This window comes from Rhopalosiphum padi, chromosome 3 (assembly GCF_020882245.1).
Source record: "Rhopalosiphum padi isolate XX-2018 chromosome 3, ASM2088224v1, whole genome shotgun sequence".
Classification (NCBI taxonomy): domain Eukaryota; kingdom Metazoa; phylum Arthropoda; class Insecta; order Hemiptera; family Aphididae; genus Rhopalosiphum; species Rhopalosiphum padi.
The window spans coordinates 15,715,077-15,859,255 of record NC_083599.1 but is presented as its reverse complement, the minus strand read 5'-3'; the positions used below and the strand labels follow the sequence as shown (position 1 = coordinate 15,859,255).

The window sequence follows — 144,179 nt, the reverse complement described above, 5'->3', positions numbered from 1 at the left end:
ATACAATATTATACGTCATGATGTATGACGTTATATTGTACTGTTTACTGTTATTATGAAATTCAATTAATAATCACTTTATAAACAATATTATAACACACACTGAAATTAAACAGTTAGTTGAATAATTTTAGAGAGATTTTGAAATTGATAAATTATTTCTGAAGAATTATATCAACTTACAGTGAAAAAAAACTAATTAGAATTTATATTAATGGAATCGGGTTGGTCTTTTGTGTACCTACTGAGTAGTGATGTGTTGTATTATTATGTATTGTTACGGTTGCAGAGGACCTTAATAAATTATCGTTATAGGTACCAACTGGGACGAATATTAATTAATATTGTAATATAAAAAAAATAATAACTATAATAATAGCTATTAAACATAATTATATGATATTATTATTTTTACTGTATAGGATGGAAAACGTTTTGACTTTTGATGGCTACATGTACTATAATTGTAATACTGTGCATATTATTGAAGAATATATACATACACAGTGATGGATTTAAGGGGGGCAGAAAAGTTTACCCCTCTGGCCTATTAGCTTGACGCCTATATAGATTAATAAACTAGACTATTTTTTAATTGTTGTGATGTAAACCTTACGACTCATTAAATTGTATGAGCAAATTTATAAGTTTATTATTATTTAGGCATTAGAATCATTGTCGTTTTGATACGTAATTTATAACTACTCTATACCTACTATGGACACGAAGTCTTTATACTTTGTATTTATAAGTCAACTGCGGAATGTGTATAACGTCATCTTATCTCATCACTAATTTACTAGACCTAAGTGACCCGTGTAACTAATATATATTAAGTGTTTTTTAGAAATATATATTTAGGTAATATATTGAAAAAAATCTCCTCCTCTTTTCTCAAACATCTACCCCATTGCACATGTCATCAACCCTCGACATTTTTTTTATGCAACATTATATTTTATGTAGTGATTTTAATTGATCGATAAAATTATATGCATCTAAAATGGATTTTCCAGATATATCAATACCTACTATCTTTAGAAAACAGAAAATATTTATTTCATTATAATAATTACTAATTTTTTTTTTAAATTGTGGTAATTGCTCTGTTTTAGAATATATTGTGTGCAGTATTTTCGTCATTGAGTAGGTCATTAAACCACTGTAATGGATGTGTTAAATTTTAATTCAATAATAAACAATTATGTATGATAAAAAATAACTGAACGACACAGCCTGAAACTTTTTTTAAATTTAATTGTGTATGAAAACTAATAATATAATATGTCGTAGAAAAAAGTTTAAGATATTGTGAATAATATTTTTTGAATTATAAAATAATAGTTAATATCGTATTTCGTAAAAATATAAACTTGAAGTTTCCATAAAATGTAAATTATACATATTATATATTTTTTAAGTTTCTTCCAGAAAAACTTGTGATGAATTTGTTTAAAATTTAGGCTAATCAGCTAAGGCCTTTTGGTTCCCACGAATTTTAACTAATATTGACGAGTACGATCATTATTTTCTCGTACTCGTTCCGTAACAACTAAATTATTGTTATCAATTTTATCGCTAATCGATTATTTTATCTATTACTCATTTCGATTTGTAAGTTCAATTAATACAAAATAGGATTTTCAAACTGGTGGTGACCGTGAAGAGTGGTAAAATTTTGTTCATAAGAATAAACAAAAAAATATATTTGTCCCGACTTCAGTGAAATAGAAAAAGGCAGTAAATTATACATGTCAGCATGATTATCTTGTGGATTAGAGTTAACCCACAGTACTTACAAGTTTACAATGTCATATATTTTGGTGCACTGATACTCTATAAGGATTAATATTAAATAAATATTTAATATAAAATAATAATAATTATATATTATTCTAATAATCTGTATGATGTGTAAGAGCAGACGATCGTCAAACATTTATACCACCAACGCACTAGGATTCGACAGGCTCTCGCAGGTGAATTTTATATATTCAATTTTTTTTCACAATAGCATATTATAAGCACCTTTATATTATAATATAACCATTAATAATAATCATTGTGATACACTAAACTTATTATTGTATAGTATTTCATTGATTCGCGATTACGCAGCTATTTTTCCCCCGTTAAATTTCAAACCGACACGGTTCTTATTATACATTTTATAATATTATATTACAAATAACATAGGTACGTCGTATGTATAATAATACAATATGTAAAACTGTGTTTCCAATTTTGTTATACTTGTAATTTTATGAATTACATTTTATCTCATCTGCGCACAGCACGATGAAATCACAAACAATGACAACAACACATATCATACCTACCTATAGGTAATACGGTAAAATATATATTATTTTGATAAAAGTATGTATATTTAAGACGTCTCGTTGTGCAAGTTTCAATTGACAAGTTGATTCTTCTTTAATGTTTTTAAATGCCAATGATTTATAAAAATTATTTCACAGATAAACATTAAGTACCAAAATCTTTCGAATTATTATAATTTATAGTTACTATGCCATTTTTATACTATATGCTTTTATAGTAGTACACGAAAAATACACGTATAAGTAGTACACAACTAAAATGTTGTTTTCGTCTGAACTCACAATCTAAAATAGTTGACCAAAAGAGCTAGTTTGAGAAGAAAGATTTAAATTGAATTACTTATTTGTACCATATATATACACATATATGTAATATTAGATATTTTATAACTATATGTAAGTTTTCAAGCTTATGCGGGAATCGGGTAGTTCTATCATTTATACTAAGTAGTATAAATGTAATGAGTAAAAACCCGTATAAAACAATTATTAATTAATATAAAATAAAATACATTCAGTTTTTGATTTGATAGATATGTAAGATAGTAGGTAGTAATATATATATAGGATTAATCCACTCTGCTTGGTAATTAATCGCCGCAACAATTACACTTTATTTAATAACTTTTTTAGATACTTTACTATTTCAATATAAGTCAATCAACTTAAATGCACTTTCCATTTGTTCATTAATTACGACGGTGTTTAACAAGAATAAATAGAAAAAATATAATACAGAAACGATCAACATATTATTTTACATTATCGTAGACGCGTTTGATTCAGCAAAACATGATAATTTAAAAATATATAATATGTTTTAGTTTTGAGAAAATATTTAACTTTTTAATTAGGAGCAGCATAGTGAAAAATAATATTTTAGAAACATAAATTTAGGAAAGATTTTACAGGGATGTAAACCCATAAACTATTTCATAAAAACAAATATATATATATATTTATAAGAAATATAAAATCTATACAATTAGCACAATAAGTATATTTTAATATGTGAGGAACGGAACAAAAATTAACATTTCTTGTGTTGCGTGAATAATATAATAAAGGCATCCATTCTCAGTAGCTCTCAGTTTGAAAAATATACTTTAAAGAAAGATTTTCTTGTTAAACACACTGATTTTTTATTTTCTTGTTTCATACACTCTCCTACCGATTGCTGTGTGATAATAGTTTGTATTTATAAACCACGCATCGCCGAGCCACCGGACTAAATATAGGATAAATATAGCGAGACCAAATCCTGCCGAACAGTTTTATTTTCATTTATTATACCGTACTAGTAAGTCGTAATATTGCGTAAAAGCAGTAGTAGTCCTTATTTTTTTTCTTCAAAAAACTCGTAGATTCTTCACACATTTTTTTATACATTGTTCAAAATCGGATTGATAGTGTGCGCAAAGTAAAAAAAAGTATTAACAAAAAGTCGAACATTTATTAGTGTACATAATATAATATTATGATTACTCATGTTTTAAGTAATTCGTATGTGTATCTATAATACGCATTTGTATTTTCACACACATGGGGACTGGTGGCGTGTAACCATATCGTAATGTGATATTTTGTTAATGATAAATACGTAGTTAATAATGTCATGACTCATATTTTGTATATTATGGAATTATTCAATAATTGAATTTTTGGATTTTTAAATAGATGAACTTAAAGGTTGCGTACGAGTTGATTCTCGGGTACCTGTTTACCTACACTGATACCGTTGAGTTGATTCCCGGATAATTATATATTTTTTTCAATATTTAGTCAAATATTCAGCCTTCTAGCGTAATCCAAGAGACACCACGAGGAGGTTGGCTGACAAGTTTCTCAAAAATGTCGTTCTTTTTTAGTTTTTTTATATTTTGAAAATTATTTATTGTATTATATTATAATTTATTATTTATTAAGAAAATTAGTAGGTAGGTGGGTAAAAATGTAAAATACATTGTTTTTAAAAACTGGTATCTAGTAATGAGATAATTAGTATACCGTGACATCACTTCTCTCAAAAAACTTTGTTTTTCTCGGTTTTTCATAGATTTCCTAATCCCATTGCTCCTGCATTTAATATATGTTTTCGATTGCACTTCTAACAGCTCAATCTATTGATATACAACAATAAGGAATCAACTCGTACAGACCTATTTATGACTCGGGAATCAACTAATACATAAAGTAGGTCTTAGAAATCAACTCACTTATTGCGCACTTTAAGACCACATTTTTGAATACTTTCGATTTTTGATATCACTTATGAGTGGTCCAATGGTGGTAAAAACTTCCAATTTTCAAATCGGAATTCTCCCTTTTTTTAAATTTATAAGCATATATATTTAAAAAAAATTATTGTATGTTCCTTTTTAAATTGAAAGTCAAATGAGTGTTTTCCGCTAGTTATTAAATGCTGAACATAGAGGATAATGGTCTATGTCTAGAACCGTCGACAATATTTCCATTGTTAATATTTGCGAAACAGTTTAGATAAGAGCGCTCTGACTATGTCTTCGAATTTTGATTTAGAAACATCAAAATTAAAACATTAAAAACAAACAAACAAAATACGCCAAACAATTTACAGTCGAAAGTGTGGGGTTATCTTTGAAAAAAACAGAAGTTAGTATCGCCCCGCGGTGGAATAAAACAAACTCGCGAGTATTCGAAAACACGGTCTTTAAGCGTATTAAAAAATTCGGGAAAACTAAATATTTATTATAACTCCATTATTATGAAAGAAAAACCTAGGGGGCGGGCGTCCTCGGTGAATCGCTCTGTATTATATTATATATTCGAGTATTATTTTATATACAAATACCGGCGCATACCTACACCGCGGATCGATGAATGCAGACGTATACGGTATGGGTATGTCAGCTAATAAGAATACACGCGTACATGTATATGTATACGATAAATTCGTTATATATATATATATATATATTAACATGTATATAGGTACTACACTTACACACGTGCAAGTATACTTATATGTGTATCGCTAATTTCGACACAATAACAATGGACAAAGAGCGTCGTCGAGAGGAGGCGGAATGGGTGGTGTCGGAGTGAAAGGTATATAATATTGGTAATGGACGTGCGGGGTGGAGCGGCGGCGGCTGCGGCGGAGGCTGCGGCTGCTGCGGAGAGAGAGAGAGAGAGAGAGAGAGTGAGATGAAAAAAAAAGTGTGGACTAATGTTGGACAAAACGCCTTGCCCGCGGGGAAACCACACAAGATGATGTTCAGCAGGAGTCTGTGTTAACACCTGTTTTTAACAGTAGGAAACCATGTAGATCTAGATTTCTTTTCTGTGCGCGGCCGTCGCTGTACATAATGTGTTTATCCGTCGTTTATCGTCACCTCTTTTTTTTTTCCCTTCTTCTTCTTCCTTTTCTTGTAATTTTATTTCTCCTCCTCATCTCCTCCGGACGCGCTGCAACACCGCGCGCGCATTACACGGTCGTCTCCCGGACACAATGCGACACGGTCGTTCCGATCGCCCGTCCGGCGGCGGGCGCGTTCGGTCCAAAGGCGGTCCCGCGACGGCCGTCGCATTATCGTCGCGGTAAAGGCGCGCGGCGGCGGTGATCGCGGTGCGCCACCGCGAAGGGACGGTCGTCGACGGTGGCCCGGGCGGCGGCGGCGGCGGCGAGGGTGGCGTGGGCGTTTTCGGCCGCGCGACGAAATAGGGGTGGTCGCGGCGGCGGCCGTGTGGCGAAAAGGAAATCGTATTACACACCGCGTTATTATATTGTTATCATCGTCGTCGTCGTCGTCGTCGTCATCATCACCGTCGGCACCGGTCGGTTCTTGACAAATATGTTTTCGATTCGACGACGACGACATAATATAATATTATACAGAATAAACCACAATTATTTGTATACCGTACCTATACACCTACCTACTCACCTACCGTTTTCCCATTCGAGACGACCGCTTATCCGGTGCAGCTGCGTAGTAGGTATAGGTATGTGTGAGGTACAACCACCCGTGTCGCGGGTTGGCCGCCGTGTTCTTCTGCTGTGTTTTCTGTGTCGGCTACACGCCGCCGCCACACGTGGTGTGAGTCACGTGACCACCACATCAAAAGTTCCGAAACTCTCACATTGTGATAACCGTGCGATACGCATACGTATACGCAATTAATTTGATTAATATATAGTAAATCGTACAGGTGCAGCATCACGACCGCCGCAATACTGCGATCGATTACATACAATATTATCTACACAGCCGAATGTACCCACATACGTACCTGTATGTATGTTTCCATGTACGCGCACGGTGGCATTATTTCCACAAAACTATAGAATCCGCATCTCGTGTGAGGACTAATACTATTCGACCAACACGTCGCTTACACCCACATTTTTTCCAACCTTCTTAGCTGAAAATTGTCGAGCAGATAAATGTATGTTTAAATCTTATCCTTTATTATCCTTGGTACGGAAAAAGTTAAATAATTCAAAAACCATATTCGTTCGAAATTCAATTGAGATGAAAAAAAAATGAAAAAAAAATGAGTATGATTAAAAATGTATGAGAAAAAAATGACGACTCTCATTCAAAAAAAAAAACAAAAATTAGTATCGCCACAGAGCACTCTTTCAATGGTAATACTTATAAATACCTGAAAATATGGTTTTTTTAGAAGATTTGAAAATTAATTCTTAAAGGAAAATGTGAGTTGACATGGAATCAGTTTATATATTATTTTAAAATATTTTTTTTCATTATCTGTTATTATCTTTGAGTAAATGTGAATTTATGATTTATCATTTTACAAGCGAAGCGATTGGTTATGGCATTCGTTCATCTCGCATCTAAAACTGCGAAGCGATTCATTGACTGACTGACATATTTCTTAACATAATTCATTTTTAGGGGCGTCATTTGGCAAAGGAAGGGAGTTTTCGTCTGCCTTTTTTTTTAATACTTATGATTGGCTCATATCGTGTAAAATAGTCTCGTCAGTATTTTTAAATTGTTATTAAATATAATAAAAACGATTTTATATAGTAATGTGTCAGAAGATTCCTAATAAATTGTTTCTATAACACCTACGTAATCTCAAATCCCAATTGTAAAATATGAACAACATAATATCACACCAACGTTTGGCTACATTTTGATATTGTATTTTATTTTCGTTACCGTGCAGTTTTAATACGCCTGAAATATTTAAAACTGCTACCACACTAGCGCGAAATCGAGCTATCGATCATTACACGCGATCTTATAGTTATTCTTACTTATTATTTATTAATGCGGAAAATACGATTGAATTAATACTATTTACTTTAAATAAAACAGTACAAACTTTTTCAAAAATAATAGTTAAAAGAATTCCACATCATACTGTGAGTGATTCAGTGATTGTTTTTATTTTGTTTAAATTTTTTTAGTTTAGTATACTTGATGCGTTTGTTTTTAATACTTATAAAAAAAAGAAAAAAGTTAACAGTTATTTTTTAGAAAATAGAAAGCAAATAAAATACAATACTTGTTTTTATACTCGTACGCATACTAAAATTATAATTTATGTTGACCTATGGTTGAGATGAAAATAAAAGCTGAAATGACGCCTCTAAATATTGCATTTATTTTAAGTATACAATAAGTAAAGGTACGTAGGTACTAGAGCACACAAGTAAATAAAAAAAAATGACACAGTTTTAAGATAACTACGCTAGTCCGGATAATAATTTCAAAGTACAATAATTACCACTTACCAGCCTTTGAAGTTAAAAATCAATAGAAAAATATACTAATAATAATAATATAAGTATAAATTATTATTTTTTTTTACTCTCGTTTAACGTATATGGTTAGACAGTAGACCGATTTATCTGTACCTACTCAAAGTATATTATTTATTTTCATCTTGTTTAATAATATTAATCTATCGTTATTATGGGTATGTATATAACTTTTGTAGTTAAGATATATTATCTATACAATAGACGGTGATTTCTTTTACTGGTATACATCATAGATACTCATCAAATTTAAATTTAATATGTTCTCCTATTATTATATTCTTTGAGTTAACGTTAAAAATACCTATTCAGACAATATGAACCATAACTGGTGCGGTTTAAATTTGAGCATTCTATGCCTAAAACCAATCAGCGAATTCCGAATAGTTATATAGGTATGCCGCGTATACGTGTACACGTTTTCACGCAGAACTTTATCGTTTATATTCGTAATGCTAAGACCTTGATTTAGATATTACAAGGTTTTGAAATAGGTTTTGTAATTTTAACTACTGTCGTTATATATATGTTATACGCTTTACGCCATTTTGTAGTCGTCCGAATGCTCATATAACACCATGTAAGGTTGACCGTCGGTTTTGTTTTTCATTTAAATAAATCGAAAAATAACAATAAAAATACACCCACGCATAATATAATATTATTATTTATTATAACACACCTACCGTTGCTATTGTGCGCGAACGATGGTATATAATATGCTTAATATGACGGTAAAAACGGGATGTGAATATTCTTTGTCGCGCCATTGCTCCGCGTGTGTATAGTATATAATGTGTATCATTGATATTTTATAATACAGTGGACACCCTTTTATTTCGACTGGTTATTTTTTTCGTCCCGGGTGTCGGAAAACTCGAAAACTCACGCCCCAAACCATTGCCGCCGCGCGTTCCAAAAACACAATTTATGGCCCCGGCGGCGGTGGCGGCGGCACGACCAAAAGCCACTGGGAATCGGTCCAGAAATTTTTTCACACCATCCATAATTACGAGGCAATGGGTATTTTGGGTGGTCCTAAAAAGAAAGAAGAAAAAAATCCACCTGTAGTATATATATCGATTTTAGAGTTGATTGGAGTCAAACCGTCAGACCGTAATCGTGACCCCGGCGCACACACATCGCATGGTAATTGTTGGTTGAGGTTCCTTTTTTCCTTTCTTTCTGGTATACACGCTCACACTATATAATAATATTATAAACCCGTGTGTATTATATATAGATATATATTAGTTTTTTACCCAATTTTATTTATGTATTTATTAACACCACCGCAACAACGTGTGGCGTTCACCGGAATCAAGCTCGGCCTCTTTATAATACATATAACGTATAGTGTGCTATAATACACGAGTATGTATTATATTATTATACTCTTTTTTTCCATTCTTACCTATATGATATATTCCCTCTCCCGTAATATACTCGTCACATTATCATCCCTCTTTTATGTATATTATATAATATATAACATTATATAACATTATATTATATGTTATACGCACGTATATAAGATGTATATATATATATAGGTATATATTGTACATAATATGCCCACGTTTAAGAATAAGAAAGAAGTGCCGTTCACGGACCCTTTCAAGTTTACTGCGCGCGGGACCGTTTACGACCTCGTATTAGGCCGCGCGCCGACGGGGTACATTTTTCCCATTTAAAAAAATGTAAAATAGAAAAATCAACCGTGCAACTATATTGTGTGTACCTTTATATATATATCATAATGATAATATGCGTGCGCGGAGAGAAACGTTTATAATAATATAATATATAGTAGGTATACCTACGTCGGCGTCGACGGAGCTGGAACACAAGAGACGCGGACAACACAAAAAAAAAAAAGAAACGAAAAAAAGGCGTTAATATACGCGCCGGCGTTCTTTTTACACCTTTCTCGGTGTGCAGACATACATTACACGAGTGTCCGTGTCCGTCTCTGTGTGTGTGTGTTTTATAATTCTATTAACGTGTATGTTTTTTGTGCAGGCGTGAAAAGGAAGCCTCCTTGCCGCCGCCGCCGTCGCTCGCGGTATACTTCTTGCGGCAGCCGTGTATAATATTATATAGGTACATCGGCTCGTGCGTTCACCTCTCCATTCACAAGAGACGATCGACAACCGCGGTGACGACGACGACGACGACCACCACCACCACCACTACCACGGTCGTCGTGGTAGAACCATTAAGAGACCATCAATGCGACCCGCTGAAACGACCGAATGGACCGCCGTCACGATGTTATACAAGACGTCATTCATCCGTTTTCGCCGACAAATAGGTAATAATAATAATAATAATAATAATATGATCTTCACACACGGACGACGATAGGAAATGGCGCTAAAACGCGCCGGTATTTTGGGGAAAACGCATTATGTACGATATTATTATACATGTAAGTATACATGCGTGTGTGGGTTTTTGTTGTTGCCGCCTAACAATGGCACTTTGTACGTCGTCGTGTTATTCGTCAAACATAAAAAAAAGAAACATCTTCATTCAAGAAAAAAAGAATGCACCCATATATAATAATATATCATATTATATCCCTGTACAGTGTATATTATACAGATATAGGGCGCTGTGCATTGTAAACGGCCATTATAATAACGTATACAACTCGCCTATTTTTATTATACATACGTATTATGTGTGCGTGTGTAACGCCGTTCGTCGTTCCGATCGGTTTTTTTTTTCCTATCACTTATGTACCAGAACTGTTCGTTGTGAATTTATAGTAATATATAATATACTAGCTATTACAACCACACAATATGACGCGCGTCATATTTTGATATCGATTTTGCTGCAGTAATATCGCACAAATGTTTACAGGTTGACGCGGTGGTCGGGGTAGTAGTAACAGTACACGAATTATATAAGGGTGATTTTGCCAAAAGGTACAATACTTCTTTTTTGGGGCACCGTTTTTTTTTTTTTTTTATTTGCAATTCACATTATTATTGTTTATCGATGAAAGACTTTTTTGTACACGAATATCGTAAGAACATAATATAGGTACTATTATTATATAGATCGGTACGGAATCGATACTCTCCGCGGCGGTCCCGCGTACTGGTGAAACGTTTCCCACCAAAATCTTCTCATCTTTCCGTAATCGGCTATTTAATATTATATTATTATATTGGCATTAAAACCATCATAATTCGGCACCGTATTGATACGCAGCGATTGAAAACCGGTATTATATCGAACTTCTTCTGCCGGTTCATAGTTGTTATAATATGTTGTAAATGCATTTTGTATATTACTGCAGTATTATTCTTGTGCGTGACAAATTATATACGCACAATAATGTGTGTATTATTTTAAAACCGATTAAGACGTATCATTATATTATGACTGATGGCTATGATTTGTGGCGAAATCTCATTAAAACAAAATAACCATTATGGAACTATGCATATGATTAAAAAACCATAAATAATAGAGAGAGGTACTACACAGGAATAGAAATAAAAATTATAAAATATTTTTTTGATAATATTCTAAAAAGGATGTTGAGAAGATGGTGGTTTTCTTTCATTTTTAGGAAATACGCCCCGACAAAATTTTAATAGACTTATTACTATAATTCATTATTATATCTAAAAAATTGTTATTATTAAAATCCATACGACTTAATCAAAAAAATTATTTTAATTTATGTTCCGCGACTTTTAAATTTTAATCATGCAAAAATAGTTATCTATTAAGGTCAGACATAATAATTTATTAAATTTTATAACTATTAAATAGGAAAACAATATTTAGTTTAAAAATTTAAATTTTTTTTAACAAAATCAGATCTGTTACAATTTAGATAACAGTAAAATAACTAATAAATAGATTTACTAATAAATATATATTTTTTTTTAAAGACATGATACGATTACCAATGGTTGTCAAACTAAATTGAATATTTCTTATTAATACTCTTATGTTATTATATAGTTAATTACTAATTAGTTATTAGTTATATATTTAATTTGAATATGATATTAATAAAGTTTGATTTCAGATAATTGAAAAAGTATCCACTTGTTCGAATTCCAGTTACCATTGTAGTCCAATTCTTATCGAAGACATGTTAACATTAAAAAATATTAAAACAATTGATTTTTAAAAAACTCTTTTTTTTTGTATTTGAAAATAAACCACACCTATCATATTATTATAATCAAAAACTTTAAATATTAAGAACAATGCACTATTATTATGATCGATGTGAATATATTTTTTTAAGTGATTATAAAAAACTCAAAGAGATAATTCTGATGAAAAATAAAATAATAATTTCATTTAGGTAAAGGAGTTTGTTTCGATGATAACATATTATAGCCACGTCGATATGGCAATAATTAGACATTAATACATGGCTTGTGGTTTACATACATCTTTATATTTTAATGTTATAAAATAATACAAGACTATAGTACACAATATATTATGTATAATGTATGTACTAATACAACTATTCGAGGTTTACCGATAATTGAATTAGGTGCAATTCAATTATAAATACATAGTCCAATCGATTATATAATCTTTATAATTGAAATCCGTTAATAATACCACAGACTATATATTATGTCGTATCAGAGTATATTAATTCTATTTATGATTTATACTCAATGGCAACACTATATACTTGGACTAGTCGGACTAGGTATTTGATTATGCTTTTGTTTGTTTAGGTTTCACCTGTAATTATGCAAGACAATTATAAACATCACTATATTTGTGTAAAAATCAAATGTATTGTTATATGCTTGAGTAAAATAAATCATTACTATAACTTATAAGAAATCAAAATATGGTTATCGTCAGTTAAATTAAAAATATAATGAAATAGTTAATAAAAATATAAAATTATTGTTAAGCTGTACATCATATTATAGGCTTATGTTATTACTCGTTAATCATTATTCATTAGTTTTGTGTTGCTCTCTTTATGTCGTTTTAATATAACACGAGGTGCAGATGGTGAGATACTATAAGATATTAAGTCAATAAAACTATTAAACTCGAGGAAGTTACTCTTCTATATTTATAATGTTTATCGATTATATGAAGTAGTAATTTAATAGTATTTCTGAAGAATGAACACTATAGTTTTCTTAGTACTTTACAACATTAATTGTTGTTATATTGATCTCAACATGCAGTTAATCATCTGCCCGTAATTTATGACTCTGTGGTACAGTAATTTTAAAGGTTACAATATTTTCAACTATATATTATTCGTTTATTATACAAGTCTCAGTACCTATGCTAAGTAATCACTACATCGAGTATCATGTGTTATACCGATTTGTATTTAATTGATTAATAAGTTGTAGTTAAAAATTAACATGCGCAAAAAGCGAGAAATACTCCAAATCGTTTATAGGTTATAATGCATTAGTACGTACTTGAGTACATATAGCACCAGAAAATTATAATTAATAACCTCTTGATTTTTATACATTATTTATTATGTACGACGAAATATCCCATACCTACTAAGATATAACTCAAACTAAATGATCTACGAACATATAAATTGCCTAATAATATTTATTAGTATTTTGGATTGGTACGATAATAATAAAAATATATAAGTGGAATATTTTACGAGCCTTATTTTATTTTATATAATAATAGTTTTGATATTTAACCATACTTGTTCAAATAATATATGACTATATGAGATGATTTCAGCCAGAAACAATATACGATTATAACTCAAATAATCGAATGGCTCGTAAATATGATCTTATTTCGTTCAATCATAAAATATATCGATGTCAAGTTGTAAGCAATTATAAAAATTTAATACATTTATTTCACTAAATCAAAAAATACGTAAAAAGTTACTTAAAATTGTTGAGACTTTCGAGACCTTCTCAAATGTAGTTGATTTTAAAATACTCAATTTGAATAAATAATGTTTTTATTACTACAAAATAATATCATCCAAGTTACATGTCTAAGCTCCAAAAGTTCCAAGTTGTTCTCAATAATTAAAAATGATGTGTTCAATTGTTTAACTTTGTTTAATTTTATAATATATTAATATCAAAACTATTGTTATGATCTATTCAATACAAGACTCTTACGTTTATTTTTACTTTTTTAATAATATAATAATTTAGTATTAAATAATGCTTCCAATAAAACACATTCATATAAGTGGTTTGCTTCTCACGGGAATTATTATGTAATTATAACAATTCTGAAATTATTTTAATGTGAAATAATAAATAGGGAACTAGTTGTAAGTGTACAGTAATATTATTATTGATTACTATACAGCCTTGATATCTCTAAATAGTGTATATATGTCACTAATTTATGAATAATCCATTCAAACTCACATTATAACAATTATTATATTATTTTTCTTTTACTTGACTTTGTTCATTCCCCTTGAACTCCAAACTACGCAGAGTAAGTTACTATACTTATATTGTACTGACTTTTAAATATGACATTGATAATAATATTTATTAATTTATAACTGCGCAGTCCAAAGCCCAAACAAAACGAGAGAAAAACGAATGTAAACATTATAATTCATGAGTGAACAATATGACTTGATAACTAAAAATGTAGGCAAGTGGGTACCATTGTGCTGTACATACGGTATTGAGTGATGAGTGTGTTAAATTTAAATTTAATGATATAATAATATTATTGAAGACGAAAAATGATTCTGAGCGGAAACGGTCTTTCAGCTTATATCATTAAATATATTTCATGATATATTTTTTTTTGTATACATTTATAGCTATTACATTAATTAATTTAACTTTTAGTATTACGGTAGATTGGTATAATATTTTCTTGCACGATGCAATTTTTAATTATTATAATAATATACATTTATATCATACATATCGATTTATAAAAATCAAATTTTATTTTATTTTGATGTAAATACTGTAGGACAGATACTTGAGAAACTCATAGAATAAAATATAGATGTCATATTAAAATAAACATGAAAGTTTTCATACATTTCTAACTATGAAAAAGTTTGCAATTTTTCGCGTTACACAAAAAGAACAAAATCCGTTTTATCAAAAATTGTAATTGCGTAAAAAAAAAAATTCCCAGTTTTTCTTAATTTAATTTTTTGTTTTTCCCGATTGTAAAATTAAGTCCAAGATAACGGAAATTTTATGAATTTCTCGTTAATTTATCTACTTACACATGTTTTGTGTATTTGCTAAGTAACGATAATATATTGTAATATTTTTAGAGCACCTACGAGAATCAATAATTTATTCGACAATGATGGTCGTGATATTATTATTCCCAGTTTTGGCGATGAACTATACAGTTTAGTTATGCGACAGCCGACAGTATAGGCTAGCCGTAGCAGTAGCACTTTAATAATACCGGTTTGGTGACTATGGTACTTGCCAGTTGCCATTGATAAAACATTGTAATATTGTCACAATTACGTAATTAACGTATAATACTGCAGATAGTGAAATTCATGAATTGATGTCACAACTCGATGCATTCTACCGCGGGTATAGTGGCCAGACACGACCATATTCATGTATTAGATACGTACAACTATAGTATTGGAGTATATTTTTTTGTTCAGAGAATAATATATTGAACATGCGATGTGCTCATCACAGATTGCGGGTTTGTATTATAATATGTTAACCATAATTTAAATTCGTTTAAAAAAAAAACAAACATTTTTTTTTAAAACTTCTTTTGAAGAAGATGTCAAAAACATATTTGTTGACTCGAATTTGTGTAATGATAATTTAACTGCAATAAAATAATCCTTAAATAGTCATAACACCCATAAACCGCAATGATTTGGAAGCTGCCAAGGTCAAAATAAAGATTTGTCCTCTCTTAAATCATATTATATAGAAAGCAAGTAATATTGGCATTGGGCAATCGCGATACTATATTCGAAGAGTACTTAAATTGAAATTGTCTAATCATTTACTTTTTAACAACAAATTACAAATGTACCTACATCATATTTTTATAAATTCGAGTAAAGTAAATTTCATACAATTTAAGAAATCTGGAGTTTATGTACATTGCATTTTTGGAAAATATTATAATAATCGTTTAAAAATTTAAATATTTATTATAATTAAATATTCATATTTATTTTTATACAATTACATTATTAGTAAAAATAATCTAATATGTAGTATAATAATAACTACTATAATTAGTGTTATATATTTTTTGATAAAATAAATATTATATACCTAACCTAACTTAGATAGTCACCAGATATACTTTATGAGATCCACGTATTAATAAAACTAAACTTCTTTTCACGGAGAAAAATTGATCACGTAACATATACCGTTAACTTATACAATTCACTTCTTTTATCGTCGCTTTTTCACTTTATTATATTATAATTATTATTATCCTCTGCATCGTTTGACGTTTCTCACTTAGATCTTAGCTTTAAATTTTGTAATAGTTACGTTAAATATACTAAATGTGTTACTTATTAAGATATTTACTTGTATTTTTTTTCAATGATTTGTTTAACAAATACGTCTTATATACAAATTGCATTGAATTACTGGAGTATAAAATTACGTAAAACAAATTTAATTTAATGTATATCATATTAAAACAATAGTTGTATTTTATTATAGTTATTGTTTTAATAATATTCTGTCCAATGAGGAGAAATTTAGAGTAAACAAAAAATACAGGTACCTATCATTAATAAACAATGTGGGATTAAAATAATCTTTTAGAAAATATAAAATATATATCATGTGTACAAGAATATTATAATTATTTATAGTAAATATTTTAAAACCAAAACTATAGTACCTAACAATAATCTATGTTATAGACATTGTTCGTATTGTGTAAAATTGGTTTATGCAATCTTAAATTACACATATAAAATAAATGTCATAGGAAGTAATTTATTATTATTGTATTATATTCATTTAAAAAATATTGTCCCATACACATTTCATGGTTCACTTCATACACAGTTAGTTTTAATTTTATTACTGAGCGGCGCTACCTATTTGTATATTAGATCAGTAGATATTAAATGCTTAATTCTAAATAAATAAAGGTCGATAAAATACCACGGTCGATCGTGTACTGTGAACGGTAGATCACAGTGGATATAAACAGTATAATATGTACAGCAGATATAGCAAGATTATTATTAAGACAGCTACGACAATGCTCATTCTCGGAGACGTTATCCGCGACCAAACGTTCCAAACAATCAGTGCAATTTAACTATTCCCAACTAGGTATTGAAATGTCTATAAGTGACGATAAGACTACTCGCAAATCATGAAAAATACAATACGTCATGCGCACTCGTCGACTTTTAATTATGTCAAGCGCAACCGTATAAATAAACAATAAATAATTATCGTGGGTAATATAAAATAAGAGAATAATTGAATTCGCGTATAATGTCATTGTCGGACTCGCTGCAATATTGTATAATACCATTGACGACCCCGACGGTAGAAAAAACAAAAAACAAAATATAATAATATGTCGTGGATAGGATATACGCTTCAGGTACCAATCTGCACCACCGACGTCTCTAGCCGCTGCAAAAATTATGAAATTTATTTACCAATTGTGTTCGAAACGCGAACGCGCAGTTTACCAACAACTATTCGTTTAATATAATATATAAATATATAATATTCTACATAATTAATAGGAAATCGACAACAATCATGAATGCCCCGTCCGCACACACACACACATGACGTGCGCGCGTTTATGTATATGAGGTAATATATATATATATATATATACTCGCTATAAAACATATACGGCGACTGTCGCCTGTATATATATACATATAATATATTATAATGCGTACACATGTTGGCAAATCGCACGAGGACTTACGGTTATAATATACAATCAAGTGTTAATACATTTGCTCATTGCTCGTGTGTGTGTGTGTGTGTGTGTTTTTGTTTTATTTTTTTATTTTCATGCACACATTATGCATATTATATATACCGACATACCGTATATGTATAGTATTATATTGCATAGCGTACATTATTTTCAATTTAATTGATCCGATGTACGGGCATCACGTCAATTATTTAGTCTCCGGTCCGGTTTCGAACAATCACGGGCTGCAGCGGCACCGGCAGCGGCGAGCACGACAGACGCGGATATACGGACGTCACAGAAAACGCATATTATTTATACATTCATATAATACATAATAAACATCAGACCGTCGTCGTACGCTCCACGGGTATATATGTATTGCGGGCGGGCACATATTATTATATTATTATATTATATTATATTGAACGCACCGGCTCCCGTTCTACGGTACTCGTGTATTATTTTTCTTTGTCGCCGCGCGCGTTTCCGAGTCGTCCGCCGCGTACAGCTTTGTTTTTTATTCGCTCGCGTGTCGGTCGTCCGTTTGGTCGTTTATTATTATTTTTCCAGACAAACGTTTCGTATCGCTATCGCGTATAATACTCGTACGTATAATATACGCAGTACCTAATACGTACGGCGACGACGAGACCGTAATATGTCGCGGCGGTCAATCGCGTACCGCCCACGCGAGCGCGAGCGGGTCCGCGAAAGAAGCGTTCGCGGCGAGCGCGTCGAAGAGCAGATCGCCGCGGTCGCTTTCAAAATATATTGAGAGATGTGCGACGGCATAAACAAAACACGCACCTCGTGCACAGTGTGCGGAGGTCCGCCTCGGTTTGCGGTAACCGGACGAGCGCTTTATATATTACGTGTATTATTATCAGTTTGACAATAATTTTCGTGTTCGGACGCAGAGTGTTAACACGCAATTTGAGAGCCGCCCCAGGCCCGGAGTCAGATAATATAATGTATGCTGCAGATACAGAATTATGTTAGTGTGTGTGTGTGTGTGTGTGTGTGTGTGTGTGTGTGTGTGTGTGTGTGTGTTACACGTCTTACTCGGGAGGCGCGAAGTAATGATCTGCCGCGTAATTGATATCGGAAATGTCCGAGAAAATTCCATTGCGAGAACGTCGAATCGTCCGGGCGCGTTTATTAAGTGGTGGTCTACGCGGCGGTACGCGTTAATAAAATAAATGATTATTGTTTTCAATCCGCGAAATCTAACAAACAGTGTCTTCCAAAAAAAAATAAAAATCATCGATCAAAAATTCAAATAATAATAATAATATTCAATAATAGTCTAGTTAACTAATTATTTTAACTCGTTAAAAGTTCATTTGAAAAAAAAAGTAACTTACCTTAGTTAAAAATAAGTTAGTTTTCTTTTTTACGTGTACAATTTATTACATGAAAGGTCACTTGAAACAATACGAATAAAATATTATGAACAAATAATAATTGTTGACGACACAACGAATTTATTGTTTAATAGTTAATATATTTAAATCATTCTAGGTTTTCTCGTTAATTTAGAAGCTACTAAAAAAGAAACTCGTTAAGTTAGAAGTTACTTATGAAAATAAAAGTAACTCGTTAAGTAACTTAACTGAAACTTTTTAACTCGTTAATGCCTTGCCTATAATAGTCATTTATGGTCCGATTACGATTTGTATTATTTTAATATGTGCTAAACATATTATTATAGTTGTTTGTTTTATATCGGCAATCCGATACGAAATATGTATCTGACATAAATAATAAATAAATAAATAAATTATAAAAAAATAAAAACTGATACCTTTACAGACATATCGGCAGACTTATGATGTGTCTGTAGAAATTTATATAATATGTACATAAGAGATCATTAGAATAAAATGTTTGTTTAACGGCATCCCGAAACTGTTACAGTACAGGTAGTTACATACATAATCTTCTCTAATATTACAATATTTTAAAATAATTTTTTTTAAATATTATACCTCTACTTATTTTTTTTGCTTTATGAACACTCAAATAACTAAACAACTTTACACTGCAAATAGTGCTAATATAGTTTAAGCTCTCAGAGTCACTACATTTAATTGAATAAGCTGATTTTCTTTGATCAAATGAACTTAAGCTAGTCAGGGTAATAAGTAGGTCTGTCAGCCTTGAATTGTATCTTGCACCGCCCATGAGAAAAGAGAAGATAAATAAAATATAATATGCCTTTTTATCTGCTGCGATCTGATCTAACAGCATTCTTATACGTGTCTTTGTCTGGCGAATGTATCAAGAACGAGATCAACGACTATATATCATATGCATATACATTAAACGACATACGTGTATATAATACGACGTCACTCTTTATATACGAATATTCAGAATAGCTAAATAAAACCATTCAATCTCTTGTCTGTCATTGTGAAGCACGCGTGCAATTTTGTAAACAACTTGCCAGGTACACCAATAAAATCGTTTCGATACATGTCGAATCGTCCAAATAACTCAATCGATCTTTCCGTGAAATGAAAATCCAGTTCATAAAAACTACCATAGACGTGTACTTGCTAGGTTTATAAGCACACAAAACGGATGCAGTTTTTGTCCGCTAATGTACCTACTATACTTGTAATGGATACGAATTATTGTTTACACACCTATAGAGAAATTAAACTTTAAAAATATATATTAAATGCATGGAACACGTATACAAAATAACACATAGTATGAGTAGGTATAATATTTTACGTAATTGTCTGCATTGTTTTTATAATAATTAAGCAATACATTAAAAAATTATTGATAATTTATTTATATTTTATAACTATTTAATGATGTAATATACTATTTTTATTTAATAGGTCTATTTTATTTTGACAGTTGAATTGTTAAATAACAATTTAATTCACATAAATATAAATATAATATATATATTTGATATAATCTGTCTGGACCATTGTATATTATTGTGTATTAATGTCCAACCAAATTTATACAATTCGATAACTTCATTCTAATAAAAAATAAAAAAATAAAAAATAATATTGTTTTAAAAAATAAATATTAATCACCAATGAACTTAACAGAAAAAAGTAAACTTCAAAACAATTTCTCAGATAACGTCTAAAAGCATATTGTAGATAATTAAAAAAATAATTTTCCAAAAATCTTTATCATTAAATGATTTAAATTATTATGACACCGACATTGACATGTCCAATAAACAAGCAATAAAAAAAAAACTAAATAAATATGCTTATGAAGTAATATATAGTAACATTACATTCTAATAAAATATATTTTTTTTTGTTTAATAAGTTCAAAAACAAAAACTACATATAAACTGCATTATTTATTATATGGTATTTGTTTTTTTCTGTGTTAAGTGCACTATCGTCGTAAAGTAATTTGACTGGCAGTCAACTAACCTGACAATAATTAATAAATTACCCGCTTAATTAATTTAAGTCCTATATTTATAATATATATATAAATATATATAATATATATATAATATATTTAGTAATATTTATAATAATACTAAAATATAATAAATATTATGTGAAACTATATCACATAAGATCAATAATTATAAAGTGATTTTAAGTATCTTGATGTACTGTAACTATTGTCACGTCATAATATCATCGTCCGACATCCCATCTTTGGCGATGCAACAACTCTCGGTGTTCGTCCATCACGATGTATCTCTAAAACGATTTGATTATAGGTAAACCCTTTCAAAATCACGAAGAATATCGGTGGAAATAGGCAAACATATACTAGAAGGGAGGATATTCAATATTTTATAAATACAGATAAATGCGAATTGAAAAAAAAATGGCATTCGTAGAACAAAATTGCATTTTAATATAGGTCCATAAAAAAAATAAAACCATTGCATTTTTTTCCACCTCATCACCTCATCCGGTGATGAATGCAGCAAATTTATTGTTTTATACCTTCGAAAGGGGAACAATAAATTCAATCATCCCCCACAAAATGCGTCTTGTACACAGAAAATGTCAATCGGACGCAGCGTGCGAGCAGCAGAACGAAATCGCCACGTGCCGGGTAGAACGGAACTTTACTTAGTAATATTATTATACTAAGCAGTCGCCACTGCGGTCTCCGTAAGTCAATGTTGAAATATAGAGTTGTCCGCCGAAAGCCGACTTCGGCGCAGACGACGCGAATGACACGAATCTCTAAAATCAAACCTATCAGCTACAGCCTGCAGTCCTGGCTGGAGAATATAATATTAATTTCAATACGTTTCGGCGGTGTCGAGATTTGCAGACGTCGTGGGGAGGCCGCGTGTTTGCGTATTGGTCGGAGCTATTTTATGATGTGGTCAAACGAGATACAAAGTATGTATTATACGAGAACAGTGGACGGTCGTAAACGGCGCCGGCGGGAGACACGTGAAAATGTTTGAATATATATGAAGGGATGATGATATATAAGTATATATATATATATACATTATACGCGTATACCTACAATGATTCTCCGGACGGCTATTATACGTTATATGTATATATTATGCGCAACGGGTCGCCATTATAAACGTTTTCGAAAAATAGAGCCACACCGTCACCAATATTTAAATGCCCAGCACTTTTTATTATCTATACAATCGCTGTAATGGCAACGAGCGCGCGTATTACCGTTTAACGAAACGTATCGGCGATTGTCCGTCTCTCGGACGAAACTATTTCATTCAAATATGTTTCGATTGTACGGAAAATCGTTCTTTGTGCGTGCCTACTGTTTAGATTATAATACGCGTATAATATATATAATATACATGTGTGTGTGTGTGTGTATCGTATACATATATAGTGTATGTACATGTGTTTGGGTTTGCGAGGTATGTCGGGCATGCGCATTTTACACACAAGTCTATACATCAATATCGTCTTAACACTACAGAGCTGAATTCACAAGCTTATCGTTATTATTTTGCAAGTAATCTAGATGATAGAATATTATACTGTATTTGTGTAATAATACATTAAATTATAAATATTACATCCGTTTAAAGAGCAAATGGCCAATGGAACACTATGGTATAAGGCTGAACAAACGAAAGAAACGTATAAAAAAGTATCTTATTTAATAGATAAAAAATAATAACGATAGCTATTATAATAATATTGCGTTAGATGGTCTAAAAATTAGCAATATAATATATAATAATATATACAATAATATTGTTAAATTAACTAAACATTTTTAATTTATTGTTTATAATAATATAATAAGTTTTAACACAATTTCTTAAAACTTTGATACTCCAAGATAATAATACAATATCATCTAATAATGTTACTACTGTATATAATGAATATATTTCCAGTCGTGATACATTTGTTTCAAAAATGATGTATTAACGTTCAGGTTTATAATGAATTTTAAAATTGTCGGTAAAGTGACTTAGCTACATAATTTATATGATTATTCGCCAAATATGCTATCACCCAAACTATCCTTAAATAATGAATTTATTCAAATTATGATTTTAAGAATTATTAAATTTACGAGTATGTAATGACTAAGAAGTATGAGCTATAATTTCCAAAAACGTAGAATTAATGTGATACCAATTAAAGAGTGTCCTGTGGAGTTATCAACTTCTTTTCACATTAGTATATAGGTGATATAATGATAAAAATAAATAAACAGCAGGATAAGTAATATTTACGTGTAATATGTCTTATGGATTGCATAATGCATATATTATGTTTTTCTTATAAACGAAAAACTAAAGGTTAAAGAGCATTAGCCTTTTTCAGTAAATTATCAAGCAGATTACTTTTTAAATATTTTTATACATCAAAATAGAAATTTGAATAAGTTAAGTAGTTTTCGTGCTATTAAATTGTATAATAGAAATCTAAAATTGTGGGTTTGGTAGACATGAGGTTTGACGAATAAAATAATTCTAATTAACAATGATGAGTTAAAAATTATGAGTTTAATGAATACTAGAAATAATATTTATTTTAATCTATTTCACATTTTTTTGTAAAACCGTTTTAACAAATTATTTTCCGTAGTAAATAATACCTATACATACATTAATACTCAAAAATCATTTGTTTGAATTTTGATAATAATAAAAAATAAAAATGATTGTTTCTCATTATGTATTGTTACTGAATACCGTTATATATATAAAACTATATATATATATATGTATATAATTAAATGGCATACAAAAACCAAACAATTTAAGATATAGTTCTTAGGTATACACTTAAAAATACTAAAAGTTAAAATTTAAGTAATTTTAAGTTTTTAAAGAAAAAAATTAGCGGGAATATGCTAGGTGAATTAACCTACATTAAATTTATTATTATACATGTATCATGTTTTTTCGGTATTACTTAAATACCTCGTTTTAACGTTAAAATATTTTGTAGTTCACATATAGCTATATATAGGCAATACCTGTTTTGAAATAAGGGATTATTTAGAAATATAGTCTTGTCCTTCAGAAATATACAAATACGTATATATAAATATATACTATACAGAATTTAGTATATACGTAACGTATATAATATTATGTATACTGTGTATTTTACAAAACGATTTATTATGTTTAGGTAACGGGGAAAACGGTCAAGTATCATAAACCCATTGATCATAATAAAAAGAATCACATGCAATGTCATCGTGTGTCGTAAAATATGATCATGGGTGTTATATTATTAGTTATAGAATGAGTCAATACGCATACCTAACAGGATTTAAGAACAACATTTTTCCGTGAAATAAACCGAAAATGCCTTTAGTGCATAATATATACAGTGTGATATTGTGTACATAATATTTAATATTTTGTGTATTTAATCAACGACAATATTATAATATACATATAATATCATATTATATTATTTTCGAAGGAGAACCCAAAGTAAACAAATTAAAAATGGCTAGAAATCATAGTGTAAATGGTTTTAAAATTAAAACTATTCGGTATTATGATACCTATAGTGATATGCTTTGCAGTAGACTTCTTTCGTATTGTGTAACACTAAATGATTTAATGAAGTTACGCATTTAATGTCATATTAGATTATACTCATATTACATCGTCTTATTATCCGTTTAACGATTTTTATTTTATTATTTTATTATTGGGCGTACGCAAACCTACTTTTATTAAATCAGAAATATCGCAGAAGTATCATCTCGCCAGCAATATTTTCTTCAAAAGTCACAACAGTATATTTTAAAACAATTGGTGAAATGTTAATATTCGTCTGTTGCGATTACCAAGAGTTATGATTTACAGGCGATTATCATAACCGTGATAGTCATAAAACACACGCGAATGATACAATAATAATAATAATAATAATATGACGTGTGATATTTTTCGAATTTTTCGAGTATATTTCAATTTCTTCGTTGTTTTTTTTATTCGTTGTTAATTCATGGTTGAATAGTTGTGAATCGCGCAACCCGTCATGGACGCTATCCGAAAACGGAGTTTGTCGCATTTAAATCATAATATTATTGTGAGTTCTATAAGATTGGTTTTATCACAGCCTTTAGGGCACTAGGGAACAACGTTTTGAATTCAAATTGATGCTCAGATACTAAAACTTAACGGTTATAAGTGCGTTTTTCATATAAATACGAATAAAAACACTTATTGTTAAAATCGAAAATCACAACATTTTATTGACAAAACATCGTTGCACCTATGAATGCACTCACTATACATTATTAAACAGAAGAAACGCGAAATAACTCAACACGTCTTGTCCGCCGTCGTGCCGTGGGTTTGAGTAAAAATCGTCAGTACTTACTGTGTTTCGTAGTGTGCGTGGAATGGATTTTGTTGACACATAACTCGGCCGAGAGAAGAAGGAAAAAAACCGAAAATCTGGTTGTGGTAGGCGCGGACGAGTGTGGTATAAGTGGTCAAGAAGGTTAGCCGTATAGTCTCGTAGACATGTGAAATAGCATGCCAAACAAAATGAAAGCCAAAGACCGCCTAAGTCAACTACTAGTCATTCTGTGTTTACTTAAAAGATCAGTCTGGATTCAACGACAACAATATGAAGAAAGAGAACACAGCCGTAGTCGGATAATGTTACCCGTGTTGGGCCTATACTGTTGACAAATACCTTTCCAATATACAATGACAATAAGCTCACCGAATTGTTTTTGTTTCACCCGCTGGTAAAATGCATATACGATAAAAATTATTATGCTGTCGATGAATACATTACTATAAAACGGTATCCATTATACAATTGTTTTCACGTATTAAAAAATATATTTTATCCATTTTCGAAATAATATATTATTTTCTAGAAGTTTTCTAAGTATTTGGAATTAGATCACGAAAATCAGCACTATTAATACATCGCTTGACAATAAAAAAAAGTTTTAGGTACTTATTATTTTTTAGTATAAAATGTTATATATCTTATTATAAACTGGATTTATTAGACCATAATACTGATTTTAGCTGAGTAAAGCCTTTTTGTAGGAATTAGTCTTAAATTCAATATTTCAAAGGTGAACTAAAAACCATTTAGTAAAACAAATACATACAAATTCAGATAGCTTATGTGGTTCATTGAAATTGCTTAAAACAACAATACATTTTTGTTGTAATAAAAACAAATATATTATGTAATATGTATACATAATTTATAAACAGTTAATCATTTTTAAGTAATAATAGAATAAAATATCAAGTTTTCCCAAAATACCAATAGTAACTAAATTACCGATTGTATTATATTTTGGTAAAATGAATTATGAATTAAAAATTAATGTTTTGTACGTCGTAAAAATACATAATAGTATTAATATTAATTCTACTCAGAATAAAAATGATGATAATATAAACTTTACTATGTGGCCAGTCGGTATACTAACACTGTGGTCGTTGTATATATAGCTACAAATAAATTATAATTTTTGTGGAATTTACGTAGTTTCGTGTGCAGATGTGTTCTAATAAAAAAACATTAAAAAAAAAATAATAATAATAATAATAATAAGATAATTATAGAATCGTTTTTAACGTAATGTCTTTTCATTATTGATTGTATAATACCCGACTGCTATATATTATAATATAATACACGACAATATCATTTCAATAAAACGTAACGCGTATCCATCAACTCTGTATATAATATGGCGTGATACGACTCTGCAGTGTTATACGTTTTTCTTTTGATCGGAGTTCTAATTTGCCCATACAGTGTAATAATTTTATTCTATACGGCCGTTATTGTATTAAATTGTATGTCTACGACTACACAGTATACTATGACGGCGGTCGCGGGCGGTGTACAGTACACGGCGGCAATAATATAGCTGTCCACATCAATATGACATTACTGGGCGCGTCGGACTTGGTGCGCGCGTTATTGGTCGTCGGCACACACCGGAACGGACGTTAAAATGTTATATGAATACCGCGGAGAGCTCTGCAAAGAAACGGATAGCACCTATATATTGTTATGTATACGTATTGTACCCCCCCCTCCCCCACCATACCTATTACCTATGGTATATAGGTACACCGCAAACGCACACGGTCTTATATACACCGTTTAGCTATATATATATATGCCACCATCATGATATATATATATGCCACCATCGTGATATATCCACACCGTGATATACCTATATACGCGCATATAATATAATATATATACTATTATATGTGTAGAATAGGTACACCGCGAAGGGCGCGAGGAAAAAAGAAAATAAGAAAACGAGAATAAAAAAAAAAAAAAAAACCACTGCGGCGTTGTTATTCGGAACGTATAATAATATACGCAATACTACCCCGTCAGCCGTAATCGAATTATGTCAACGTCCGTGGAAACACTAGTACGGTTTCCGCGTGTATAATCCCTGTTTTTAAACCGTACAGCCGTGACCGACGGACTCGGGCACCGTTCAGTCCGGCACCAGACGACGGCACATATCTATAACGCAATGCCATCGCATCGTCGTCAAACAACACAATAATATAATATAATATAAAAACCATATTATTGTTATCGCGACAGTAGTCCGTCTGCCGTACACGGAACACACCGGGTCAGCTCGTGCGGTCCGCGCGCATAACGCCGTCTTATACATGACAATATATTTTATATCATCGCCGCGGTCTCCGTGACTGTTTCCTCCGGATTTCGTTAAACCACACGCGCGCGCTCGCTCGTCGCAAGGGTTTTCGTCGAGTGACCGCGACGGAGGATATACTTATACGAGACGACGGACCTGAACGGAACCTATCACGCAGGATCTACGAAGACGCTCTAGCGCCATGGGACTCAGTACCGACCGACTTGACGTGAACAGCTTGCCGGAGGCCGGTGACCGTTTTGAGCTCGGCCAAGTTCTCGGATCGGGAATATTCAGTAACGTTTACGCGGCCATCGACTGCGAATCGGGTTAGACGATTCGATCGGTTTTTTAATTTTTATTGTTTTTAATGAATTTATCCTACAGCGGCAGCAGAGAATCGTTTGTATCATATTATTTTATTCCTGCAACGAGTCCTTATTATTATACGCTCACCCGATGAAAAAAAAACATTAAGTATCCTGCAATATTACTTTAAACTATCCTTCGTCTAGATTTCGTTCATTTTTTTTTTCATTTTTATTTTTTTATCATGACTTGTGATTTAATATGGCAATCGATCGATAAGTCGGTGTGACGCGGCTAACGGGTTAGCGTCCCTGTGCAGCACTTACCGTGTCGCTCTTCCACGCCAAGTGGTACAAGGGTTTGGTTTTGGGTAGTTAAGTATGAATTCCGTGACAACTTAAGGGTGAAACGGCGGCTCAGAGTGTTGAATTCAACGTAGCGGCCCATTTTGAGCCCCGCGAGCCAACAACTATTGTAATCCAACCCACACACACACACAATTCCTTCCAACGGTTCTATCCTCCACCGGTCACATGGGAAAATAAGCTGTATGAAATATAATTTATATTATAGTCGACAAATGTCGAAATATTCATCTTTCATGCAGTTTTGCTCGAAGCGTTATAAAAAAAAAGAAAATGTAATTAATATATAATTTAATATAATTTTTAACATTATTACGTTAACAGTATAGCGTATAATGCACTTTCTCTAAGCTATATTTTTATATTTAATAGACCTTAAAAGTCGAATTGTATTTATTTAATTTAATTTTTTTTATTTATTTAGAACAGTTCTAACGTTCAAATTTTCCAAAAAAAAAAAAGGTTAAGAATATAACAGAAATGAAAAATAAGACTGATATAAATGATTTAAAAGAAAAATACTAAATTAATCTTAAGAGAATCCCAGCGTAGTATTTGTTATCTCACTCTAACCCACGCGCAACATAGACAATTTTACGTTCACAAAAATGGTTATAAGTCTATAACCATATTAATTTCTCTAAATTGAGTGAAATGACCTCTTATAAAATTTAAAGTTAAGAAAATTTCCTAGGACATCTCATAAGCGTTTTATTATATTTTTATTTTAAAGCGAGTTATGAGTTTTTTTTTAAATGTATAAACAATTTACAATTTTAAAATAATCATAACTCGCTTTAAAATAAAAATAAAATAAAACGCTTATGAGAGGCCCTAGATAATGTTCTTAACTTTAAACTTTATAAGAGGTCATTTCGCTAAAATTTGAGAAAATTAGTATGGTTATAGTCATTTTTGTGAACGTAAAAATGTTTTATGTTGCGCGTGGGTTAGAGCGAGATAACAAATACTACGCTGGCATCCTCTTAACGATACAGAAGAAAAATCATAAATGTTCACATTTTAATTTTATTGTCAACGAGTTTTTGATTTTATACTGTCCAACAATGCAATTCTAAATCGAACAATTATTATTCGTAACTTATTTCACATAGCTTCTAATGTCCTTGAATTATTGTTTAAGTTATATATCATTATTGACTGATGACAAGGTGACTAATAAAAAGTTGTAGGTATTTTTTTTTTTTAAATTATTAAACAATGAACTCTCACACAACGATAAACAAATTGACAATTGCACTGTTGTGAAGTGCACAATATATTATATTATACTATGTGTACTTACATTTCTAATTTAATATTTTCTTCGTATCTCCGTGATTATTTGAATCTGTTATAATATTGAGTTGTGTTCTTTCTATAAAGTACAAGCAACAATAAATATTTTAAAATATTTAGTTGAAAAAGATTTTTTTGTAAATTATAAGTTATGTCACTTTTCGTCTATCACGATTGGTATGATATGAAATTTAATTTAATAATTGATAAGAAAATATTTTAATATATTAGGTATATTAGAATAAGCACGCAAAATGTATTGAAAAATATAACAAATACAGTTCCTTAACAGTAAACAGGCTCACAGAAACTTAATTAGTAATATTAGTGTTAAATAGTAAATAATATTTTATACTTTAATTACATAATTGATGACATAAAATCTCTATACATTATTTGTTTGTGTTTATATTGGCTCCATACATCATATACATCGTCATAATACATTAAACATATTATACCAAATAGATAATTTCTTCTAGTTTTTATAGTAATTAAGATGTATATACATAATGATTAAAACGTGTTATTTTATAACAAACAATGAAATAGAAGATAGAAGAAAGTCAAAAAGTTTGAAAAGTTAAGACCGTTTTTTTTTAGGTAATTAATATTATAGTACTTGGTAATATTGTACACTTTATTAATACTTAATACATTACTCTTATTAGTAAAAATTAAATTATTCTAATTTAAGATTAACACGTAAGTCGTGGTCAATATTAGGAATTTGAGTTTCATAATATCGTCATTTGAACTTCAAAAAATGCATTCCTACACGAGTTATTCAAATTATTACAACGGTGTCAATATTATTACGATCGTTATGAATCGTCAGTAAACGTGTGTATTGCATTTGTATTGCGGTTTACCGGATCCATCATACCTGAAATGAACAAATCGATTTTATCGAAAAGCGTTTTTCACGCGTAGAGTTTACTTCGTCGAAACTCTGTCCGCGCTATTTAATTTTTTATGGTCGCCACAAGCAATAATTCCGATTTGAATAGATGCTAAAAGATCTACTAACGCCTATAAAATATAAATGAAAACGCGTGTACATCGATTGGGTTTATTGTGCTTTATATTTATACAATACATTTTTTTTTTATATATACACTTAGTGCTTATTCATTCCGTCATATTCGAAAGCAATAATATAATAAATTTCTCGGCTTAGCAGAAATATATTGCTATTACTTGTGTTACAAACTCAATCGGTAAAATATAACGCGTGACGACTGTGTAAAATACGTATGACATCCAAAGCTGGGGGAGATTGGTGAGAATATAAACTGAGATGATTTTTTTTTATATAATATAAAGTTTGTATAATAACATTGAGAACGATTGCGAGATTACGAAACTGCTTTAGTTTCAGGCAATTTATAGTAGTTGTTCGGTAATAGTATTTAAACTTTTAAACGTTAACGAAAACCAGAAGTATACACTATATAGTCATAGGTACATAGTTAACACGTTAAAATTAAAAATGGTGACTAATTGAAAAAAAAATTAACAAGTCGTTCTATTAAATTGGTAAAGTAAAGATTTTTTTTTATTACGTATTTTTTTTTCCAGCATAAACTATTATATACATTGAAATTTCAGAACATGTGTTTTAATGATTTATGTTATGGGATAGGTTAAACTATAAACAGAGTGTAGTAATTAAATAATAAAATGTTTACTACTTAAAGTTATCTATAATGTCTATATGTTCCCTATTTTCTTGTTAAAAATAGAAATTTTTTTTTTTTTTTGAAGGTACACACCAATTTAATAGCTAAAATAAAAACAACTTTACTGTCTTTACTACTACTGTATATACTATATTAACGTGTTAATTTTGTATTTTTACAAAGTTCTATGAGTTGTTTTTGAGTGACATATTTCAACTTGATTATTATAGCTAATATTATTACAGCAGGTAGGTCTTAGTCAAATTGGGTTTGAAAATAAATCATTATGATATTATTATGTGTAGGTACTGTTAAACAAAATATGTATCTTAATTAATTATTTTATCTCTTACAATATTGTACGACGTGTTTTTAATGGAACAATAATTGCATAAATATTTAACCCTTATAATTCAGGAAAAAATGTCGCAATCAAAATTCAAAACCTCAACGAATGTTCGGCCAACGAAATAGATATTAATGAAGAATATCGAATATTGAAAGATCTGTCGTCGCACCCGAACATGCCAGACTTTTACGGTGCTTACACCAATAATAATGCTGCCGAATTGTGGTTTGTCATGGAGGTATGATATTCATAATTTGTTTTATTAATATTAATAACAATAATTATTATTAGTTTTGTTTGAAATAATTATTATTAGATAATAATATGCCCGTTTTATTATTTACAATTTTTTTTATTCATGTCCATATTGGGAACATTTATATTCGCATTCATATACATCACATATTATATAGTTTCGATTTTTTTTAAATTTAGAAATAATACCTACTAAACCTCTTATATACTATATTATTATGAATAATATCTTAAATATGTAGAATTAAATGCACTAAAATATTAAAAAATGCATAAAAAATTAGCAAAAAAAAATGTATTTTTTAAACATTTAATTAATATAATATATTTAAAAAAAATACGGAACCCTACTAAAAGATAGTTAGCTACTTTTCTTCATTTTTTTCGTCACTTTAATGTCATTTTGGTATAGGTACGTATTTTGTTTCCCGGATTATTGATCTAAGGGCATATTTGGGAAAACCGTTTATACCTACAAGTAAAACTATTCGAAACTATAAAAATATAATACTTTTTTCTTATATTATAATAGATATGCAGTAGTATATATTTCGAAAATGACTAAAAAACAAAAATAACATCGAAATATGCAACTAAAACTTTAAGATAGGCCGTCTTAAAATAGAAAAATGTCAAAATATACACAAAAAAAGTTGCATTTTATAAATCGTTTTGTCATGAACAAATGATGTGCTTACTTAGCATATCATACGATCAACCAGAATAAATATGCGAATGCATAAAAAGCTGCACTCTAATAATAATTTAATGAATAAAACATATTGTAATTTGTAGCTATTCTAAATAGATATACTTACCTTTAATTATCAGTAATTTAATTTAAAAATTGTGTTTAAATAGGTAGTTATTTCTCACAAATATAAAATGAAAAAGTTTTGAATATTTTATAATTTGCTCTTGTTCTATCGAGTTATTTTGATAACAACATATTTTCAGATACTTCTTAAAACGATTTTATAGTTCATTAATTCAAAAAGTTTAATTACCTAATAAGAGTTTCGTCACTTTATTGTTTACTTATAATTTATACGTTATATACGTTTTATATTCAAGCATACCTACATTGTATTCGTTTTGCAATCGGTATTATTAAAAGCCCGAGGTCTTCGGGTAAAATAATGCGCCAGTAGATGATAATATATATTATAACGCATATATAAGACTGTAGACTATAAATCTCGTTCCGCCGCTGATGTTATTTACAGATGTGTGAAGGAGGAACTGTCGTGGACTTGGTCAATGGTCTTTTGTTACAGAACAAAAAAATGAAAGAAGAACACATCGGATATGTACTCAGAGAACTGGTCAAGGTATGTGTTCAATAACAATACGCAAAACTAAATACAAAAATCATAAAACGTTTATTTTTCAAAAAAATCAATACAGCAATTAACTATTATTTAACTATTGTCAATCCGTCTCGTATTTAATAACAATAAAATGCCGATATGGTAAAAAAAAATGTTTCACTGTCTAAAAAAAAAAAAAAAACCACACCACAAAAATGTTTCGTCCATTGCTTTGATTTAAATAAATTCAAATGTTCCGCGTTGATAGTTTCATTATATTGTACGAAAATAACAAACATACATGCGTACGATATTTTATTCAAAAAAAATAAGCAATCCTAGTTATTTTTATCGTTTATAATTTTTCAGTCCTTGTGTTTCTTACACAAAAATCACGTGATTCATAGAGACATCCGCGGCTCAAACGTGCTGTTAACGAAGAACGGAGAAGTGAAGTTGGTAGATTTCGGTCAGTCCAGGTAACGTTGCTACAAAATAGTATACCCATGTACACACACTACAATATTGTTTCCAAACATCAAACATAACGCGATTATTTAACGCTAAATATTGTACGTCTACACTATTTTCACGACGATTTTGATTGGTCCGGATATCCGTGTAAGTTCTCTAAAATTAAAAGAACCGACGGAACAACGCAACGACGACGTCTTTTCCGGATCACTTCTACCACGCTATCGCTTATCATACTCAAACGGTATAAATAATATTTTCCACCGGCTATATAGCCATTAACGAGTACGTACGTATAACATTGGACACGACTCCGCGGTGTGAATGTGTATACATCGACATCGTTATTCGGTTACTATTACATTACATTTGTTTTAACGCGAATACGCGTGTGGGAGTTGTGTGTGTGTGTGTGTGTGTTGTACCTACACGACGGCTACAGTGCTACACAGTACACACACTAAATATTATACTGTTACTATAATAATATTATACGAGTAACTTGCTCGCGCTAGACACGCACTTAATATCGTTTCTACCGTTGTAAAGCGTCCGGCGTTTATTTATTATACACTCCGAAATATCGTATGTATACCAAGCTGGTATAGTGGTATACACGCGCGTCTTCGGTGTACCACTCACGTCAGATACGCGTACAGTATAACGATAATACAAATTATACGAACAGATGCAACGTGTAGTTTGAAAATATGTATTCACAAATTGTACGGATCTGCCACATAGGTCGGGTGAATTTATTAACTGTTGTACTTCAAGAAATTTTGATGAACTGATTTTATCACGTGTCGATTACAATATATTATGTAGATTATACAATAATTATTTGTTTGTATCTCTCATCACTTTGTAAAGCATTAAAAATTCTTTGATCATCAACTTATTTAAATGTGGCTCGTCTTAAAATTATTTTCTATATGCATAATAATAATTGTAAGACGTGATATTAAAGTATAAAAACAATAGGTTTAATCTGAAATAACATGACATTAAGTAAAATAATAAAGATTTTTGAAGTTTTAAAAACATTAAAAATATTTATTTTTGAATACATGATAATATTAATATTATTGCAATAATAATTCACAAAATTATGATCACAATAGTGTTAACTTTTTATACATCACTTGTTGTAAAGGGAGCTTAAGAGTCCGGAGTATAAGGCTAACACGGGAGTAGGATCTCCAGCATGGATGGCACCAGAAGTGATTTTGGTTGAAAACAAAGACAATTCCGGTGAAATGCAATATTACGATCATAAAATCGACGTTTGGGCAGTCGGTAAGTTCGTCACCAGATTATGAATAAATCGATTCGTAATACAATCACTAAATACAAATTTAGCAAATAGGTATTTCAATTATATTTCATTAATCGCATTCGTTTTTTTCTTTGGTCCATTGAAACATATTGGGATTTTATCAAATTGACAATGTTTATAATGACGTGACAGTTAACGCATTAATGATAACACATTTTTTTTTTGTTTCATAGGTATTACTGCGATTGAAATGGGTGACGGTAAACCACCGTACCTGGACATCCACCCGACGAGGGCGTTGTTCCAAATTGTTAGGAATCCGCCCCCAGGATTATCCAAACCATCAAACTGGACCCAATTGTTTAATGACTTCATTGCCGAGTAAGCAATTGTTACACTTAATGTGTGGAAAGAGTAAGCGAAAGTAGTTCATTGTGATTTGTGCATAATTTCACAGCTGTGCAGTGCATAATTCACTATACTAATCTTAAACACGAAAATTATCGATTATTTGTGTATATAAATGTATATTATTATCTTTATACATTTATAAAAATTAAATGTTGTTCGTTGGTAATTGTATAACTTGATAACGGATTGACCGATTGGTCTCAATTTCTTTTTCTTTTTAACGTCCGTAATAGCTTGTATACAATTTTAACGAAATTAAAACTTTTGATCAGTTGTCTGAAAAATTGAATAATTCGTGAAAAACTGAAAGTACTTTTTTTCGATACCATTTCTGTATGAAATCATGACTATTTATAAGCGTGTATAGCGTTTGCCGGGTCAGCTAGTATAGTAGAATTAATAGTTTATAATGTAAATTGTATATACGTATATGCATTGGTGATCAGCGGGTATAACCCCTCAAAATTAATTTTAACAATTCAATCTTATGTTGTCTTTGATATGTGTGATACGCATTGTGTGTTATTAAGACATAACTAATATATCGATCATAATATTATAATTAAAATGGACTTGATAAGTGCTAATGCAAAATAATATAATTCGTAGTTATTAATAGCAGACTACGCTATACATAACCTATTTATCAATAATAGTTATCCTATTATTTATATACAACATAATATTATGATACTATTAGTACTTAACTCACGTGATCATTGGTTTTGAAAATGAAACACTCTATGTTGTTTGTATTAATATTAGATTTTGATTTTTAAACATTTCATTGCAAAATGTTTATTTTATGCCTCAAGCTGCATATACGTCACTGACTATATCATTATCGTTGACAATCGATAATCTGTGCGGTTTTTGTCTATCGGCTTTTTAGGGTCAAAATCAAAATTAATTGTGCGGTTTTGGAATGCAACCATCATTATCAAGTATAGATATATCCAAATTTCTGAAAAATTATTTTATTTTCATAACTGTTTAAAATTGTAATTTTTGTGTGTATTTCAAATTTACGGATAAATGTCTTTAAAATTAATTGTATAATACATACCAATCACGTTTTTATTGGTTAATTGAAGTATCTATATTAACGAGCGAGAAGCAACTATATCTACTAAAAACTCAAAAACACCATCAGATCCGTTGAATAACATTTATCGTATTCGATGATTTAATATACCATTTTGTTTTGCTTCCAAAAATAACAACGCAACAGTGGCTATATTATGTCAACGATGCTCTAGCAAAGCGTGACACGTGTGTTCACCTCCCATAATATGACATTGTTTGTATCGTTCAAACTGTATGCCTATAACCTTAATTTGTTAATTCTTTAATATACTTACAATTTGTACACTATTATTAATTAATTAATTTGTTTTTTTCAATATATTAAAAATATTAAAAGCCAAACGTATTTTTGAATAATATACTATCTAAAACAACGGGTACTGTGCCGTAACTAACGATTAGACCCGTTCGTATCATACAGTTTTTTTTTTATAGGTCATTCGTGTACCTACTTATATGTACCCCGGTGTACTGTAAACAAAATACCCCTAACAACAAGTAGGCGCCTAATAATCTCGACATATTGACTAAAGTGATACAAAAGAAAAACTGGGGATGGGGATACCCCCGGTAATAAGTGCGGTTACGCTCTTTAACAAAGAAAGGATATTATGAAGGTATCAGAGATCAAGGGAACGCCGTTGTAATTAGCTTAAACGGGGCTCGAGTACTTTCGTTAAACGCGAACAAAAGAATATTTGTATATTATATTCGATGTTTTTAAACATTGAATGTGTATTCACAAGTACATACTCATTTTTCGCCGAGCGCACAGTAAAATGTTGTCAGTAAGTGTTATATATTTTATAAAAATTGTCGCTTTCATCGTGTCTTTTGTCATATAGGCACTATACATAATATTAAATACATATTTTTTTTATGAAAAATCAAATATTCGGATAGCGATTAATTCAATATGAAAATGGAATACTATATAAAATAAATCGTTGAATCCAATTGGAAATAGTTATCTCGCCTCCGTAGTCACAGAGTTTATACTTTGTAGTCTATTTATAATATACCTAGTCTCATTACATTATACATAATTAAAATATTAACTAACGGTACAGATTAGTTTTCAATAAAACAATGTGTTTCAAGCTTCAGTTTAATTTAATAAATTAAAACGTATCTCACTTGAAGTCAATACCAAATAACGGTTGATATCAAATAAGAACTTTTAATATAAGTACTATTATATTTTATCGCATTTCTCACAAAATAACCAGATATGTTGTGCTATAATACCGCAGCGTAAAATAATAGACAGACTATTTATGTCATTCTAACAATTTTTTTTTTTCAAATTATATCAGGTGTTTGGAAAAAAAATCCAGATCATCGTCCATGCATGGAAGAACTTTTAGAACATCCATTTATAACGCAAGTTCCAGATAACGTAAGCTTAAACTAAAAATATTATTAAATAGTAGTTATAATATTATTATAATATATAAGCTATATTATATTATTGAGTTAAGTTAATTATTTAAAAAAATAAAATACGTATATTAGTGATATGAGTTTTATAAGACGCAACTCTTACGAGTACAAACCATATTTTTATTGAATTTATTTTATGTAATCGATTTATTATAACATTTTAGGTACAACAAGAAGTCAGGTCAGTGATGTCGTCTATCGTTGACGACGTAACGTCTATTCGAAAACCAGAAGTCAGGATTATAAAAAATGGATATTTAAAAGCAAGTATAAATGTTTAATATTGGAAATCAGTTATACGAACATACGCATCAGTTAAATATTATATCTCAATATTTACGACATTATAATTTGTAGTTTTTCTATTTTTAATATAGAGGTGTAGAGTATTATAGCATAGTATCTTTTTGTGAATCTAAATAAAAAATATTTATTAATGCATAGATTGTGTGATAAAGATAAGGGCTGTGTGGTTACACCAAGTAGAATGATACTAAGTATATTGGCCACATTACTAACAATTCCCGGCTTGGTGTATGCTTTAATGACGTACAATAATAATTACGATAGTAATGAATCGCATCATACTTATCTTCATTATCACATAAATTAGTGATTGCTCATCCATTATTAATTGATTTAATGAATATGTATGTATTATTTCTTTACCATATATAATACTTAAAGAGGTATAATTATAACTATTATAATATTAATTCATTTTACGACACGGTGATCTTATGGTATTCAATACTTATATTTAATTTGTTTGATTTATTTTTAATAACTATTCATTCGAAAAAAAATTTAATATTTTCAGCTACTGTATCAATTAAAATATATGATAGTTAAAAAAATCAAAACGTATTGATTGATTTCGATTGTTAAAATGATGTGCCTAATACGAATTTATTTAAGTGTTATACAAATACATACACTTAATATTTGGTAATTATCAGGTAGATATTATATTCTACTATCATTACGGTCACTAACATTAATATGCAAACTGCACATGTGGTTCTTCCGTAAATTTTATAAAAAAAAAACCGTGTACGGCATTATCGTCGTTAATTCGTAAACATTAATATTCAAACAATTTCAATCAATATAAGAGGTGAAAAAAAATATGTTTTTAAACGATCAAACGTATATTACTTCGAAAACCCGACGAGTAGTATACGATCAACTGTCATTTAAATGACGTCCGTAGATGAGAACGTTTCGGATCGATTCGTCTCGAGAAAATACAAACTTCAATGTTTGCCTTATAACCTTAACGGACAATGTACAAATCACACTTATTGAACGTAGGAGTACGCGTTTTTTTTAATTTATTGCATTTCGGCGTATTTAAATACCAATTAGGATGTATACGTTTAAAAATGAAAAAAGTAAATGACTACTATAAAGAATTGAAAATATGTGTGGTTCTATCATCCGTCAAACGTAAGGGAAGCGAATCTAGCGATGAGAGCCAAACAAACCGCACGTCCCCCCCCCGCGAACCATGCCGCGTCCATTGTCTTGGAAAGTTATTATAATTGTTATTGAGCGTGTGCGGTACAAAATGTGAATTGTGTTCCAAACAGCGGCTACACATTCGACGACGTATGTAACACATCACAAATGATGGGAATGATTTATGTCGCAGGTGAATCAAAAGGAAGCTGCCAAACCCATGCACCTAGAAGATTTAGCTGCGTTGAAAGAGGTATCCGAAGATACGGTTCTCGACGAATTGCAAAATCGCCATTCAGACGGTCTGAGTTATACGTTTGTCGGTGACGTGCTATTGTACGTGAACCCGAATCGAGATGAACCTCTCTACGAGAAAAAGGTAACGTCATTGTCACGCACTATAGCTGAAAATTATTTTCTATTATTATATTATGATTTTAAACATTAATATCTACGTACTGTGCGCGTATTAGTCATAAATAGGTACCGATAAAATAGTAAAATAGGTCATAATGTTTTAATAAATTACAACAGGCAGTTATATTTTAAGTTATAAGTTATTAACGAATTTGATTTTGGAAAACTAGGTTTAATACTTAAAACGATGTTATAATAAGTAGGTAGGAATATTATAAAAATTAAAGAACCAATTAGGGGAAAAAACGAGCACCGATAAACCGTTTCAACGTAGATCAAATTGAAATATACAAAAAATTAAATATAAATTAAAACATATTTCTCGCATTATTAAATAATTAATAAAATTATAACTGTTAAAATATAACATAGCTAAATTCAACATCAATCGTTATAAATACTTTTGTTAATCCTCATAATTTCAATTTGAATAGTATTTATTTTATAAAACATATAAGTTCATCAAAATAATCTGTTGACAAATTAAAAATATAATACGGCGCAAGGTAATCTATAACTGTGCAGTAGCGATGCATAATAGGAGACAGTGAGATAACTCTACTCGCTTCAAATACTGGGAAATAATTTTGTTTCATTATTTTTACATTTTGTATTTACTTTATTTAAATAAAAATATATTATGTGTTAAATCGTTTTTGTTTATTTTTTTTTTTGGTCATAATACTTTAAAAATTAAAAATTACCTCACCAGGCGTAATGTACAAGGGAAAATAGAAAACGGGTGGCGGTTTTCGTTGCGCCATGAGACATGGCTCGTCATTCATAATTTTATTTCATTTTTAAGTAATTGTTTCATTAACTCAGTTGTCGACGTCGTATACTCGTGTGATCAACCCCCACAAACTCGTTATCGTGGCTGATTTTTAATTTACGGTTTGGGTTTTTATTATATTATTTAAAATATATAGATATCAATGATATATTGTAAATATGATGGCAGGTTTATTTATTTTTTCAACGTCTTCCCGATTTAAAAACTCACGCTTAGCCACTTCGATAACTTTGTATAAGTAACTTGCTGATTCGATTAGTATAATATTTTCTCTCAAACAAGTCTATTTTATTATTTATTACAAACGTTTTTAAACCAACACACAGTGGTGTAACTGAGGGCCCGCAGACCCCGCGTTGCGTGGGGCCCACGGTAATTTGGGCTCTTTGGTTAAAATAAATTGAATTTCCGTGAAAAAAAATTGAATAATTGCTTTTTTCAAATTAAATTAGTGTTAAAATCTTTGCGCAGTTTAGATATAAACATGTTAGATAACAAATTTTCCCAAAAAAATGATAAAAGATCGTAGAAATTTAAATAAAATAATTCAGTAAAATGTATAGTTATTTATACATTAAGTACTTATAATAATTGTGTAATATTAAATAAATACTGTTATTTTTTTATCATATCGTAACAAAATTTGAATTAAAATAAGTGATTTACCTATATCAGATTAATGATTTTAAAACTAATATACCTACCTAAACAATATTTTAGGGGCCCAAATTTTTTTGTTACGCCACTGCCAACACGCACAGCAATCTAACAATTATTTACTCGTGTTAGTTTTACCTATTGATATTATTGTCGCATTGTGTTTTAGCATCATTATCGTTATCAATTCAAATGTCGATCTGACAACGCGCCTCACATATTTAGCGTGGCCGATGCAGCTTATCAGGACATGCTTCACCATGAACAGCCACAACACATACTGATGGCGGGTGAAACGAAATCGGGAAAATCATTGAACTACGGGAAATTGATCGAACACCTGGTGTTCTTGGGAGAGGTTTGTATTTCGTTGTCGTCCGCTATAGAATAAAATATTGGTAGATAAACGCGCGCCTCGTCGGAGGTAGCAAACCGTTTCGATATTATAGAACGAAATGTGCTCATGGCCCAAGCGATGATATCGTGTTGTATGCACGTTAATAATACCTACCCCGAAATGGAATATTCCCGAATTTCATACGTCTTATATGACAATGCTAGGGCAATATTATGATAATATAATAATATATTATTCCGATAATGTTGATCAACAAGAACATGTTATGAAAGTTCTACTTCCTAATAAACGGATTATAAACTTACGAATAACGAAAAGTTTTTACACGACGATCATTATTCTATTTATTTTTTTAAGCAAAACCACGTGAAAGTGAATGACATCGGTTTGAAAATCAAATGCGCTATAGACGTGATCCAAGCATTCGGAAACGCGGCCAACAAATATCACATAAACTCCACTCGACACGTGAACCAGACACAAATCACATATTCGTCCACTGGCAAGATCAGCGGCGCTATATTTTTCATCTACCAGCTAGAGAAATGGAGAATAACAAACCCCAAGTGAGTGGTTACAATTTATTAGTAGTTGTTTACCTATATAGGTAATTATAATGTTACCGCGTTAGTGTTTTGGACGGTTACGGTCTACGAATATTTCCTAGCCACCACAAACACTATATTATAATATTATATTATTATTCCAATAAATATTTTTCGACAGGTTTCTCATCTGCATTGTAGTATATATATTTTTAAATAATCATGCTTTAGGACGAATAAAAGTCTAAGTCTAGAAAATAGATTAGATAAGATCACTTTTAAATTCACTACAAAACGAGAAATGTGATGTATATTGTATAATGAATGCCTACTTTTAAATTTTTAATACATAGATAACAAAAAAATAAGAAACCAATATCCACTTAAAAAATTATATACTTCTAACAAAATTGTCATGATTACACAGAATTATATTAATTATTACATATTAAATATATATTTTTTTAATCTGGAGAAATTTGAGTGCTTATCGAGTGTTAGGTACCTAATAATATTTTAATATTAAAAAAATTATTAAAGGACTTAATAAATGCGTGAAAATAATTCTGTGTAATTTAATTCATTTTTAAAGTTTTCAAAAGCTAAATACTATCTTTAACAGTGTAACTTAATGGACAGTATGTATGTTTTCATTTAAATACACTTTAAATGTTTCATATTGTGATCGTATACCTAGTATAATACTATAATTTATTGATAGCTTGAAAAATAAAAAAAATGTTGGTCATTGGGCCATTATTGGTATTAAAACCGTTTAGTTGAAATTTTATTTTACATTTTTATATAAATGACATTATAATGCATTTAATTTTTTTAGGCTTAATGGACAGAAAAATTTCCACATATTCTACGATTTTTTGGAAGCGGCCAAAGCCGATCATGTTATCAAGCAATATCACTTGGAGGAGAATCATCGGTATAGATACTTAGTGGGTGACGGTTCGGACGAACAATTTCGATTCCAGCCAATGTCAAACGTGAAAAACTTTAACAAGCTGTTGACTTGCATGAGGGACACGTTGGAGTTTTCGGATGAACAGTTGAACACGACGTGGCACATTTTGGCGGCCATACTGAACCTCGGCGAGCTGAGTGTTTCTGACGATGAAGATGGCGAGATAAAGATCGAAAGCGTCGAACTCATAACGAAGAGTAAGTAATATAAGTCTATACAAGTGTGCATTTGCCTGCCCCCACGCGCTTCTCATATAAGTTTATACCACCTAACCGAAACCAAATGAATATTTGAGAATATTAAGAAATTGAATAGAAAACTACAGACACATGCGCATTATTAGTTATTAGATATTTTATTTTATTCGCAAATCATCATTATTATAATATTATGATATAGAGACTTACCGAATCATTTCAATCCAACTGTACAATAATATTATATCGTAGCCGGTTCCGTCGAGTTTTATTAAATAATAGTAATAAAAATATTAATTATCTCGACGCCCACGTTCCTACTGCTTAAACACGACACCGTCGCGCACACTAAACGTGTTTATCACGAATACGTTATACACAATAATTATACAAACGCACGGTGATAGCGATCAAATCACAAACAATTTGTCCGCACGAATTATTATTTCTAAAACGCACGTAAATCGCTCCGGGCGAACGACGCCTACGCGTGTTGTCGAGAAGAAATTTGAGTTTAACTCCGAATATCGTAACGATATAATATTATACACGATAATATGTCTATACGTATGTAGGTAGACAGACACTCTATAGGCAGATAAGTACTTTACGGTTTAAACGCTTACCTACGAAGTCGTAGACGGAATAATATCAAAACATTTGTGGATATACCGACCATTTTCCCGGCGTTTTGCTTATTATAATAATGCATATTATATAATATATATACCTACCGATCGTTCAAAAATAAAAACCTTGTGATTTTATCAATATATGTTGTATGCTCGCACGGAATACATGTAAACTGAATCACGTAGTATAATTAATATACATATTACATAATATTATAAACTAATAATATTAAGTCCCGCGTTATACGGCGATAAACGACAAAATATAAGATCTGCAACATCTACGATATTAATTCAAATTATTGTTTTTTTATATAGCTTTTGAGATGATACACTCTTTTAAAGTGTTCCATGTTTGTTCTTAAAACGCACAGCTTATGTATTTTCACAGTGAACTTTGAAATCGTTTTTTTTTTGGGGGGGGGGTTTTCAGTCGCGGAATTGTTGAAAGTGGACTCGAAGAAACTGAGCTGGTCGTTTTTGAACTACTGTGTTGTGGTCAACGGCACTGCGGTTCGTCGCAAGCAGACGATCTCGGGTGTGTACGAGAGCATGCGAGTGTTCGCCCAGACATTGTACGCCAGACTGTTCGATTGGATAGTGAACACCATCAATCTTAAGCTTTCGTTTACCAGGGCAATATTGTGAGTTGAAACGACCGAGTAAAACGATCGGTTTCCAAATCGATCCCAAAAACAAAATAACCATAATCATACCCATCTGTAATCGTATTATACTATACACAAAACTACACCCGTGCATCTAATATTATGATATTATAATAATATTATTGTACTGTGCCGTGATAATATTATCATCGTAAAAATCCAACTTTTCGCAGCGGAGACACGCACGTGGTGTATTTGATGGACACTTTCGGTTTCGAATGTTTCCACCAGAACAATTTGGATCAGCTGTACGTCAACTGTCTAAACGAACAGCTCCAGTACCACTACAATCAACGGATGTTCGCGTGGGAAATGGTGAGTGAAGAACGTTGGATTGGGGAGGGGGGGGGGAATAAAACGACAGAAATGGTATCATATTAACATAATATTATATTATTATACGTGCGGAAATATAATATTATTAGATATTGTTTATCTCTGTGTTCATCGCGTTGAGTACAGTACACAATAGTATACGTAATAGACTTTCAAAAAACGAATTATTTCTGATTAATTTGGGTGTCGTTTACGTCGTATTACAATGTTATACTTAAATATTCTGTGACATGACAGCTACGTATATAGAACCTATTGGGCGGCAGATCGAGTAGCACATAAGAAATTTAAAGCATTCGCGACAATAATGCAGATTATGATGTATTGATGTATATAAAGTATTTTATTATCATTACGCGACGGTCCATAAAATATACAAAAGAATCTTCGCATTGTTTTATGTTCTTTTGTAAACGATCGTTCTTATGGTTCGATATGCCAGTTGCGTAAATCATGGCGTCTTTATATCTTATTTTTCTATGGTTTGTCGGCTCTGCGTCGACAAACAGACTAATCAAAGTGTCTGTGCAGCAAGACCTGGAGGAAGAGGGCATGGACCAGTACAGCATGCAGTACCGAAACAATAAACCGATAATAGATGCACTTATGAATAACCCAGATGGACTTTTTTACATGTTTGACGATGCTACTAAAAACAATGAAGAAAACTGTGAATATATCACAAGTAATAAACATACCATCAGGTCGTATAGTAATAACTATCACAATAATATAATGCTATAATATTTCATAAATTCCCGACAAATGAATAAACAGTATAACATTTAAACATTTTAAACTTTATTTTTTTAATAGTAAAAAACAATGCTTATTGTTTTTATTCGATTAAAATTAATAATTGTTGTGTTAACAATTTGTTTAACTCTTTAATATAATATCCCTGAACGGTAGTAATCAATCGTATTAATCGTACCATGTATTTACCTGATTATTTAAAGTTTGGATACTATGAACATTTTAAAGATACCAAATTATTTTTTAATATAATGCAATAAAAAAAAAAATAATCATAAAAAATAATAAATATAATTAGTTACTCGACAATTTACTTTACTATATTTTATGATGTAACAATAAACCCTAATAAACCGCAGGTGTGAAAAAATAAAAATATTCTCATTCGTATAATAGATGCGCTGGAGATGAACCCCAAAGAACCATACATCCACGTGGCCAGTTCAAAAAGCTTTAGTGTCGCACACTATAGTGGCACCGTCTCATATCAACTAAAAGACATTCTTGAAAAAAACCGTGACTTCTTGGCACCCGAAGTTGTCGAGACAATGCGCATGTCCAAAGACAACGTGATAAAGGACTTGTTTGCCAACCGGTTGACAAAATCTGGAAACCTAACTATTTGCAGAGATAAAACTTTATTGGTAAAAACTAAAAACACCAAAATCAGTCGATGGGGCGCTGCTTTGATGTCGGAAAAAACACCGATTCGAGTACGTAAACTGTAATAGTAATGATATATCGGCAATATTATAAATACATTTTTTTTATTTGGCAGTTATATACAGTTACTTATATTTATTTATTTTTGAAAAAACGATGTTGAAACATTTCTAAAGTAGTAAATTCGTTAAGTACTGGAATGAGCTTTATACAGAGCGAATCCAAAAATAATTCGAGTGATACATTTAAAAGTTAGACTAAATAACCGAAAACTCTATTAACAGAAAATAAAAACCTATTTCTATGATAGGCACTAAGGTCTAAGGTATAATATGTTTCTGTAATGCACGAAATTAAGTCCAATTTATAAAAAAAATCATAAAATACATAAAAACGGTCTGAAAGCGTGTACTTATATAGTACCTGTTACAGACATTAAAAAAAATACCATAAACGGTAATGGTATAATGCGTACGACCAGTTATACCTGCCGATGAATAATTAACGGCTGTACCGCGGTAACAACAAAAATAACAATAATTATTACTATCGATACCGTGTTGCCGATACTATTTAGTTATTATTGTTAAAAATTAGTAATAACTCATATTATTTGATCATTGTGCGTTCCCCGCAGAAGTACAACACGGAATCGCGCGGGGAGTATTCGCAAACGCGGCGCATGCGCACCGCATCAGCGGTGTATCGGTCGAGCAGCATGGAAATCCTGCGGTCGCTGGCCGATACGGCCGAGCACAAGAACGGAGTGCACTTCGTCCGGTGCGTGCGAGCGACGCTTACCGAAGAGCCACTCGGCTTCCAACCGGAAGTGGTCAGGCAGCAGCTCAAGGCCCTGTCCGTCGTCGAGACAGTGTCCGCCCGGCAGGACGGTTACTCGTGCCGGATATCGTTCCACGAGTTTATACAGAGGTAATGTATACACGATGTACCGCGGAAGTGCAGACGACGCTGGCGGGGTGCTTTGATTTAAAACCATCCGTACGGTTCCACCTCGCGTCGACGGAATTGTGATTCACACTACCGTTAAACCACTTACATAACAATATTATGATATTATTATTTCGTACTATTAGTCTGCAGTGTGATATAATATAAGAATGTGTCTATGAAATATTTTATGACGATCGGACGATAGTAATTTCTTGTTTTCTCTTACCGAACCACAATCGCTGATAACACAGTATCGTGATGCCCGCCCGGTTTGTGTACGGGTAGGAATGAAATATGTATTTTAATTCGATATTCCGCCGGAAAAGAAAAACATCTCATTTCGAAACTCTGCTGAACACGGGATGACACGCCCAAGCTTCCGTTGTCGTTATTGGCAGCCGGACGCCAAGACACTCGAGCTCCCCGTGCCAGTGCTTTGAACATCCGTGATATCATTTTAATAATAATTTCGTCGTGTTCTATACTAAATAAAGTACACTAAAAAACTACTCTGGGCCCTATTTCGCAATTTTTTTTCGCGTCTATTGTATATTCATTTACTAGAGGTTCGACTGTCTTTGATACGATTATATAGTAGTAAAAAATGTCTTTGAGTATTATTTAACATAAACATATTGTATTAACAATAATTTGTACACGAGGGAAAGAAAATAAAAACACTTAAAAAAAGTAATATAAATAACAAAGAAAACTAATTAAAATAAACTTGGAATAATTTAACCTTAAATTAATTTTGAACTTGCAGCGCTTGATCATTGTTCGCTGTGTACCATAAAAAAAAGGTGTACATACCAATACACCTTCTTTATCTCTATTTGTCCAACGGTGATATGACTACAGGTCGATGCTGCGATTATAGACTATTATCGTACGATAAAGGACTCATTATACTCATCCTGCAAAAATCCTCTCCTTTCCTTCGCATTTGTTATGTAAATATATACATATTTGTGATTCTCGAATCAAAACATAATACAATTAATTAATGAAACGTCGCCACACATTATAATATCATTATATTATATTAATTATGTTGTATATTAAATACGTACTCATATTCATACGTGCGTAGCCAGGGGGTCAGGGTTCAGACCCCCCCCCGAAATTGTTTCTTGAAATAAGATTGAATAGGTTTAAATGCCTATTATATTTAAAAATTGTATAATATAACATATTTATACTCTAAACCCCTCCACCCAGCCCAAAAATGTTTTTCTGGCTACGGCCTTAGTGTGTTATACATGTGTTATACAAACTATATACAGTCAGCCATAATAATGAAATGATTGTCACACAGGTATAAGTTTTTGGCATTCGATTTTTATGAAAACGTTGAAGTCACCAAGGAAAACTGCCGACTATTGCTGATTCGTTTGAAAATGGAAGGATGGCTAATTGGAAAGAGCAAAGTGTTTCTACGATACTACAACGAAGAATATTTGTCCAGGTACGTAAGACAGCTGAAATAGTATGTCGATCATCGACACCATTGTCGGTTACCAATAAGGGTTGGAATCTTTATGATTTTTTGGTTTATGTTCCGATTCAGCTTTTAGAATAACGAAAATTTTGATTTATGTTTTCTATGTGGTTCTTTGATAAAACAAAAATGATTCGATACCGGTTTTTCAAAATATTTCAGTTTCCGTTAATGTCGACTTTTATGAACTCAGTATAATTTATTCACGATTAAATAAAAAAAAAACAGATCAGTATGACCAAACCACGGAAAAATGATTTGAGTACTTTCAAATATCTATTTCAGCTTTAGTTTCTAAAATATCTCAATAAGGGCCCGAACTCTGATATTTTTAAAGAGCTACGGTTTTAAAATCGATTGTTTTCGATATGGTTCTAAGTCTAACCTTTGAAAATATCTTTGATCGGCTTGTTGGGATATAAGCTAGGTACATAGATATTATAATGAAGACAAATAACAATTATTGCTATAAATATTATACTCATATTTCGTATGTTGGAAAATGTGTATTTTGTATATATATATATACGGGGTGATTATTTTATCATAAACAACTCATTATTTCAAAAAGTATTCATGTTTTTGAAAACATTTTTTTACATTGTTTCAAGTTGTTAAAAAATCCACGTTTTTTAAAAAAATTATATTTTTAAATATTTTTTATCCTTCATTTTTTTAAAGTTCTTTACTTTTTTGAATGAAAACATAGAGTTTTAATTTTATATTCCAAAGCAGAATAATTTTTTGAGTATGATATATAAAAATCGAATTTAGGGCGAGTAGTTTATGAGTTATATGCATTTAAAGTTTCGACAAGCGGAGTAGTGGACACACATTTTACGGGGTAATCCCGTACCACTCCACTCTGCACATCTAAACTTTAAATACGTATAACTCATAAACTACTCGCCCTAAATTCGATTTTTATGTATCAAAATACTCAAAAATAATATTTTACAAAAATATGTAATATAAGTAAATTATGTAAAAATATTTAATATCAACCATAGCTTAAAATAATCAGATAGTCCTGTAACATGTTTCTATAAAGGAATCATTCGAATATGATCATTCGCGACAAATATGTAAATACATACGAATTCGCACCCTAATAATTAGTTTCCTATAGTTACCCATACATATTATATAATCAATGGTCGATGAATAGGTACGATATTTTTTTACACGGAAAACGTGAGATAGGTAGTAGAGATCCAAAGCAATGCATGTTTAAATTACAATATTTTACCGTGTGATTATACACAGTGTATGTTTATCGTAATTTTCGCTAGAAAATCCGCGTTCGACAAATTGTTTGCAATAATATTGTATAGGTTACTAATTTATGTTTTTATATTTTTATTTTTTTATGATTTAACTGTCTATAATAATTCTCGTACTAATCAATAAAATAACTGTAAGAAAAAAAAAACTTTCAGGCTTTACGAGACACAAGTGAAGAAAGTCATAAAAGTACAGTCGATGCTCCGAGCGTTCATTACGAAAAGGAAAATTGCACCACAATTGATAAAACAACAATCTGGTAATGACGATGCGTTAATACAGTCTTAATTTTTTTTTTTTTAACTAGTTTGTTGAAGTAACATACAATTGTATTACTTTTTTTTTGTATTGTTATATTATTAATATTAAACTATTATAATCCATAGTTATTAAAATTATTATAGTAGAATCGCGTCATGTAGTGTTGTTTAGTTGAAAAATTAATACAAAAATAAAATAAAAATATATTCTCAAATTAACTTATTTTTTTTTTTTTTTTATAATAGAGTAGATATTTTAACTGTTGAAAACTTCTTATATTATAATAAATGTATGTTTCTCACATCTAATTATCGTAATATAATATATTATATTATAACGTTATTACCCACATAATATTATTTAGGTAAATGGCCATACGATTAAATCATATTTTAAGTAATATAAACCATTACTGTTTAAGGTAAATTTTTTTTCAAGCTAATTTTATTTTATTTTTTAATGTCTTGAAATGTAAGTGATGCGAACTGAAAAAAAAATCAATTCTCACTAATTATTTCAATGTAGGTATTTTACCATATTATGTAAATTTAATACATATATAGTAAAATAATTGAATACTTTTATATCATCTAATTTTCGAAGAGGGTTGTGAACAATAGCTCATTAAAAAAAACACTGTAATATTGTTAAGCAACATTTAATTTGACAACTAATCTTATTACTCGAAATCCATTTTAAAATAAAAATATTTGCATAATTTGTTAAACACAGTAACTATTGAATTATAAACAGTTACTTGAAATTTTTTTTCTAGGCACATAATATAATAATGATTGTGATAACAAAAACGTTAAATCATTTCATTCGATAAAATTATAAAACACTTTTTGGAAAATTTAACTTATTTAAGACTATACTCAGACCTCGATTAGTCAAAAATATACAACTGTTGATGTACCTCGAATGCGGTGATCGAATTGGAATACCGCATACAAATAATTGTAGTATAGTAACTAAACACCTTTTGAAACACGTCATAGAAATAACACATTAATACGCCTATGCACAGGAATAGTGTCACAACTCAAAAATTAGGTATTTCTAGTTAGCATCAAAAATCAACTCTATGGAATGTATACTTTTATACAGAATAAAGACGCAAGTCAAATGATTTATAGTTTCATCAGACTGCAGTAGTGTCACTTTTGAACTTTTCCACTATTAATTAATTGGTATACTGTTTTGTAGAACAATGACAGCTTATGAGTTATGACCATGTTGTTATCGATATCACAAAGCGTTTATGAAGAAAAGTGACGTTTTTTGAATTGCTACGTGCCATTGCCAATGCTATGTTATGTATAATTTCATGAAAAGTGGCATAAGTCAAAATATTTTTTCATTTTGTATATTTTTAAATATAAAAATTATGAATAAAAGAGAAACAAAACCAAATTGTAATTATATGTATAACATTAAAACAATTTCTTAAAAATCCATAAATTATTTTCTTAAAATAAGACAAATAAATTAAAACAAAGTTTATTCAAATTTTCAATCGACTCTACTGAAAAATGCATGACTTTGAGTTGTGTCACTATTCTTGTTCATAGGCGAATTATATTAGTATTGAAAAGTGCAGTAAAATAAAGAACTGGTTACTATACTTTTATAAACACCGAATTTCATTTTAATAATTTTTTGGAGAAAAAATGAAAAAACGTAACAATACATACTCAATGTTAATGGTTTACAAATACATTTTATTTTATACATAATATTACAATAATTAAAATATTTATATATTATAGTTTTCCTAGTCAATTAGTATATTTTATATTTTTTTAGAACCATTTTAAGGTCTTTATTTTTTATCATTAGTAATACACTAATACCTATACAATTTAATAATTTAGAAACTACTAGTTTTCAACATTTTCAAAAAAATCAACTTCTTTACAGTAAAATAGATTGGTGCTCGCATTTTAAAAAGTAATGCTATTGCCGCCGCACGATAAATTGTATAGAAAATCTAACTTTTTGAAATTATTACGATGCTTGGCATACTAAAAATCGGAATTTGAAAAAAATCATTAGGTATTAGACAAAAAACTGTGGGTGAAGTTTGACATATGAATCAGCTATACATGGACGTAAAGAGATAGATAAAATATTTTCATAGGAATAACCTCCCCCTCGCCATTAAGTTTTATATATTATAAACTATAAACATTTAGCTCAGATTTAATATTGTTGAACTACATATTAAGTAAATCTGATCTGTGGTCACGCCGACGTACAATTAAATTTTCCTCTTCCCCGCATCATAAAAAAAAAAAATAATAATAAAAATTGCTCTTGACACACCCACGGAAATGTAGAGTATAAATTAATTTACACAAATCGCAATCGTTTTTGGTATTCACATAAACGAATTGTGAGTTGGAAAAAATATTAAAATTTATAATCGTAATGACAATAATAATCCGCACATAATAATTACACGGCGTACGTGTACATAGTATACACAATATGTACACACACACACATACACACACACACATATGTTTAATATAATATTATGTGTCGTACACCGAGGCCGCTACTTGTGCACGACCAGAGGGGTACACGTGATGACGACTGCGACAAGCGCTCGCGTTCGGAGGATTTGGTGCGGGACCCTCGTGTTCGGGAGATTCCTGACGCGGCGGCTGGCGGTCGGGGTAGTTCCCTGCTACTCTGGACGAGTGGGCAGAGATTATTTCGCTTGCCCGCGGGGCACAGGGGGTGGCTTTTTAATTGCGCTTATCCTTTGAAGTCGGCCCATCGGATCAAAGGTCTGGTCGGCACCGCCGAGGGGCCGCGAGCGCACAAAGAGACTCTACTCTCCCCGCGGCGGCCGCGCAGCAACGTCCCAAAGCCCCGCACACACACACACACACACACACACACACACACACACAATTGCACATATACGCGTGCGCGCGTTAGCAAACATTATACGTCGTACGATCGCGAGGACGGAGATTTAAACGTGCGCGATCGGGTGAATGGCGGAGCGCAAAAAAACTAACGAAACACGACAAAAAAAAAATCTCTTCTCCGCCGCTTTCGAGTGTACACTATAGCGTTTTTGATACACACACACACACACACACACACTGAGCAGCGAGTAAAACAATGAAAACACGCAAAAGTGGTTTTTCGTATTGAGCTCGTTTATTATGTTACGCGTATAGGTAGGTATATAGTATTATAGGCACATTATATTATATTGTATTATTTCAACCCGCTGCCTCTCTATCGGCGGTTTTTATTTTTAAATATTTTATTATATACTACAACTAGTGAAATTAACATTATATACGCTCTCGGAATTGGCTCAGATAGATATCGGCTAAATACACGATGTGTCGGTTTTCCAATCACGATTCGCGGTGATGTTATGTCTGTCGGTGAAAAAAAACCATTCGTCCCGACGGAAAAAAAAAATACTCGCGTTATGCGACGACGGGCGATATTCAATAATAATAATTATTTTTTTTTTATTTTTTTCAATAAAATGCTTTAACAGCAGTATTACTGTGGTTTTTAGTTCGCATTGACCTATAATAATTGTGCAGATATAATATTAACGATCTTACGGTTTTTGCGTTAGATATTTTATAGTGTGTGGAAAAATTGACAGTGTTCTCTTCTTTGAGGACTACATGCGCAATGACGGAGGGTTCTTGAGGATCGTATGGTCTTCGGTTTATTTTAAAACGGTTGAATTATACAGCATTGTAATATATAACTATTGAGTTTTCGGAGAAAAATCTCTGGGAAACAATTAAATTGTACATATTACCTAATAATAATAACATTAATCAAGTTGTAATTCGAATAAACAGTTTTTATTTTTTATTATCAAATTATATTAACGCACACATAAACATTGTCTTGAAATAACTGATTCGACGTGATTGTACGTACTTTGTATTTCATAATAATAAATATTAATTGTCGTGCTTCAGCAATACTATAAACACTATAATTGGTCGGTCGTAAGACGACTCGAGACTTTTTTATTTCTATAATCGAAATCTGAGAACCGACGACACGGTTTAGATCGATAGTCTGCAGTTAAGCCTACTAAAATATTACTGTACACTTACACGAAATCCGATTTCACAAGTTTTGGAGTACAAACGGCACCACCTTATCTGCTGTCTGTGGTCGACGTCAGCTCCCATATGGGTCAGTATAAACGCTTTTAATTGTGTAATAATTCGATACTATTGAATAGTTGTATGCATTTAAATCTTAGTCGCAGTTTTTTTGCTGGTTTTTTTTTTTTTTGTTTTGTTTTTTTAGCTTGCTTTCTCGATCTTCACAAGTTCAAACGTAGAGATACCTATATATATACTGTGCTCGGCTCGGGTATCGAGGCGATGGGTTCAACGATATAATATTTAATTTAGATCGGTTTCATCGTGTTTATTACTTTGTTGATACGTATTTGATTGAGTGTGTAGAACGTTTCATATATATGTAATGTTGATTAATCAAACTTGCATAATGTAAATTTGCTATATTCGATTATCGTTTTTTTCGCACAAATTGGTTCGATATTTCATGGTAATTTGTATTTAAAGTGTTTAAAAAGATATTTCATGAGGTAAAATTTGAATGGCTATACAGATTACAATTTTTTTTTTTTTTAAATAATTAACCTGGATATAATAATATACCAGGCCCTCGATCAATCAGTGGATGAGGGTTTCAAGTTTGCCCATCACCCTTTTTTTTTGAATTCAAGTCATCGAATAGTATTGATTTTATCAAATTACAATAAGTTTACTTCTACAAGACCCCTGAAGTGTAACGTATGATCAAAAAACTATAGTTAATAAACACTTTTCATATACTTGAATAATTAATATAAATATAATGCTTTATTTTATGATATTAATTTTTTTTTAAACCCATCTCCACGATGAAATCCTGCACACGGGCCTGCATTTAACAAGTATTAATTAATATTATGCATAGGTGAAAAATGTCTCAATTTCCGCTTAGAGTGTTTTTTATTTTCATTTTAAAATGTAATTAGTTTAAAAAGTTTACCAATTAACGTTGAACGTACTCGTTATTATGCAATAATATTATTTATTAGTTTTGTTTTAACATTTTTTTTTTTTACTCAACAATAATATTACTGGATAGACATTCAAATATTTACGTGTCCGGTTTCTCAGATTTTGATGTAATTTGTGTAAATTAGGTATCGGTTTAACATAAAATTAATATTGAGCTAATTTAAATGGGTTATTATTTATTTATTTTTTTTGTTATTTATTATTTGTAAATGTACTGTTATTCATTTAATAATATTATTATTATTATTATTATTATTGTTTTTTTATTGATCTTGATCGAGAAAGCGTAGTTTTCAAAAACTTCCTGTGTTATTGAATTATCAATGCGTTCCGTTTGCTGAAAATAGTGTAATGTATATTTTCGAAACTAAATTATAAATATAATGAAAATATAAAACCTTTTCATCGTGTAATATATTACATGTAAAACATAATTTATTCAAATTTATATAATATAGATGTTTTTAGATTTTTATAAAAATTCTGATTAATATTGAGCCCGTACATTCACAATATGCATTGTATTACGCTGTATAAATGTATTATGTTTTAAAAAGTAACGTTTGAATAAAACGATTATATTGATGTGATGTTATAAGAATTCAAAGTTCATAATTTTTTTTTTAAATATTAATATTTTATAAAACTATACATATTAATATTATATTTACACTTATAGAACACGTACGCACATGTGTATAACAATCATATTTATTTCGTAGTTATTATATTTTAATGAGGTAACTATATAAAGCATAGCTACCTACTCATTAGTCACCTATAATAGTAATAGGTACATCGTATTTTTTACATTATTTTAAAGTTTTACTTTCAATGTTTTAATACAATCTATGCTCACGTGTTATTATAGTATTGAAATAATATTTAAATTGTATTTTAATGATAAAATAATATTCGTATAAACTATGGTTTTCAGCGAATAAACGAAAATATTCAACGACTCACGAGGAAGCCGCCCTAATCATACAAAAACGTGAGTATACATTATTTAATATTATATTAGTAATTTTTTAACTGTATAGGCATTGTACGTATATTACTCAGTCATAACTGTTGTGTTAATTTTTATTAATAGTTCACACCAAGAGACAAATGGTTGTGTATAAATCTATAGGAGAAGATAATACAGTGTGGGGCGGCGTGTTACCGAGATTTTTTTTGGTAAAATTGATTTAATCTTGCATTCTGTTGGGTTATTGTGTATACCTAGTTTATTTTTCATTTTTTTAGGAATAAGTCACAAATATTAGAGCATCTTTGATATTTTTCTCTAAATAAGTACAAATACAAAAATAATAGCTCGTATAATACGGTGATGACTGATGAGGCTAACTGTCTAATTGACACACAGCAATATAATACGTATAATGTAATATGTTAATTTCTTTAAGATCTTCATATTATTATTATATAGTATATATATATATACTACCTACCACTTATCAAAAATTATTTTTACTCATCGATAAATCATAATCAATAACAGAGATCAGCTATACGTTTTAATGTATAAATATAAAATAATATAATTGATTGGGTAAAATTGTTTTTATTTCCGTTTAGATTATAAGGGATATCAAGTACGAAATAAAAACAGTTCATTACAAATCGGTAAGTACTTAATTAATTTATAATATTACAGTTTTATTTTTATGATTTTGTTATGTATTTCTTAAGATAATATCATCTTCTGATATCATAAAATATTAAAGCTTTAAAAACCGGGGTGTTTCGATGATAACATCTTATTTGAACTGTATTTTAATTTTTAAACAAAATAATATAACGCTAAGTATATTTTTGATTAGACAATCTTGATGCCAAGGGACGTAGAAGAATGAAGATGGTTTTCAATAGATGGAAAGGAAAATCAATTTATCAAATCGTACTGTTGGATCGTGCCAACAAACTTCAAGACGTTGTATACTTTTCGTTACAGGTAAGTTTTAGCACGGATGTTTACCAATAACGCAATATGATTTTTAGTATTATTTATTATTACCTACCGGCTAACGTATAAACTTAAATAAATGTGATTATTAATAAATAATTATCTATATAATTAGCACCAAAAAATTAATAATATAAACATTATAATCAGTAAAAAGTTTTTTTTTCAACTTATGCCCATTTTGTTATACGAGCAGTTATAAAACGATAAGACTCAAACCGTTCTCATAAAACATAACATGTATTTATTATTACTGCAGGTGTGGTAATAATTAATAATGAAATAAAACCACTGTGATCTATATCAATTTTATTGATATTATTCGTTAAAAACCCTAGCCCTTATTATGCACCAATATTCGTTATAATATATTATTCCGATATTCGTTACATTCGTACCACGGTTAACACACCAGAATATTTACCATATTCGACCTGGTTATATTTTAGTGGTAAGCTATGCGGTATCTTGTAATATTCAACCATAATACACTGTTTTAAGAGTGAGTACTCGCCTATTTTTTTATTTTTTTTGGAAGTCCTCGAGAGTTCCGGTAACTTAGAATTTATAATCTGAAATTGTTCGAAATTTAAACGTTCGATTGACGTAATCATGTCGATAAATCCGTAAATACCTTCGTTTCTCCGGCGGAACTCGGAAGTACACGACTTAGTGTTGTGATCTCATAACCGAACGTTTATCTGACATCAGTATTTAGTATCTACACGTCGGTAAAAGTGTTGTCTCTTCTCGGAAGCTATGCACGGTCGGATTCAGATTGCCCTAGGCCGCTGTAGCTGATCGATGTCTATCCTCATTGTACATTAAATGCGTATAATACGCGGTTTAAAATAGACTCGTCCACAGGTGCATTTGTACAACCAACACGCGATTAGTAGCTTGAACAACATGAACCACCGACCGGTTATGCTGAGAAATGTGATGAGCACGACCAGCGTTAACGAATTCTTGGGCAGCAAGAGGTGTTATTTGTACAAGATACCGTTCCGATTGAATCAAATGGACACGGAAACCGATCAAAATAATATCTTGATGGACGAAAAGTAAGAAAGTCTAATAACATAGTAATAATAATATAATATTGTATACAATACAATGCCGTGTTATCGTGATGGTGTATCGTTAACAAATCACGGGATGCGTTCAATATTCCCTACGCAATCGAAACGTTTTGAACCACTAGCTATTATTTAACTATCTAGATCGAAGGATAGGATTGACTAACGATTTATAATCTAGCAATTCTAGAAATATTGTTATATATAGCTTTGATAATTTCCTCGATTTTTAAGAGCAAAATATTTTCAATAGCCTCTTGTTCAAAATAAACATTTTTTTTTTTTGTTTTCAATATGAGACCTTATTTTTGTCTTGGAGTTTTAATTTACGGTATTTTTTGTTGATAAAAAGTTTTTAAACAATTTCGTAACATAATTAAAATATTTTAATTTTGTTTTTGTTTAAATTCCACTAAAAGAGAATAGTTTATTTTGATTAAATTTTTTTTACTTTGTTAAACCATAATATTGTTCCAATTTTTTTTTTCTTTTGATGAAAATGTTATATAACAATAAATTTAATTACTATAAATGTATTTATATGTTTATTTTTAATTATAAATTGGTCATTGTTACTGTGTTTGTATATGTTAACGGCATCATAGTACTTGTCTTGTGGCGTGTACCTACATTGTAATCAATATATTATTAATAATTATACATATTATTAAAAAGTATTTACATTTTTTTTTTATGGTTATCGTTTCAGTTTGATGAACAGTGTGGATGACTGCAATTGGGATTCTCCTTTGAATCGTTTACCAGAATCTTCTACTGCATTTAAAATTTTGAAACACTCGTTTGCTGTCCGAGGTAATATTATTTAGTCTACGCTTAATATAGTAGATAATATGCCGTGTATTACAGTTTATAATAAATGTGAATTGGAAAACAAACAGTTCGTTGGTCATAATAGATTATATTATATAATAAGCTTTAGGTTCTACAAAAAACGAAAATACCATCTAATATTTTGTATATTTATTTAGTAAATATATGTGTTCGTTTTAATACGTTTGGTATCTTCATATTGTACATGTATTTAAGTAGTTTTATTATAATTGAGATATTAAGTTTATAATTTTATAAGTTAAATTGCAAATTAATTTTGTATTTAAAAATTACAATATTTTTTAAATAATTATATCTTTATTTTGGTTTTCGTATATGCCATAATTATATGTTATTTAATAAAATACGAAAAATCACATCGGTTAATAATAACATCAAGTACATAAATATATATGGAAATTATTATAGATTGAATTATATAGATTTAACCTATAGGCACTCCTAAATTTGGATATTTTGCTTACAATATTAGTATCTATTTCTATCAGTATTTCTTTGTTAGGGCATTTAATAAATAAATAAGTGTAGAATAAAATAAAATAAAAGCTTTCGGCAGTGCTTACAATACAATTACAACATTACAAATAATTTAATCTTCAAAATATGTGAAACATAAACATTAATATTTCGGTTACCTATGTATATTTTTGGATGAAATCGTTTTTTATTAAGTTATTTTTAATAGACCAAGGCGTACAAGTGGATATCACTCAAGGAGTACGATTTACCGATACCGAATACAGCAATAAATCACAATTTGTAAGTACAACTAAGTATTTTGTGTTCAATGAAAATGTGTATATGTATTTTAAATGCAGTATTTGTATTAGGACACCAACCGAATGTATCAAAAAAAGGAAGAAAAACCAATTAATCGATCTGTGAGTGACAACAAATATAGTACGAAAGAGAAAAATAATTCAAAAATGACAACTACGGCGAATAAAACAAACATAAACAAGTTCGTAGCTCGATATTTTTTATTTATAATCTACTTTCAGTACTAGTCATAACAACATAAATTTATTTAATTTACATTAGGTTTATCGATATTCCATATTAATCAATATAATTTAGTGGTATATTTATTCTTGAGAGTATATTATAACCTTTATGAAAGTTAATTGTTGAAAAAACGAAATTTCAATTATTTTTTCAAAACTAAACTTATTTTAGCTGTGGTTCTAAATTTGTTTCAATTTAGCATAATGTATTGAGTACCTAATGAGTAATGACTCTAAATTTATAAATAACAATATAGTACATTATATTACATAAAATTACATTGGTACATAAAAAACACAACTTTGCATATTATATATTTTATAGAACTCGAAATACATAGACTGCAATTAATTATATTTGATTTTTTAGACCACAAGATAAATCAAATCCTGTTCTTGAACTTCAATCTAGAGGTAAACAATACCAGTCGGATTACGCTGACGAGGATGATCCTCCTTACAATTTCCAGGTTAGTTATTTCATTAAAAATTAAAAATATTTTTCTACAGTAGATTGAATTATCCGTATAACAATCACTATATGTGTTTCACAGGCGATTTTGAAAAAGACCAATTACAAACGTCCGTCAGTAGAAGGTCGGACTATACAGTTCTCGTCGGACAATTCCAACGGCGGTAGGACGACGGACGGGGCGTACGGCAGCAGACGATCGGACTCGGTGGCACAAAATGAAGATTACGGTTATGGGCCGGTCGCAGACAACGTGAAACGGTCGAAGGATTTCAAGAACGAACTGAACCATCAACTGTCCAAAGCAACGAGGACTGAGATCATACCGGGAGTAATGCTTGAGGGCTCTTCTTACGACCTTTAGACCACACCGTCGATGTCGCAAAAAAAAAATATTCTTGTATACAGGATAAACGGGAATCAAGGATTTGTTTTCACGTCGCTTTTTAGTTGCTAAATAGTTAGCTATAGATAAAGTCATGAAATAATTTTAACGCTATCTCTGTGACGAATATGTTAAATTAAATCAGGATAATGTTCGCGATGAGTGTTACTCGCTTTACAGTTTAAGTTTTAACCAGATTAAGATATACATTTACGTATAATACCCGTAGATTTTTAGAACTATATGATAAAACAATTAACCATGCAAATGTATACAATGTGATTATTAGCCACTTTAGTTAAGAACTTACACGTTTTGACATGACCCTGCGAAACGTTTGTATCGTTTATTTTTTTGTTTAACTACCTATAGTAATGAGAAATAATAAAATACATTATAGAACATTTTTTTTTACAATTATTATGATTTACCAATACTTTTTTTTTTTATAACTGACGCTGGGAATATTTTATTTTTGATTCCTTAAAGAATTAATTAGATACTTTTTTTACACACAAAAAAAATACGCTTCATTCTTAAATCAATACATTTATTGCTTTGCTCAGAATCTGAAATAATAATAATAATTATAATTATAATTATTATTATAATTTTATAATTATATAAAAACAAAACATGTTTTAAGTACGAATCATTTCTTTAGCCGGCTCGGTTTCATATTACGCTGATAGACAAAAAACCATATGCATAAAAAATCTGATATCCGTTGACTATTAATGAAATGAGTTTATGCTATTATAGGCACCTAAGCGATATTCGATCGTTGTGTGATACTTCTCTGTACTGATAAATAGTTGTATCGAAATGGCAAGTAGAGACTAAAAATTGGGGCAAAGTGTCCGTTTACCATTTCTAGCCTTCTAGGGCATACAAAATTGAAATTTTCTCATTCTGTTTAGGCATATAATTTATGTACGACCATTTGTGAATATATCACAAAAACCCGTTTTGCAAAAGGGGAGGTAAAAACAATAGCTTACGATAAAAAATATTAATGAATTTTTAGTGTACAATGTACATGCACCAATATAATATTAAAATTCCAATCTGAGGGATCATAGATAATATAGATCCTCGAGCAAACAGTTTTGCCGTAATCGTAGTTGCTCGATTGTGGCCCGAATATATTATGTAGTCGTTTTTTATGCCAAATATAATTCCCGATTGCGTTCTAACACACATTGGTTCACAAAATAACTTATAATTAATAAAATAAAATAAATATTTTAAATACTGTATTGGAAGTATTTGTATTTGAAATTATACATGAAATGCAATTAATGTGTCAATAAATAAATAGTTGAATAATAAATAATAATAAATTATTTACAATAAAAGAAGATAAAATACAATAAATATGTCAATAAATAGTAAAATAATAAAATTATAGTGTTATAGGTAAATTTTTAAAATTCATTATTTTTACAAAATTAATATTAGATATTTCCAAGTTGTTTAATTTAGTAATTTGGGTTTGAATAAATTGTTTTTATTAATTTGTTTGATTGTTTCCCGAAGGGTACAAACTATAGGTTACATTTTTATTTAAGTATCTGTTTGGAATAGTTTCAAAATTTCCAAAAATTGAAATATTTTTTTTTTTTTTTTTTTTTTTTTTTTTTTTTTTTTTTTTTTTTTACCTACACCTTTAAGCTAGGCTTGTGGTGGTGTAGGGAGTAACAGTACATATATATATGATTTAATTAATTACTTAATTTAACAAATAATAACCAACATTGTAAAATAATTAAAATAATTAAGAGATACTAAAATATACAATTTTCTTATAATAGACATTTCCTTAGTTCACTAGATAAAATGTTGTTTATACATTTTTTTATGTTAATTTGATCATTAAAAATATTTTTTTTCACATCAATTGGCAAGGCGTTAAAAATGACAGGACCCATATAATTAATAAATTTTTGACCAAAACTCGTATTAGTAAATAAGACTTTAATATTACATAGTCTATCTTCCCCCAAAGGCTTGTCATTCTGTTTAATAAAGAAAAAGTCTGATTTTTTATGTACAAACATGATTGCGGATTTTTTGTAAAGTAATTCAAGCGGAAGCACATTAAACTCTATATAGTTTAACGAGGTAGACCCAATAAGATTGTCCTTTTTCAGACATATACGAATTAAACTATTTTGCTGAACCCTTAATGGCTTAAGAACATTTATGGATGCACCTCCCCAAATTACCATGCCATATTGCAATATAGATTGGTATAGAGAAAGATAAACTATTCTCAATGTATGAGATGATGTTATATGTTTTAATATATGAAATTTGAACATTAACGATCGCAATTTTACTATTAAACTATTGATGTGAATATTCCATTTGAGGTTACAATCGAATATTAGTCCTAAATATTTAATTCTTTTTACTATATTGATTTTCGGGCAGTTACAGTTTGATACAATTGAACAGTCATGTAAAGTAATTTCTTCAAACGGTGGTAAAGTATAATTTATTGAAAAAACCATGAACATTGTTTTGTTGAAATTTAAAGAAAGTTTTTTAATATTTAACCACTTTATTATTTTCTTGAAATTTAATTCCGTTTTTTGTCTAAGAGTTTCCCAATTACTACTTGATAATAACAGACATGTATCATCCGCATATACAACTATTTTTCCATCAACTCTCATATCACATAGACTATTAATGTACATAATAAACAAAATTGGACCTAGAATACTACCTTGAGGTACACCATACATAACTTCATTTACCTGTCCCAAAACTCCATTCATATTTGTAATTTGTTTCCTCTTATTTAGATAGCTTTTGAACCAGTTTAAACAAATACCATTTATACCATAACTACTGAAAACTTTAATTAATAAACTATGATCTACAGTATCGAAAGCTTTCGCTAAATCTAGAAATATACCTAATGCTTTATCACCTTTATCGAGTGCTTTAGAAATAAATGTTGTGACAGCATATAAAGCATCTTCGGTACTTCTCCTAGGTCTGAATCCATATTGATTTTTAGAAAGAAGACTGTTATTTTCCAGATAATCTATCAAACGAGCTTTGATAATTTTTTCAAAAATTTTTGAAAAACTACTCAACATAGAGATTGGTCGGTAATTGTTCATATTTTCTTTATCAATAATTTGTTAATATACTTTGATGTTAAGTATAAGACACTGAATAAAATTTCGAATGGAAACCATTCACACGCGTTCGTTGTCAAATACATACTGGAACTACATGTAACCCATATTTCAGGTGGAAAATCAAAATCATCATCAATCTAAGTGTCTACTAAATAATCACAAAATGTTTGTATTTTAGCCGTTGAAACAATAGAAGCTAAATCTATGGCAACACCGAATTACCACGCCGAATATTGGTGATCGTGTGAATCGTGTATAATCGATAGTTATATTTACCAATGTCAAAATACGTATCGTCCGCAATCGGAATAGGTGAAAAGGTAAAAATGGTACTTTGGACCGCAATCGGGCGATGCCTGACATGCAAATATACCTTAAAATGGGCATACGTAAACTGCGCCCAAATGATCTTTTTTTTTGTAAACTGCGCCCGAAATTTTATCTACGTTAAAAAGGTATAGTGTAAACTGCGCCCGAATTTTTATCTATGTTAAAAAGGTATAGTGTAAACTGCGCCCGACTTATAAACTTATTAAATTTTGACTTATTAAGGCTTTATGTTTGACGATTGTGTACTTTTACAAGTATATTATAGAAATTTTATTTTCGTCAAGAAATACCAACACGTTATCGAATATCTATATTGCAGTAATACTAAAACTGACAACTGATGGTTATCACTACTTCCGGTATAGTTCTGCTAGTTACTGTATCTATCGTATTCATTTTAATCAGTAAAGTCACGATGGCTGAACAATTCATGTCGCAGCGCGAAAAATGCTTAAAAATTATTTCTAATTTTAAATTTCGTAAAATTAATCGGCCTAATTTTTTTAATTATATCTCATTTTTTATTATTCATATTATAAATTTGTGACGAATTAAATATTTTACCTGTAATTTTACCCGGGCGCAGTTTACATGTCACCTTTTTACACTTGATAAAAACTCGGGCGCAGTTTACATGGGTGATTTTGTGTTTACCTGTATCTTGGGCGCAGTTTACAATCGCCGCTTAAAATATATTCATATTTTATCATTACATTTTTTTTAAATTGCGATAATGGAGCCGATTGACATCGTGATAATAATTTATACATGAGTACAACATCCAGTGGGGCGGTGATGAACTGAAAATTTTCCAAACGCACCACTATAGACGCAAAAAATGGTGGTGCGGGGGGCGGCTAACATAAATTGGCACGGTTAATGCACAATATTGTATGTAATACAACTATCCATAGATTTCAGATCAGTATTGATTTAATTACTGAGTATCACACTACGTTTACAACCATTAGGGGAACCACCGTTCACCGCACAACCGTCTATTTAAAAAAAATAAATAAATGTCAGAAACGCTTTCCTCGGAAATATTTTCGAATATCCGTCGGGTTAATAATATAACATAATTTTACGTAAAGTACTTAAAGCACTATAATAATATATCATTATCAATGGACCATATTATGTACTCTTTTCGGCCGACCGTATAACCACCGTGTTGCGGTGTCGACGTTTGACACATATTAATAATAATAATAATAATAATAATAATGCATAACATACACATTATACGTCTCACACTATACATGGCATTATGTATCGCGTACCTTACCTGTACATAATAATATTACACATATCGCGCCGCCGCATTGTGTGTCCCTTTTTGCTGCGCTCGGCAGGTCGTCGTGTGATGTCCTTATTACGTGATGGTACCTACCCGATGACGTACGGCAATAATATCGTGATACATAAAATATATTAGGTAATGTATTATTGGTATTATACACACACACATATATAATATATATATGTGTATGCACGGGCGGACATAGTGCACTCGGCTTGGTGTATATATATATATACAGAAACACAGCCGCCGATTCCGACAAAGCGGCGTTTGTTCGGTACCGAAATGTACGAACCGTTTGTTCGTGTCCAGCACACAATTCATTCACTCGGTACCACAGGATTACACGATACTATAATGTATAGGTATTGTGGCGGTGCGCCGTGTCTGTCGCGTGTAAGACGTACATCCGTTACACCGGCAAAATTAAAAAGGCCGAAACCCGTTGTTCGGGAGAAATTCACACATTGTACTACGGCACACTACGTGATATATAATATTGCGGACACCGCGTCGTATATTATACATTTTTATTGCGTTATAATAATAATGTATTGCTTATACAGTGCCGCGTGTGCCGCACACGGACTATATATTATAATATCACACGGAAGAAATGCGTGTATATATATATATATATAGTATATTATATTATATATATTGTAATACACGTACCGCACGGATTGTGACTCGCCACCCGCGGTCACTGTGTGGATATTACCGCATTTTTTTTTTTTTTACCAAAAGAACCCCGAAATCCGATCGGTAATCCCTCAAAGGTCAAAACATTATAATAATATCTACTCGGGGGCGCCCATCGCTTTGTATATATCGTATATTATATTTTATTATATTATCATGTCGGCCAAAATCGAACGGCGTACTATACAGCACACACACACACACACACACCGTGTATAGTCGGACGACCGTGAGGGAACGTATGTATAGGTACATACTATAATCTTTCACAGAATTTCTTTATTTCTCTTGTTCACTCTTTTTCTCTGCCCCGTCCTCTCCGCCGTATAAGCGAGCAGTCTTGTTTTGTTTGTTTGTTTGTTGTTTTTTTTTGACCCGGCTCCGGCGTTAAAGTCCCGCGTGTGTATGTGCGCGATACAATGTATAACAAATAGATTTTTCACTCGTATATGCTGCGGCCAAACATTGTGACGGGACTTACGACCGTCCCCGCAGCGGGTACCGCGCACACGTGTGCGGCTTATGTGTACATCATAATAATAATATAATATAATGACTCGAAATCGGAACGCGGCATTAGTCGCCGCCCCGTACCTGTACGTCGTGTTATTAATAAATGATTGTTATACGAGACCGGATTCCCGTGCAGTTGCATCATTTCATGCTGGCGTGTTATAAATCCTATAGAAACAACCTACAAATCCGCCGACAAATCGAGGGATGTACATTAGTTTAAACAAAACTTTTACTTTGCACAAAATTGTACGTTTTCGGGTTTTCGCACAAAATTGCATTTTTCCGCGGTTTTTTTTTTTTTTATTATGTTGTTATGCGAAATATTGGACATTTAAATCTAATAATTTAATTATATAAATATACATGGATGTAATACGACCTGATTAGTATAACGACGATACTACTACAATTTTCGATTACACAATATACATTATACACGTCAATACGTCATACAGTTGTAGGTACTAAAGCAGTTTATCCGCAACAGTCGAAGTTAACTGTTTTCACAATTAAAACACATATTAGGTGACAAAAAAAACTCGGAATATTATACATGACAATAAATTTCAATCAAATGTTGTAAATCAGTTTATAATATTTATTATTATTATTAGGGGCTGGTGAAACTCGATTCTGGTGTATAGAAGACGCCTTCGAGTAGGTTGAGTGAAAATCGTTTCACCGGAAATTCGGTAGAGAAGGGTGGATCGGGTGTCTAGAAATTGGTCACTAAAAATGTGATTAAGTCGATTACCGTATTTGTGAGGTATCAGTTTTTTTATAACTTATCGGTTATCATTCGGTGTAAAAGTTTGTCCTATCGCATGCCTGTTTTTTTTTTTAATTTAAAAATAATAAAAACACGCCGAAAATTGTAATTGATTGTCTAGCTATCAGTCACTAATCAATGTAACACCGTGGTCCGTCGCATGCCCACAACTCGTTTGCGCACAAAAACACAACTCATTTGCACACGATTTGCGAACAATATAGCACATCTTTCTAATAGATAATAAGCCATCATTATTTAAAATTTTGCTGATTAAAAAAACATAATTTTAATTACAATTACAATATTTTTTTGACAATTAAGTCCTTAAAATAATACATATTAAAAAATATGTTAAAATGTCAATTTTTTTAGACTGATAATCAGAGTATATTTTTTTCGTATAATTTTGTTTTTTTAGTATTTCGTTTCTACGGGTATTTTTTTTTTATTTTTTTTAATGAACTAATTTTTAAATCAGTATTGACTTGAATTTCCATTAATACTTGAATAACTTGGTGAATATGTGGGTGGGGGTACACAATTGACTATTGAAGTGCATATAAAAGTTATCAGCTCCGTCATAGTTCTTGGGCTATTGTCTGGGTTACTAGCCCATAATTCTGGGTCGAAATCAGCATCAACGTCAATATAGTTTTTTAATATATCGTATATCGTATATAGTATATAATAAATCCATACTTATGTTACATGGAGCTATTGAAATTATTTGAGTAAATGCGTCTGGAACGTCATTAGGGTCTAAATAAGGTAAACCGAAAAAATATTTAAGCCACATTCCAATTTCAGAATCATTTTTTGAGTATTCTTTTAAATATTTTTACACTTAAGTTTTTTCTTATTAACTGCATTGATAAGTTCATTATGGTGGAAATTTATGAGATACCACGATTGAAAAAAAATCGTTATACTTTAAAACGACTTGTACACCCAAAACTGTACCTGTTAACAAGTTTCCGTTGTTCACAATTTTGTGCGCAAACGAGTTGTCGTAAATTTATAAAATCTACTGGTATGTGCGCAAACGAGTCTCAACCAAAAAATATTAAAAATATTATAATTGGGGGTCTAGCTATCCGCCCTCAACCTATTTTTATACCTCCTAACGTCAAAAGTCTGATGCTGTTTTGTAGGAGAAAAAGATAAAGTCGAATTACATGTTAAAATTAAATTAAGTTGTCAGATATCATCGGGGAAAATCTATTTAAATGAAACTAAACCTCCCAGGTAAGCAAGCGAAATTAAAATTTGAATAAACTCGAACTTCGAATAATATAAAGTTCCTATACAAACACCTTATTATTTGAGTGTTGGATATAACTATTAGGAGCCTAATTAATTTACATATTATAAATCTTACCACAGAAATCGTTACTTATTATTCAATGTATTTGTCTGCACTTATTGTCTATATTATAACGCTATGATTGAAATACATATACAATATTTGAAATTACCAAATTTATCTCCTCCCATGATGTTAAATGTTGCAAAAACAAAAATATCCCAATGTCGACAGCAGTATTCATGTTTTAATAACATTTGCATTATTTGGTGTACAAAAACATAAAATATTATTGCCATACATACGTATAGTCATAATATTATAGTAGTGAGAGCACATTTTTTAAAATATTTATTTCATTATTAATTAAGTATAGGTCATTTATATTTAATATAAATTGTATGAAATATACTGTGTACGTTTCTAAAATGTACATTTTTGAATATTGGCAATAAATATTAAATGTTATTAACTCACCAATTCATCGACAAAAAACCTGTCATGTATTATTAATTAATATACACCCAAGTGCATGATTACGGTACTGTGTGACACAAACATCGCCGAGATAGCACAACCCAGTGATTGAAGATATTATATAGGTAAAGGTCAAGCTGCCGAAAACAACAAAACAATAAGAATATACGATAAAAAAAAAAATGTATTGAATCGAAAAACAGTGTTGTACATCGATAATTAATGGACTTCGAATCAAACATCAGTGTTCTACGTAATAATATATAGTATACGTGTAAATTAAAGCAAAAAAAAAAATAAATAGAATAAATCTCGTACATCGATCGGCGTCCGCGATGCATGTGAGAAAATAAAGAGGACTTAGAAAAACGTCCAGAGGACCGTCGCCGGCGCTTGTACTCGTTACAGCGAACGCAAAACGGCAAAAAAACCGTACACGTGCAGCTTTCAAAAGACGCACATTACGCGAATACGAAAAGTACCGGTGGGAAAAACTCCGTAAAACTCTTGAAACCATGTGAAAAGTGGAAAATGTTCGAAAAATCACGTCAGTATAAATAATAATATAACAATAATCAATATAATGGACCACGCATAGATCACAGGGTATAATAATTATAACATCATATAGACCTTTTTTTCTATAAATAAAAAAAAATAAGAAGATTGTTATCACTTTCACTATATTATACTTATTGACTATTTCACACGATGTGTGGCGCGTAGTATAGGTACAATTATGTAATTAGTAGGGCTGGGATTTTATAGGTAAATACATATTTTTACTAAAACATGATAAATTAAGTATTGCAAATGATAAATTCATTTCGCGTGATTTGCAATAAGATAAAACATATTTTACATGTTTTTACATATTTCGTTATAAACACATATTCTAACATTATTTGTAAAATTTCTGCTTTTTTTTTTTTTTACATATTTCGTAAATTTTGACAATTTTGGGTGGTTTAGTTGTATTTAGTATTATACATTTATACTTTGATAATGGTACTCGTGAAAATTGTAAGTGTATGCATATGGGAAACAAGTATTAGTGAAATATTAATAACTTGATTATAATATAGTTTATCTTATTTGTTTCTGTTCGATAACCATACGTTAATGATCTTAGATTATACACTTTATATTCAACAATTATTAGACAAAATATATTTACGAATTTTCAACAGTGTCAGTACTTAATCTCGCATGGTTGTGAAAATATCTTAATATTTAATATTTTTTAAATTAAATTGATTAGAAATTAAATACAATTAATTGGATATTATTCAAAAATGATTTAGAATTTTATTTTAATATTACACGTTAAAATAATTTTAAATTGTTGTTATTAGGTACATATTTTCTATTTAATACTACATATTTTGGCCATTTTAACTACATATAAATATATAATATATGTACATATTTTTGGTTTTTTATTACATATTAATGCCAGCCCTACTAATTAGGTACTAATTATTATTTATTATTATTGCAGTCCGAGGTGAACAATATTAAATTCGTACAGGTATAATAATAATGTGGAACACGCGTGTGGTAACAATAATACGTTTAATATGCGTTCGTGTTGGATTAGGTCTAAACAGGAGAACTATATCATATAATAGCGACCGCGGTGAAATTGAAATATCGTCGGGTAAAATATATTTTCGACATTCGGCTTGTACGTCGCATCAGATACATCATAATAATATACGATTACCATAATATTATAATAATAATAACAGCTATATATAATATGCTAGAGACTATGACGTATGGTAGCACACGTGATATATGGCCGGTCATATATTACCATAATATCGTATAGTGCGTGTAGGCCCAATACTAATCGTCTGCAGCGTGTTTGTGTGTATACAAACAATGAGTGTAGATTTTTTATATTACGCCATATATATATATATATATACGTATATATAGATATGTATAAATATATTTCAACTTCCGAAATCCAACGATTTTTTAAACATTGTCTTATTAATTTCATTTTCAATCATCATCATCTGTTTACGTTTGTGTATGCATGAAGAATTGTACACTATATTTTATATTATGACACATCGATCATTTTATCGTGGAATTCGTGTAGATAATAATATTACATAATATGCCTATGTATAGCATTTTCCCGGATTAAGTGTTATTTTTTTTCCTAAACTAATAATTATTATTACATATTTTAACGTTGGACAAATTACCCTAAAATATCTTTATTTTTTGTCTTACAAAATGATGAAGTGTATAATGATATTTTAATTGATCCTACCCTCTTCACCCACAATTGGATTACCGTAGCTAAACGTCGATGTATGATTAGTTTAAATAAACAATTATAAGCAGTTGGGTACCAGTTTAAGTTATGTTTATACAAATAGAATATTATAATATCGACGTTAAATCTTTTTTTATTTAATAATTTAATCACACGATAAACAATTATGTAGTTTTATTTATAACCATTGTCTACTGTGTGATTATCAATTAAATAAAAACGGTTTAAATACAATTATATTAATATTTATAATTTATAAATCATCATTAAATAAAAATGATTCAAATACAATAATGTGTCTATAATTTTAACGCGTACCTATGGGTGTCTATTATTTGTCTATAAGCTGCTATATTGTGCAATACTGAAATGTGCATTCATAATAATAAGATATAACAGAATTTACTTTTGACAATATGATGGTTAGATATTTAAAAATAATTAAAAGATACATTTTAAACTGTTTCATTAACTTTTCCGTCTTTTTATTTTTTTAATGATTATAGTACAAAGCTCAAAAATAAAAATAAAGTTTATTTTCAATGGCAAAGCCGCGACCATCACGATTTTTCCAGGATTTCTGGAATAGTGCCTACTTTTGTTTTTGTTTTTTTTTTGTATTATACACGTCATTTCAATACGACAGTACACCATTCAAACATATGTATGGTGATTCTTTCTCTTTATTTAAATCAAAAATATTATACAAATGGTTTTTAACCCATGCAAAATAATTTTGTTTAATATTTTAAATAATTTAAATATAATAACACAAGCAACATGATATTTGTTTTGTATAAATTATTATTTATCTTAATGGATACCACAAGAGGAAAGTATCAATACTCATGTTTTCAGATTAAATATATTTATGTATAATACATATACACATAATACTTATTATTGATTACAAATAATGGTAATACTGTTGTCTGTTACAAATCAGTCGTTACACACTGAAGAATTTTGTACTGTACTACTGCCCATAACGAATTTCGTTGTAAGTACACACAAAGCGACACCAAAATAGAACCTATATGGCTTGCAGGTGAACACACTACCAAAAAACCGACTTAAAATCTACACGATATCCTCGTCTACATTCTATAATAATTATAGCATATTATTATATTATTATGACCTCTTAACTGTTCATATTATATTATATTATTAAACACTCAAAACACAGTACAAAAATAAGACTTAAATAAGTTAAAATTTCGACACATTTCGTGGATATTCACGATTAAAATAACGATTTATTTTTACATATATGTATCAAGTGTCACCGAAAACAGGGTACACTTTATCACTCATTACTCTGTAAATATTATATACAATTCTGTTTGCAGTACGTTAATCTAGACTAATAGATCATAAATGCTACGATAACTTTGTTGAAATGTTCGTAAAATTTCGATTACTTTTTCAAAACATGTACAAAGTAAAGAAGTATATAGTTTCGTTTATAAAAGTAAAATTATGATACATACTTGTTAATTTGTTTTGTTATTCCATCAAAATATTTGTAATATTATGGTACATGAATAAAATTAATAATCATTGTTTTTAAAAAAAATCAAGACTATAAATAGGTAATGAATATAATTTATAATAATAATAAAAAATAATATTAGTTGGTTAAAAAAAATTTCGTGATTTACATTTCCCGTAACATATATATATATATATATATTATGTATACATTTTACACGAAACCGAAAAACTTACGAAAATTACATTCTGCAATTTTAAAAAAAATATATCAACCAATTATATATACGAGTACAATATATATAGCTAAAGTATACCATAATATATCATTTTTCCAAGCCAGCATTAGTATATTAAATAAACATATTACTATATGAAAGGTTTGAATACAAGCGTAGTATACCAATTGTTTTGGTAAAAATGTGATAAAGTTAGGTGGATCTCATTTGGTGGAAACGTGTTAGTTACGCCCGTCTTGACTCGTGAGTGCATTTATTTCGGTACTGAGTACACCTACCTAATGAACCCTATGTATATAATTTAGTGGCGCAACTGGGGAATGCAAAAAGGTCTTAAGCACCCCTTGTTTTTTATAGCTAACAATTATTATTTAAGTTAAATACCATCAATTGGTAAACTGTTACCAGTAAACATATTGTATTTATTGTATTTTTAATATTTAATTATTTTAATAATATGTATTTAAACCATTATAATATTATATTGTTGTTATTAATTTTTGAGTCAATACCACCTTATTTTCCTTAATATATTATGTATCATGCACAGTATGAAATAGGTTCATGGTAGGTATAATTAAGCAATAACTGAAAATTAATTTAGGTACATATTATTAAAATAGAACTGTTTGTAGTAAAATTGAAAAATTACATAACAAAATAATTAATATCATTATTTTTTATTTAAATATTTAATTTTGTTTAAATTTGAACTTCATAAGTCTATAATAAAAATGTAATCATATATCATTTATTCTCTAATAATATAGATACTTAAAACATTTATATGGCGCCCTCTATGTTTTAATGTTTGCAATATGTATTATCAGACATAATAAGTTAAAGTTATGTGTTTATAACTTGTAAATTACATCTTGTTCTTATATTATTTTATTGTTAAATGTTAATATCATTATATTGTATTTCATATTATATAAAACTGTTGGACATGTAATTTGTAATTTTATTATATTTATAATGCATAATGTATGACCATTGACTACGTATAATGCATAATATATTCTTTTAATTAGTTCATAAAATAATTTTACCAAGCATTAATGCAGAAGAAAAAATGAGTGTGAAGAAAGAAGAAAGTAAAATAATTGTAAATATTGTCATAAGGGTATATGTTGATTTTGAGTTAGCTGGTTTATCAGAGGATAAAATATTATGATGGTGTGTATTCAACGGAGTATCGAGGGTGTTATATAAAAAGTGGGCAAGTGGGTATCGCTTTGCTGTATATACTGCCGTCCTGAGGAAGAATGCCGTAAATGGAAAAAAAAAATGAGATAATACAATATTACGTTTAATATTATAGTTTTACAAGTTTTTCCTAAGCAAAAATGCCGTAACTATGTTTATTTATCCAGAAATATGTGTTAATAATAAAACAATATTGCCGCAATTGTAATAAAATATAATCGGTGCTTAGCAAAAACGCCGTAACCACAGTTTGCTTAGAAAGATTGCCGTAAGTTTTATTTCAAATGCGGCGTTTTTGCTTAGCACTTACACATAATCTATATTTACGGCGTTATTGTTTAGGAGACCCATAATCGTAGAGATGGAGAGTAGGTCACTGGTCACCATAAAGGATGTGTTAAACTTGAATGCAATGAAAGGTATCATTGTATACGAAAAACGATTCTGAACAGAGATGATTTGTCAGTCAATGATAACTAGTATAGGATTTATTATATTATTACCTATAGGCTATATTTAAATAATTGTAATATATCGTTATTTTACGCGATTTCATAAAAAATTAAATTTCATACGCTCAAAAATTATTTTCTATATTGGCGCTGTAATTTTTTTTTTTATAGTTACTTGAAGGAAAACATTTGGATAACCTTGTATTGGGTTTTATAATTGTTTTATATGTTTTATGATTTAAATAAAAAAAAAAACGATCCTTTTCGCCTTCAACTCCATTTTAATAACTAATTAAATTTTAGTGTCTCTCTTGGGACATGGCTCTTCAAAGAATGTTGTCTATCAATTTCCAACACGAATATGATTTTACTGTGCTTGTGCTGTCTTTTGATATTGTAAAGGAAATTCTCAAAGCCTAAGGAAAGACTGATAATTTATTTCTATTTGTCATGTCATATAATCAACTACAAGTGACTTTTCCTAACAAAATCCTGAGTTTTGTATTCATTCTTTAACGTGTCTGCAAAATGAAAATACTTTTTCTTCTCGGTCATTCCGATTTGAAATCGTTCATACAAATCGCCAGTTTTACACAGTTGTTACACATTTGGAATTTTAAAAATTCAAATAATATCGCTTTATTTTTATAGTAGTCAAGTTGACAATTAGTTTAACGAAAACCCAATGTGTACTACATTTTTGTTGAATTTTTAAATAAAATGTATTTGACTGAATCCGAATCGTATGCTAAAAAAAGTTAAATAGAATGCGATTTGGGTAGGGGTAAGGCACAACTGATTTGGTAACCCGTATTTTTCGTGAAAATGATGAACGTGGTTAAAGTTTAAATAAACTATGGTTTTTAACTAACCTGCACGTCATTTTATGTATTGTGGTAAAAATGCAAATTTAAATTACTGAAAAATCATTAGTTTTCTTGAGTTACAAATTAATAAATATGAAAGTATCTATATAAAGAATAATGTACTATAGTTAGCATACAGGTAGTTAAGGTAGTTTATATAACAACCAAAAATAGAATAAACATCAATTTGTTCATCGGCTTGCATTTAATTAAAGTCGATTTAATTCTTAATAGTATTGATGTATGTTTGGTTTTCAAAAAATTATACTACACAATTTTTATCAAATAGATTAATACACTCGAATATTTGTATGCCCACGTGAATTGTGAATAAAAATTTGTGTGCAAACATGAATTGTTCTATATCATACTCTTTATTTTTTTATAAAATATATGATAAAAATTAACGAACATAAATGTGTGACTCGCATTCTAAGCAATACAGTTTAGCCGCAGAAAAACTGTGAACACCTGTCGCTTAATAAAACACTTACTCAATTCGACCTAGATAATGATTTTTGCACGCAATTAAGAAATATTACGATCAAGCAAAAGAATATTACGATTATTATGCGTCCGACCTTACTTCCCTGGTACATCACCGTCTGTCACACAGAACACATAATTTCGGATAGGTTAATTCGCTGTATTGTGTTGGCAGTATATTCAGCAGCTCCTTATAGTTTACGTCCTAATATTAGTACTTATCCACTAAAAATTAAGCGTTCTAATAGATTTATTATATATAATTTTGAAAATATTGTAGTTTAAAATTACTGTCGTGACTCATAATTGTTTAAGTGGACTACTTTTAGAAATAAAAATTTTTGATAATATTAAACAAAGATAAATTAAATTTCTAAAAGCTAAAAAATAATATTATCGAATACCCAATAAACTGGGCAAGCATAAGTGATTAATTCCTGGAATATTGATGTGTATAGTAGGATGATAGATGATTTCATTAAAATTAACTAATGGGTAGATAGTTTTCATTCTAGTGTAGCCATAGGTGAGTTTTTTATTTTTATGGATTTCCTATGTCAGTTTTTCGTCTAAAAACACACCAAGGTGCTGGACGGAGGTATTTTTATTGTTCCATTCGATTGGTTGTTTATCAATGTGAATAAGTTCAGGATCGTTATATTGCTATGTATGGGTTTATAAGACAATATATAAAATATAGTTAATTAACAGGGCGGATTGTTCTGTGAAGCTACGGAGTAAAACTCAATGGTCCGCTCGAAATATTGACTGGTTTTGAGTGTTTGGTCGTACTTATTTTTGTGGTTACTTAATATAAACATTAGTAGAAAATATAAAATATGTTTTAAACAATGTGTTTTCAAAACAATACAAAACGACAACACGAACTTTACGGAAATGCTTGTTATTTCTACAAAATAATGTTAGTGATCTTTAATCGGTTTTAATTCCGTAATAAATGATATTTCAATCAATCAGAAAACTTTACATAGATCGTATTATCATTAGTTGTAATCCAATTATGATTTCAATTTTCATTAACAGTTCACGGTAAAATTAGATGAAAGTATTACCAATGTAATCGTAGGATCAATAGTACTGTCTAAACTAAAATCTAAGATCTTTTTCATAATTATAATTGGATAAAGTTTAGTAAGTTAACTATTGTCAGACCTTTAAATCTATTGACTTCAATTTAGGTGGAAGTAGTGAGGCCCTTTAGATGCGTGTATCATAGACGATTTGTATGTTCGTATATATAGATGGATTATATAATATATTATTAAGTTTTAAATATCTAAAATATCTGGCATATACCATTTAATTAATGTATGAATAAGCTGTTATATATTATAATATTTAATACTAGGTATAACAAAAATGTACATATTGATATTTTGTACAATAGGTAGTTATTAACTTTATTTAAAAATTCAACAATGTTGAAGAAATAAAATATGACGTTTATTGCGATCCACACTGACACCCGTTCGCCAGCCGTACGAGCACGCGGGCGGCGGGCCACATGTTTGATACAATGATACCACTATGGCACTATCGTACTTATCTTTCATGGAATTAATGATAGCTTACAATGCTTACATAGCAGTTTAGTGATCTGTGTAAATTATGGTGATGTACCTATCACAGAAGGAAGTTAGAACTTATAATCGAAATATTCTATTGTTTAAGCGTACTATTTTATAATTGTTTGCAAAAAATCTTTATCTGGGTTAAATTGAATGCGTGTTTGATTAAACGACAGGTGAAATGTGTTAACAGTTTTTCTACAGTAGAACAGTATTTTGTCAAGTTACGAAAATATTTTTATCTTAAATTTTTTATATATTTTACTTTCTTTAAATCGGGTTATTTTATACAGTAATTTTTTATTGGATTTTCAGTTGGTAAGTATGTTTTTGGTTTTGTAAATAATAAATTTTAATTTGCAATACACAGTTTTTGGAACGTTAACACCAGTGCACAGAATTCACCTATATAAACTTAAACTAAATGAGTATTTACTTGCATTTTTCAAACTTGTTATTCAGTTGCTATGGAATCAATATTTATTTTTTTATTGACTTTTTAATCCGTTAAATACTGTTGTTACTTAAAATACTGTATCATTTCCTGTACGTTATTCAACGCAGTCAATAATATTATTTGATACTATAGTGATATACAGACATGGTTAACTATACATTAATGTCAGTATTTTTGTTATCGTTTTATTTTATTGGTTTAGGTTCTGCTGAAACAGAATTTGAAAAAAGTAAGTGTATTTTTTTATTTCTTATTCTAATTGACCGGTTAATATTTATGGATAATAATAATTCTTATTCTTATAGGATAAATAATTATAATATTAAATTATATATTTGTTTTTTATGATTATTAACAATAATATTCTAAAACTAAATATTGTATTTTTTTCATTCAAGTTTACACCGAATGCGTAGGTAAGTGAAACTTATCTACTCTTTATTTTACAATTTGCACATTTCTTGTCTGAATACATACAATGTATTTAATAACAAAGCAGTATAATATATTAAATTTAGATAATTATCTAAGAAAATATGAATTTTTTACGAATAAAAAAAATGAAAAACAATTAGAATATTAATGTAGGCCTCAATGGTCACTGGCTGTGCGAATGTTAATAACGTACTATTGAAATTCGTGTGTTGTATCCTTTTTTTGTTTTGGTATGATGGCCCCTCTGTTTACACCCTACATTAAGCCAAATACATGAATAGTACAATGTAAATATAATTGTACTTGAACAATTATAAAATTTTAAATAGAAATGTTTGGGAACCCCTAACCACCTTGGAATTAGCTATAAGGTATAAACAAAAGTAAATTCCACGTGAGAATGGAAAGATAATATTTAGCCCATTGAGGCCTGTACATTCCTTAGGGCTATACAAGGCCACTCTAGCCATAAATAATTCTGGATGAATAAATTCATGCCTAGTTAAGGTTTGCACAATATAGTTATACTCATATATTTCGGCCTTGCTACTGCGTTGGATATTTCCCTCTCCGTTCAATGATTCATTCAATAATTTATTTATGTTAATAATAATATGAATCATAACGTAGTATAATCATTATAAGTATTACAATAATTATATAATTCACACATCAATTCAATATTTACCACATAAGTAATATTATGTAATTAGTAAAAATTGAATTAAAAATATTTATTTTTTCGGGGCACAATTTACAAATCCATTTTTGTACCTGTATACATTGTTGAACAGAAATACCTTTATCACCCGGATATTTTCACGTGTGAATTTTACTGTAGATCTTATTTTTACCTAATTATTTTGGAAGGAATTTACAATTTTCCAATTATAGAGTTTTTTAATATCATAAGTGTTCGAACGCGGATCTACTAAAGCGCATTATCGCGACTTATTTATTTCCCCCCGGATCATGCAACGGGTGGCGAATCTTCTCCGGCCGGTTTTACCCCCTCCCTCTTCGAAGTTCGCCATCGTACCGTTTGCCGTGAGTGCTAATTTTTATATAAGCTGTGCCGCCAGCGGCCAGCCTTTATATTATTATGAGATATGACACTTTTTTCCTGGCGTTCGGGCCCGACGCATCGTTGCGTCCGTTCGCCGCCTAGTGCCGGGTTGTGCGGCCAAACCGCGTGTGCGGTCAACGCGTTTGTTCGTGTTTTAAGCCGTTGTGCCGTTTTTGCCAATTTATACGCGTCCCTGTTTGCGTCGCCGCCTACAATTCAATACCTTTGAGTGCGCGGTTGAACTCGTCGGATGCTACGAAGTCTATCGCCCTAATAACGTTGCGGCCAGTTAGCTAGCTCCGTTACTTGGCAGTAATTAATATTTATATATTACGTGTGGTCGGAATTTACGAGCCGGACACACCGTATATACATATCTTGTATTATTGTTCATCATCCACGGGATTGATGCGTACCACGCGGTTGGATCCGCGAATGTTCACATAATACGTAGTAATCTACCAGGCCAATTTCTTACCCGTGGAGAAAGTGCCGAATTGAAGAACCCATTGCAGTCCCCAGAGTTCAGGTGTAACCGGCGGAGAGGTCTTCTGCGTGTTCGCCCAGCTTCATACGCGATCAGGTCGTCTTATGTTGTTTTATATTCTATTGTCTATTTTAATCAATTAGTATTTGTATTTTTTTAGATACTCTGTTATATTGGCCGGAGTGTGTATATTAATATAATAATATATTATTATTACTATTTTATTAGCTATTATAATCTATTATTACGGGGCGCCCGTTAGGTCTGACATTATATACTATATAGTTATACTTTGTTGTATATTACGGTGTTGATTCGATTATTATTATTATATACGTATATTTGTATCAGTTTTATTAATGTAATTAATGCCATTAATTTATTTGTATGTACACATATACCGAGTAACCTTTTCCCGTTTCCAACACCTCGCGAGTCGTGTCCGATAACCGCGAATTTCCAAAAGTAGAATCGGACGCGGCGCCAACAATAAGTATGTATAGCTCATGCGCAACCCTCACCAACAGCTCCTCCTGCAAACGTTTTTCCGCCATTGATACATATTACATCTCGACTCTCGCCATCGCCACGCAATATGCTTTTGAAAATAATATAAATATTTTCTGCCATTTAAGAGTTAACCTTTTACAGATGATATGAAGAATGAACATTTGATGTATTATGGTAAATATAGTTATATTATATTTTTGTATATATTTTTGTAGTTATTGGTAAATTCAACGACTTAAAAAATTGTTAGGTATCTTATTTGTATTTATTTATTATGTTGTTATCGAAATTTAAAGTTTTCTTCATATGTATGTGTCAAATGTCTTTTAGATTCTGAACGGAGTGATGGATGTATTGATTTTACAATGATGTATGTTTATTTTTTTTGTCTGTCATTTCGTTTTGGAGTAGAAAGAATTGTTTAATTTTTTACGTCAGCTTCTCTTTGAAAAGGGAAATGAGTCTAGTTGGTACTTAACTAAACCCTGTAAAAGTAAAAAAAAAAAAAAAGGGAAATTTTATGCATAACCAGTTATAACAAAATCGATTTTTTTATTTTGCTGTAACTCAGAAACGAATCATTGTAAATACTTCAAATATTTATTATTATTTATTAATATTATTAATAATATTATTTCAATAATATTTAGTGGGATAAAATAGTAGGTATTTCTATAACGGTTGGATTTGTAGTTTTTTTGAATTGATAGACTTTCAACGGTTGTTTTTTTGAATAAATGTTCTGTGTTTTCAGTGTACGTCCTGGTCATTTTTATTTAATACGCGTTACTATGGTATTAAACTAAAAACCACAATTATCACCTATCTGAGTATATTTATTGCCACGATTTGTTTGCTATGGTAGCTGTTTGAATAGCAACTGTCGATAAGAAACGTGTTGTGTGTAGGCAGTGTGAACACGAACTGAATTTAAATATTCCGTCTCTTTTCTTATATAATAACAATTAGGGAGGTAAACTACAGTATCGTGTAGTTTAATATAAAAGCAATATAAAAACAGTGAGTACCAAAAAGACAATTATGTATAGGTATGTAATATAAATATGTTTTTTTACAGATCCAGATCGTAATAGTAATGAAAATGCATCAAACTTGTCTGGTTTTATATCCTCTGCAGGTATGTACTTTTATATTAATTTTTAATGGTATTTTTCTATTTAAATATTTATCTATCCAAAAAATGAAAACGAGATGTTATGGTACAATATTATTGGTATAACCAATGATATATAAGAAATATATTTAATAATATACATATATAGTATGGAAACCTTAAACAAATACACATAATTACCAGAGTTAGGTAATCAAAAATATATTAATCTGATAATTTATCCACGTATGTCAAGATTTATAAAATAAGAATTATATATATTACACATATAAAACGTGTATATAATTCAGAATTATGTTTATTATAAAATAAATAATAATTGTTTTATTTATATAATAATATTTCGTTGATTTAGTAACTAATTATTGCTCAGGGTATCTTAGTAAGTTATGTTTTTGAATATTTACCTAGTACATATATTTAACATACAATTTATAGCTTATAAAACAATATTTAATTTTTACTTTGATTTAATTTATCCTCAGCCTCAGGTTATGCGTATGAATTTATAAAGAATTACAGAAATGACAATTTATTTGGTAATTGTTTAATCAGTTTCAATAGTCCACACATTATATATGCACTAAAACTATATTTCAGTAGTACAGTTGTAAAAAATAAAAATAAACTACATAATCATACTCAAATGTTTTATTAATTTTTAGCTCGTTATAAATATCCTTCCTCTTTCTGTGTGGCTCTAAAGTCATATAGACAACCGTATAAACACGTAAGGTAAAATACTTTGAAATTATTTTTTTGTTTATGTAATTCCATTTTATTCAATATTTCATTTTTTATGAAATTTACTAAATAATCCTATTACCTCAATCTATTGTCCTCATTATTTATTATCGCCTTTCCCTTATTCAATCATATTTGGGTTCATCTGCAGTAGTGTACGAGAAGATATTAAGGCCAATAGTTGTGGTTGATATATTCCTTAAGTCTATTGACCTAAAATTGTAGGAAGCGGCGACTCGCGTATCCCTTAAGTCACATGTATCATACAGTGTCGTAACTAGGAAAAAATCTAGGGGGGGCAATGTATAATGAATGTAATATATTTATTATTATCAAAACCCTGACACCCCTACCCCCCAGGTTAAAAAATATACCTTTCAAAAAATTGTCAGGAAGGCAAGTGCCCCCCCCCCCCCTTGCCCCCCCACAATTACGCCACGCCACTGGTATCATACACGACTTGTGTGTTAAGTTTAGATAATATATTATTTAATATTATGTTGGTACCTAATTGTTTATGTTCTGGCATATACCATTTAATAATGGATATGTACAAGCTGTAATATATTTCATAAGATACGTTTAACAGGTTTCTGTGAACAGTCACCTGTATTATGATTACGTTGTTTATTTATTTATTTAATAATAATAACGGGCAAATCCCAATTTGTACAAAGGCATGTTTTGAATACATACATAACAATAATAATTTAGGAGAGAAAAAAAATATATATATTAATAGTAATAATAAAATAAAGGTTATCTTTCATCGAATTAATAATAGCTGTTCGATCATCACTGACCGGTCAATGTCGGTAACGCCTGTGCAGAGCCGGCCGTATAATAGCGTTCTTTATAATATCCGTTTTCCGTTCTTTTTTTTTGTCGTCCGTCCGCGCACACGTGTTTCTTATACGCTCGCCGAGACGCGTTATCGCCACTTTTTGTTATTACGCAAATTGTTATTACGGGGACGGTAAAAGACCCTAATAAATGTCGGTGACGTTGAAACAGAATAGTGGGGCAATACAGATTAAAAAGTATTCTGTACTTTTAAACTTCAAACTAAAATTAAATTTCTACTACATATCCTCATAATTGATTTTACGTCTGTCATAGCCATGGCATGACAACTATACTGTTTTTAAAATACACTACCAGATGGTATGCTTAAACATTTTTAGGGGGCGTTGGATAATAATTTTTGATTCTCAAAGTGGGCGATGCATGAAAAAAGTTTGAGAACATTTGTTTTATTATAATGACGACGCGTTTGACCGGCCGCGCTATTATATTACTGTGCGCCGACGAACGGTCTCGATCGGTGGCTTTGCGTACCCACCGCCTTCCGTTTGCACCGTGTCCATTTGCTTTCAATCGACCACTTTGACCCGCAACCTTTGCGTAATTATCGGTCTTGGTCTTGGGGGTTGGCGGTTGGTGCGTGCTGTATTGTTGCAGCGAGGTTGACCGCGGCGTTGAAGAGATCGTCGCGGGACATATTTGGTGCACCCGGTGATGCAGGTTTATTTGTTTTTACTATCAACTTTGTATTGTTATACACTGTTTTATCAGTGATATTTTTGATAGACGTTATTTTGTTTTATACTACTATGCAATAATTAGGTCACCTCAATAAATAGGTTAATACTTAATAGTAACAGGTTCCATTGACAGATACACAATTGAATAGTTTAAATAGTGTAAGACAGAGTAATGCGCCAACCGCTATTAGGAGTGCTTATTCGCACAATATAGCTTTCATCCGAAATAACGTGTTCTCTGTGAGTGACGGTGATGTATCAAGGAAGGTAGGTCGAAGGCATTATCGAAATATTTTATTGCGTAAGCCATATATTCTTAAGCTTTGTTGGGCCATGGACCCCTTTAAAGGATAAAATATAATCACGGACCTCCCTCCAAAATATATATATATATATAAATCATAGATTCTTAACCTTTATAATTTATTTATAAATATATAAATTAATAGATATAATTTTTATTTTATATATGTTTTAATGATAATAAATCTAAGACATAATACTACAAATACTATAATAAATGATTGTGAATAATCACTTTTTATTATAGTCAAAAACAAATTTTGATGTAACATTTGCTGTTGTTTTGATTCCGATATTGCCTTGAAATCTTGGACCGTATTTATTTTTGGGTTATTAAAAAAAAACTCACAGCCACTCCGTGGACCTCTCAGTTACCATCTATGGACCCCCCGGTAAGAACCCCTGGCGTAAGCATAATATTTTTTAATTGCATGCAAAAATTATTATCTAGGTCGAATTGTGTTGAGTGCGTGTTTTATTAAGTGAAAACTGAAAAACTGAAATGCCGATTTGTAATGCATAGGACAACACTTACATATTTTATATTCAATAAAAAAAAAAAAAAAAATGTTAAATACCAGACTATTTATGAGGGTTTATTTTTATTGAATTTTTAGTCCGTTAAATACTGTTATTAATCATAATAAATCATTTTTACTTTCTGTTATTTGGCGCAGTCAATAATATTATTTGATATGTAGTGATTTTGAATATTATTATTATGTTATATATTATTCTATACAATCACCGTGGTCTACACGATGCACGGCGACTTTTTATATAATTCGATCTATTATTATATTATATAATTTTGTGTACGTTGTCGGCGTGCACCGGACGACAATTCGGACCGACCACGACGACAAATGACAATAGAGATCGATTATATGTTTTTTAGTATGTCTTATATTTATCAGTAGTCTGTTTGTACCCATTCGCCGAGTTGTGCCGGGTGCGCAGAATGATTTTAAATATAGATTATTATTATTTTAATTTTATTGTTTAATTCTTTAAACATTCTGACAATAAATGAAGGTGACCACTTTCCCATCAGATACTAGTGATATAAAGACATGGATAACTATAGTTTTTTGTTAATATTTTTGTTATAATTTCATTTTATTAGTGAAATTACACGTCTTCCAACCGAAACACTTAGTAACAGTAAGTGTATTTTTGTTATTTCTTCTTCTAATTGATGGGTTAATATTTATGTATAATCTTCATTCTTTAAATTCAAATAATTATAATATAATATAATATTCTAAAACAAAATATTGTTTTTTTTATTCAAGTACGCGTAGAGTGTCTTTGTAAGTAAAAAATTATCCACACTACACTTTAAAATTAACACATGACTTGTCTGAATACATACAATGCATAAGTAATATTATATAATTAGTAAAAATTTAATTAAAAATATTTATTTTTCGGGGCGCAATTTGCAAATCCATTTTTGTACCTGTTTATTTTGTTGGACAGAAATACCTTTTTCACCCGGATATTTTACTGTGGATTTTACTGTAGACCTTATTTTTATCTAATTACTTTGGGAGGAATTTACAATTTTCCAATTATAGAGTTTTATAATATCATAAGGCGTTTCAAAAAATAGTATGTATAGCTCATACGCAACCCTCACCAACAGCTCCTCCTGCAAACGTTTTTCTGTCATTGATACATATTACTTTTCGACTCTCGCCATCGCAACGCAATATGCTTTTGAAAATAATATAATTATTTTCTGCCATTTAAGAGTTAACCTTTTACAGGTGATATGGTCAGCCATGGGTTGGCGACCCATGGTAAATATAGTTACTTTATATTTTTGTATATCTATTTTTTATTTGACAGAATTTTAATGAACTATTAATTGTATTTTTATGTATTATATTTAATTTTTATGTTTTACTACATTTTATTTCAACAGCCATGTTAGCTCAATAAAGAGAACACATATTAAATAATTCATCGTTAAGGATAATAATAATTCTTATTCTTATAGAATAAATAATTATAATATTAAATATATATTTGTTTTTTATGATTATTAACAATAATATTCTAAAACTAAATATTGTATTTTTTTCATTCAAGTTAACACCGAATGCGTAGGTAAGTGAAACTTATCTACACTTTATTTTACAATTTACACATTTCTTGTCTGAATACATACAATGTATTTAATAAAAAAGCAGTATTAGGGTTAAATTTTAACCTTTTACAGGTAATATGGACAGCCATGGGTTGGCGACCGACGGTAAATATAGTTACATTATATTTTTGTACATCTATTTTTTATTTGACAGAATTTTAACGAACTATTAATTGTATTTTTATGTATTATATTTAATTTTTGTTTTACTACATTTTATTTCAACAGCCATGTTAGCTCAATAAAGAGTACACATATTAAATAATTCATCATCTCCGTAGCATCTGGTCTTCATACATTTGAGTAGTTACTGGTAAATTAAACGACTTTAAAAATTGTTAGTTATCTTATTTGTATTTATTTATTATGTTGTTATCGAAATTTAAAGTTTTCTTCATATGTATGTGTCAAATGTCTTTTAGATTCTGAACGGAGTGATGGATGTATTGATTTTACAATGATGTATGTTTATTATTTTTGTCTGTCATTTTGTTTTGGAGTAGAAAGAATAGTTTAATTTTTTACGTCAGCTTCTCTTTGAAAAGGGAAATGAATCTAGATGGTACTTTAGGGTGGTTAAAGTAATACAATTCTTGTAGTTTTCAAAAGCGTCAGGAAAAAACCGTGTAAAGTAACAAACGGGAAAAAACGGGAAATTTTACGCATAACCAGTTATAACTATAGATTTTTTTATTTTGCTGTAACTCAGAAACGAATCATTTTAAATATTTAAAATATTTATTATAGCTTTATCTATTTACGATTACATTTTCAAAATATATTAAATTTTTTAAGCTAATAATAGATAAATAAAATTTTTGATTTTTCTAATTTGTTTTTGATTTTTTTTATTATTATTGATGAATATAAATGTTTCAATACCTAATTTAGGTGTTTTGCAATAGTAATTTGTAGTTTACAAATAATAATTTTTTTTTCATGAAATGCCTCTAAAAAATTTGGCTTTCCAAAAAATATTTAAAATTTAATACAAGTTTAATTATAAGTTATACTTATAGTATTAAGTTAAAAATTCGATTCGATTTCTTTTTATAAATATCGATAAAATAATATTTAGTGGGATAAAATAATAGGTATTTCTATAACGGTTGGATTTGTAGTTTTTTTGAATTGATAGACTTTTCAACGGTTGTTTTTTTTGAATAAATGTTTTGTGTTTTCAGTTTACGTCCTGGTCATTTTTATTTAATACGCGTAACTATGGTATTAAACTAAAAACCACAATTATCACCTATCTGAGTATATTTATTGCCACGACTTGTTTGCTATGGTAGCTGTTTGAATAGCAACTGTCGATAAGAAACGTGTTGTGTGTAGGCAGTGTGAACACGAACTGAATTCAAATATTCCGTCTCTTTTCTTATATAATAACAATTAGGGAGGTAAACTACAGTATCGTGTAGTTTAATATAAAGCAATATAAAAACAGTGAGTACCAAAAAGACAATTATGTATAGGTATGTAATATAAATTTATTGTCATTTTACAGATGCGTCCCATTCGTCGTACTCTGATGTAGATAATTTGAATGCAGCTTTTGAACGAATATGTATGTAGTTTTATATTCATTTTTAATTTTTTCATTATATTTAAATATTTTTCCATGCATAAAGTGACAATATTATGGGTAATAATATATAAGAAATATATTTAATAATATACATATATAATGCCATAATGGGAACCTTTAACAAATACACATATTTAGCACAGTTATATAACCAAAAATAAATTAATATGATAATAATTGATCCACGTATGTCAAGATTTATAAAATATGAATTATATATGTTACGCCGTATCTATGAAATCGCCGATTTCATGAATTCAGCAACGTTGTCGCCGAATACGTGAAATCGGCAACTCAAAGTGCATAATACTGCCGATTGCGTGAAATCGGCGAGACCTTTCTTAAAAAAATTATAAAACATAATTTCATTTAAATAAATGTAAAAAACACTGGAAATATGATAAAATCAAATTGTAATAATAAAAATTATATGTATATAAAAAATAAAAAAAAGGCAAGACTTCTTAAAAAATATATAAACATAACTTAAATAAAATATGTTGAAAACACCGGAAATATAACAAAATAATAAATACATTTTAATTTGTAAAAAAAGTGAATAAAAAAAAATTGTATTATATTTAAACATTTTGACAAGTATAGCCTGGGTGCCACGCCGAATTACACATCATTATTTTTTTTACATGTGCACTTTTTAGATGTGCAATTCGTACGACATGTACAACGTCGGTAGCCTTGTCCGGTCCCAACTGACCCTAATCTAACAAGTTTCTGTAATGAATATTCATTTTGTTGAACGTCTGCAGTCGTTAGAGAACAGTACTTTGTAGCTTCCATACTGTTCCGCTCCAGCCGTGTGCTTATAATCCCTTCTTTAGTCCCAATACGAAATTTACCATCTTTTTCTTCTATGATAACTGCAAGAAGGTTGGCTGCATCTCCTCGCCTTCGGTCTACCGATGGGATTGACACCAGCTCATTGTCACCAACTTTTAAAGGAGGAAGGATGCCTTTGCCTCTGGTTACCATCCTTTCCGCTTGATATTTTAAATTTTGAGCTGCAATGTTGCGTTATTTAAGAGCAGGATGATCGAGTTTCGTATTGATAGATTCAAAACTCTAAAATATATATAAAATATGATATACAAATAATAAAAAATAATATTACTACCCACATAAAACGTGTATATAATTAATGTTTATTATAAAATAATATATGATCGTTTTATTTATATAATATTACTTCGTTGATTTAGATAACAGCGCGCGGACATTAAGTAAGTAATAGTTTGAATATTTACCTGGTACTTAAATTGAATATACATTTTAAAGCTTATACAGTATTATTTAATGTTTACTTTTATTTAATTAAATAGATAAAGGTTATGCATTTACATTTATAAATTCTTACAATGGGAATATATTAAAAGGTAATTTATAAAGTATAGGTGTATATTTATAATATAATAAAAATTAACTACACATCTTTTAGTTCATGTATTAAAAATATTTTAACAACCCCCCCCCCAAAAAATTTATCCTGGATACGTGATTGTTTAAATGTAATACAGAAACAGTCTAGACATAATACCTATGATATGCGAGTTCATTAAAACTATAATCCAGTAGTACAGTTGTAAATAAAGTAACTAACATAATCATACTGAAATATTATTATTTTTTAGATGATTTTAAAGGTCCAACATCGTTTTGTAACGCATTATCCAATCAAGTAGATCCGTTTACAGATACGGATTCTACATAATTTAAAGTTGTTTATTTAATTCCATTATAATTTTTACGAAATATATTAAATATTCTTATTACCTTAATCTACTAATCGTATTATTTATTATCTCTTTTCCCTTATAAATTCATGTTTGGATTCATCTGCAGTAGTGTAGGAGAAGATATTGAGGCCAATCGTGACCCTAATGTTGAAACCAGAAAATATCCAAATGAAAGTCGAATGGGCGATGGCGCAAGAATATACTCTCGGGGACAAGTTGCCGTATAGTTTGATTGTACCAGGGTAAACAACTTTTCGTGATGCCAAATAGTATCGTAGTGGCAGCTCACGACTTGTGTGGAGGTACAGCGCCAAATTAACAACAGCGAATCCAAAGTGACTGGGCAGACTACATTTGAGCTATTTAAGGGCTATCAACCGCGATTCGAATTGGCTAGGTTGCGTGACCTTTCGACTACGGCTGAAGAGTGGATATGCCTCTCTAAACTGTGGGAAGATGCCAGGAATGAGGTAATCAAGTAATACTATAATACTATGGGCCTCTTGTTGTGACAGAGGTGTTTCGAAACGATGTATATAGGGTCTCACAACTGACTGAAGATGGGGCGAGACACTAAGCAACAACTGCACACGTGTCGCAGTTGAAGTCGTGCATGTAATAAACATAAAACCACGGAAATTTTATTCAGCAAATTTACTCACAACCTTCGACATAGTGGCGTAAGTCCGATATCGCTCCAAATAGTCCCGTCAACGCGACAATAGAGCGCGCTAATGTGCATCCAGTTTTTGGTTCCCGGGCGGCCGTGAGAACTTTGCAAACTTTTATGTTTATTCCAATAATAAGAATAATGTCAGAACTTTTCGGTACACTCCCAAAGCAACCTATTCCATAAAAGAGCAAACCATCACAATTATTTACCAAAAGACATAGTTCAATAAACAGAAAACTCCAAACTATTTGGCATCAGTAATGTTCATATAAGAGCCATCAGCCGAGCCGTCGATATCTCTCAGTTTTCCCGATCGGATACGTTCACAGCTGATACCTGGTCAACATGTGATTTCTTCTTTCGGCTGCTTTCAAAAGCGAGTTAGAGAAGGGTCACTGGCTCGGCCGATCAGCTGTGAGCCATAACCGTCCGTTGATATCGCCGCGTAATTTCAGTATCGTCGTTTCGTGCCGAGCCGAGCCGAGTATAGTAATGTGCCACCGCGGTACTGTTAAACCGTAACCGCGTATTCACGTGTCGTAGTTTTCGCTCTTTTCACTATTCTGGGCCACCCACCGTCGGGAAGGCTAGAATAGCAACTTAAAGTGCTGCCGCCGTACCTTTAAACAGTTTAAACCGTAAACACGTATTCACGTGTTATATTTTCTATTACACTACTCTGAGACACCTGTCATTGGGAAGGCTAGATACGTATAAGTGCCGCCGCAATTTAAACCGCCGCGTTGATCAGTACACGCGTATTCACGTTCATTAGTTTTATAGTATTGCAAACTCGCGAAATTATATTATATTCAAAAATACTGTATATTCCGTCAAATATCAGTAACATTAATTATATCATCAAACTTTTATTATTATGTTCATATCACTTAATTTGTATTATATAAAATATTGTTCTAATAAAAATAATAAACGATTGTGATTGCTATAACCAAAATTGTTATGAATATTTTATATTTTAGTAATAAGAGTAGGTCAAAAACGACATAAAAAGCTACATATTATATGAAGCATAGGGACGTCCTGAGGCCAAACCATCAAGCGTTTTTGGGTATTTCTTTCAATAAAGTATAATTTTACAGAATTGTGAAGTGTTTTGTGTTATTTGAGTTTGTTTATCCACTGTCGGTCTACAAGTGTAGACTTTTGGTTAACACTACCTAATAAAATAAAAACATATAATTATGTACTGATGTATATTATGTAATATCAAAATAATTATCTTATAAGACTATATACTATATTTCAAATAAGAATAGCCTTCGGACAGTATGGTCATTGGTCATGGTGGTTAACAACTTAGACTGGACAACGTCCGACGCGGTTCAGAACCAGTTGTGTCACTCTACCGATAGTAATATAACTAATAACGGTACGCGAATACGCATGGACTAAATACCGAACCCCGTGGTCGAACTCGAATTTCACCTAGACTTCGTAACAGCCCTATTAGATTCGCAGGCGCAAAAATCATACGTAAATTCGACCAAACCGGATGGCGGGCGGTCAAACTACGAAAACCAGTAACACATCCACATTCGAAGCTAAGATGATAGGGCATTCGATATCAAACTCGAAGCAACTATCTTAGACAACTTGTATTGCGACGCGTTACTAGGACACGATTTTCTTTTCAATAAGGAAGTCTCTTAGGATTATTTTACACAATTTTATCAAATAGATTAATACACTCGAATATTTGTATGCCCACGTGAATTTTTCCATATCATACTCTTTTTTTTCTTATAAAATATACGATAATAATTAACGAACATAAATGTGTGACTCGCATTCTACGAAATACAGTTCTGCCGCAGAAAAACTGTGAACACCTGTCGCTTAATAAAACACATACTCAATTCGACCTAGATAATGATTTTTGCACGCAATTAAGAAATATTACGATCAAGCAAAAGAATATTACGATTATTATGCTGTGTTTTTAAGTATTGTGGTAAAAATGCAAATTTAAATTAGTGAAAAATCATTAGTTTTCTTGAGTTACAAATTAATAAATATGAAAGTATCTATATAAAGAATAATGTACTATAGTTAGCATACAGGTAGTTAAGGTAGTTTATATAACAACCAAAAATAGATAAACATCAATTTGTTCATCGGCTTGCATTTAATTAAAGTCGATTTAATTCTTAATAGTATTGATGTATGTTTGGTTTTCAAAAAATTATACTACACAATTTTTATCAAATAGATTAATACACTCGAATATTTGTATGCCCACGTGAATTGTGAATAAAAATTTGTGTGCAAACATGAATTGTTCTATATCATACTCTTTATTTCTTTATAAAATATATGATAAAAATTAACGAACATAAATGTGTGACTCGCATTCTAAGCAATACAGTTTAGCCGCAGAAAAACTGTGAACACCTGTCGCTTAATAAAACACTTACTTAATTCGACCTAGATAATGATTTTTGCACGCAATTAAGAAATATTACGATCAAGCAAAAGAATATTACGATTATTATGCGTCCGACCTTACTTCCCTGGTACATCACCGTCTGTCACACAGAACACATAATTTCGGATAGGTTAATTCGCTGTAATGTGTTGGCAGTATATTCAGCAGCTACTTATAGTTTACGTCCTAATATTAGTACTTATCCACTAAAAATTAAGCGTTCTAATAGATTTATTATATATAATTTTGAAAATATTGTAGTTTAAAATTACTGTCGTGACTCATAATTGTTTAGGTGGACTACTTTTAGAAATAAAAATTTTTGATAATATTAAACAAAGATAAATTAAATTTCTAAAAGCTAAAAAATAATATTATCGAATAACCAATAAACTGGGCAAGCATAAGTGATTAATTCCTGGAATATTGATGTGTATAGTAGGATGATAGATGATTTCATTAAAATTAACTAATGGGTAGATAGTTTTCATTCTAGTGTAGCCATAGGTGAGTTTTTTATTTTTATGGATTTCCTATGTCAGTTTTTCGTTTTAAAACACACCAAAGTGCTGGACGGAGGTATTTTTATTGTTCCATTCGATTGGTTGTTTATCAATGTGAATAAGTTCAGGATCGTTATATTGTTATGTATGGGTTTATAAGACAATATATAAAATATAGTTAGTTAACAGGGCGGATTGTTCTGGGGAGCTACGGAGTAAAACTCAATGGTCCGCTCGAAATATTGACTGGTTTTGAGTGTTTGGTCGTACTTTTTTTTTGTGGTTAGTTAATATAAAAATTAGTAGAAAATATAAAATATGTTTTAAACAATGTGTTTTCAAAACAATACAAAATGACAACACGAACTTTACGGAAACAATATGCTTGTTATTTCTACACAATAATGTTAGTGATCGTTAATCGGTTTTAATTCCGTAATAAATGATATTTCAATCAATCAGACAACTTTACATAGATCGTATTATCATTAGTTGTAATCCAATTATGATTTCAATTTTCATTAACAGTTCATGGTAAAATTAGATGAAAGTATTACCAATGTAATCGTAAGATCAATAGTACTGTCTAAACTAAAATCTAAGATCTTTTTCATAATTATAATTGGATAAAGTTTAGTAAGTTAACTATTGTCAGACCTTTAAATCTATTGAATTCAATTTTGGTGGAAGTAGTGAGGCCCTTTAGATGCGTGTATCATAGACGATTTGTATGTTCGTATATATAGATATATTATATAATATATTATTATAATTGTTTGCAAAAAATCTTTATCTGGGTTAAATTGAATGCGTGTTTAATTAAACGACAGGTGAAATGTGTTAACAGTTTTTCTACAGTAGAACAGTATTTTGTCAAGTTACGAAAATATTTTTATCTTATATTTTTTATATATTTTACTTTCTTTAAATCGGGTTATTTTACACAGAAATTTTTTATTGGATTTTCAATTTGTAAGTATGTTTTTTGTTTTTTAAATAATAAATTTTAATTTGCAATACACAGTTTTTGGAACGTTAACACCAGTGCACACAATTCACCTATACAAACTTAAACTAAATGAGTATTTACTTGCATTTTTCAAACTTGTTATTCAGTTGCTATGGAATCAATATTTATTTTTTTATTGACTTTTTAATCCGTTAAATACTGTTGTTACTTTAAATACTGTATCATTTCCTGTACGTTATTCAACGCAGTCAATAATATTATTTGATACTAGTGATATACAGACATGGTTAACTATACATTAATGTCAGTATTTTTGTTATCGTTTTATTTTATTGGTTTAGGTTCTGCTGAAACAGAATTTGAAAAAAGTAAGTGTATTTTTTTATTTCTTATTCTAATTGACCGGTTAATATTTATGGATAATAATAATTCTTATTCTTATAGGATAAATAATTATAATATTAAATTATATATTTGTTTTTTATGATTATTAACAATAATATTCTAAAACTAAATATTGTATTTTTTTCATTCAAGTTTATACCGAATGCGTAGGTAAGTGAAATTTATCTACACTTTATTTTACAATTTATACATTTCTTGGCTGAATACATACAATGTATTTAATAAAAAAGCAGTATAATATATTAAATTTAGATTATTATCTAAGAAAATATGAATTTTTTACGAATAAAAAAAATGAAAAACAATTAGAATATTAATGTAGGCCTGAATGGTCACTGGCTGTGCGAATGTTAATAAAATAATAACGTACTATTGAAATTCGTGTGTTGTATCCTTTTTTTGTTTTGGTATGCTGGCCCCTCTGTTTACACCCTACATTAAGCCAAATACATGAATAGTACAATGTAAATATAATTGTACTCGTACAATTATAAAATTATAAATATAAATGTTTGGGAACCCCTAACCACCTTGGAATTGGCTATAAGGTATAAACAAAAGTAAATTCCACGTGAGAATGGAAAGATAATATTTAGCCCATTGAGGCCTGTACATTCCTTAGGGCTATACAAGGCCACTCTAGCCATAAATAATTCTGGATGAATAAATTCATGCCTAGTTAAGGTTTGCACAATATAGTTATACTCATATATTTCGGCCTTGCTACTGCGTTGGATATTTCCCTCTCCGTTCAATGATTCATTCAATAATTTATTTATGTTAATAATAATATGAATCATAACGTAGTATAATCATTATAAGTATTACAATAATTATATAATTCACACATCAATTCAATATTTACCACATAAGTAATATTATGTAATTAGTAAAAATTGAATTAAAAATATTTATTTTTTCGGGGCACAATTTACAAATCCATTTTTGTACCTGTATACATTGTTGAACAGAAATACCTTTATCACCCCGATATTTTCACGTGTGAATTTTACTGTAGATCTTATTTTTACCTAATTATTTTGGAAGGAATTTACAATTTTCCAATTATAGAGTTTTTTAATATCATAAGTATGTATAGCTCATGCGCAACCCTCACCAACAGCTCCTCCTGCAAACGTTTTACTGCCATTGATACATATTACTTCTCGACTCTCGCCATCGCCACGCAATATGCTTTTGAAAATAATATAAATATTTACTGCCATTTAAGAGTTAACCTTTTACAGATGATATGAAGAAAGAAAATTTGATGTATTTTAGTAAATATAGTTACATTATATTTTTGTATTCCTATTTTTTATTTGACAGAATTTTAACGAACTATTAATTGTATTTTTATGTATTATATTTAATTTGTATATTTTACTACATTTTATTTCAACAGCCATGTTAGCTCAATAAAGAGAACACTTATTAAATAATTCATCATCTCCGTAGCATCTGATATTAATAACTTTGAGTAGTTAATGATAAATTCAATGACTTAAAAAATTGTTAGTTATCTTATTTGTATTTTTTTATTATGTTGTTATCGAAATTTAAAGTTTTCTTCATATGTATGTGTCAAATGTCTTTTAGATTCTGAACGGAGTGATGGATGTATTGATTTTACAATGATGTATGTTTATTTTTTTTGTCTGTCATTTCGTTTTGGAGTAGAAAGAATTGTTTAATTTTTTACGTCAGCTTCTCTTTGAAAAGGGAAATGAATCTAGTTGGTACTTAACTAAACCCTGTAAAAGTAACAAAAAAAAAAAGGGAAATTTTATGCATAACCAGTTATAACAAAATCGATTTTTTTATTTTGCTGTAACTCAGAAACGAATCATTGTAAATACTTCAAATATTTATTATTATTTATTAATATTATTAATAATATTATTTCAATAATATTTAGTGGGATAAAATAGTAGGTATTTCTATAACGGTTGGATTTGTAGTTTTTTTGAATTGATAGACTTTTCAACGGTTGTTTTTTTTGAATAAATGTTTTGTGTTTTCAGTTTACGTCCTGGTCATTTTTATTTAATACGCGTTACTATGGTATTAAACTAAAAACCACAATTATCACCTATCTGAGTATATTTATTGCCACGACTTGTTTGCTATGGTAGCTGTTTGAATAGCAACTGTCGATAAGAAACGTGTTGTGTGTAGGCAGTGTGAACACGAACTGAATTTAAATATTCCGTCTCTTTTCTTATATAATAACAATTAGGGAGGTAAAATACAGTATCGTGTAGTTTAATAAATAGCAATATAAAAACATTGAATACTAAAAAGACAATTATGTATAGGTATGTAATATAAATATGTTTTTTCACAGATCCAGATTGTAATACTAATTTAAATGTAGCAAACTTGACTAATTTAATTAATACTGCAAGTATGTATTTTTATATTAATTTTTAATTGTATTTTTATATTTAAATATTTATCTATCCATAAAGTGAAAACGTGTTGTTATGGTACAATAATATTGGTATTACCAATGATATATAAGAAATATATTTAATAATATACATATATAGTATGGGAACCTTAAACAAATACACATAATTACTACAGTTAGGTAATCAAAAATATATTAATCTGATAATTGATCCACGTATGTCAAGATTTATAAAATAAGAATTGTATATATTACACATATTAAACGTGTATATAATTCAGAATTATGTTTATTATAAAATAAATAATAATTGTTTTATTTATATAATAATATTTCGTTGATTTAGATAATAGGATTGTCATGAATAGGCTTAGTAAGTTATTGTTTTGAATATATACCTAGTACATACATTTAACATACAATTTATACTATAAATTTTATAGCTTATAAAATAATATTTTATTTTTACTTTGATTTAATTTAGGCTCAGGTTATGCATATATATTTATAAAGAATCACAGTGCTAAAAATTTAAAACGTAATTGTTTAATCAGTTTCAAAGTATTCTTAAATGTAAAATAAAAATAGTCTACACATAATATATGCTTAAAAAATATAATTCAGTAGTACAGTTGTAAAAAATAAAAATAAACTACATAATCATACACAAATGTTTTATTAATTTTTAGCTCGTTTTAAAAATCCGTACTCTTTCTGTTTGGCTCTAAAGTCATATAGACAACCGTATATACTCGTAATAAGGTAAAATACTTTGAAATTATTTTTTTGCTTATGTAATTCCATTTTATTCAATATTTCATTTTTTATGAAATTTACTAAATAATCCTATTACCTCAATCTATTGTCCTCATTATTTATTATCGCCTTTCCCTTATTCAATCATATTTGGGTTCATCTGCAGAAGTGTACGAGAAGATATTGAGGCCAATAGTTGTGGTTGATATATTCCTGTCTATTGACCTAAAATTGTAGGAAGCGGCGACTCGCGTATCCCTTAAGTCGCATGTATCATACAGTGTCGTAACTGGGAAAAAATCTAGGGGGGCAATGTATAATGATGTAATATATTTATTATTATCAAAACCCTGACACCCCTCCCCCCCAGGTTAAAATATATACCTTTCAAAAAATTGTCAGGGGGGCAAGTGCCCCCCCTTGCCCCCCACAATTACGCCACGCCACTGGTATCATACACGACTTGTGTGTTAAGTTTAGATAATATATTATTTAATATTATGTTGGTACCTAATTGTTTATGTTCTGGCATATACCATTTAATAATGGATATGTACAAGCTGTAATATATTTCATAAGATACGTTTAACAGGTTTCTGTGAACAGTCACCTGTATTATGATTACGTTGTTTATTTATTTATTTATTAAATGGTAATCTATCATTTTTCCAAATAAATATAAGAAGTATAAATAATCATTTCAATGAACTAGCTATGTTGCTAGGTTCAATAAAAAATTATTTTAGTATTATTGTATTATGTGAAACATGGCTTTTGAATGATGTTGAATTTACTTTAAATGGTTATAAATCTATAAACTCGCTGGGAACGTTAAATAAAAGTGATGGGGTCACAATATTAATTAAAGAATCCCTAAATATTCTTCAAATTGAAAAAAATGTTTTATTAAATTGTAATTCAATACATCTTAAAATCAAATCTAATGAATTATTATTTTCATTAATCTGTATATATAGATCGCCAAATGATAATCTTGAAAATTTTATCAATAATCTTGACTTTTTCTTATCTCAGAATAAAAATAACTACCTAAATATTTTATGTGGCGATATTAATATTGATATAATGAAAATTTCAAATATTAGCAATGATTACTTAAACTTATTGGCTAAACATGAATACATATCATGTATAAATAATTTTACCAGAGTCACTGAGTCCTCAAATACTTGCATTGATCATATATTTGTTAAAAATGTAGAATCAAATAAAATTAGTTCAAACATATTACGATGTGATATAACTGATCATTATGCTACAACACTGATATTATCTGACGAAATGTTTAAAGTCTAAAATAATTGTCAAAATGTAAAATATAAAAAATAAATAAATATCGAACTTTTAAATAAATTAATTATTTTAGAAAATTGGTGTTCCAATATGTCTTTTGATGATGTTGATTCTATGCTCGAGGTTTTTAATTCTAAAATAAATGAATTTATTTATCATTCAACTATTTCTGTAAATAAATTTAAATCGAAAAAAATGTCAAAACTAAAAGAATGGATTACATCCGGTATAATAACTTAACCAATAAATAGTGATGAAATAATGTTACACTTAAATAAAATAAAAGACTATAATTCTTTTTATGAAAATAATTTGTCTAATTACATACTAAAAAAAACATCTAAAACCATTTCATTACCATTGTCAATTATTTTCAACAAATCTCTATCAACAGGTAAATACCCATCAAATTTCAAAAAATGTATTGTAATTCCCTTATTTAAGGCAGGTAACAAACTAGAGTGTGGCAATTATAGGCCGATATCCATATCTCTAACATTATCAAAAAATTTTTTGAAAAATGTATAAAAAACAGATTACTTGATTTTTTAAATAAAAAATGTTTCTTTTCCAAATGTCAATTTGGTTTCAGGCCTGGATTAATACTATAGATGCACTTTTTAAGGTAGACAACTTTGTTAGGAATAATATTGATAATAATAATAAGGTAATGGGTATATTTTTAGATGTACAGAAAGCTTTTGATAGTGTGAATCATAAGCTATTGATGTTTAAATTAGAAAACGCAGGTATTCGTGGTTTACCTAATAATTTAATTAAATCCTTCTAAGGTGATAGAACTCAAAGAGTTAAACTAAATGATAAATATAGTGATATTCTAGAAGTATCTTGTGGTGTACCACAAGGCACAGTCCTAGGTCCCTTATTATTTATAATTTTTATAAATGATCTACTTAAAATCAATACTAATTTAAATACCGAAATTCTAAGCTATGCTGATGATACTGCGATTTTATTATCTGAACGAACAACTGATAGTTTGTATTATGAAGCAAATAGAATCCTAAATAATATTTATACCTGGTTTTGCAAAAATAAATTAAAACCAAACTTGTTGAAATCCAAATACATTTTGTTTAATTCACAAAAGTGTATTACTTTGAATACTAACAAATAAATAGTCCATTCACTAAAATGGGTCTCAGCTTTTAGCAATACATGTAAGACACAATGTGTTATTCTTGAAAATGTTAAGGAGGTAAAATACCTTGGCCTAATTCTAGATTGTAGATTTAAATGGGATAGTCATATCAATTATTTAAACAATATTTTACGTAAGTTCTTTTTCATTTTTAAAGAAGTCAAATATATTTTTAATAACTCATATAAAAGAATTATTTATTTATCCTTGGTACAATCAGTTTTTTCTTATGGTATATCAATATGGGGAGGAACTTACAACAATCATCTATCTAGATCAGCGGTTCTCAAACTGTGGTACGCGTACCACTAATGGTACTCGAAAGACTTCATGGTGGTACGCGGAGGGCCGTTTTTGGATAATAAAACCATTCAATTATTTCTTCCAATTAATATCTTATTTTAAAAAACTAATAAATAAAAAATAATTATACTGCAGTTGTAGTATTTTACTGATTTATTATATAAAATAAATGTATTTAACTATACAATTTGGAATTTGGATCGTTCTATTTTTAATCATTAGTGGTACGCGACTGATTGATAATATAGTTAAGTGGTACGTAAAAATATATCCGCTATACCGCTATTAGGAGTGCTTATTCGCACAATATAGCTTTCATCCGAAATAACGTGTTCTCTGTGAGTGACGGTGATGTATCAAGGAAGGTAGGTCGAAGGCATTATCGAAATATTTTATTGCGTAAGCCATATATTCTTAAGCTTTGTTGGGCCATGGACCCCTTTAAAGGATAAAATATAATCACGGACCTCCCTCCAATATATATATATATATATATATATAAATCATAGATTCTTAACCTTTATAATTTATTTATAAATATATAAATTAATAGATATAATTTTTATTTTATATATGTTTTAATGATAATAAATCTAAGACATAATAATACAAATACTATAATAAATGATTGTGAATAATCACTTTTTCTTATAGTCAAAAACAAATTTTGATGTAACATTTGCTGTTATTTTGATTCCGATATTGCCTTGAAATCTTGGACCGTATTTATTTTTGGGTTATTAAAAAAAAAACTCACAGCCACTCCGTGGACCTCTGAGTTACCATCTATGGACCCCCCGGTAAGAACCCCTGGCGTAAGCATAATATTTTTTAATTGCATGCAAAAATTATTATCTAGGTCGAATTGAGTTGAGTGCGTGTTTTATTAAGTGAAAACTGAAATGTGTTTAAAGTTTTACTGCGGCCGATTTGTAATGCATAGGACAACAGTTACATATTTTATATCCAATAAAAATTATGAAATTTAAAAAAAAAAAAAAAAAAAAATGTTAAATACCTGACTATTTATGAGGGTTTATTTTTATTGAATTTTTAGTCCGTTAAATACTGTTGTTAATCATAATAAATCATTTTTACTGTCTGTTATTTGGCGCAGTCAATAATATTATTTGATATGTAGTGATTTTGAATATTATTATTATGTTTTATATTATTCTATATTATCGCCGTGGTCCACACGATGCACGGCGACTTTTTATATAATTCGATCTATTATTATATTATATAATTTTGTGTACGTTGTCGGCGTGCACCGGACGACAATTCGGACCGACCACGACGACAAATGACAATAGAGATCGATTATATGTTTTTTAGTATGTCTTATATCTATCAGTAGTCTGTTTGTACCCATTCGCCGAGTTGTGCCGGGTGCGCAGAATGATTTTAAATATAGATTATTATTATTTTAATTTTATTGTTTAATTCTTTAAACATTCTGACAATAAATGAAGGTGACCACTTTCCCATCAGATACTAGTGATATAAAGACTTGGATAGCTATTGTATTATGTTAATATTTTTGTTATAATTTCATTGTATTAGTGAAATTACACTTCTTCCAAGAGCAACACTTAGAAACAGTAAGTGTATTTTTGTGATTTCTTCTTCTAATTGATGGGTTAATATTTATGTATAATCTTCATTCTTTAAATTCAAATAATTATAATATAATATAATATTTTAAAACAAAATATTGTTTTTTTTATTCAAGTACGCGAAGAGTGTCTTTGTAAGTGAAAAATTATCCACACTACACTTTAAAATTAACACATGACTTGTCTGAATACATACAATGCATAAGTAATATTATATAATTAGTAAAAATTTAATTAAAAATATTTATTTTTTCTGGGCGTAATTTACAAATCCATTTTTGTACCTGTTTATTTTGTTGGACAGAAATACCTTTATCACCCGGATATTTTCACATGTGGATATTACTGTAGATCTTATTTTTACCTAATTACTTTGGGAGGAATTTACAATTTTCAAATTATAGAGTTTTATAATATCATAAGGCATTCCAAAAAATAGTATGTATAGCTCAAGCGCAACCCTCACCAACAGCTCCTCCTGCAAACGTTTTTCTGTCATTGATACATATTACTTCTCGACTCTCGCCATCGCAACGCAATATGCTTTTGAAAATAATATAATTATTTTCTGCCATTTAAGAGTTAACCTTTTACAGGTGATATGGTCAGCCATGGGTTGGCGACCCATGGTAAATATAGTTACTTTATATTTTTGTATATCTATTTTTTATTTGACAGAATTTTAATGAACTATTAATTGTATTTTTATGTATTATATTTAATTTTTATGTTTTACTACATTTTATTTCAACAGCCATGCTAGCTCAATAAAGAGAACACATATTAAATAATTCATCGTTATGGATAATAATAATTCTTATTCTTATAGAATAAATAATTATAATATTAAATATATATTTGTTTTTTATGATTATTATTTATTAACAATAATATTCTAAAACTAAATATTGTATTTTTTTCATTCAAGTTAACACCGAATGCGTAGGTAAGTGAAACTTATCTACACTTTATTTTACAATTTACACATTTCTTGTCTGAATACATACAATGTATTTAATAAAAAAGCAGTATTAGGGTTAAATTTTAACCTTTTACAGGTAATATGGACAGCCATGGGTTGGCGACCGACGGTAAATATAGTTACATTATATTTTTGTACATCTATTTTTTATTTGACAGAATTTTAACGAACAATTAATTGTATTTTTATGTATTATATTTAATTTTTATGTTTTACTACATTTTATTTCAACAGCCATGTTAGCTCGATAAAGAGTATACATATTAAATAATTCATCATCTCCGTAGCATCTGGTCTTAATAAATTTGAGTAGTTACTGGTAAATTAAACGACTTTAAAAATTGTTAGTTATCTTATTTGTATTTATTTATTATGTTGTTATCGAAATTTGAAGTTTTTATCATATGTATGTGTCAAATGTCTTTTAGATTCTGAACGGAGTGATGGATGTATTGATTTTACAATGATGTATGTTTATTTTTTTGTCTGTCATTTCGTTTTGGAGTAGAAAGAATAGTTTAATTTTTTACGTCTGCTTCTCTTTGAAAAGGGAAATGAATCTAGTTGGTACTTTAGGGTTGTTAAAGTAATAAAATTCTTGTAGTTTTCAAAAGCGTCAGGAAAAAACCGTGTAAAGTAACAAACGGGAAAAAACGGGAAATTTTACGCATAACCAGTTATAACTATAGATTTTTTTATTTTGCTGTAACTCAGAAACGAATCATTTTAAATACTTAAAATATTTATTATAGCTTTATCTATTTACGATTACATTTTAAAAATATATTAAATTTTTTAAGCTATTAATAGATAAATAAAATTTTTGATTTTTCTAATTTGTTTTTGATTTTTTTTTTTATTATTGATGAATATAAATGTTTCAATACCTAATTTAGGTGTTTTGCAATATTAATTTGTAGTTTACAAATAATAATTTTTTTTTCATGAAATGCCTCTAAAAAAATTTGGCTTTCCAAAAAATATTTAAAATTTAATACAAGTTTAATTATAAGTTATACTTATAGTATTAAGTTAAAAATTCGATTCGATTTCTTTTTATAAATATCGATAAAATAATATTTAGTGGGATAAAATAATAGGTATTTCTATAACGGTTGGATTTGTAGTTTTTTTGAATTGATAGACTTTCCAACGGTTGTTTTTTTGAATAAATGTTCTGTGTTTTCAGTGTACGTCCTGGTCATTTTTATTTAATACGCGTTACTATGGTATTAAACTAAAAACCACAATTATCACCTATCTGAGTATATTTATTGCCACGACTTGTTTGCTATGGTAGCTGTTTGAATAGCAACTGTCGATAAGAAACGTGTTGTGTGTAGGCAGTGTGAACACGAACTGAATTCAAATATTCCGTCTCTTTTCTTATATAATAACAATTAGGGAGGTAAACTACAGTATCCTGTAGTTTAATTTAAAGCAATATAAAAACAGTGAGTACCAAAAAGACAATTATGTATAGGTATGTAATATAAATTTATTGTCATTTTACAGATGATGAGTCCGATCATTGGGGGTCGTATTCTGATGCAAATAATTTGAATGCAGTTATTCAACAATTAAGTATGTACTTTTATATTCAAAATTATAAATATAAATTATATTTAAATATTTTTCCATGCATAAAGTGACAATATTATGGGTAATAATATATAGGAAATATATTTAATAATATACATATATAATGGGAACCTTAAACAAATACACATATTTAGCACAGTTATATAACCAAAAATAAATTAATATGATAATAATTGATCCACGTATGTCAAGATTTATAAAATATGAATTATATATATTACTACCCATATAAAACGTGTATATAATAATTAATGTTTATTATAAAATAATTTATGATCGTTTTATTTATATAATATTACTTCGTTGATTTAGATAGCAACGTGCAGTCATTAAGTAAGTAATAGTTTGAATATTTACCTGGTACATAAATTGAATATAAAATTTAAAGCTTATACGGTATTCTTTAATGTTTACTTTTATTTAATTAAATAGATAAAAGTTATGCATATACATTTATAAGTTCGTACTATGGGAATACATTAAAAGGTAATTTATAAAGTATAGGTGTATATTTATAATATAATAAAAATTAACTACACATCTTTTAGTTCATGTATTAAAAATATATTAACAACCCCCCCCCGAAAATTTATCCTGGATATGTGATTGTTTAAATGTAATACAGAAATAGTCCAGACATAATACCTATGATATGCGAGTTCATTAAAACTATAATCCAGTAGTTCAGATGTAATTAAAGTAAATAACATAATCATACTGAAATGTTATTATTTTTTAGATGATTGTAAAGTTCCAACAACGTTTTGTCAGGCATTATCCGAACAAGTAGATCCGTTTACAAATACGGATTTTATATAATTTAAAGATGTTTATTTAATTCCATTATAATTAATATTATAATTTTTACGAAATATATTAAATATTCTTATTACCTTAATCTACTAATCGTATTATTTATTATCTCTTTTCCCTTATAAAGTCATGTTTGGATTCATCTGCAGTAGTGTAGGAGAAGATATTGAGGCCAATATGTTGTGAATCCTTAAGTCTATTGACCTCAAATATTGGCAGAAGTGACGACTAGCGTAGCCCTTAAGTTTCGTATATCACACGCACGACTTGTATGCTTAGTTTACATAATATATTATTTAATAGTTTATTAAGTTTTTAAGTTCTTGCGTATACCATTTAATAATGTGTATGTATAAGCTGTAGTATATTTAATAAAGTCAGTGCCGGTATCTGTGGAGTGGGGCATAGGGATGCACTTGCATCCATCACAATATTTCTAGGGTTGAAAAAGTATAATTTTGCACTCACAGACAACAGTCAAAAATATTATATTATATTATAAGTATTATTTATTGCTGTGCAATAGGGCTGCACAAGAAGTTGGCGGGCGAGTATAGGCGTATGTGTGTGTGCGCACGGACCGCGCACTTACACGCAACCCGTCGTGTGCGATTACTTTTTACCGTTAAAACAAATAATACGTCGATAGCCCTGTAAGGAGGGTGAGAGTGGGCTGTATAATTTCGAGGAAGGAGGAGGATGGTTAACTCCTATAGCAATAAATAAAACTAAAACGATGACGATTGAAGGCACCCTAACATAAATATAAAACAATGGAGTTTTGACGACTTATAATATACAAGTTTATTGCGTCGATACTGCAGGTAAATAAGCTTACCTACTATAGGGTTCGTAAATAGGGCGCACGATCCAAAGCCAATTTACGGAAAATAAAAATAATACAAAATTACTACGTCGGGTAATAAATCGTCAAACAATAATAATATTAACAACAAAATAATAAATCGCCATGTAAAAGAATCACCCTGTATATAAATACTGTTACTGAAGAAAACCGATTTTCTTAGGTGAACCGACATCAAACAAATTCTGAGTGTATTCAACAAATATAAACAAATGACGTACTAAATATTGGCAAAAAAAATTTGCAAAAAGTCAATTGTATATGGTGGTGGGGGCCAGAGAAATGTTTCTTCAGCCCCCCACATGGAAAATTGATTACTACATTTGTCATACTACTCATACATAAAAAATAAGTAAATTAATAATGTAAGACTATAGATGTGTGGTGAGGTCAGTTGGATGGAGACCTGTGACGTAGAGCGGTCTCGTACAGGTTGTCCTGAGGCCAAACCATCAAGCGTTTTTGTGTATTTCTTTCAATAAAGTATAATTTTACAGAACTGTGAAGTGTTTTGTGTTATTTAAGTTTGTTTATCCACTGTCGGTCTACAAGTGTAGACTTTTGGTTAACACTACCTAATAAAATAAAAACATATAATTATGTACTGATGTATATTATGTAATATCAAAATAATTATCTTATAAGACTATATACTCTATTTCAAATAAGAATAGCCTTCGGACAGTATGGTCATTGGTCATGGTGGTTAACAACTTAGACTGGACAACGTCCGACGCGGTTCAGAACCAGTTGTGTCACTCTACCGATAGTAATATAACTAATAACGGTACGCGAATACGCATGGACTAAATTCCGAACCCCGTGGTCGAACTCGAATTTCGGCCAGACTTCGTAACAGCCCTATAAGATTCGCAGGCGCAAAAATCATACGTAAATTCGACCAAACCGGATGGCGGACGGTCAAACTACGAAAACCAGTAACACACATCCACATTCGAAGCTAAGATAGGGCATTCGATATCAAACTCGAAGCAACTATCTTAGACAACTTGTATTGCGACGCGTTACTAGGACACGATTTCCTTTTCAATAAGGAAGTCTCTTAGGATTATTTTACACAATTTTATCAAATAGATTAATACACTCGAATATTTGTATGCCCACGTGAATTTTTCCATATCATACTCTTTTTTTTTCTTATAAAATATACGATTATATTTAACAAACATAAATGTGTGACTCGCATTCTACGCAATACAGTTCTGCCGCATAAAAACTGTGGACACCTGTCGCTTAATAACACACTTACACAATTCGACCTAGATAATGATTTTTGCACGCAATTAAGAAATATTACGATCAAGCAAAAGAATATTACGATTATTATGCGTCCGACCTTACTTCCCTGGTACACTCGCCGTCTGTCACACAGAACACATAATTTCGGATATATTCAGCAGCTACTTATAGTTTACGCCCTAATATTAGTACTTATCCACTCAAAGTAATCGTTACAATAGATTTATTATAAATCGTTATGAAAATATTACTATAGTATAGTTACTACACGTGTAGTATTATTTAATATCAATGCTGAATATGCAACATCTCTTTCCTTTAAAGAAAAATATTGAAAAAAATAAAATAAAAATAAAAATAAATATAAATATATTATATTATATATCATAGCAATAGTTTTAATCACTTGGAGAATATCCCCGAGGTGGTTTTCTAGATCTAATTTGTCTGGTTGTTTTATTTATTATGGTATAGGATCAGGATTTTGATTTGCACCTACTTTTTCGGTATTTTCAGTGTTTTCATTTATTTTTCTAGCGGGTGTAAGTGAAATAGAATTACTCGCTGATGCCAGCGATCTATCAATGAGTAATTATTGATCATTATGTCTTTTCCAAATAGATCCGTCATCGAGCTCTACATCATGCGTATTCAAACTAATGGACTTAATAATTTTACCCTTTTACCATTTATTGTTATTATTCCTATGATCAATAGCTTATACATTACCGCCTGTATTGAATGGTACGGTCAGTATTATATTGCAGTATTACCGCCAATGTTTATTTGTGATATTTGTCGTTCAGTAACCACTTCACTTGTGACTTGTATTCGGCATTAACGCGTCAAATCGTAAACGTGTTGATCGACCTAACATTAGCTGAGCTGGCGTTTCTCGTGTTGTTGTGTGAGGTGTATTGCGATACGTCAAAAGAAATGTAAATTAATTGGGATTGCGCGGTCGAGTATTTTTTAAAGACATTTTTTATTGTTTTGACTGTCGATTCCGCACAACCGTTTGATTCTGGATGATATGGAGCGCCTGCCATGTGCTGTGCCTTATTCCTAGATTTTTGCAATACCTATGCTTGAAATTCAAAACCTGTGAAACATTTTGCGCCATCTGATGTAATTGTTTTTAGAATGCCAAATCGTTCTATAGTTCCCGAACATTTTTCTATAACAACATGTGCTGTTAATTTCGACGCAGTCAATAATATTATTTGATTCTAGTGATATACAGATAACTATAGTTTTATGTTAATATTTTTATCATCATTTTATTAGGCAAAGTACTCCTATTTTAAATAAATTATATAATAAGAGTCTTAAGTGTTTTTGTTATTATTCGAAATAATTATTTCTTATTCTAATTGATAATTTAAATTTTCGATTTTTCTAAAATTTTTTTCATTTTTTTTTTATTTATTAATATAATTGTTTCAATACACTGAGTATTTTTACAAAATTAAATATTAATTTATAGTTTACAAACATTTTTTTTCTTGAAATTCCTTTTAAAAAAATTTAGCTCTCCAATAAATCTTTAAAATTTAATACAAGGTTAAATAGTTTTAAATAATTTTAAATAGGTTAAAAGGTTAATAAGTTGCACTTATGGTAGTAAAAAAAAAATCAAAAATCGTCAGTCACAATTTTTGTTTATAAGCATTTAAAGTTCAAATGTTTACAAAATATTCAAATACGTCAAAATCGCGAAAATTTGCAAGGAATTTTGAAGTTGAAAATTCATAACATTTTATTGATTTATACCTAATAGGTTAAAAAACCCAATACAAGGTTCTCCATAACTTTTTCGTTAAATATGAAATAACTGTGAAAAAATTCAAGCGTCAATATAGAAAAAAAATTATGAGTGCATGAAATTTATTTTTTTACGAAATCGAGTAAAATAACGATATCCTTCTAATTATCCTATTCTGACAAATTAACTCCATTCAGAATCGTTTTTTATACGTAGAGCTGCACTCATACGACGGCAATCTTATAATGAAGTAAATCTCAACTGTTTGAATAATTATCTTTCATAGCCAGATAGCCCACTCACATTAGAGACATAAATGTAGCGAGAATTACTGTCACGACACAAAATTATTTGTATATATTAAACAGAAATGTCCGGAACTGACAGTTCCGAACTGTGTACTGACAAAAAATTTACGACTGTTCACACGATGAGTGAAAACAATTTCTGAAGATTATGTAAAAACGTGCTGTGTATTATAAGTTATAACTATTATTATTATTGTAATAGTGCACTGTACCTACCTTTTTAACTTTATTTTTTGAGTTTGTAATCATTTTGTTGTCTATTTATAGTCTATTATAGTTATTCATTTAAAACTACGTGAAGATGTTTTCGAATTACAGCTGCCATTATTGTTATTGATTTTTTGAGCAAAAAACAAAAAAAAAAACGAGAAGTGTGTGGGAACGAAAATGGATTGAAAGGAGGAAATTGCATGATGCTTATGATACATTATCCCGAGAGTTAAGGATGGATGACCCTTCACAGCTGAGAAATTTTACAAGGATGTCTGCTGAAGATTTCGAAGAATTAAGTTCGTGGATTGCACCAGTGGTCCAGTAAATAGATAGATACAAATATGCGTCAAGTAATAAGTGTTGGTGAACGATTGATGTTGACTTTTCGTTTTTTAGCTACCGGTAATGAAAAGCATCTACATTTAAGAACATTGTAAAACCTTACCTTTTTTAAGCGATTCTTATGCAAGTTTATTGTTTAAGCTATTTGTTTAGAATTCCAACAAATACCATGTGTGGAATTCTACCTGAAGGTTGTCAAGCTCTGTCAGATGTATTGCAAGCAAAAGGATTTTTAAAGGTAGGTATTTAAAATACTTCAACATTTTATATTATGATTAATTATTTAACAAAAAAACATAAACCAATTTCTGTCTTTTTAAATAACATAAATACCTACATTATTTTTGTTTTAAAATGATTTAACAGAAAAAATGTATACCTGTCATTGCATTCAAATTTAACACATCCATTATAGGGACCTACTCTCCATCTCTACTATAGGTACAGCATAGCGATACCCACTAGCCCACTCTTTTTTCTTTTTACTTTATCTTATTTTGTTATTTTTTTATATATTTATGTCGCATCCACTTAGTGTAATCGTATTTTTTTATTTTTGTAATCGTATCCATTTCATGAACTACGATCATAAACGTGTAAGTCAAATTTTACTTCATGAAATGGACATATATTTTATCCATCTCATGAAATGGAAACTCTTATTTTACACTTTGTGGAATATTTTAAATTAATTACATCCAATAGGTAACTTTTTGTGAAATCGAAATAATAACATTGATACGATAACACGAAAACCATTGGGTGAATTGACAAAAGAGCATCGATGATAACGTATGAATGTGAAATCACAAAGAATCAAATGGTTTCGGCATGTGATGAGGTCAATATCAAAGAACCTAAAGGTAGCAGTAATGAGAAAACCTGCTATAAAAATACAAACAGGACGTCTAAAGAACCAATGGGTACATAGAATAAGAAAGGAATTGGAGAAATGTGCATTAGGGGTAACAAATCAGGAAAAAATATTAAACAATTGTGATGGGTTGGAGAAGGTGGCAGTAGAGGCAAATACTCTTGAAGTGTTGTGATGCAAAGGATAAAGAGAGAGAAAGAGAGATTAAGGTACACATGGTAAAGGGAATGATTCAAGCATTATACATTAACCACGATCGAATATCCACATACACAGATGTATAGCAGAGGACATACAATATATACATACAATTTTAAATGTGATTTATTATAGAATAATAAGTGTAATAATATATTATTGACACATATTTAAAAATCTTAAGTAATATATTTGGTATGTAATTTTATCTTGAATCAATTACCTAATTCTAAATCAATACAATAATTCTAATATAGTAATAATAATAATAATAATAATAACTATAATAGTAACATTGTTAATGGTAAATACATAAGACAAATAGGCACAATTCCCACGCAAAACAAGCTACTTAATAACAACATTGTTAACAATCCTTGTTGATTAAATGAATAGCAACAGCATAAGTATTATTATTTATATATATATATATTATATGGTGATATTTTGAAATCTTATAACCGAATCATGCAGTAGGCATTAATAATGTCATTAAACAACTAATTTTAGTATGTTTTGCATTAAATATTTAATATATTTAAAAAACCTGTAAAATATTTGTATGAAAAATGAATCTCGTTATCTCGTTCACTATCAACCATAACTGAATTATGTACATTTTTAGGTGTTGTGTGATTATAATACTATTATATATATATGTTCATTAATAACGATTCAATATTTGATTAATGACAATAATAACAAAAAAAAAAACCATATGAAATGTATTATAATTAAATGTAAAAAAAAACAATTAAAAAATTTTACATATCACAAAGATTGCCTGAATACTAATACATTAAAAAAAAAAAAATTATCTTTAAAACAATTACAAATATATACTATTTGGTTTAATTCAAAATATAGTAAATGTAAAGTAATCATGACAGAGAAGATAGGTTAGTGGGCAAACATTGTTAGAAAAAGATAGCATACTTTTTAAGGTCCTATCCACAAAGATACATAGTATAGAAATCGATGATATGCACAGGTTATCCTTGCAAACAATTTTGACACTAGGCAGTTTATGGCAAAGTTTATGAAATACACAGTCCATATATTAATATGGCTAAAGAAGTAATAAATAAATATTAATTATCTTTGACTACTTGTTTACTAAACATTAAATAAATACATGATATTGGTAATAGCATAATGTAGTTTTAGATTATAATTTATTGGATGTATTAAAAAATCCAAGGATACAACTTAATAAGTGCTTATACATTTTTTATAGTTAAAAATAATTCAATATTAAAGAAAATAAATTGTGTAATAAAATTAAAATCCGTGAACAATATTTGTATTTATCTTTGAAATATTAGTTGAAAAAAAAATATATTAAACAATAAAAACAAATTATAAGGCAATTGTACAATAGACACATAATTATAGTTAATGCACATTCATTAATTGGGAAGTTGTGTATAAAATTGCTCAAAAATAAATGGTTGCTGTTCAGTTATCAGTGAATTAAAAAACATTTTTAAAACCGAAAAATGTCCATATTTTTAAATATTTGTTAATATATTATAATAATTTAATGTTTATTTATGTAAAACAATTATTTTTAAAATTAATGGTATGATTGTTGAATAAAACTAATAAATATAATAATTTCAATATTTTTACTGTTAAATAATCATTTAGAATATTTTATAAATAATTTTCTATACTTTCATAGTTCTACATAATTTTTGTAGAAATGGTATTGGTTGGTGGAATGACATTCATTAAACATAATAATATAATAATGATTAATTTAAATAACACATTCTAATCTGCTATTCTGCTAATTAGTATATTCTATACTATAATTTAAAAAAATAATCACATGAGATCTATAATACAACTACATAATAAGATAACTTGAATTAAGAGGATGTAACACCCGTATGTGTTGTCTCTGTTTTACACACATACACGACAGTAATTTTTTGTTCAACAGTTTCAATAGTGTGCTTTTAGTTTTAATATTAGAGTGAATTAACCTATTATCAAATTTTTAGGTAAGAAGAACATTATCTGTGTTCCCTTGTTGGCTTTTTTACGATATTTTAATTTTTTAGTGAATTATGAGCATTAAATTTTCAAATATTTAATATTTTTTTTTTGTACTCAACTCACAAAAAAATAAAAATATTGTAAAAAACCAATGAGAGAACACAGATAATATTGTTCTTCTTACCTAATAGTTTTATAATAAGTCAATTCACTCTAATATCAAAACTAAAAGCACGCTATTGAAACTGGCGAACGAAAATTTACTTTATCGTATATGTGTAAGATGTAGACAACACACGCGGGTTCGACGTCCTTTTAAATAAAACAATAATAATAATAAATTAACATGAAGGATTGAATTTTCTAAAACATTATATAGCTGACAAAACTCAAGATGTAAAAATATAATTGAAACAAAATTGATGTATAAATAGATAATAAGTTGTCCTAGTGTACTATTAAAATAAAATGGATCAATAATATGTAAACATTTAAAAGTTTTAACTAAAAAGAAACATAAAAACTATAAAGACGAATAGGTATATGATAACAATAATAATGTGTATAATAATATACAGTTGAATACGTAATTAAATTAATTACACTATGTTAAGCCAAAACAAAAAAAAACCACGGAATATGTATTGTATGCAAAATTCTATAGATCTAATGAAATTTTTTACATTATCAACGAAACAATCCTTTATTCGGTATTCAAACTGAATTTAGAATTTAAATAACAAATGTAGTTTCCAAACCATCTGAAAAAAATCTAACACTGCGGTTACTTGCCCAGTGCAACTTGATTTGTCGCAGTTGACTCGCACGTGTTGAATCTTTTTTCTGAGTGCTATATGACTTAGTGCACTTGGTTTGACTGTTGCCTAAACCAAACATACCAGTAGATGTTTGCCAGAAGGATAATTTATTCTCTGCTGCACTGTATGACACAAGGAATTTACCGTCTGGTGAAAATGCACATGCACAGATAGCTGCAGTATGTGCATTAATTGTCTGTAGGAAAATATATTCATAAATTTATGACTCAACCTTTATTGAGTGAAAAAATTAGTAATGAACCTGGCATTTGGACGATCTTAATTCATATAACGCGATTGAGCCGTTTTTGGTACCCACAGCTATACGCCTAGATGTTGAACAATGGGTCACCTGGCTAAATCTACTTATGGCTGGTGATATCTCAGATAGAGGACGAGTTTTTAGTTGTGTTGGATCTACACAATGCAGTATGATGTCCATTACCTGAGAAAAAAAAAACCAATTGAAAATTCGAAACAATTTATCATTTCAGAACTATAAAAATTGTTATTTCCCAACAATAGGAATATTTCAATTCGATCCAGTTTACCTCCACTAATAAGTCTGTCATTTCAACATGCATTTTCTCGATCAAATGTTCCACAATAGATAAAATTTCTGGTTTTGCTCTATGCAAAACTGAATTACTTATAGCCATATTCATAGCCTGAGTATTCTGTTGCATGCTATTGTAACGAGCCACCTAATATACATTTATTATAATTAGTAACATCTTTATTTTAATGTACAATTTGTTTAGTGATTTAATTAATAACTAATATACAGGATAATTCTTTTATCATTACACACTCATTATTTCGTCAAGTATTGAATTTTTTTCATTTTTTTTTTTCAAAATCTTTTATATCATGCTTTTCTTAAACTGTATAGCATTTTTATATTTTCACCTTTTAATTTAATAGTGAAACCACTATCAACTTTTGATTTTCAAATGGCAACTTACATTTAAAATGTACTAAATTAATAGGGTTGTTTTTGTTATGAATTTTAACTTTCAAATTATTATTTTTTGTTAATTTTTTATCGAAGACATAGCTTTTCAAGTTTAGTGGTTTTTGATTTTTATAATATTTCTTGTTTCTGATGACCAGTAGTAACATGAGTAATAGATAATAAAAGGTACATATTTTCATATGTAATAAACTTGTTATACACTATCAACGCAGTGATGAACTTTGTACCTGTAGTTATACCAATGCCCCACAGTCGTAATAACTTGTAAGATGAACACCTAAAAACCTCAAACCACCCAACTTTGAGCAGCTATAACGGTTAAATGAAAAATAATGATTTTAACATTAAAAATTCATAAAAAAATAGCCCTACTATTTTATGACATTTTAAATATAGGTTACCATTTGAAAATCAAAAGTTGCAAGTGAATTCGCTATTAAATAAAAGGGTGAAAAAAATAAAATTTTCATACAGTTTGAGAAAATCATGATAGAAAATATTTTGAAAAAATGTCAATACTTGACTAAATAATGAGTGTATAATGATAAAAGAATCACTCTGTATACAACAAACCTCTCTAGCAATAGTTGTTATGAACACAGCTGGACGGACATTTGCTATTGATATGAGTGCATGGCGAGCAGTTCGGTACGAATCAGCAGAAGGTGTCAATGGTAATCCATAAGACATGCTAAAATAAATAAAATAGTAAGGATAAATGTGAATATAAACAGTAAACACATTCTAACAGCCCTGATTAATATAATTTACTAAAATCTTACTTAATAGATTATATATTTTATAGAAGTAAATTGTTGTACACAGTTTTATACACATAAAATATTAAATTACCTAGGAACCAGTTTGTCATTGTCGCAGCATAATTCCAATATTCCTAATAACACTTTGCTGACATCAAAATATGGTTCCCATACAGCAAAACCACGGCCAATCAAATCTACTGCTGCTCTCCGTAGTGCCATGTGAGCAGGCAATTTCGTAGAGGACGGTGTTAAAAGCAATTGAGTTAAAGCCAAACCTTTAAATATTAATAATAACGTAATATAATTTCAAGTAGAATAATTAGTCTTCGAAAAAGAACCATACTTGTTAGTCTAGATAAATTATTATTTCCTATCCCAAAACCTTCCACAATTGAACTTTTTCTTCTAATAGATATTCCAGACTGTGAACGGCTTGATGTACTAACATTATCTGATGCATTAACTTCTTGACCAAACTCAGCTCCTATCACACCCATCAAAATCACAGCGGTCATCTGTTTACGACGCAATTCACTTACAGATGATGGTTTTCTTAAACATAGATCTGAAAGAGAGAAACAAATAATAAAGAATTACTTCGATATAGTGCATTGAAATAAATTCTAACCTTCTTCTTCATCGTCGTCATCATCATCTTGAATGTTTGCTGATGATTCAACATTTTCCTATCAGCCAATAAAATTAGTTTTATAATAAAAAAATATGCAGTGAAAATCTATTAATTCAACAAAAGTTTATTTATTTATATACATACATTAATAGTTAGGATTATAGTTATCTGGGAAAAGCCAACATTTATTTGATATAAAAGCAATAGTTAGATGCAGAAGAGTTGTATTAAAAATGAAAACATTATTTGTTGAGTATGAATGATTATCTTGTTAAATATAATTTAAACTGGTAAATAATTATGTCTTTATATTTAGTAAATTATATTATAACAATTATAATAATTATTAAAGTATTTTTTTTTTATGTTTAAATATATACATAGTAATATAAAAATATCACAGCTAACTGCAGTAGTCCACTCTGCATATATAAATTTCATACAGTTTAAAATAATGTAATTTATACAAATCCTAATTAAGTATTAAGAAAAAATTTTTAAAAAAAGTATACAAAAATATTAATGATATATTATGCATTTGTTAGAAGCATCAATAAAGTGTTACTTACATTAATGTTTAGATTGGTTAAATTGTTAGAGCTAACTGCAGTAGGTTTCATGCTACCATTTGTGTTGCTTACTGGTAAATATTGAACCCAGAATTCTACTAATGTTTTACGACCTTTAGGCCCAATTCTTTCCAATTCAGCCAACAACAATTCTTGAGCTGCAGTTCGCACCTGTGGTTTTAATAGTTGATTTAGTTTATTTTTCATATTTAACCAAACACTTAAAAATGTATTAAAATATTTTAAAGTTCTATAGTCGTTAAATTAAGAAATTAATAATAGTTGTAATAAAATAAATTATAATTTGTAACTATTATTACCTCCAAACAATGATGTTGCCAACGGTGTGCCAACATTTCAATTTGAATGCGTTTGTAACTTTTTGAACCATGATTGACAACTTTTTCTGGTAACGATTTACAATGTAATGTTTTTAGTTGCGCCCATCCTTGTTTGATAAAAGCAACCTGCGAAGTACTTTGTTCTCCGTTTCCTTCCTCTAAACGACTTTTCACAGATTGTTGCCTATAGTAACAAACAATAATAATTGTTTATAATTTAAAACTAAATAAAATAACATTTAATTCAGGAAATAAACATCATATTGTATTACCTTGAGAATGTGTTTTCAAGGAAACATGGAGCACTCATAGATATTAATGTATTGGCTATAGCCACTATAGCAAGTAAATGCTGACTAGTTACTGTAGTGCTTACTTCCCAGTGAGTTCTTGCGGTAAAAAGCCTAGTCAGTAATTCAAGCCGAACCATCTCTGGTGGTAAATCCATCAACGGCCCATTGCTGGACTTAACATAATTATCTTCAAGATCAATACTACTTTGCCATGTAGGTAACAGTAAGCTCATAAAACCTTAAAAATATGATAACCTAATTATAATGTTTATTTTTATTTTTACAGACTTACCTCCTTTAGAAATAACACCAAACGATACAGGAATCATTGGACGTAATAATCCAAGTTTAGTTTCACAAATTTTGTCTATTTCAAAATCTAAACCCCATGCATATAGTAATGACATCAACAATTGTGCAATCTCCATCGTCAAATTTGCACCACATACTTTACGACATACTACTCCACTAAGATTCAATCCTGGGGTACACACACAATATTATAATATATAAATATAATATTTTATTTTATTTCAAAATAATAATCCTTAAAAAAAAATGATGAATAGAACTGTCATGGTTTTTTTTTAAATAAAATAAAAACTGTGTTAAATAAAAATAATATAAAAATTAAAGTTTAGTAATAAAAAAAATACCTTTATCATTAGATTTGCTATCAAAACCATCAATAACAGACTGCAGTTTTGTTAGTATAGTTTCTGAACCATCCTTCCTTTTAGGTAAAATTCCTACAACAATTATAACAATGACATCACAACACAAAATTAAATTGAATTAATAAATAAAAATATATTAAATACTTTACAAGGTGTTCTAAATAACAGTTTTACAGGAAAGATAAATGCATCTAATGCTTAAGACAATACTAAAAAAAAATGTTGATAGATTATGAAAAATAATTTAAAATAGAATAAGTCTACAAAATTAAAACAAATTTATATGGTAATTTTAGTAATTTTTAAATCAACAAATTCTTTTTTAAGAAACTAAAGTTAAAAACATTGTATTTAATTAAATAGTTTTTCAAAAACAATACATAACTAATTCATTATAAATTTGATTTAAAATTCAATAATAATTATTTAAATAAAATATTTGTATTCAAAGATATTTGTAAAACATACATTAGGTAGCATGCTCATTTACCATGTTTATCTTTTTCTTTCAAAATACGTTCCATATTGTCGGCTTTGTCCTTAACTTTTCCAAAAAAGTCTTATCCAAAAGCAAGCATAAAATATTTGAGTATTATTAAAGATATGATTATATTTTACCAAACCCTTATGTTTAAAAATTATAATCATTCAATGATTTTAAATTGCTTAAAATATATACATATATTACAAAAATAAAAAAATGACATTATCCCAGGGGTTTGATACATTTTAAGTGTAACTTATTATGAAAAAAAAAACAATTGCAAAACATCATGACATATTTTGTTAATTGCTAAAACTGGTAGGTGTGTTATGATGGTGTACCTGCAATTTTTTTATGAGCATCAGATGATACAGACTGTGTTAGAGCAGTTATTTTTTGGAATTCTGTTGCATTTATCAAACCTTGTGCTTCCATTGTTTTTGGTGACATCAATCCATACTCCTCACTTAACAATTGCACTAAAAAAAAAAACAGATATTATGTTCATAAAAAATGCTTGAAACATAATATAATTGACATATAATGAAATTTTTTATAAATTTAATTTAAAAAATAATGAAAATCTTAAACTTTGTTACTGACCAACAAGTGCTTCAATATCAAAACATAATATATGACATTCTGGATCATTAGGGTTGGTCCGAAGTCCCTGTACCATTAATGGGTAAGCTCTTGTCTTACTATGATCTGTGCCATCAGAATGAGCTGAATGATGCAATTGTTGCAATTGATGTATTCCTCTCTTCAATAAAAAATAAAATAAATATTGGTTATGATTAAGATAAATCAAATTGTATTAATTTTATTATTATTATTTTTATTATAATTCACAGTCTAAAAATAAGTACAATAAGAATATGGGATAATATCAAATTTCTGAAAATATTTTACCTGTGTTGCATGTTTAATAGCACTTATATTACGATGACGTAATCCTCTGAAGAAATGTACTGCAGGATTAGCTAGACCTGAATCTACTGAACTTGATATGGTTGTGTTTTCATCACATGCATATAAAACTTGTTCCCCACTAATTCCATGTAATACTCTATCCAAGTGACCTAAGCATTGAAATTTTTAGCACTATAAGTATCATTGGTAATAATGAAAATTATATTATTTAAATCAATTCAACAAATACCAGTCTCCATTTGCCAAACATAAACAGTGGCATCAGAACAACCAACAATCATAAAATCATCTAAAGGACGCCATTTAATCGTAACAACAGGAAATAAGTGTCTGGATGCTAACACCACACATTTACGTTCAGACAAACTCAACAAAGTAACGGAATGATCGCTTGCAACTGAGCAAATGCATTTCAATATCCTAGGCTGCAAATTGAGAAAAATGTTAATATTGATATAATAAATATTAAAGTATTTAAATTAAAAGTTTTAACAAATAATGCTAACATTAGCACATGTATTTGGTGGGACTAGAAGTTGTGTTATTTCCCCAGCATGAACACAAAATCTGTGTAACAATGTTCCAGCATATAAGTCCCACAAACAAATAGCAAAGTCTACACCTCCAGATAATAAATGAGACTTATCATATCTCGGATGCATATGATGTGGATAGAGCAAACAATTGACTCGACCATTATGACCCAGTAAAATCTGATGTGGTGGCCAATCTAAAAAAAGAAAACAATTAATAAGATAAATTAGTAAATATTTAAACTATTGATGTTAGCTCTTCAACAAAGTGGCTAATCTATGATTGTATAAGAAAATCTTTAAAGCTTAAAACAATTAATATATTATTTTTATTAAATTTAACATAAAATAATTGGTTAAAGTATTTAATTAAATAATAACTGACAGTAATATTATACAATGTACATATAGACTAAAAAATTAATTTTTAAATTTTAAAACATACTTTTTATAATATTACAACATATCATTTTAGAATCAATATCAAAAATAAAAATTCTAGTTCAAATTTGAATAAATTAAAAAATAACTAATGTATTTACCTTTGTAATGTTGATGATTTCCATGTAATAATTGCAACATTACTGTTTGCGTTGCTGGAATGATAACGATAGAACCATCTTGACGACCAATGACTAGACGACTTTGGCCTGCTAAGTATATACTAGCAGTTAACTTTATATTTGGAACATTTTCACAGTCCTAAAATATATTAAATAAATAATATAATAATGTTGTATTTTATATTGATCATAATATTTAATAATATTGATATTTACCAATTGGTTGAGAATTCCAACAGGATTGGGTTTCATCGATTCCCATGCCTTAGATAAACTTGTACACATAAATGGAGAAAGACCTATATAACATTAAAATTGTATATTTCAAAAATGTTAAGTAAATTTAATTTAATTAATCACTTACCAATTAATTTTTTATGAGAATCGTTTTCTTTTATAACTGATAGTTGAGCTGGAGAAAGTTCAGGAATTTTCCATATATTAACAGCTCCTTCTGAATCACCTCTAATCAATATTTTTCCATGTTGTAAAGATTCATAAAAACGAATAGCCGGGGAACAATATAAGTGCTAAACCATAATATTATAAAAAATATTGTAATTTTTTTTTCATATTATTAGTTAAAATTTAATTTAAAAAAATAATACCACATTTGAAGTTACAGATAATAAACTGTACAAATAGGGAATATCACCATCCTCAGCTTGCTTATGAAAATTTTTATTTTCAACGATACTACTATATTAAGAAAATAAATTAACAGCAAATTTAATAAGATAGTATATTTCAAAACTTATAAGACTAAATTAAATAATTACTTTGCGGGCAGTTTGTATAGATAGCCTTTCCCATCATCTGTCCAAATCAGAACACGATCAGGTGCTAAAAATTCTCCACCCAACCAACGTTCTCCTCGAGGTGCATAGACTGTACATAAAGCTGAGAAATCACCAGCATCATATATCTATAATTAAATACAATTAGGTTTATTATTATTTTTAGTATTAAATTAAATTCTGAATTGTTACAATAAATGTAGATTATTATATTAACCTGCCAACACTTTGAACAGACAATTAACACAGTTCTTTGATGTTGAGAACAGCAAGCCATAGTCAAAGCATTAAGACATCTAATTTGTTTACTCTCATTTTCAAATACTGAAACATCTGTAGGTCCATAATCTCTTGGCTCTAAAGTCCACACTTTTACTGTTCCCGTTGTAGTTAATCCCAAAACCACATCATCTAACAATAATAATATTTGAATACTAAAATTGTTTCAGAAACTGCCAATACTTTTATAATTACCTTTACACGTGTGAGGTTTCAATACATATAAAGCACTTATCCAGTCTGGATTGACACGTGATGATAAAGAGAAAATAATTTCTAATGTAAATGGGTTCATTATAATGACCTCAGCATAATAACCATTGCAGAATAAACGTACATCTTCTGTTCCAACCATACGGTATGCCTAGAAAGAAAATAATTCCAATTATCAAACAATTATTGACATTTCAAAAAAAAGTTGTTAACCTGAATGTTTGTATGAATATAAATTGATTTAGTAACTTCTCTACATTTTCCATCAACTATATCCCAAGTACTCATTTCACTAAAATCAATAGAATTTAAATTAGATATTTGTAAGTAATATACCAATGATAAATGATTTATAACTAGAATTATAAATAAAATAATTTTCTGATAGAATATAATATTAATTTTAAATTTTTCTTACCCATTTTCAGATGAACTAACAAAGAATGCATTATCAGCAATAATACTAGCATGTGCTAGGCATAAAACTGGAGCTGTATGACCAACTAGTAAACATCTTGGAGTCATCTAAAAAAAAATTTGTTAATAATAATTGTTTATAATATTATTTTATCAGGTAAACTTGTTTATTCAAACCTTTAAAGTTTCTGGGGATACTGCCCAAAGACATATTTGCCCATCATAACATCCAGTTACTAGTGTTCGCTGATCTGGGGATAAGTAAACACATGAAATACAATGTGTTAATGGTGTTTTACCCCATAAAACTATTGGAACTACTAAGCTAGTTCCTCCGGCCATTTTTAGTTATGTTTCCTTATTGCATTAGAAATATATCTAAAATCAAATAACAATAAAAATGTTAATAAAAAAAAAAAGTACAATATTCCGAATCCACAGAAGTAAAAACTTGTCTCCCAACTAAAGCATGTCTGAGTTGAGTCACTCCCCACCCATTTGAAATATCGATAACATTAGTATCAGTTGATATTGGTCATTGCTTAAAATCTACATGGGTGATACAGTTTACTTCTCTTCTGGGCCAAAGTATAAATAATAATTTAATATGAATATAAATCATGATATGTTAGTAGGTACTTATTATACTTACAGAACAATTTGTAAATAAAAAGGTAACTTTTAAATATGTTAATTAAATAATATAAATATGTCATTAATAAACAATAGTTTCAATAATTATCATATATTTTTATCAACAATAGTAGTAACATAATAATAAAATAAGTAAAAAAAGTTTGATTATGATTTGGAAGTAGATTGTAAATTTTATTAGCTTATTAAGAGGATGTCTCAACCGCATGTGTTGTCTCCATCTTACACACGTACGACATAGTACATTTTCATTCACCAGTTTCAATAGTGTGCTTTTAGTTTTAATATTAGAGTGAATTGACTTATTATCAAACTTTTAAGTAAGAACATCGCCTGTGTATCGTTGACTTTTTATGATATTTTAATTTTTAAGTGAATTATGATAATTTAAAAATATTTAATAATTTCGTACTCAAAACTCACCTAAAAATTAATATATATTAATATTAAAACTAAAAGCACACTATTGAAACTGGTGAACGAAAATGTACTATGTCGTACGTGTGTAAGATGGAGACAACACGTCATGCGGGTGAGACGCCCTCTTAAGTTAACAAAAATTATACCAATAAATTACAACAAAATTTTTTAAAACATATCAATACAGGTTTTCTATCAATTAGTTTGTTATCATAATTCAGTTTAACCCATAGATACTTAAATCATTTTGCATAAGCCATATTAACGTTTTTAATACAATTATTTACAATACAGCCACCAATCTGCTAAATATACTTAGAAAGAACTAGTCAGCGATAATAGCATAATACAAATACATAAAAATGTAAAATAAACAAGCAGCCATATCATTTAAGTAAGTTTTAAGTATTTATTATCAAGTATAGTAGTTATGATACTTAGAAGATGTCTTACTAAAGATTAAAGTACATATTTTTAAAGTTATAGGTAAGTAGATAAGACAAATTTTACTTAGTATGTACATACTTAGTGAATATTTAGGGACATATTCAAATGAAGTTAATTTTTTATTTTATTAAACTTGTTAATCTTAATAAAAACTTGTGACATTAAAAGGAAATTTTAGTTACCTATCCAATAAAATAAATTAAATAAACCATAGGTAGTTTGATCATTAGAGTTGCTAGGAAATAATTAGTTATGTTTTTATGAACTAGAAGATAGGCAATATTAGAAGTACAAGTTTTGAAAAAAACAAAAATTTAAAATACTTGAAACCTGAAAACACATTAATTATATAATAAAAAAACGAATATGTACATATTATACTAAGAGATTCTAGATTTTATAAAATGTATATTAAATTTGATGAGAAATAAGTTAAGCTGGTAATGGGAAGGGTGTATATGAATCGATTTATCATGGCGATTCGATCGAGTGATTGTGTAGTGGATGAAAATCGAATAACGCAGTCCCGCACAGACTTGAGCACAAGGAGGCTGCGTAGAGAGCTCAGGCAAACAATTTCGGTTGACAAATCATGACAAATTAAAAACGACCGTACAATAGTTAAAAAAAGGATTGTAATGTCGCAGTCGGCATGCTACCGCCGTAGGATTGACCCCGAATATTAGCGGTGATGGGCCAACGCCTGACCTCCCCCCCCACTAATATTTTCCGAACTAATATCAGTCCGTTAATCGTTTTCAATCGAATAGATTGGGAACCGAGAATTCTAATAACAATAATTACGATAACAGTAGTAGTAGTAGTAGTATTAATAATAATAGTTTAGCCAAGTTACCTGTTCAAAAACGATTTCTGCGGTGTCGCCCTAGTAGCCGTTGTTCGTGCACCGCATCTCGAGACGGTAACCAATTGAAAAAGGGACGCGATAAATTACCGCGACGTGACGACGATTCGATTAATTACAGATGTGCGGTAACACGTAAGGTGTACACCTGTATTACTATTATTGTTGTTACTGTACGCCAACGGACGTAAAGTGTGAGACGATGTCCGGACGACCGTTGTTATTGACGATAACCGCAATAATTGTACATTGCTCGGTACCTGCGTATACGTACTAAAAACGAAAAAATCACAACGTTAAAAGTATTATTGCTCGAGCGCCCGACAATAATGTACGATTGACGATATCGTTCCAATGGACGACGAACAGTGATGTGTTATTGTGGGCTCCTCGTTGTGGGGAGATTTGAGAAGAAAAAACACAGATGCACAGAACGATAATATTTAGATATTATTCTGTATCGCATTATCTGTGAAAGAAAAAAGAAAAGAAAAAAACCAAAATGATAACGACGGTAGTGATCGATAACGGTATCGCCCCGACCGTGTAAGAGCAGCTGAATAATATAATAATATATTCCGTGGACGTAACGTCGTTGCCAACGCCATAATAATATTGTTATTGTGATAACAAGGAGGGCGCCCGCCCGAGTGAGTATTCCGCTGCCGGCAGAACGTTTCGTCGACGGGCGCCGCCGTTACACACGACGCCGCTGTGCGTTTTATTCGAACTTCGAGGTAGAGTCGTAGCGCATCCGCTCGTAGCCACTGAACTAGAAATACACGTGTTGTGTTTAGTGGTCGTAGCCCGTAGGGATAGGAAAATGATACACCGAAAACTTACGGTAAACGCATTGGTTAATAAACTACCGATATTGCTGCTAAAAGACGACTCGAACATTTAAAAGTTCAGCTGAAAATAATTCTTAATATCGAAAAACACATTTTTTTTTTTTTTTGGTTCAAAATAATATAGACAGTGGCGCCCAATATATATTTTTCAGGTGTAGCAAGAAATAATTCTACCCACCCACCCACCACCTTATAAACTCAAAAGTCAAAATAATGTTATTTTATACATTGTATCATATTATTTTAATTGATAATATTAGTAAATATTAAGGTACCAACCAATATAATCTGTGTTTTGTCAGAATAAGGTGTATTAATTTTTAAAGAGATATACCAATATACATTAATATACATTCATACCGATATGTAACAGGCATTATATTTTTTAAACTCATTAAAACCTTCAAAATAAAAATTTATTTTCGAGTATTATGTAAATAGTATACAGTATAGGTGGTTTACTGTTTATTTCAAACGGTTTACGAAATATAAAGCATGAACAAAATACAATAACATTATCATTATTTTATAAAAATAATTAATAATGAACATATTTTATGTTATCATACCCATTACCTAGTACCCACCCTCCCCTTATTTTCAAGGTGTAGCGACCGCTACACCTAGTAATAGGGTTGGGCGCCACTGAATGTAGATACGCGTACCTCAGATTGAGAAGCGCTGGTCTTTAAGACTAAAGCAGGCATGTCAAACGCTGCGCCGATTTGGTTTTTTTCGATTGTCATTTGCATTGTTTTCTGCTCAATATTCTGAAGTTAGGTATAGCATATAATAATGTTTAATTGGTATACACTATATTATTATATTATGTTCAGTGGAGTGTTCAAATTATTGATTATTTATCATAAAAAAAAAAAAATTAAATTCTACTTATTTATTTACTGTTTAGAATTTTGTTTTATATTTAACTTTTAACACGTAAAATATTTACTTCTATTTTTCAATTTAATACCTACTTTAAAACATGGCATCCATAGTTAAGATTCATAAAATAAATAAATCTATTAGTGATCCTAACCATTTTGAAAGTGGAAATGTGCATTTTAGCATGAAAAATAAATTAAATAATATTGAGGCGAACTTAGTTTTTGTTTATTGATTTAGATTTCATTAAGGTTGTGCCTCTATTATTTTACTAAATTTTAAATTATGTAATAAATTTACATGATTTTATTTTCTTATTATTTCAGATTTGTACAAAGAATAATTCTGTATAATACCTATGCTAAATACACGTGTGCAGTAGGACAAACTAAATGTAACCATTTGATGGCTTTATTATAACATGCCAATAACCATATAAAAGAGAAAGAAAAGAAAAATTTATGATGATATTGTAAAATCTATTGAAGATATCTGCCTAGCTATTTACCCATAATTAAAAATTCTAACGGCAGTTTAAAAATGTATGTTTTGAAAAGCTTAAAATAAGTTACCATGTATAGTAGGGTTTTTTTGGTTACTGAAACCTGGACCTATTAACCATTCAAATGATAATGTAAATTTACCACCTAGAGTTTGTACTATTTTCATTTGAATGTGCTATCGATAAAAAAGAAATTATTTGAATTAGACCTAAATAAAATAGAAAAAATAGCTACATACACATTCGGCCAATCAGAAGGTCCCTTTAAAAACAGTATAAAATTACTGCAAGTAATTTCCACAGTTTTGAAATGCATTAATTAAAACAAGTTTCTGTCATCATTATTTATAACACTTTTAAGCAATTACAATCTAAATTCAGTACAAGCTATTCAATGAGGTAAAAAATAAAAATCATGAAGAAGTGGCATTAAATGAATTTAAAAACATACATAAAATTAATGTTTTATCTGCTGGTATTTGGATTCAAAAAAACAAGAGTAGAAGATCCAATTTTGACGGACTTGCTACTATAAATAATAAAAAATATCGAAATCATATTGTTCGCGACTCACACACGGCCGAATATTTATCGGTGCTATTATTATCGTTAACGATGATAATCGGCGATAGCCGACGATGTCCGTCTGGCTATCTAAAGTCCAGCAAGCCGCCCACCGTGTTTTGGTGTGGTCACCAGTTGTTGCTCCGCCGTACGTCCGGCATTTTGCGGCCTTTAGTTTTTTCTGTTTTGTGAGCGACCATCTCGGTTTGCGTGCGCCGCATTGCACAAGTCCGGTGTCGTGTCTTGTGATACTCTGCAGAAGGGCGCCTTTTTGAATTGCGACCTCTTTTCGCTGTGCCACCTGTCTGCGGTCAATGCGTGTGCCGTCCGCCCGCTATTATATATATACCGCGTGGTTTGCGCTGCCCAATTACTTCGACGTGTTGCCGTGTCGCACTTATGGTCATTGACCTACGGCTGTGCTAACAGATCGCCGTCGTCGTATCCGTTCACCAATCAATATCGTGATAACAAGCGTATCTCTTCGTCGACGCTATCACGGTCGGTATCACTATTATTATTGTTATTATTATTATTGTTAGTATACTCCTTTTGGATGGTTATGTATAAATCATTTATTATTTATTTATTGTAATTTGTGGAGACGTCCACCATTATTATAATTATTATTAATATTGTTATTATTTAATATAATTAACACAATAATTCGACCAAAAAACTCTCTTTTTATATTATCTGCGTATTACCACACCTTATAGTGCGACTCATTGGGGCTAACTGTATATTAAGAGCCCTTTTGGCGAACATTTTTGGTAGCAGAGCGTGGTTGCTTAGGTATTTTGGCCAAGTAGCCGTTAATTAGTACGTAGGGTGTGGGTATAAGTGTAGTATATATTTTGGAACAGGAACTTTTATCCGTTATTTAATTGGGTAGATATTATTATTTATTTTCTATTTTAGCTCCTATAGTGTTCCAAATTTAGGCAATTAAAAGAAAATTAATCAAGTTGCTTTACCACTTAATTATTACGAATCATTAGTAATTGATATCATTATTATTAATTTATATTATCATTATTAGTTTATATTATTATTATATTTATATAATTATTATTGATTTATACTATTATCAATTTTTTATTACTATATTGAGCCACAGTGTTGGTCATAGTTAGTTACTGTATGTGGTACCTTGTTGATATTTATTAATTGAATTACGTCAAACTAGTTTTAATTGCTGGCTATTATACATCATATTTGCTTGTGTGATCATTTTTCTAATATAATCTATTATATGACCGTTTGGTATCAATAGACTTATATTATTGTCGAGAGTACATTATTACGATTTAATTTTCTGCGAGATATTTTCTGCAATTAATTTATTTTTATTTTTCTATTGTACTATTATTGTCGTTAATTTTATATTTTTCGAGTTGGTTGTTTAAATTTTGTCACGATGACCGCCAATACATCGGAGGCTGACGAAAGCCGTCGAGTAATTCGTCTGTTAGAACGATCTATTATTAAGCGCGATGTTGCGGTTAACCGTTTGCGCTCAGTTATGAGTCTCGCGGAACGGAGTATGAAAGATCCGGAAGAGTCGCCGCATTTACTAGAGGCAGTCGAAGACCTCGACAACTTATGGTCAAAGTTTGAGGTGGAGGATGAAGCGATTTTGGATCATCTATTATCTCTCGAACGCTCATCTGAGTACTCAGCTAAATTAAGTGCGGAAATGCGTGAGTTAGTCACATTTTGCAAATCTGTCGCCAGGCGATATCGTGAGTCTGAGCAATCCTCCAGCAATATTTCGGTTCGTAGCGGGTCCCATGTATCTGTTATGTCAAATAAGGGTGCTACAATACCAGTTGTACAACAGACGACTATGCCGGACATCTCATTACCTACAGTCAGCTCAAGTCAGGTCTCGATCTCGCGTTTACCTGAAATTCCATTACCAAGTTTTGAAGGCGATATTTTTCAATGGCCCTCATTCCGCGACAAGTTTTCTATTATGGTTGACCAACGCCCTACATTGTCCAATATCGACAAATTGCATTATCTGTTAGGGTGTTTAAAGGGTAGAGCGATGGACGCGGTTCGTAGTATACCGCCGTCTGGTCACACGTATAAATTGATCTGGTCGAGTTTGGAATCTCGTTTCGATAAACCTCGTTTGGTTGCCGGATCTGTGGTAGAGTCGTTGTTGAGCACGCCACCATCTACTACCGAATCATTGGCGGAACTCAACCGGTTTATGGTTGCTTTTAGTGACAGTGTCTCTGTGCTCGAATCATTGGCCATACCGAATCTCGGTGATTTTATTCTATTCTCGCTTGCATCGCGCTGCTTACCCACTTCGTGCAGAACATTATTCGAGACACAGGTTACGGCCGATTATCCCACGGTTCATGAGCTTTTTGCCTTCGTCAAATCGCGTGTGTCTATTCTTGAACGTGTCCAAGATCTTCATGTTTCGAAGCCGGTGCAACCGTCGCGTTCTTTAGGACAACCTCGTTATGATAAGAAGGGCCACCGTAGATCAGAAAAGCCACCGCAATCATCGTTTATCAATGCGGCACCACCGCCATCAAAGTCTCAGTGTATATGTTGCAATAATGGAAAACATGCGTTACCGTCTTGTAATAGGTTTAAAAGATGGTCGAATGACGTTCGATCAAAATGGGCCCGTGACCACAAATTATGTTTTCGTTGCTTAGAGGACGGTCATTGGAGCCCTCAGTGTAAATCATCAACGGTGTGTTCTCACTGCTCTCGTAAGCATCACACATTGGTCCATACAGATGAAGTTGCAGGAACCGCGCGTAAGGAAGAGACCGTTCCAGTTGCCGATCAACCAGGGTCATCGTCTGTGTCAACATCGTGCGTTGGACAGCTCGATTCTCATTCCGTTTTGTTGGGTACAGCACTCGTTCAAATTCGTGACCATGTAGGTACTTTACACACCGTCCGGGCTCTAGTTGACTCAGCTTCCCAAATAAGTGCTATTACGTCATCATGTTCGTCCCGCCTTGGTTTGCGCGTATCGCGTTGGACAGCGCCGGTAATTGGGTTGTCTGGTGCGCCGGTCCCTGATACTCTCGGTATTGTAAATTGTAATGTACAACCGCGGTATGCTGAGGAACCTGTCTTACCTATAAAGGCATGGGTATTCTCAACGATTACAGCAAATATGCCACGTCAGCCGTTGTCAAGGGCATTTTCCGAAAAGTACCGACACCTAGCTTTAGCTGACCCTTCGTTCACCATTCCGGGCGCCATAGACCTGCTATTAGGTGCAGATATATTTGCCCAGGTACTGAATGGCAAACGAGTGTCCTTTGGTGATACCTTTCCAGTCGCGTTCGGTTCGGTGTTCGGCTGGATTATCATTGGACCAGTTCCGAATTCTACGTCGCAGTCACCACATTCGTGCCCTATATCATTGTTGAACGTGTCGGTTGAATCGTTACTCGATAAGTTTTGGAGCATAGAAGAACCTGCAGCTGCGCCTGAAATATTCACGGAGGAAGGTCAATGTGAGTCGGTATTTCGCATGGGTTGCACTCGTTCTAGTTCAGGCCGCTTTATAGTTCCTTTACCCTTCCGTCAACCCGTTACTGATTACATTTTCCGCGGTTCCCGTACAGTCGCGATCAAACGGTTTGAATATCTAGAGAGGCGATTATCCGCTGACCACCGACTACGTGATCTATATGTTAAATTTATGTCAGAATACTGTTCGTTAGGACATATGTCGCCTACTTCGAGTCCCGGATCATATTATATACCTCATCATGCCGTGTATCAGCCGTCAGAAACAGATCCGAAAATTCGCGTGGTATTTGATGCCTCCGCTCGGGCTTTTAATGGTGTATCGTTAAACAATTGTTTACTACCCGGCCCGAAATTGCAGCGTGACGTCGTGGACGTGTTGCTATTATTCCGTCTGTTGCAGTATGTCTTCACAACAGACATCTGCAAAATGTATCGGCAGATATTGGTTGTTCCAGAACACCGCAAATTTCAGCGTATCCTTTGGCGTGCGTCACCATATGATCAGCTGCAAGAATATCAGCTCAACACAGTCACGTACGGGGTGAATTGTGCGCCGTACCTCGCCATTCGTGTGTTACAACATATCGCGGATTCTGACTGCACCGAATTCCCATCCGTTCGTAAGGCATTGTTATTTCACACATATGTTGATGACATATGCGTCGGTGCCGATTCTGAAAAGGCAGCAGTTGAACTGCAGTCTGCACTGATCGCCGTCCTCGGCCGAGCTGGGCTGGAATTAAAGAAATGGTCTAGTAATACCCAATCAATTTTGAATAATGTGCCCCCGGAAGACAGAGCCAACGGTGCATTGCCATTTGATGAAGGCGACGGAGTTAAGGTGTTAGGTCTCCGATGGAGCCCACACGATGATGCATTCACCTATGGATTTCAAAGTGAGAAGCTGGTAGCTACGAAACGCGGCATGCTATCGTTAATAGCCCGAATATTTGACCCTTTAGGGCTTCTGTCGCCGGTCGTTTTTATGGCGAAACATTTTATGAAATTGGTATGGCGGGCTAACGTTGCTTGGGATGAACCATTACCACCTTCCGTCAGTGACGTCTGGTACCAATTTGTAACGGAGTTGCCGGAACTCCGGAAACTGTGTATTCCACGGTTTGTTCATACGCGGTCCGGTATGCGCGTTGTCTTGTGCGGTTTCTGCGACGCATCCGAACGTGGATACGCAGCGGTCGTTTATATTCGTTCTGAAAATTCATCCGGTTCCTCCTTCGTTTCTTTGCTGGGTTCTAAAACTAAACTCGCTCCGATGGCTGCATCAACCATCCCGCGGTTGGAGCTGTGCGGCGCAGTCCTTCTAGCAAAGTGGATGTCTCGCATCAAACAGACACTTAGTGTGGAATTGGAAATAGTTGAAACTCACGCTTGGAGTGACTCTACAATCGTCCTCAATTGGTTGGCAGTGCGCCACGTGACCTTCAAGGTTTTTGTGTCAAATAGGATTCATCAAGTACAGTCATTACTTACTGACTGTCAGTGGCACCATATATCGTCAGAAGATAATCCGGCTGACTGTGCTTCCCGGGGATTAACACCATCTGGTTTAGTGAATCATGTACTATTTTGGAAGGGTCCAACGTTCCTCACGTCACCCACCGTCGAATGGGCTACTCGTGTTCCATCAATTGAACCGGACCAACTTCCCGAGGCTAAGGTAGAGATTCCTACGGTTCTACTCGTCGAATCAACAACGGAATGGTACTCCCGATTCTCGTCGTATGTGCACATGATCCGTGTCGTCGCCTATGTCCGTCGTTTCATTCTCTTCTGTCGTCGCCGTCAGCAAGTTTTTGAGTGTTATCTCACGCGCGTTGAGCTCGATTCGGCGTCATTGGCAATTGTCCGATTTTCCCAACTAACATTCTTCAGTAAACTTCGTCATGAATTAAGTTGTTCAAAACCAATATCGGTGCGGTCTGTTGCACGACTCCGACCTTACATTGATGATAGTGGCGTAATCCGAGTAGGTGGTCGATTATCCAACGCTCAACTATCAAACGAACAACGACATCCAATTCTATTGGCAAAATCGTCTCATCTATCTCTACTTCTAATACGTCATTGGCACGATCTCACCGGCCACAGTGGTCCCCGCGTCATAACAGCACTCTTGGGACGTCAATATTGGATTATGTCAGTGGGTACTCTTATTCGTACAGTCATCAGTCACTGTACGCGTTGCGTTAGGCTGTCAGCCGCTAACCCGCAACCGGTTATGGCAGATCTGCCGCGATCCCGTGTAACCGAATGTCGCCCTTTCTCCCGTGTAGGGATTGATTACGCAGGGCCGTTGCTTATGAAGGAGCACCGTCTTCGGAAGGCGCGTCAGTATAAAGTTTATGTGGCAGTATTCGTATGTTTTGCAGTCAAGGCGGTACATCTAGAGGTCGTGTCTGACTTATCCACTGATGCCTTTATAGCTGCGCTCAATCGGTTTGTCGCCCGTCGTGGTCTTCCCACCGATATCTACTCCGACTGCGGGACAAATTTTGTCGGCGCCGCAGCCCAACTCAAAAACCTTATTAACCATCGAGACAACCAAGGTCAACTGTCGGCATCTATACAATCTGTTTGGCATTTTAACCCCCCAGGCGCACCGCATTTCGGCGGCCTATGGGAGGCGGCAGTGCGTTCGGCCAAGACCCTTTTAATCCGCATCATGGGAGAGCACACATTTACTCTAGAAGAATTTACTACTATATTGTGCCGCGTGGAGGCTATATTAAATTCGCGCCCGCTCACTCCAAGCTCCACTGATCCTAACGAGATTGACTACTTGTCGCCAGGACATTTTCTTATCGGACAACCGTTACTTGCGCCGCCAGAGGAAAACATACCGCCCACTCAATATTCTTTGAATAACCGCTGGAAGCTACTCAACCAATGCGCTCAAGCCTTTTGGCGTCGCTGGAGGGACGAGTACCTGCAAACATTGCAAACGAGGGGACGATGGACAGCTGATACCCCTAACCTCGCTGTAGATGACTTAGTTATCGTCAAGGACCCGCATTCACCACCTTTAACGTGGCGCATGGCCCGTATCCTTGAAGCAGTGCCAGGTACTGACGGTGTCGTGCGCGTCGTTCGCCTTCGGACATCTACCGGGGTTTTGACTCGCCCAGTTGTAAAAGTGGTAAAGCTCCCTACCGTATAAACTTATGTTCCTGATCTAACTCATTTTTTTTCTCCTTATATCACCATCTATTTATTTATTAATTTTTACTTTTTATATTCATTGCCTATGTACATACCACGCTCTATCCTTGGATGTGCTCAGTATACAGTTGGTTCCCTGGCTTATAGCTTGATGGGGGAGGTGTTTGACATGACCCAAAATATAAAGGGGTACGATATTATTATTTTATGTGTCAGTTATGGACCCTGGTCATTATTTTTATATACTTTTCACACCTCTTACGCCACTGGCTATCTGTTATCAATAAATATTGTCGGTATAATTATACTATATTGTTGTATTATTATGTATTTTTTTTTTCTTTTGTATAACTTTATGTTTTTTTTATTGTATTATTATATACCTTTATTGAATTGTTAATCAACGTCAAGTCTTCAAGTATCATTGTAATACGTCTCCGTATCCCAAGGGGGAGCATGTTCGCGACTCACACACGGCCGAATATTTATCGGTGCTATTATTATCGTTAACGATGATAATCGGCGATAGCCGACGATGTCCGTCTGGCTATCTAAAGTCCAGCAAGCCGCCCACCGTGTTTTGGTGTGGTCACCAGTTGTTGCTCCGCCGTACGTCCGGCATTTTGCGGCCTTTAGTTTTTTCTGTTTTGTGAGCGACCATCTCGGTTTGCGTGCGCCGCATTGCACAAGTCCGGTGTCGTGTCTTGTGATACTCTGCAGAAGGGCGCCTTTTTGAATTGCGACCTCTTTTCGCTGTGCCACCTGTCTGCGGTCAATGCGTGTGCCGTCCGCCCGCTATTATATATATACCGCGTGGTTTGCGCTGCCCAATTACTTCGACGTGTTGCCGTGTCGCACTTATGGTCATTGACCTACGGCTGTGCTAACAGATCGCCGTCGTCGTATCCGTTCACCAATCAATATCGTGATAACAAGCGTATCTCTTCGTCGACGCTATCACGGTCGGTATCACTATTATTATTGTTATTATTATTATTGTTAGTATACTCCTTTTGGATGGTTATGTATAAATCATTTATTATTTATTTATTGTAATTTGTGGAGACGTCCACCATTATTATAATTATTATTAATATTGTTATTATTTAATATAATTAACACAATAATTCGACCAAAAAACTCTCTTTTTATATTATCTGCGTATTACCACACCTTATAGTGCGAGTCATTGGGGCTAACTGTATATTAAGAGCCCTTTTGGCGAACACATATATCCATTAAAATATTGTTACCAAGATTTAAAACATTGTTTGTTAGAAAACTCAAATTATATAATCAAGTTTGTTATAGATGTAAATAATTATAAATTAAATATAAACCAAGAATATTTTGATCAAATACAAGGTAAAATATATTTAACTAAATCTGAAGGTTGTATTTTAATCATTTGGTCTACTAAGAGTATTGTAGGTATGGAAATTGAAAATAATGTTAATTGGGTTAAAAATATTGACTGTTTAATTGATTTTTATTTTTTAGTTTAAATTCAATGGTTATTAAACATTAAACAATTTCATTATTAAAATATTATATAATAATCTAATGATACAATTTATATAGATATACATTTAACTGTGTCAAAAAATTTTGCCAAAATGTCATTGATGAATTTTTTATAAATTGTCATTTTTAAATTAAATAATGGTTATAAATATGATATGTTAGGTACAATAAAAATTACCTTTTACGTTTTTCCCAGGAAACAAAATGCATTAGGTATTTTGTTTTCATTCCATGCAAATATAAACGGACTATCCTCTTATAAACCTTCTTTAAAATTAAAATTTACATAATCAACTATTATTTGATAGAATAGAATCTGCTCTCCTTATAAAACAATTATAATTATGGTATTAATAGTATAAATAACACAGTAATATAATAAACAATAAAGCTTACCTAACTATATTCGCCCAAGAAATTCATAATGTCACACATTTGTCGGAAAACGTAAAAAAGAACACGATTCTCTGAGAGAATTGTGTGAACACAGAGGTGCCCAGCAGTACCTATTACTATACATATATAATATATATAAAAGTACCTAACACTAGCTGTGGTATTAACCATTTACTTTCGTCGGCCTACGATTAAAATTCGATCATATCATTGAACCATGATGAGCGTTATTTTAAGTAATATTATTTAATTTTCACACGAAATTTTAGTTTAATGTTGATCAATTAACTTTCAATGAATATTATATTTTTAAAATTAAAGTTAGTATTAGATTAACATCTATATAGTGATGCAGAATAAAAATAGAAGCGTGCTAACTTATAATAAATAATAATATATACTGAATTTTTAGTGTATTTACCACAATGGTTAAGTAGAAATTATATACAAAAATGTATCTTCCCTCAGCCATTGTCGCATTATATAGGTCAGTATAAATCCTTTGTTAGATTAAAAAAAAAAATGAATAAATAAAAATAATACCGGCTCGTGTCTACTAACGTTTTAAATTATATTGTCAGATGTTTAAATATGTTTATGAGAAACTTAAATGGTAAGATCTATAGCATACAACAATCTTAAATGCAATTACACAGCGACTACATCACCATTATAGTGCCATAGTAGCAAGCATTCTTATTGAGTCAACCACTTTTATATTAGCGTTCGCTGAATGTTAAGTTTTTAAACGTGCCACGTGTCACAACAACCTGGCGCTATTTCCATTCAAGGTCATTTCCTACGAACGAACAGACCTAACACTTAACACTAAAATAGTTTTTAAATTTTAAATAATAAAAGTCTATGCTTATAACTATATCTAATATCCTTCAAAAAAGGATACAAGTACAATAAAATTACTGCCTATCCCATAAATTAATAGTTATATTATATACTTACTCGTAAATCCATCAATATTTTCTAGTAAATCTGTTTTAAATTTTAAAATTATTCAAATTCAATAATTTATTATAAAAAAACTATGCTTCAGTAGCATAAACGATTTATTATAATTTAACGATAACTACGAAGTGCCTAGTTCACTATTGATTCTTTAACCAAATAGATTCAATTTGTTCAGACACCACCATTAAAATTGAAGCACATATTTCACTATTTATTATTTAAGCTTTTAAAGAGACACACGCACACACAGAAAAATATATTATTGTAAAATGAATACATTCATCTCTCCGTTCAGAATCTAAAATAGCATATTATATTATATTATTGTATATTTTATGCATTTAACTGGTTAAAATATTTATTTTTTTTTAAAGTGCAATCAATTTATATGATATAAAGTAATAAAGGTAGTGATCTATAAATTGGATACACACATTTCAACATACTTTCCTAATAGCTAAAACAATTTTTGAATATGACAAGTTAACTTCAAAATAGAAAACAATGTCAATCAACAGCAGATCCAAGAACTATGATTTCGTGAATTTTTCATTCAAGATATCGGTCGTAAATCTCTACCATTATCTAAGGATACACTGCGTGTACTATACACAATATAATATATACTAAAACTTCGATAAGACAGAACATTTCTTTGGTGTTTTTTTTCAAATTTAATATTGTTTTGAAGTTTAAACATAGCTGATTTAGAAGAACTGATTTTGAGTTATTAGCTTTAATATTAGAGAGAATTGACTAATGATTAAACTTAAAGGTATAGTATCTGTATCTTTTATCTCCCGTAGGTTTTTACGATGTTTAAATGTTAAGTGAATTATAATAATTAAAATATTATAATTAATTAATTTATTTATATTTAAATTTAAAATAAATAAATGCTGATAACTCGCTTAAAAATATGTTCGTAAAAATTCGACACAAATTATAACAGATAATGTTCCTACTATTAAATTTATTAATAGGTAAATTCATAATTATATTAATGATAACAATACAAAGACAGATTTCATGATGAATTCAAATTAGATATATATTGTAAGACGGAGAAAACACATGTAATGACCTCTAATGCTATAAAACAAATTTCCCACGATTTTGTACGAGACTACCCGGTATTAGAAGTTGTCAGCAATATCCTATATTATGTTATTATGCATTTGGGATTTTGAGAAGGCTGCTGCTGTACATTAATAATGAATGAGTAAAAACAGAACATACTGCAAGTAAACGATAGGTAGCAGGTTTAGGTGTTTTATTTTTTATTTAAAACACAGTTGGGATTATTTAAATGCCACATTGTAGTCAATTAAGATTAAGACATTTTTAAACTCAACAAAGGCTATTGTATATCATAATTTAGTGTTACCTATAACGTTATTATATTTAATATAGACATTTGATTCATATTGATTTTAATTAAACTTGTACTTTTTAAATGTAATATATAAACTCATGGTAAATAATTCACCTTTGAATAATTTGTTTTGTTCTATTTAATTTTTTATGTAGTTAATAGTTATAAATACATCATTATACTTTATAATACATAAGGTGTCCCACGGAGATCTATATATAAAAAAATGAGCCATTTGACTTAAATAAATTTTTTTATCGTCTAAATTATTCTAAAAATTAGATTTAAAAATTGGCTATTGTTTTGAATATTTTGGAAATTTTTTTATTTTCAGTATAAAAAATAAAAAATGTATACTAAAAATGTAGCGCAAGTGTCTATGAATTATATTTAAAAGAAATATTTTAAAAATATTAATTAGAACAAAAGTTATTTCATTTGTAAATAAATGATTGACTATTGGACATTTTCAAATATCTAAACTGATACTATATTAATTTAATCCTTTAATATGCTTATATAGTTATATTATAATATATTACTTGAAATAATTGTCTTCTAAGACGTTGCTTCAATAATTATTTGATTTATAGATTGACTATCAGTCCTCGATATCGTGAATTTGAAAATTCAATATTAAATATTAAGGAAAAGCAAATGGGCACTAAACCATTTAGTTGATGGCCTTTATCATTTGAGATTTATATCTACTATTTTTAATAGATCTGTTTCGATTCTTTAACACCTTACATTATATTTCTATTTGGATTTGATGAGGCTATTAGTTTTAGGTATGACCAAAATAAATATAATTTTTAATTATTTTTTTTTTAAATAAAAACTTACAAATCATCTTTGCATTTACAAACGAAACGTACATTCACAGTTTTACAATTTTGATGTTTAATAAAATATGTTAATGTATTTCTAAAAAAAAAAAATGTTTACTATTCTTAATAAGAATCTTGAACAAATAATTTCAGAACAATATTATCACTCTATTTTGTTTTAATAAGAGATGGTATACTATTCAACTTAACAAGTATTGTTATACGAATTGTATGTGATTGTTAGGAAATTATAATTAACATAATAAATACATTTTTGAAATTTCAGAGTAATATTTTAAAAATATGTAAAATACACTGCAGACTACAGACTATTTCTTGATTTTTTTTTCGTGATTTATATTTATATATTATATACCTATATAGGTAATCTATAATATGTATAAAATATAATTTTTACATACTTCAAAATTAATTATAAATAATTATTGTCCACAGCCCATAGTGTAGTGTATCCTTTCTTTGTTTCTTAAATATTTGTAAATTAATAATTATTAAGGTATTTTGCATGAAACATGGCTTACAATTTTAGATTTTGAGTCGACAAATTTGAATAATGGTGTTTTTAATTTTATTTTTTTGAAACAGTAAATATGCTTCTATCTAGTGCTCGATGTTGGAAAAAATAAGTAGAGGAGAACAACTTAACGATTTAAAAATTGAGTGCCAAATTAATGAACACAAACTTTTGTGAGGCAAAGCCCCCACGACAAGACTATTCTTTGAAAAAAAATATATTTTAGCTGCATGCATATAAATTCCAAATAAAATCCGTGTAAATTAATGATAATTGATGTAGGACGTATAGGTGCTGGTTTATTCTAACAAATGTTATGATAATATGGTTTTTTAAACACTTCTCTCCGTATCGATTGGTGTATTTGGTTTTTAAATCTGATTACTAGATAGCGATATAAGTAATATTCATTGAAGGCATTTTATGTTGTGGTTTTCTTAACCGACTTTTCAAATTATGCCAAATTATACTTTATAGATATTATAATATGGCAAAAATTTTCATTTTTTTGTTTAACTCATTCCTCATATTATTAAAACTAATATATTATATTCAATAAAATACTTTCTAATCCATGTATTATGATGTTTTTTACTTTTTATGATATTTTTAATATTTATAAATACTTTTGATAATTATGTACTTTTATAAAATAGTTTAATTACGTACAAATTTAAAATCGTATAAAATTGAATACAATTGAATACAATAACCCCTACTTAAATTTGTTTCAATATTAATAGATGCATTGTTAGTTTGTGTGATATCATAACTAATAAGTATAATACATCTTTCACCGGTAACGGTACCTATTATTTTATTAGAAGATAAAAGCAAAGAAAATGTTTATTTATGTATTTCAGCAGAAAAAAATATTACAATGATAATGGTAACAAAAAGAATTACAAATATGCAATATGTTTTTTTATGTATACAATTCTGGTAATTTGATATTATTTTATAATATTTTTTATTATTATATAATAATTATGTTAAAATATCTCCAGACTCTGCACCATTTTAATAGTATGTACTATTATTTATTATATCAGGAGAAAATACATAGGAAATCAGATGATTTTAATGAAGATATAGTTTTTTTTTATAGAATCGTTTGTAATATGTAGATGCTTACTTATTCAGCGGTGGTTATTATTGTATTTTTCAGTTCTTTGTGAAGGGTTTAATCTTTAATATATCGTGAACATTAGTTATTGTTCTGGGAGATATTGATTGAAAGGAATGTATTATTTTCATGCTAGGTATAGGTTTTTGATGTAATCATGTTGAATTGTATACCAATATTATTTTTATTAAATATATTACAATTTTACTGCCGTATTTCAATAATGTCAGTAAAATCAGTATATATTAGTAATTTATATTTAAGTTAAATTCTATGAAGGTCAAGTGTTGAAATAATCAATTTATGTGCCTATACAATCAACAAAATATTTTATTGTATCAGTGTAGCGTACATTAATAGATTAAATTAAACATTATTTGTTCCAACCGTTGACATCGCCCGCGTGATATGACGTATATCACAACAGTGTAGTGTAAATTATAAATTATAATATGCGTATGTTTGTCATTTGTAGGTACTAAGCAGTCCTCACACATTTTGTAGAGTATAGATATAATTTAATTCACCAAATGGCCCGAACACTCGCCCGAACACGTCTAGTTCATAATGTATAGTGCGTCGTACGTGTGAGATATGAATAAATAAAATCATCGACGGGGCTGAATATTGATATTATTATTATAATGTATTTAAATAGTGTCCGCGCGGTAAGGCCGTAAAATATCCTAAAGGAACCATATCTTTTTTTGTTGATTTGTTAACACAATATTGAAACCACAATAATATTATAACCTAACATCAATATAAATAATTAACATTAAATTAAAATTCATTCATGAATAACTTTAATGTTTAAATGAAATATTTTTTTTAAATCTTTATATTTTTCAGTACATTATTTAAAAAAAAAAAATCCAAAGATGATTAAAATTTGTTAAAATATATATTTAAAAATAATGTCATACAAGTATCAAAAATATAAAAAATGTTCATGAAGAGCGTCGTCGATGACGCTTTTTTCAGGAAATGTTGAAGGCAGGAAAATCGTAAAGACGATCTTGATTAGAGTTGTGATGGTGTCAATTGGATGTTATCTGCAGCAGCCACTGATATTTAGGTAAACAATTTGGAACAGTGAATGACACTAAAGCTGATGGAGGAGACGAAAAAGAACACGAAAAGTCGAATTGATGATGGATAGAGGTATCGGTTATTTGAGTTCAATCTACATCTAAAGTCTTTACACGCGCGATTGTCAACTGTTGACTTTTTTTAGCCATGAGATAGAATGGAGATATTCCGGAGTTTGCAATATTATCGTTGACCATTGTTTCGAACTCGTTTATAATGATCTGTGGTGATCCGGAGCGACTGGTCAAGTAC

The 144,179-nt window shown here is 30.1% G+C and overlaps 6 protein-coding genes across 9 annotated transcripts; 4 read left to right on the top strand and 2 right to left on the bottom strand.

Moving 5' to 3' along the window:
* The first annotated feature begins 27,985 nt into the window (after window positions 1–27,985).
* Window positions 27,986–61,733, top strand: LOC132924332 (neither inactivation nor afterpotential protein C-like). Its single transcript, XM_060988566.1, is given in 29 exon segments — window positions 27,986–28,487; window positions 32,231–32,400; window positions 33,644–33,748; window positions 34,097–34,206; window positions 35,358–35,500; window positions 35,714–35,861; window positions 38,294–38,303; window positions 38,305–38,376; window positions 38,585–38,683; window positions 40,075–40,260; window positions 41,918–42,106; window positions 42,464–42,672; window positions 43,490–43,824; window positions 44,890–45,100; window positions 45,298–45,439; window positions 45,992–46,145; window positions 46,613–46,929; window positions 47,517–47,809; window positions 49,149–49,298; window positions 50,771–50,874; window positions 56,916–56,972; window positions 57,563–57,610; window positions 57,808–57,938; window positions 58,818–59,014; window positions 59,739–59,842; window positions 60,567–60,640; window positions 60,712–60,842; window positions 61,256–61,355; window positions 61,440–61,733. Coding segments are annotated over 29 exon segments (4,398 nt in total). The 5' UTR covers window positions 27,986–28,360; the 3' UTR covers window positions 61,722–61,733.
* Window positions 61,734–79,460: 17,727 nt separating this feature from the next.
* LOC132927583 (uncharacterized) lies at window positions 79,461–92,657 on the top strand. The gene is made up of 16 exons (XM_060992137.1): window positions 79,461–79,620; window positions 79,790–79,807; window positions 82,031–82,063; window positions 82,968–83,027; window positions 83,380–83,406; window positions 83,510–83,563; window positions 83,690–83,759; window positions 86,742–86,779; window positions 86,911–86,928; window positions 87,388–87,420; window positions 87,713–87,730; window positions 87,843–87,875; window positions 89,281–89,340; window positions 90,579–90,599; window positions 90,699–90,752; window positions 91,008–92,657. Exons 1-16 carry the CDS (start codon window positions 79,536–79,538, stop codon window positions 91,085–91,087), a joined length of 702 nt encoding a protein of 233 aa, XP_060848120.1. The 5' UTR covers window positions 79,461–79,535; the 3' UTR covers window positions 91,088–92,657.
* On the bottom strand, window positions 89,374–90,550 carry LOC132927584 (uncharacterized). The gene has a single exon (XM_060992138.1). The coding sequence runs from the start codon at window positions 90,349–90,351 to the stop codon at window positions 89,983–89,985; it is 369 nt and encodes a 122-aa protein (XP_060848121.1). The 5' UTR covers window positions 90,352–90,550; the 3' UTR covers window positions 89,374–89,982.
* Window positions 92,658–95,932: 3,275 nt separating the features above from the next.
* Window positions 95,933–107,161, top strand: LOC132926275 (uncharacterized). Its single transcript, XM_060990620.1, has 16 exons — window positions 95,933–96,075; window positions 96,245–96,262; window positions 97,360–97,392; window positions 98,460–98,519; window positions 98,872–98,898; window positions 99,010–99,063; window positions 99,215–99,287; window positions 103,627–103,664; window positions 103,796–103,813; window positions 104,276–104,308; window positions 104,608–104,625; window positions 104,738–104,770; window positions 106,177–106,245; window positions 106,576–106,596; window positions 106,696–106,749; window positions 107,003–107,161. Exons 1-16 carry the CDS (start codon window positions 95,991–95,993, stop codon window positions 107,080–107,082), a joined length of 714 nt encoding a protein of 237 aa, XP_060846603.1. The 5' UTR covers window positions 95,933–95,990; the 3' UTR covers window positions 107,083–107,161.
* Window positions 107,162–113,009: 5,848 nt separating this feature from the next.
* Window positions 113,010–127,062, bottom strand: LOC132924075 (WD repeat-containing protein 7). 4 transcript variants are annotated; one of them, XM_060988158.1, is made up of 29 exons: window positions 126,571–127,062; window positions 124,371–124,571; window positions 124,195–124,301; window positions 123,990–124,068; window positions 123,759–123,927; window positions 123,502–123,695; window positions 123,267–123,412; window positions 123,099–123,186; window positions 122,852–123,017; window positions 122,704–122,786; window positions 122,467–122,626; window positions 121,898–122,121; window positions 121,621–121,816; window positions 121,371–121,540; window positions 121,062–121,221; window positions 120,800–120,937; window positions 120,465–120,533; window positions 119,954–120,046; window positions 119,590–119,778; window positions 119,277–119,535; window positions 118,984–119,188; window positions 118,664–118,834; window positions 118,092–118,149; window positions 117,807–118,028; window positions 117,552–117,738; window positions 117,273–117,390; window positions 116,275–116,427; window positions 115,986–116,168; window positions 113,010–115,919 (listed from the first exon to the last, which is right to left on the bottom strand). In XM_060988158.1, exons 2-29 carry the CDS (start codon window positions 124,533–124,535, stop codon window positions 115,638–115,640), a joined length of 4,434 nt encoding a protein of 1,477 aa, XP_060844141.1. In that variant the 5' UTR covers window positions 124,536–124,571; window positions 126,571–127,062; the 3' UTR covers window positions 113,010–115,637. The 4 variants fall into 4 exon arrangements, with proteins under 4 accessions (XP_060844141.1, XP_060844140.1, XP_060844143.1 ...); XM_060988157.1 differs by having other exon boundaries at window positions 123,096–123,186; window positions 126,571–127,061; XM_060988160.1 differs by having other exon boundaries at window positions 118,736–118,834; window positions 123,096–123,186; window positions 126,571–127,061.
* A 3,739-nt stretch (window positions 127,063–130,801) lies between these two features.
* Window positions 130,802–136,216, top strand: LOC132924820 (uncharacterized). Its single transcript, XM_060989262.1, has one exon. The coding sequence runs from the start codon at window positions 130,802–130,804 to the stop codon at window positions 136,079–136,081; it is 5,280 nt and encodes a 1,759-aa protein (XP_060845245.1). The 3' UTR covers window positions 136,082–136,216.
* Window positions 136,217–144,179: the final 7,963 nt, after the last annotated feature.

What these genes read in the sequence shown, in the direction of transcription:
- LOC132927583 (XM_060992137.1), top strand. Translation starts at nt 79,536, where the DNA reads ATGGTTAACTATACATTAATGTCAGTATTTTTGTTATCGTTTTATTTT. An exon ending in CCATGGGTTGGCGACCGACG is followed by an intron (nt 87,876 to 89,280) that starts GTAAATATAGTT and finishes GTCATTTTACAG; the next exon opens with ATGCGTCCCATTCGTCGTAC. An exon ending in TGCAGCTTTTGAACGAATAT is followed by an intron (nt 89,341 to 90,578) that starts GTATGTAGTTTT and finishes TCGTTGATTTAG; the next exon opens with ATAACAGCGCGCGGACATTA.
- LOC132927584 (XM_060992138.1), bottom strand. Translation starts at nt 90,351, where the DNA reads ATGGTAACCAGAGGCAAAGGCATCCTTCCTCCTTTAAAAGTTGGTGAC.
- LOC132926275 (XM_060990620.1), top strand. Translation starts at nt 95,991, where the DNA reads ATGGTTAACTATACATTAATGTCAGTATTTTTGTTATCGTTTTATTTT. An exon ending in AGAAAATTTGATGTATTTTA is followed by an intron (nt 97,393 to 98,459) that starts GTAAATATAGTT and finishes GTTTTTTCACAG; the next exon opens with ATCCAGATTGTAATACTAAT. An exon ending in CTATGGGAATACATTAAAAG is followed by an intron (nt 106,750 to 107,002) that starts GTAATTTATAAA and finishes ATTATTTTTTAG; the next exon opens with ATGATTGTAAAGTTCCAACA.
- LOC132924075 (XM_060988157.1), bottom strand. Translation starts at nt 124,535, where the DNA reads ATGGCCGGAGGAACTAGCTTAGTAGTTCCAATAGTTTTATGGGGTAAA. An exon ending in TTGGAATTCTCAACCAATTG is followed by an intron (nt 122,627 to 122,703) that starts GTAAATATCAAT and finishes AATATATTTTAG; the next exon opens with GACTGTGAAAATGTTCCAAA. An exon ending in TGTTTGGCAAATGGAGACTG is followed by an intron (nt 121,541 to 121,620) that starts GTATTTGTTGAA and finishes TTCAATGCTTAG; the next exon opens with GTCACTTGGATAGAGTATTA.
- LOC132924820 (XM_060989262.1), top strand. Translation starts at nt 130,802, where the DNA reads ATGACCGCCAATACATCGGAGGCTGACGAAAGCCGTCGAGTAATTCGT.